Below are 144,179 nucleotides of genomic sequence, written 5' to 3' on the forward strand. Positions count from 1 at the left end.
TTGCACCCAAGTACTGTATTTTGGACTCTTTAGTTGATTATGAGGGCTACTCCATTTCTTCTAAGGGATTCTTGCGAGTTAAATTCGCCCATTTCCTTCCATTTTAGTTCACTGAATCCTAAGATGTTGATGTTTATTCTTGCTTTCTCCTGTTTGACCACTTCCAATTTACCTGATTCATGGGCCTAAATTTCCAGGTTCCTGTGCAATACTGTTCTTTGCAGCATCAGATTTTACTTTCATCACCAGAAAGTGTGTGAGTTGCTCAGTGGTGTCTGTATGCGACCCCTTGGACTATAGCCCTCCAGGCTCTTCTATCCATGGGGTTTTCCAGGCAAGAATACTGCAGTGGGTTGCCATTCCCTTCTCCAGGGGGATCTTCCCAACCCAGGAATCAAACCCGAGTCTCCTGCACTGCAAGCAGATTGTTTACCATCTGAGCCACCAGGGGAGCCTTCATCACCAGACACATCCACAAGTGAGCAATGTTTCTGCTTTGGCCCAGCTGCTTCAGTCTCTCTGGGGCTATTAGTAGTTATCCTTCGCTCTTCCCCAGTAGCATATTGAACACCTTCTGACCTGGCGGACTCATCTTTCAGTGTCATATCTTTATGTCTTTTTATACAGTTCATGATGTTCTCACAGCAAGTATACTGGGGTAGTTTGCTGTTCCGTCCTCCAGTAGATCATGTTTTGTATATATACATTAATATACGTTATTTGTTTTTCTCTTTCTGACTTACTTCACTGTGTATGACAGACTGTAGGTTCATCCACATCTCTACAAATGACCCAATTTTGTTCCTTTTAATGGCTGAGTAATATTCCATTGTATATATGTACCAGATCTTCTTTATCCATTCATCTGTCAGCGGACATTTGGTTGCTTCTATATCTTGGCTATTGTGAATAGTGCTGCAGTGAACATTGGGGTACATGTATCTTTTTGAATTGTTTTCTCAGGGTATATGCCCAGGAGTGGGATTGCTGGGTCATATAACAGTTCTATTTTTACTTTTTTAAGCAACCTCCATACTGTTTTCCATAGTGGCTGTTTAAATTACTTTATAGGGGCCCTTCCACTTTGATAATAGTTGGTCTTGGGGGGACTCCTCTTTCTGTGTTTTAAGAAGAACTAGGGACCTGGTATTTATTTGAGAATGAACTGCTCCTTCCTCTGTGTTTTCAGTGGGAGCTGGCAGTTCCTTGTAGACATAGTCCTGGATTGCCTTCTGAACTTGTCCTAGATCAATAATATGTCTCAGGACCTGGTTCACTTCCTCATCCACTGGAATGTCAGTAGTAAGAAAAGGTCATTTCAAATGGACTAAGCCTCAGACCAATCCTGGGGGCCACACAGACCCTGAGAAGTGCAGTAGGAAGCGAGTTGGTTCACGGTTCATGAGTCTCTTGGCAGAGCTGTGCTAGGGTTCTCTTTAAAGTATGGTTCATTTTTTCTACCTTCCCTCAGGGTGCCAAGAGGTGTGTAGCTTGTAGTCCATCCCCACAGCTGTTGTGAGCCTCTGGAGAGATTTTGGAAGTCCAAAAGGAGGAATTATTTCTCTTAAAGGGACTTACAGACTTCAATAGTCTTTTCAGATCAGGTGGGGAAGGCTTCAGCCCATTGTGTGAAAGTATCCACAAACCTCAGAAGATATTTTTATCCTAATTGTGAGGAATTTGGGTGAAACTGCCGCTCTTCCCCTAGTTATGCCCCTCAGTGTCGAATTGATGTGAATAACAAAAGGAGGATTGGATGGGCCTGTGCCAGGCACATTAAACCACAGGCAAACATTGCTTGTTTTACTGTTCTTTTGAGCCCCTTCCCTGTAAAAGCCTTTTGCATCAAATCCCATAGTGCATCCCTCCCATAGTGGTTGGCGTCATGTAAACTCTTGGTGAGTTTCCATTGTTGGGCCTCAGGGATTAGAACCTTTTCCTCCTTTTTATCCAGCCTATAAACTTTTTATTCAGTTCCCTTCTCATAGCCCCATTTCTCAGCATTTTCTTGTTCTGATGGGGAATACTGGGGAAAGCTCAGAAATTCAGGGGGACCAATCTTTAGAGCCATAACCTGTTCAGGTTCCTGCAGTGGAGCTGCCTGCTTTGCAGTTTGATCAGCTTTGCTGTTCCCTTGGCTCACAAAAGACCCATCCCTCTGATAGCCCCTGCAGTGGATTCCTGTTACCTGGGTTGAAAGCTTACTCTAAAAGAGCCGGAACCAAATCTTTATGATTTATTGCCGGGGTCCAGCCCCGGCTGATCCAGGGTATTCGAAGGAGAGATGGCATAGGCAAGGATCAGGATACAATAGCTTCAATTAGATATTAATTAAAGATATAAAGAGTAATAGAATAAGGATAGCTCAGTAGGAAAATTCAGTGGAGAAAAGAGGCTGAGTAGCTTGGTTTACGCGGGGGACCAATAAAACTTCAAGACAAGAAGTTTGCACCACTTACATAGGCCACAGGCGTCCTTCCGTTCTCCCGAAGGAGAGGAGACACTGAGGCCTCCCCGGTCGGATCTTAGAAGCCCAGGCATAATTAGTAAGCATGGCGGGTTCCGCACTCCAGATGGAGACTCAGCCAGAGTGAGAGAGAGACATGGGGAGACCAGTCTTTCGAGGAACTGATCCCAATTCTTTATTTTCCATGGTCTACTTTTATACACTGAGATGTTATGCAAAAGTCACGCGGGGTCAGCAGTCCTGACTTTTATAAAAGTCAGGTGCTTCATACAAATGTATACAGAGGTCTTAGGGGTGTTGCATCATCTTCTGGCCAGGGGGCCTGCTGACAATTTATGACCCTCTCCTTGTGACAGCGGTCAGTCATCCAGGACACTTATTTCTCCAGGGGTGATTATTCTTAAAACAGATGCCACCCAAATAAAGTTACATTCCTATAGGGAGAGGGTGTAGTGGGTTTTAGTTAAGGAAAGAATTTACTTAGCCTAAGGTCTAACGTGATTTATATCAAAGGTTAATACTTATTTCTTCTATATATTCACTAATGTGTGTTAAGGGCAGGGGATATGGAGACTTAGCAACAAACATCAGCTCAACAAATGAAAAACCCTTCACCAATACAATTTCTAATCAGCCCATTATACTTATACTAATGGTTTTCTAACTTCTCTAAAGAACCTGTTTTTAGAAGGTTTAAAGCATCTCGTGCCTCTCATGGTTGGGAGGCTGTGAGCAATCACATGTGGCCGGACAAGCCTGTCAGGCAGGCTAGAGAACCTTCAGAGGAGTTTGTAGGTTGAAACACTCCTATCACGCCCAGGAATTATTACTCCTTCTCCGAAAGAGGTGGTGGGGGACAGCCCCCCGTAAAGTCAGAGGTGTAGTAGGCAGGCTCTGGTTATGGGGGTAGATGCTTAAGGATTTCCAGGGGGACTCCTGAGGCTCGATCCTGCCTTTGTGTATGTCGAGCCTCCTTCCTCATGACCTTTGCCATGGGTGGAGTGCCTCACGCCGGCCCCCAACATCTCCCCCTTTTTTATTTCTTAAAACAGCCAGATGCAGCTCAGTCGCGAGCTTCCAAATGCTCTGCCGAAGAATCCTGACAATACAAGGAAGAATGTTTATGAGAAGTAGGATTTGAGCACCAACGACAGCATAACTAGGGATATTAGACAGAATATTTTTTCCAGAAATAAAGTTAGAGAAGGTGTGAAAAAAGTCATTAGCTGCTCCAGCGGCGGTAAAATCCAGTCGAGAGTGTTCCAAGGTCTGTATTTGATTATGAAGTTTCCCTAAGTCCAGGCCAATATCAGAGCTATTTCAAACACCTGAGATATGATTTTTAATCTTTTCCCATTCATAATCTGTCTCGTTTACCTTCAAAGATGTCACGCATATCCACCTGTAATCAGCGTGGCATGTCAAAGCCATCTTCACCTTTAAAGCCTGTAACTCAGTCCCAATATGCATAATTGCTTCTTCTAAGGCGTCTACTCTCATCTCTAATTTCCTATCTATAGCTTCCTGAGTTGCTAGAGTTAGTGAAACATTTTTAGACATGGTATCAACATATTGGGCAGTATGCACTTGTTGAGTCAATGATATTGCTGCCGCAGTAACAGAACTAATTGCTGCTATTAAAGCTGATATTCCTAAAATAAGTAAGCCCACAAACTGTTGCAATCGTATTAAATCCTGCAGTTGTTGTAACACAGCAAGACCATAGCTATCATATAGGCACCATAAGATAGGATGGGCATTGTAACACCACAAAGGAGCAAACATTACATTGAGGGTTTAAACAAGATGAAAGCATACATTGTTCACAAGTTACCACGTTAGGTTCACCTGAATAATTCATGAGTACATTAAGTTTGTTGGAGTCATTAGTAAAAAGGAAAACATAAGGCAAGGGTAGACAAGCTAAAACAGAATAAGTAGAATTATTTTCTGGTTGGAGTTCACGCTGCAGCAGCCCTGTCAGTCTCGCTGGGATCTCAATGTTTATCTTGTCTCCCTGCTGGCGGGCGCCGCGCTGGTCTGGACGGCACTTTGCGGGTGCGCTCTCCTCTCTGGCCCTCACTCGATGCACAAACTTCTTTGCTCTAGGTTGCGGGGTGCAGCAAGGAGGGTGCAGGGCGAGGCTGGAGGCGCGGAGGCGAGAGCTGCCTGGTGGGCGGGGCGAGCGAGTGCGCGCCACGAACCTGGCCTGTCTGGAACCCAAATTGGTGAATCTGCATCCTGTGGAAAAATACAAGCACATCCTCGACCGCTAGTTAATAATGGGTCAGGACCCTTCCATTGTCCTGAGAGGAGGTCCTTCCATTTGACTAATGGTTTTGCATTTAATTGCTCTAGGCACCAATGACGAAGCATTGCAGTAGTTCCAGCCAGATCAGTATTTAGAATATTTATTACGAAAAGAGCATGTTTGATGGGGAGATTTGATGGGGAGAGCTATACTTAAACTCCCTTTCTTTTAGTTTTTGAATTTGGATTTTTAATGTTTGATGCGCTCTTTCAACAATGGCCTGTCCCTGGGGATTATAAGGGATGACAGTATTATGTTTAATTTGAAACTTTATACAAAATTTCTGAAAAGACTTAGAAGTGTAAGCAGGAGCGTTGTCAGTTTTCAGAGCTTTTAGCAGGCCCAAATATGAAAAACAAGTCAAGAGATGTTGTATCACATCTTTAACTGCTTCCCCTGTACGAGCAGTTGCGATAATAACGTGAGAAAAGGTATCTACAGTTACATGAACAAAGGACAGTTTTCCAAATGAAGAGACGTGAGTTACATCTATTTGCCAGAGTACGTTAGGGTTGAGACCGCGAGGATTAACTCCCATAGGTAAACTATTATAAACAGTGGGGCAGTGTAAGCAAGAGCGCACAATCTCCCTAGCAGTCTCTCTGGGAATTTGGAATTGATACCTTAAGGCAGTAGCGTATTGATGATGAAGTGAGTGAGAGGCTCTGGCCTCCTCAATCACAGTAGCCACTGTATTTCTGGTTAACAAGTCAGCCAAGGCATTAAAGGCATTTAAAGGGCCGGGCAATCCGGAATGAGCCCGAATGTGTCCAATAAAAAATATTTTATTTCTTTTCCAAATTTGTTGCTGTAAATTACTTAACAAATGAAATATGGTAGTTTTATTTTCAGGCAAAACCGCAGTTTCAATATGTGGAAACAACCTGACAATATACTGAGAATCAGAATAAAAGTTAAATTTTTCATCTGCAAACATAGCAAAAGCCTCTATGACTGCTGTTATTTCAGCTCTTTGAGCTGAAGTTTCCCATGTTTCTAAAACCTTTTGGTGATTTTTAGTAACTATGGAGGCTTTACCATTTATTGACCCGTCAGTAAAAACTATCTGAGCATTTGGAATAGGAGATTGTTTACATCTGACAGGAAAAATAACTGGATGTCTGGATATAAAATTCAACAAAACATGTGAAGGTAAATGATGCAAAAATTTGACCAAAATAGTTTGCTATAGCAATCTGCCAATTTTCAAACATTAGAAGAGCATCAAGTTGTTTCTTATTATATGGAATTACAATTTCTGATGTCTCTTTACCAAATAATTTAATGTTCTGCTTTTTTTTTTTTATGCATGTCTGAATACATGATCAGGAATGTCAGTGTTTATTCATTCACCAAGTACTTATTGAATGCATACCTTGGGCTACCCTATTCTCCACTTGGCAGTTTTCATCCTACAGTCTCACTCCTTAGTGGATGTATCTGTTGTTGGGTGTCTGACATAAATTAGGGAGGCTTCCCTGGTAGCTCAGCTGGTAAAGAATCTGACTGCAATGTAGAAGATCCCGGTTCAATTCCCGGGTTGGGAAGATCCCCTGGAGAAGGGATAGGCTACCCACTCCTTGAGCTTCCCAGGTGGCTCAGCTGGTAAAGAATCTGCCTGCAATGAGGGAGACCTAGGTTTGATCCCTAGGTTGGGGAGATTCCCTGGAGAAGGGAAGGGCTACCAGCTCCAGTATTCTCGCCTGGAGAATTCCACAGACTGTGTAGTTTATGGGGTTGCAAAGAGTCAGACATGACTGAGCGACTTTCACTCTCATAAATGTGGGGAAATTCTCAGTCATTATGTTTCAAATATTTCTAGTATTTCATTCTCTCTCTTTTTTCTTTTAATATCAAAGTAGCTATCAATCCTGGATAAGAAGCCGCTACTTTTTTAGTTTGAGCGGGAAGATGGACCCACTCTAGGGGGCCGTTTTGCCATAAAACCAATTTTTTGTCTGGCTACCCCAATTACACCTATGGGGATTTTATGGTAAAGGAATTGTCAAGCAGTTGTCAATTTAATTTTTAAAATTTTTAAAATTTACATTTTAACAACATAAATTTAGGGATATGTTAATTTAGGTCTAATGTTTAGTTTAGGTCTCTGTATAAATTTAAGTAATAAATGTATAACCTCCTTATCTCATTTTGGTATACAGGTATACAGATATACCTAAATGCAAAATGCATTTATATATGTATTTATATATGGCAACAAGTATAAAGTTATTGACATATAATATATATAAATCAATATACTTGAATTAATCTTTATAATTATTAATTAATATATATTACAGCAATACAACACGTACACAGCTAATACCAACCAACACAAACCAATATACTGTAATAATACATGTCACACATATATAATATAATTATACAGTATATAGAACATATATCATCACAGCATCAATCCATACCAATTAATATCAGCCACACACACATTATATCACTGCAATATATATTTAATTATACAGTATATATATATAATAGGCATATACAGTATACATACTAATTTATATACAGATTAATTAAGTATAGATCCATAAATAGAATTAGGTATACCTTTATTATATTTTATTTATACCCATACCTAATTAGGCAAACTGCAATTAGGCAAATATATTTATATTATGTATTTATAATAATAATATATATAGTATTGTTAATTGTACCACCTGTTGATAACTATGAAATTGAGAAAACCCTTCTCTGAGTATCTCCTATTTGAGACAGCACGTCTCTCCCCCATAGGGTAAAGGGGAGCGTAGGAACTACATAGGGTTGGAAAGTTCCACAGGTATCCTCAAACTGCCAATCTAACATTTTTGAACTTTTAACTACTGTGGGGGCTTGAGGGCAAATGAAACAAAATTTGACCCCTGAAATCTATCAGGGCAACTTGCCAATCATCACTATTTTGTAAAAGACTTGTAGTTGATCCTTATTGAATGGAATTACTATATTTGTTACTTCTTTTCTAAAAAGTTCCACACTTCTTTTTTCCTCCTTTTATAATTAATTTTGCCACCAAGCTGGGATAAGATAAAACTATTTTTCTTGGGGTCACTGGTAGATGGAACCAACGGGCCTTTTTGTCACAAGCACCCTGTAGGTGTATGTTTTTTGGCAAGAATAATTTAATCTCATCTTTTGGTATTATTAATCCTAATTAACCAATCATTTAAAGTCTCATCTACTTTAACAAGAGCCATCTGTGGTCTTAGTCAACTTTCACTTAGAACTGGAATTAGGATCGCTTTTTAAGCAATCAAACAAAGGCTTTAAATCTGCAGTATTCAGTTTTAAATGTGGGCGTATCCAATTAATGTCTCCTAATAATTTTTGGAAATCATTTAAAGTTAGTAAACAATCTCTCTGCTTCAAATGGGGCAGTTTTAAAACTTTTGGCAGACTTAAATATGAGAAGCAAGTAAAGAGGTGTTGTACAACATCTTTATAAGCTTTTCCAGTTATCATTTTGTAACCTAAATCTGGTCTATAGCTTTTTAGATGACAAGCAACCATCTAATCTTTGCTTGAATACTTCCAGCAATGGGGAACTCACTACTCTTCAGGGTTTTAAACTCTCCCTCATCTTTTTTCTACAGCATTCCCACCCTGCATACCACTTTCTCTAATCTCACCAACTCATTTTCAGTAGTATGCGTGGGCCAGGAACTGGGCCAGTTTTTTCCAGCAATGTTAAGAGATGTCTGTTCTTGTGTCTAATAGCCCTGACATTTTATTTTCTTGAATTAAAAGATCTTTTAAAGGCCTTGGAGCTGTAGTTTCCCGCACCCAAAAGGCTAGATTACTAAATCCAAATACTCTGTGGCTCCTAGCCTGAGAAGTCAAGTTTTTTCCTGTCTGATACTAAGGTAAAAGCAAAAGCTGTGTTACTCTTTGACCTTTATTAATTTGTACAGTTTTAGTAGGCGGTGAGGTCAAAACTTTAATTTCTCAATATAATCAGAATCTACTACACCATGCACCACCGAAATTTTTCTTTTCTCTTTTTCTTTCTTTCTTTCTTTCTTTTTTTTTTTTTTTAAGAAAGCGAGCTACGCCCTAGCACAAGTCCTACAATGCCCTCAGGTAGGGGGCCAGCCACTCCCGTTGGAATTGGAGTAACTGGCTCGTTAAGGGTTAATATTGTTGCTAAATCCCCTTACCGTTTTTCTCTTAGCCTGGGTGAGACCCCCCTGAGGGGGTTTTCTCCAAGGAGCACGCTCTGCATATTGTGCATGCAGTCTGTTTTAAAAGCTCCACTGTTCAAAAACTTTTATCTTCCTCAGGCTTAGGCAACACTTTGAGAGGCTTTGGGGGCAAAGTGGGGAACTTTTGGGGCCCTGGAAGGCGCAAACGGAGGTGGCTGCGATCGCCTTAAATCAGAAAGTGGTGGATAAGTTTTTTTAAAGGTTTGCGCAGAGGGGGAGGTAGCTCGCCAGGGCGTCTGGCCACAGTGTCCTGTAAGTCCTCTCCTCTCTCCTCTGCTGATTTTTTCTTCCTTCTTCTCTTTAAATCTTTCTCAAGTTTTCTTTCCCTCACTCTATCTTCTTTCCTTCCTCTTTTCTTCTCTTTTACTGTTTATCATTTCCTTCTTGTTTCCCTCTTTCATTCCCCCTTCTTCCTTCTTACTTTCTTTTTCTCTCTCTCCCTCTCTTTTTCTCTGTATCTCTTTTTCTAACTTCCTTTTTTCCTTTTTCTATCTTGCTGCTTTCCCTGATTCCTTCTTTCTCCGTTCCTTTCTCCTTTTCACTCTTTAGTTCTTTCTCTATCTTTAGATCTTTCTCTATTTTCTTTGCTTTTTTCTTTTTCACTTTTTTCTTTTTATTTTTCTCTCTCTTTTTTTTTTTTTGCTTGGGTGAGGCCCCCCGAGGGGGTTTTTTGCAAGGAGCAGGCTCTGTATATTGTGTATTTTTTTAAAAGCTCCTTTGTTTAAAAGAAAACTTTTTTATCTTTTTCAGCCTTAGGCAATGCTCTGGGAGGCTTTGGATGTAAACTGGGGAATTCTTAGGCCCTGAGAGGTGCAAGCGGAGGTGGAGTAGTCGCCTTAAATCAGAAATTGTTGGATAAATTTTTAAAGGTTTGTGTAGAGGGAGAGGGGGCTCGCCAGGGCGCCCGGCCGCAGCATCCTGTAAGCCCTCTCACTCCTCGGGAGGTAGAGCACAGTCTCCCTCCTTTTCCTCATCAATGGCAGAAAATATGATCTGCGCAGAAGGTGGAGACCCACTACCATCCACCGCTATAGCCTCTCCCATAGGCTATCCCACAGCCTCATGATGAGGGTCCAGAACATTTTTAATCATATTTATAGGATAAGTTTTTAGTTGTTTTTTACCTTCACCCAAGTATCTAAATTAACAGTAGCCTCTTTAACAGTTTCAAGATTACTCGTATAAAGAGTTGCCATTCTTAGTTTCAGTGTTACCCATGTCAGAAAATTAAGTATAATAGATTTTGCTTTTAGCTATCAAAAGATCAGGCCTTTCTTGTCAGCCTTTTTAGAAACCGTTTTTTCTCTCTAACTCTTCAACACTTTCAATACTTCCCACTCCTCTCGCCCTGTCTATCCTACAGGGGGGTCCACGGCACCCTTGAGTGGGGTCCTAGCCGTCCCGAACATTGGAAGAACAATAGGGCTGATGACCCAGATTGTTCCGGGGGAGGAACAGTAGGCTGATGACCGTGGGGGAACAAGAGGGCTGATGACCCAGTTGTTCCGAGAAGGGGGGGCAATAGGGCTGATGACCCTAATTGCTGGGAGCTTACCTTTGAATAGCCTGTCTCGGGCGCCACCTGCCGGGGTCCAGCCCTGGCTGATCCAGCGTATTTGAAGGAGAGACGGCATAGGCGAGGATCAGGATACAATAGCTTCAATTAGATATTAATTAAAGATATAAAGAGTAATAGAATAAGGATAGCTCAGTAGGAAAATTCAGTGGAGAAAAGAGGCTGAGTAGCTTGGTTTACGCGGGGGACCAATAAAACTTCAAGACAAGAAGTTTGCACCACTTACGTAGGCCACAGGCGTCCTTCCGTTCTCCCGAAGGAGAGGAGACACTGAGGCCTCTCCGGTCGGATCTTAGAAGCCCAGGCATAATTAGTAAGCATGGCGGGTTCCGCACTCCAGATGGAGACTCAGCCAGAGTGAGAGAGAGACATGGGGAGACCAGTCTTTCGAGGAACTGATCCCAATTCTTTATTTTCCATGGTCTACTTTTATACATTGAGATGTTATGCAAAAGTCACGCGGGGTCAGCAGTCCTGACTTTTATAAAAGTCAGGTGCTTCATACAAATGTATACAGAGGTCTTAGGGGTGTTGCATCATCTTCTGGCCAGGGGGCCTGCTGACAATTTATGACCCTCTCCTTGTGACAGCGGTCAGTCAACCAGGACACTTATTTCTCCAGGGGTGATTATTCTTAAAACAGATGCCACCCAAATAAAGTTACATTCCTATAGGGAGAGGGTGTAGTGGGTTTTAGTTAAGGAAAGAATTTACTTAGCCTAAGGTCTAACGTGATTTATATCAAAGGTTAATACTTATTTCTTCTATATATTCACTAATGTGTGTTAAGGGCAGGGGATATGGAGACTTAGCAACAAACATCGGCTCAACAAATGAAAAACCCTTCACCAATACAATTTCTAATCAGCCCATTATACTTATACTAATGGTTTTCTAACTTCTCTAAAGAACCTGTTTTTAGAAGGTTTAAAGCATCTCGTGCCTCTCATGGTTGGGAGGCTGTGAGCAATCACATGTGGCCGGACAAGCCTGTCAGGCAGGCTAGAGAACCTTCAGAGGAGTTTGTAGGTTGAAACACTCCTATCACGCCCAGGAATTATTACTCCTTCTCCAAAAGAGGTGGTGGGGGACAGCCCCCCGTAAAGTCAGAGGTGTAGTAGGCAGGCTCTGGTTATGGGGGTAGATGCTTAAGGATTTCCAGGGGGACTCCTGAGGCTCGATCCCGCCTTTGTGTATGTCGAGCCTCCTTCCTCATGACCTTTGCCAAGGGCGGAGTGCGTCACGCCGGCCCCCAACAATTTATGGGGGAATTTCTAGTGGTTAACATTCTTTCCAAGTGGCAGCATGAGCATGTAGCATGTGGAACCCACATTTAGAGTCAGTAAAAATCTTCAATTTCTTTTCCTTCCCTAATTGCAAAGCTCTCACTAATGCAGTTAGTTCAGCCTTCTGGGCCGAAATCTGTGGTGGCAGGGCCTTGGCTTCTATAAATTCATCTAGACTAACTATGGCATACCCCTTCTTTCAGGTTCCCATTTGTACAAAACAGCTCCCATCAGTAAACCATGCAACCCCAGGGCTGTCAAGTCTCCTCTAGAAGATCAGACCTGCTGGAGTGAGTTCATTTTAGGGTCTCTATACACTGATACAAGAAGTCGCCACTCTTGACTGCTACAAGCAGAGTTGCTGGGTTCAGGGTTTGGGTCACCTTGAAGGTAATGTCGGGGGTGTCCATTAGGAGGGCCTGATATCTTGCTGACTTTCCTCCAGTCAACCAATGATGTCCTTTAAATTCCAGCACCTAATGAGGGTTCAGTTCAGTTCAGTTACTCAGTCGTGTCCAACTGTTTGCGACGCCATGGACCACAGCACGCCAGGCCTCCCTGTCCATCACCAGCTCCTGGAGTTTACTCAGACTCATGTCCATTGAGTCGGTGATGCCATCCAACCATCTCATCCTCTGTTGTCCCCTTCTTCTCCTGCCTTCAGTCTTTCCCAATCTTTCAATTGAGTCAGCTCTTTGCATCAGGTGGCCAAAGTTTCAGCTTCAGCATCAGGCCTTCCAATGAACACCCAGGACTGATCTCCTTTAGGATGGGCTGGTTGGATCTCCTTGCAGTCCAAGGGACTCTCAAGAGTCTTCTCCAACACCACAGTTGAAAAGCATCAATTCTTCTGTGCTCAGCTTTCTTTATGCTCCAACTCTCAAATCCATACATGACCACTGGAAAAACCATAGCCTTGACTAGACGGACCTTTGTTGGCAAAGTAATGTCTCTGCTTTTTAATATGCTGTTTAGGTTGGTCATAACTTTCCTTCCAAGGAGTAAGCATAATGAGAGTTAACACATCTAAGTGTTGGCCCAGGGTGAGCTTTGAAGCCTCATTAACCTATAGTGCTGTGTCTGCTACTGCCTGCAGGCAGCTTGGCCATCTCAAGACCACTGAGTCCACTTGTTTTGAAAAGCAAGCCACTGGTCTCTGATCCAGTCCCAGGTTTGGCTCAGGACACCTAGTGCTATCCTTGACTTCTCATGAACATATAGGGTAAAGGGCTCATCCAAATTTGGAAGCCCCAGTGCTGCTGCTCTACTCAGCTCAGTCTTTAGAATCTCAGAGGCCAGCTGGTGGTTCCTATTCCATTGAAGGAGTTCCCTTTCTCCTCCCTTTAAAGCCTCATAGAGGGGTTTTGCTATAAGGTCATAATTTAGAATCCAGATACGACAGAACCCAGCCATCCCGAGAAAGCCGCGGGGTTGCTTCTTTGTGGTTGGGGATGGTAATGCACTAAATGCTGTTTTTCGATCCATGGCATGTGCCACTGGGGCCCAAACACATCCTTAATATTAAACCCATTGCTGTGAGATCTGAGCCTTGGTTGGAGAGACTTTATATCCCCTTTTTTCCAGAAAATTTAGGCCCGTAACAGTATTTTAATCTGAATTTTGTTTGGTCTCAATACTTATCAATAAGTCATCAACATATGGTAGCAGAGTTCCTATCTCAAGGCTCAGTTCCCTTGCTAATGCATTTCCAAAAAGATGGGGGCTGTCCCAAAAACCTTGCAGAAACTGTCCATGTTTATTGGGTAAACTTCCATGGTGTCAGGATCCCTCCATTCAAAGACAAAAAGATACTGAGAATCTGGATGTAGGGGAACACAGAAAAATGTGTCTTTGAGGTCCAAAACAGAAATACTGGGTGCTCTCTGGCTTTTGCGTGATGAACGTGTGTGGGTTTGGCACCACTGGGTGAATAGGAATGATGGCCTTATTCACTGCTCGTCTTGCACCGCTGTTACTCACTATTGGGCCTCTGAACGGGGAGGCTCTGGCTGTTGCAAGGGGATTGTCAGGGCCTAATGAGACTGGGTTTTAGGAATTGGCTGAGTAGCTGATGCATTCCCCTCAGGGCCTCAGGCTTTAAAGGATATTGTCTCTTCCGTGCATATTTTCCCCCAGGGCTTAACCTTATTCAGTTCAGTTCAGTCGCTCATTCGTGTCCGACTTTTTGTGACTCCATGAATCGCAGCACACCAGGCCTCCCTGTCCATCACCAACTCCCGGAGTTCACCCAGATTCACGTCCATCGAGTCGGTGATGCCATCCATCCTCTGTCGTCCCCTCTTCCTCCTGCCCCCAATCCCTCCCAGCATCAGAGTCTTTTCCAATGAGTACTTTGGCCACCTCTTCACATGAGGTGGCCAAAGTACTGGAGTTTCAGCTTTAGCATCATTCCTTCTAAAGAACACCCAGGGCTGATCTCCTTTAGAATGGACTGGTTGGATCTCCTTGCAGTCCAAGGGACTCTCAAGAGTCTTCTCCAACACTACAGTTCAAAAGCATCAATTCTTCAGCGCTCAGCTTTCTTCACAGTCCAACTTTCACATCCATACATGACCACTGGAAAAACCACAGTCTTAACTAGACGGACCTTTGTTGGCAAAGTAATGTCTCTGCTTTTTGATATGCTATCTAGGTTGGTCATAGCTTTTCTTCCAAGGAGTAAGCATCTTTTACTTTCATGGCTGCACTCACCATCTGCAGTGATTTTGGAGCCCCCCAAAATAAAGTCTGACACTGTTTCCACTGTTTTCCTGTCTATTTCCCATGAAGTGATTGGACCAGATGCCATGATCTTAGTTTTCTGAATGTTGAGCTTTCAGCCAACTTTTTCTGTCCTCTTTCACTTTCATCAAGAGGCTTTTTAGTTCCTCTTCACTTTCTGCCATAAGGGTGGTGTCATCTGCATATCTGAGGTTATTGGTATTTCTCCCGGCAATCTTGATTCCAGCTTATTAGGGGATCACATTTTGCCCTTCCTGGCACCAAGGTATCTCAGACTGCAGGATATAACTGTTCTCTAATTTCTTGGGGGATGTTTTGGGGGATATTTTGATGCCCCAGGTGGGTCATCCAGGGTTACTAATAGATGTAGTCTCTGCTCAGATTCTTTACCTCCTTGGACTTCACCCTGTCCTAAGAATATAGTAGCTCCTGATTCATTTATCAGATCTTTCCTGAGGAGGGGATAGGGCATTCTGGCATGTACAAAAAGGAGTAGGTAAACAATAATGGACCCAATTCTGCAAGCAAGGGGAGATGTAAATCGTCTTCCTTTGGCTGTCTATTGGCTCCCATCACAGTGCAGCCACGGTTGGAGAGGGGGGCCAGCCGGCCAAGTCAGAACAGAGCAGGCGGCTCCAGTGTCAACAAGCCATTTGGTGGTATGGATGGGTGGCCCGTGGGCCGTCTGCATGTTCCCTGGCCTTACTTGGTATACACTCCTTTTTATCCGGGGAGACCCAAGGCTCTGCTGGAGTAGTGGGGATGGATGAGTGGGATCTGGAACTGGGCAGGCACTCAGGCCCCATCAATTGCTGTGTGGGACTCTCTAATCCAAGAGTTTCACAAGGAACTGGGGCCAGTAGGGTTGCCCCACAGGAGGGCGCTCAGGACATTCCTGCTCCAGGGCCCCTCCTTCCAACAAAAGGCCACACAAGTTTGGGGCAAGCTGGGTTTTCTGCTGTCTGTCCGGCCTTCTCAGCCCTCTAGGGTCCCCTCGAGGTGGTGGGTGGATCAGAGCACCCAAATGCTGCCTCTTATCCTTCTTGGCCTCTGTCGTGATCCATGTGTGGGTTGGAAAAGAATTTCCGGACAAGAGACAGGATGAAAGAGAATAGAGTTTATTAGAGCAGGATAAAAATCTTGCTGTCGTTTGCTGATTACATGTGATACATATTCTTTCCTTATACACAGAAGGAGAGGAACAGGACAAACACCTTTCCTTATATGGGGTAGAAAAGGTACAAGCCATGCTGCCCAGGAGGGCTCAGAAATTCGGCAACGGTTGCAACGTGGTGGGAAGGGCGAGGAGGGTCTGGTGCTTTCTGGCCCCATGTTCGGAGGCCCTTCAGGCTTATCTTGGTTTTTTGTCCCTTGGGCACCAACAGCCTCTTCTGTCAAGTCTTGGTTGTTAAAGACCTTGAAGGCCTCCTCTACCAAATTGACAATGGGGCTTGGGGCCCGGCCTCAAGCTTTTGTAATTCTCTCCGGCTAGCAGAAGTAGCCTGGTGATAAATGCCTGACCAACAGTGTCCGCCCTTCTGTGGATTCACGGTCTGTTTTGGTGGACTTCCTGAATGCCTCTGTCACCCGGCTCAGGAAGGCTGCCAGGTTTTCATCTTTTTCCTATGCAACCTCTTGGACTTTATCGTAATTTTCAGGCTTCCATACACCTTTTCATTCCTTCTGGTGGAAAAGTAATGTAACATCTCAACCTAGCCTGGCCTACATGATCTTCACAGACCCAGTGTGGGTGGTGTTCTGGGGTTGCACCCCCGCCCATCTGATCAGTTTGGTGGTGTGGATGGGTGTCCTGTAGGCCGTTGACGTTTCCCTGGCCTTTCTCAGTGTACACTCCTTTTCATCCAGGGTGCAACAATGGGCCAGAATACCCATGGTGTCCTGCCAGGGGAGACAGGATGCCAGCCTCAGCCTGATAAATCCATCCCTAAACTTGTCTCATTCGCGGAGAACCTGGCAAACGTCTTCCTACACAGTAACCCAATTAGTTTGGAATCTCTCTTTGGGATGTTCCTGAGGCCCCTTGAAGCACCCCAAAGTGAACTGGAAGTCAAGAGAATTTAAATTAGAATTTTATATTTGGAAAGTTTCTCAACAATTTTAAAAAGTTTTAAAACACTCAGTTAAATAGGATCATGGGTTTCTAGGAAATAATACTTTGAGCTAAGGTGGGGGGAAAAAAATCAAAAGTAAATATAGATCAGGTAGAAGAAACAGGAATTCACAGGATAGTTTAATAATTTTATTTATTTACTTATTTTTGACTCGGCTGGTCTTCACTGCTATACGGGCTTTGCTCTAGCTGCGCTGAATGGGGGCTTCTCTGTAGTTGGTGGTGTGCAGGCTTCTTATTGCCATGGCTTCTTTTATTGCAGCACACAGGCTCTAGGGTGTTCAGGCTTCAGTAGTGGGGGTATGTAGACTCAGCAGTTGTGGCCCCTGGCCTCTAGAGCACAAGAAAATACTCGAAGCGAACAGACACAGTTGCTACATGGCATGTGGGATCTTCCTGGATCAGGGATCGAACCTGTGTCTCCTGTATTGACAGGTGAGTTCTTTACCATTGAGCCACCAAATTCAGTCTTATATCATCCTATTCTTAATGAAATCCATTTATCTAATTTAATTAAATCCACACGTTGAAAGTCCTAACCACATACAAATTTCTTTTCTCAATGTTATTCTTCAACAAGCAGTCTGCACATTTCTACAACTGTACTTTTCCCCTCATTCTTTCTCCATTCAGAACTATCCAGCTATAGGACAAAATCAAGCTGTTTCCTTTCAAATATATATATATATATATATAGATATATAGATATAGATATAAATATAGATATAGATATAGATATATATCTATCTGATCTTGGAGAGACAACACTAAAGTTCCTGAGGCAACATAGGAATTCCCAGCCAAGCCACTGAACCTGGGGAGACAGGATACAAACCAGGAATGCTAGCCCAAAGAGCACCAGGGGATTGATGCTACAAGGAAAGAGAACCTGGTTCTTTCACCTTATCAAAGCAGGAATGGTTCAAGGAAGTGGAAACATTCAAAAGAGGTACGACATTTATCATTACAAACACATCACAATGTATGGGAGAGCACACCAAAAACTATTTATTGAACACAGAAACATGGAGAAAATTCACACCCAGTGACCAGTGCTGGCATCCTCAATGAGGAGGAGAGCGGTAAGTCAGAAGGTAGACAAAGACATTCATTTGGAGAGGAGTGGGAGGTCTTGAGCAACGAGGAGGGCAGTAAGTCAGAAACTAGGAAGAGGTACTCACTTGGAAGTGAGAGGAGGTCTTGAGTGATGAGCGCAACTAGAAACTAGTCCGAGATACTTACTTGGAGAGGACGGGGCAGGGGGTCCTCACTTAGGAGAAGCTCAGTAAGTTAGAAACTAGTCTGAGATACTCACTTGGAGAGGAAAGAGGGTCTTGAGTGAGGAAGAGCCCATAGGATATTGGGCAGATACTCAGGACCAGAGGTTCCTGATGAGGAGGAGCACAGTGAGTCAAACTAGGCAGAGATTCCACAGGAATGGCGTTCCTGACTGACAAGGAGGGCAGTGCGCAAAACTAGCAAGATGTGAGAGGATCTGAGTAAGCAGGGGCGCATCGGTCAGACACTGGGTAGAGATGCACACTGGGAGAGAAGTCTTGAGTGAATAGTAGCGGAGTCAGTGAAGTAGGCAGTGATGCTCACTTGGAGATGAGTGGATGTCCTGAATGAGGAGGAGCGATTAGCTGAGAAACTGGGCAGAGATACTTATGTGGAGAGGAGCAGAGGGACCTGAGTAAGGAGGGGGGAAGGCGGTCAGAAACTAGGGGGAGATGCTCACTTGAGACAAGTGGAGGTCCTGAGTGAGGGGGAGCACAGTAAGTCGAAAGTAGGCAGATACACGAATTCAGCAGGAGTGGACTTGCAGATTTAGAGCAGAGATAGCAAGATGTGCTTACTTGGAGAGGAGTGAGGGATTCTTAGTGATGAGCGCGTAGGTCACATACTGGGTACAGATACTCACTCGGAGAGGAGTGGAGGGTTCTGAGTGAGGAGGAGTGAAAAGATCAGAAGCTAGTAAAAAAATACAAACTCAGAGAGGAGTGGAGGTTCTGAGCGAGGAGGGGAGCACAGGTAAAATGGGAACACACTGACTTGGAGAGAAGTGAAGAGCCTGAGAGAGCAGAAGCACAGTAAGTCGAAAACTAGGAAAGGTACAAAAGCATATACAATTGAGAAAGGAATATAGGAAGTAAGAAACGAGGAAGAGTGCTCAAATGGAAAACAGCAGGTGTTATGAATGAGGACCAGGACATAGGACAGAAACTGGTCAGAGATGCTCATTTGGAGAAAAGTGAAGATCCGTGTGAGTAGTAGCACACTGGGTTAGACGCTAGGCAGAGATACTTACATGGAGAGGACTAGAGAGTCCTGAGTGAGGAGGACGCATAATTCAAAACTGGATGAGACGCTCACTTGGAGAGAAGTAGAGATCCTGAGTGAGCAGGAGCACACTAATTCAGAAAGCAGGCAGAAATGCCAAATTACAGGTGGGTAGATCCTGAATGAGAAGGAGGGCAGTCAGTCAGAAACTAGGCAGAGGTGCTCACTTGGAAAGGAGTGAATGTTGTGAATGATGGTCAGGCCATAGGTCAGAATCTGGGCAGAGATGCTCACTTGGACAAAAGTGGAGGTCCGGTGTGAGTAGTAGATAACCAGAGATACTGACAAGGGGAGGAGGGGAGGGTCTTGAGTGAGGAGGAGAACATAGTTCAGATAATGGGAAGAGATACTCACTTGCTTTGAAATGGAGAGCCCAAGTGAGCAGAACACTAGGTCAGAAACCAGGCAGAAATACCAAATTCTACAGCTGTGCAGTTCCTGATTGAGAAGGAGGGAAGTCAGTCAGAAACTGAGACAAGGTTCTCAATTGGAAAGGAGTGGGTGTTGTGAAAGGAATCAGGAGAGAGGCCAGAACATGGGCAGAGATACTCAGAGAAAAGTGGAGTTCCTGTGTGTAGTAGCGAAATCAGTTAGAAGCTAGGCACAGATACTAACATGGAGAGGACTGGAGGGTCTTGAGTGAGGAGGGGGCATAGATGAGAAACTGGGTAGGGATACTCACTTGGAGAATAGAGGGAGATTCTACATTTTCTATCCTGAGGGAGAAAGATCACATAGGTCAGGAACTGGGCGATACTCATTTGGAGAGGAGAGATGGTCCAGAGTAAGAAGGACAACATGGGTCAGAATACAGGCAGAGATACTCACTTGGAGAGCCATGGAGGTCCGGTGTGAGTAGTTGCAAACTAATGTAGAAGCTAGGCACAGATACTAACATGGAGAGGACTGAAGGGTCTTGAGTAAGGAGGAAGAAAGGTAAGAAAATGGGCAGGGATACTCAACTTGGAGACAAGAGGATGTCCTGAGTGAGGAGGAGAACATGGTTCAGAAAATAGGCACAGATATTCAGTTGGAAAATAGTTGAGGTCCTGTGTGAGCAGCAGCGCACTAATTTAGAAACTAGGCGGACAGAGCAACAGGGAGGTTGGAGGGTCTTGAGTGAGGAGTTGCACATAGGTGAGAAACGGCTGGGACACTCGCCTGGAGAAGAGAGGAATCCCTGAGGGAAGAGGATTGCACAGGTGTGAAACTGCGTAGAGACACTCACTTGGAGAGGAGAGGAGGTCCTCAGTGAGGAGGAGCACATAGGTCGGAACATGGCCAGACATCCTCACGTGGAAGCAAGTAGAGGTCCTGAGTGAGCAGTAGCACAGTCAGTCAGAAACTAGGCAGTGATACTCACTGGGCAGGTGTGAAGGGCCCTGAGTGAGGAGGAGCGCAGAGTTCAAATCTGGGAAGAGATCCTCACATGGGAGAACAGAGATCCTGAGTGATCCGAAGGACAGTAAGTCAGAAATTAGGTGGAAACTCAAACTCTACGGCTGCATAGTTCCTGATAGAGACGGAGGGACGTAAGTCAGAAACTAGGAAGAGGCTCTCCCTTGGAAAGGAGTGGGTCATGTGAAAGAGGACTGGCCACATGTCAGAAAGTGGCCAGATACACTCACTTGGAAAACAGGTGTGGTCCTGTGTGCACTGACTTGGAAGATAGGCACAGATGCTCGGATGGGCCAGAGGGGTACTGAGTGAGGATTAGGGCATCAGTGAGAAAGTGGACAGACACACTCACTTGGCGAACGGAGGTCTGTGTGAGTCGTAGTGCACTAAGTTAAACACTGGGCAGAGATGCTACATGGAGAGGACTGGGAGACTGGAGTGATAGGAGTGAACAGGGGAGGAACTGGGCAGAGATGCTCACTTGGAGAGGAGAGGAAGTCCTGAGTGAGAAGAAGCACAGAATTGGTCAGAAAATGGGAATAGACACTGACTCGAAAAGAAGTGGTGGCCTTGAGATAAGAGCAGTACCAATCATTTAGAAACTAAGCAGATATACTCATTGGAGAGGAGTGAAGGGTCCTAAGTAAGGTAGAGTGTTAGGTCAAAACAGGAAGAGATACTCACTTGGAGAGAAGTGGACACCCTGAGTGAGCAGCAGAACACTAAGAGAAACTAGGCAGAGAAACAAAAGTCTACAGGTGTTTAGGTCCTCATTGAGAAGGAGGGATTTCAGAAACTTGGAAGAGGTTCTCACTTGGAAAGGAGTGGGTGTTCTAGAAGAATGATAAAACTGTACAAACAAAAGTAAGTGGGTTATATATGGACTTGGAAAACAGCGGAGGTCTTGAGTGTGTATTAGGACTGGAGGGTCTTGAGTGAGTAGGAGCACAGGGATGAGAAATTGGGGAGGGGTAGTCACTTGGAGAGGAGAGGAAGCCCTGAGTGGAGGATCACATTGGTGACAATGCGTAGAGAGAGTCCCTTGTAGGGGCGAAGTGGTCCTGAGTGAATGGAGCACATGGGGCAGAAAGTTAAGAGCTGTTGACTCAGAAAGAAGAGGTGGTCTTGAGGAAGGAGGCGTGCAGGCAGTTACAATGAGGCAGTGATACTGTTTGGAGATGTGTGTAGGCTGGCTGTAAGTGAGGAGAACATAGATCAAACCCGGGAGAGATACTCACATAGAGAGAATGGAGATCCTGAGACACCAGAAGAACAGTAAGTTAGAATTTAGGCAGTGATTCTAAATTCTACAGGTGTGTCGTTCCTCACCCCCCCCCCCCCCCCAGGAGGGAAGTAAGTCAGGAACAAGGAAGAGCTTGTCACTTTGAAAAGGATGAAGCCATAGGTCAGAAAGTGGGCAGATACACTAACTTGGAGATCAGTGAAGGTCCTGTGTGAGAAGTAGAGCCCTAAGGTAGAAGCCAGGCACATATACTAACATGGGGAGGGCGGGAGGGTCTTGAGTGAGGAGGAGCGGGTAGGTGAGAGACTGGGCAAGGATACTTAACTTGGAGACGAGAGGAGGTCCAGAGGGAGGAAGATCACATAGGTGAGAAACTGGGGGGAGATACTTACTTGGAAGCAAGTAAAGGTCCAGGGTGAGTAGTAACACATTCAGTTAGAACCAGGCACTTATTTATACAGATTGGAGAGGTATAAGGGGCCCAAACTGAGGAGGAGCAAAAAGTTCAAATCTGAGAAGAGAAACTAACATGAAAGAATGGAGATCCCTGGTCAGCAGGATTACAGTAAGTTAGAAATTAGGTACCAGTAATAAAATCTACAGATGTATAGTTCCTGATTGAGAAGGACGAACATAATTTTGAACCTAGGAAAAGATTCTCCTTGGAAAGGAGTGGGTGTTATGAAAAAGGATCAAGCCATACATCAGAAAGTGGGCAGATATACTCACTTGAAAACAGTTGTGGTCCTGTGTGAGTGCTGCTGCTAAGTCGCTTCATTCGTGTCCGACTCTGTGAGACCCCATAGACGGCAGCCCACTAGGCTCCTGGGATTCTACCTGTTTGGAGTGGGTTGTAGTAGCACATTAAGTCAGAAGCTAGACACAGATACTAATAGGGAGATGACTGGAGCATCTTGAGTGAGGAGGACCGCAAAGATGAGAAACTGGATGGGCCAGCTTACTTGGAGAGGAGAGGAAGGGCTGAGTGAGGAGGATCACATAGGTGAGACGCTAAGTAGAGATAGTGTCTTAGAGAATAGAGGAGGTCCTGGGTGAGGAGGATCACATAGGACAGAACGGGCAGAGAGATTGACAGGGAGAGACGTGCTGCTCTTGAGACAGGAGTAGTGCAGTCAATTAGAAACTAAACAGAGATACTCACTCGAGAGGAGGGAAGGGTCCTGAGGAAGAGCTCAGATCAAAACTGGAAGATATATTTGCTTGGAAAGAAGTGGAGATCCTAAGTGAGCTGGAGCACAGTAACTCAGAAACTGGGCAGAGATACAAAATTCTACAGCTGAGTAGTTCCTGACTGAAAAGGAGGGAAGTCAGTCAGAAATTTAAGGACAGGCTCTCCTTGGCGAGGCGTGGATGTTGTAAATAGGACAGGCCATAGGTGAGAAAGTGTGCAGACTTACACACATAGAGAAAGTGGAGGTCCTGTGTGAGTAACAGTGCAATAAGTTAAAGCTTGGAAGACATAGTAACATGCAGAGGATGGAGGGTCTTAAGAACGGTGCTGCACATAGGTAAGACACTGGGCAGGGATACTCACCTGGACACAAAGTCCTGAGGCAGGAGGACACACAGGTGAGAATGTGGCAGAGATACTTCTTGGGAGAAAAAAGAAGTCGAGTGAAGAGGAGGCCAGAGGTCAGAATACGGGCCAATACATTCGCTTCGAGAGTAGAGATCATGTGTGTGTGATATGCTCCTCCTCAAGACCGTCCAGTCCTCTCCAAGGACTGTAGGCACAGACACTAACTTGGACAGGACTGGACAGTCTTGAGTGAGGAGGAGCATATAGGTGAGAAATTTAGCAGGGATACTCACTTGGAAAGGAGAGGGAGTCCTATGGGAGGAGGATCATACAGATGAGAAACGGGGCGAGATAAAGGCTCAGAAAGAAGAGGTCTTGACATCAGAGTAGCGCAGTCAGTTAGAAACTAAGCAGACATACTCATTGGAGAGGACGGAAGGGTCCTGAGTGAGACAGGGTGTTCGGTCAAAACAGGTAGAGATCCCAAGTGAGCAAGAGTGCAGTAAGTCAGAAACTAGTTTGAGATACAAAATTCTATAGGTGTGCAGTTCCTGGTTAACCAGGAGGGAATGAAGTCAGAAACTAGGAAGAGGTTCTCACTTGGAAAGGCATGGGTGTTGTCAGGATGGATCAAGTCATACATACATAGGTCAGTAACTCGGCAGATACACGCACTTGGAAAACAGTGGAGGTCCTGTGTGAGTGGTATCACACTAAGTTAGAAGCGAGGCAGAGATGCCAACACCGAGAGGACTAGAGCGTCCTGAATGAGATGGAGTGCTTGGATAAAATATTGGGCAGGGATCCTCCCTTGGACAGGAGAGGAAGTACTGAGTCAGGATGAGACACTGAGCAGAGACAGTCACTTGGAGAATAGAGGAGGTCCTGAGTGAGGAGGAGAACATAGGACAGAAAACGGGCAGAGAGATTGACTTTGAAAGAAGTGCTGCTCTTGAGACAGGAGTAGTGCAGTCAATTAGAAACTGAGCAGAGATACTTACTCGAGAGGAGGGAAAGGTCCTGAGTGAGGAAGAGGGCTAGTTCAAAACTGGAAGAGATGTTCACTTGGAGACAAGTGGAGAACCTGAGTGAGCAGGAGCACAGTAAGTCGGAATTAGATGGAGATACAAAATTCTGCAGGTGAGTATTTCCTGACTCAGTTTCTGACTTATTTCCCTCCTTCTAAGAACAGGTTCTGCTTGAAGAGGAGTGGGTATTGTAAAAAGGACAGCCTTAGGTCAGAAAGTGTGCAGATTTACTCCCATAGAGAAAGTGAGGTCCTGTGTGAGCAGTAGAGCAGTAATTTAAAGCTTGGAAGAGACAGTAACATGGAGAGGATGGAGGGTCCTGAGACTGGTGTTGCACATAGGTAAGAAACTGGGGAGGGATACTCACCTGGAGATGAAGGAAGTCCTGGGGGAGGAGGAACACATAGGTCAGAATATGGACAAATATATTCCTTTCGAGAAAAGTGGAGACCATACATGTCTAGTAGCACACCAAGTCAGAAGGTAGGCACAGACACTAACATGGAGAGGACTGGAGCATCTTGAGTGAGGAGGAGCGTGTAGGTGAGAAAGTGGGCAGGGCTACTCACTCGGAGAGGAGAGGAGCTCCTGGGGGGGGGAGGATCACACAGGTGAGGAACGGGGCAGAGATAATGACTCAGAGAGAAGCGGTTTCTTGACATAGAGTAGTGCAGTCAGTAAGATCCTAAGCAGAGATACTCATTGGAGAGGAGTGAAGGGTCCTGAGTGCAGTACAGTGTTAGCACCAAACTGGAGAAAGATGGAGATCCCAAGTGAGCAGGAAAACAGTAAGTTAGAAAGTATGGAGCGATACACAATTTTGTAGTTATTTTCTTCCTGATTAAGAAGGAGCAAAGCAAGTCAGAAACTAGGAAGATGTTCTCATTGGGGAGGAGTGGGTGATGTGAAAGAGGACAGGCCATAGGTCAGAAAGTTTGCAGATATACTCAACTGGAGAGGAGTGGATAGAAGTCCCATGTGAGTCCTAGCAAACTAAGTTAGACGCTTCACATAGATACTAACATGGAGAGAACTGGAGGCTCTGGTGTGAGTGCATACTCACTTGAAGACACGAGGAAGTCCTGAGGGAGGAGGGTCACAAAGGAGAAAACCTGGGCAGAGATATTCACCTTGGGACAAGTAAGGAGAAGCGCAGAGATATTCACCTGGAGAATAGTGGAGGTCTTGTTTGAGTCGAAGCACACTGAGTTTGAAGCTAGGCACAGATACTAACAGGGAGAAGACTGGAGGGTCTTGAGTGAGGAGGAGTACGAAATTGGGCAGGGATACTCACTTGGCCAGGAGAGGAAGTCCTGAGGGAGCAGGACCACATGGGTGAGAAACTGGGCAGAGAGAGTCCCTTGCAGAGGTGAGGTGGTCCTGAGTGAATGGAGCACATGGGGCAGAAAGTTAAGAGCTGTTGACTCAGAAAGAAGAGGTGGTCTTGAGGAAGGAGGCGTGCAGGCAGTTACAACTAGGCGGTGATACTGTTTGGAGACGTGTGTAGGCCGTGAGTGAGGAGAACATAGATCGGGTCCGGGAGAGAGACTCACATAGAGAGAATGGAGATCCTGAGACACCAAAACAGTAAGTTAGAATTTAGGCAGAGCTTCTAAATTCTACAGGTGTGTTGTTCCTCCCTGCTAAGGAGGGAAGTAAGTCAGGAACAAGGAAGAGCTTGTCACTCGGAAGGGAGTGGTTGTTGTGAAAAGGATGGAGCCATAGGTCAGAAAGTGGGCAGATATACTAACTTGGAGATCAGTGGAGGTCCTGTGTGAGAAGTAGAGCCCTAAGGTAGAAGCCAGGCACATATACTAACATGGGGAGGGCGGGAGGGTCTTGAGTGAGGAGCGGGTAGGTGAGAGACTGGGCAACGATCTTCAACTTGGAGACGAGAAGAGGTCCTGAGTTCGGATGACCACTTGGAAGTAGAGGTCCTGAGTAAGCAGTAGCACAGTTAGTTAGAAACTAGGCAGTTATACTCACTGGAATGGGGTGAAGGGCCCTGAGTGAGGAGGAGTGCAGAGTTCAAATCTGGGAAGAGATCCTCACATGGAGAGAAAGGAACTCCTGAGTGAGCAGAAGACAGTAAGTCAGAAATCACATAGAACTACTACATTCTACAGGTGAGTAATTCCTGACTGAGAAGGAGGGAAGTCAGTCAGAAACTAAGGAGAGGTTCTCCTTGGAGGGGAGTGGGTGTGGTAGTGAGGACAGGCCATAGGTCAGAAAGTGTGCAGCTGTACTCACATGGAGGAAAGTGGAGGTGCTGTGGAGCACAGTAAGTTGAAAGCTAGGAAGATGATACTAATACGGAGAGGACTGAAGGGTCTTGAGAAAGGAGTTGCACGTAGGTAAGAAACTGGGCAGGGATACTCACTCGGAGACGAAAGGAAGTCCTGAGGGAAGAGGGTCACATAGGTGAGACACTGGTAGGCATAGTCACTTGGAGAATAGAGGAGGTCCTGGGTGAGGAGGAGAACATGGCAGAAAATGGGCAGAGAGACTGACTTTGAAAGAAGTTCTGCTCTTGAGACAGGAGTAGCACAGTCAGTTAGAAACTAAGCAGAGATGCTCGAGAGGAGGGAAGGCTCCTGAGTGAGGAAGAGGGTTAGTTCACAACTGGAAGAGATGTTCACTTGGAGACAAGTGGAGAACCTGAGTGAGCAGGAACACAGTAATTCGGAAACTAGGCTGATACAAAACTCGACAGGTGTGTAGTTCCTGATTCGGAAGGAAGGCAGAAACTAGGAAGAGGTTCTCACTTGGAAAGGAGTGGATTTTGTGAGAAAGGATCAAGCCACGGGTCAGAACGTGGGCAGATATACTCACCTGGAGAACAGTGGAGGTCCTGTGTGACTAGTTGCACACTATGTTGGAAGCTAGGCACAGATACTAACATGGGGAGGACTGGAGGGTCTTTAGTGAGGAGGAGGGCATATTTGAGATCACAGGAAGAGATACTCACTTGGAGAAGGTGAGGGTTCCTGATGAGGAGAAGCACTGTGAGACAAAAACTATGCAGAGATAGTCCTTGGTGTGGAGTGGAGTTCCTGCATGAGGAGGATGACAGTAAGTCAAAGTAGGAAGAGGTACTGACTTGGAGAGCAGTGTGGGGTCCTGAGCTTGGAGGAGTGCCGTAAGTCAGAAACTGTGGAGAAGAGTGTGAATCATGTATGTGACTCTCTGAGTTCCCTGGACTTGGGTGGCTTTCTCCATTCCCATGCTAGGGAATTTTTCAGTAGTATCTGTTCAAATACCTTCCAGGCTCTTTATTTCTCTTATCCTCCTGGTTCTCTCTCCTGTTCTGGGAGCCCTGTAATGCAAGTGTTGGTGAATTTTATGTTGTCCCAAAGACTGCCCTCATTTCTTTTCATTCTTTTTTCTTCATTCTGTTCTGCAACAGTGAATTCTACCACTCTGTCTTCCTCATTTGAGCTTAAAGATGACTGCAGCCTTAGCAGACAACTACCCTGCAACCTGTGGCTGCTGCTGAGTTTTCCAAATTTGCTGGCATACTGAGTGCATCATCTTTTAGGATTGGAAATAACTCAACTAGAATTCCATCACCTCTACTAGCTTTGTTTGTAGTGATGCAATGGCCACAGGACTGGAAAAGGTCTGTTTTCATTCCAATCCCAAAGAAAGGTAATGCCAAAGAATGCTTAAACTACCACACAATTGCACTCATCTCACACACTAGCAAAGTAATGCTCAAAATTCTCCAAGCCAGGCTTCAACAGTATGTAAACTTCCAGATGTTCAAGCTGGATTTAGAAAAGGCAGAGGAACCAGAGATCAAATTGCCAACATCCATTGGATCATCAAAAAGCAAGAGAGTTCCAGAAAAACATCTACTTCTGCTTTATTGACTATGCCAAAGCCTTTGACTGTGTGGATCACAATCAACTGTGGAAAATTCTGAAAGAGATGGGAATACCAGATCACCTGACCTGCCTCTTGAGAAATCTGTATGCAGGTCAAGAAGCAACAGTTAGAACTGGACATGATCAAAGGAAACTATTAGCAAGGTGAAAAGGCAGCCTTCAGAATGGGAGAAGATAATAGCAAATGAAGCAACTGACAAACAACTAATCTCGAGAATATACAAGCAACTCCTACAGCTCAACTCCAGAAAAATAAATGACCCAATCAAAAAATGGGCCAAAGAACTAAATAGACATTTCTCCAAAGAAGACATACAGATGGCTAACAAACACATGAAAAGATGCTCAACATCACTCATTATCAGAGAAATGCAAATCAAAACCACTATGAGGTACCATTTCACACCAGTCAGAATGGCTGCGATCCAAAAGTCTACAAGCAATAAATGCTGGAGAGGGTGTGGAGAAAAGGGAACCCTCTTGCACTGTTGGTGGGAATGCAAACTAGTACAGCCACTATGGAGAACAGTGTGGAGATTCCTTAGAAAACTGGAAATAGAATTGCCTTATGATCCAGCAATCCCACTGCTGGGCATACACACTGAGGAAACCAGAAGGGAAAGAGACACGTGTACCCCAATGTTCATCGCAGCACTGTTTATAACAGCCAGGACATGGAAGCAACCTAGATGTCCATCAGCAGATGAATGGATAAGAAAGCAGTGGTACATATACACAATGGAGTATTACTCAGCCATTAAAAAGAATACATTTGAATCAGTTCTAATGAGGTGGATGAAACTGGAGCCTATTATACAGAGTGAAGTAAGCCAGAAAGAAAAACACCAATACAGTATACTAACGCATATATATGGAATTTAGAAAGATGGTAACAATAACCCTGTGTACGAGACAGCAAAAGAGACACTGATGTATAGAACAGTCTTATGGACTCTGTGGGAGAGGGAGAGGGTGGGAGGATTTGGGAGAATGGCATTGAAACATGTAAAATATCATGTATGAAACGAGTTGCCAGTCCAGGTTCGATGCACGATACTGGATGCTTGGGGATGGTGCACTGGGACGACCCAGAGGGATGGAATGGGGAGGGAGGAGGGAGGAGGGTTCAGGATGGGGAACACATGTATACCTGCGGCGGATTCATTTTGATATTTGGCAAAACTAATACAATTATGTAAAGTTTAAAAATAAAATAAAATTTAAAAAAAAAAAAAAAGAACTGAACACGAAACAACAGACTGGTTCCAAATCGGGAAAGGAATACATTAAGGCTGTATATTGTCACCCTGCTTATTTAACTTATATGCAGAGTACATCATGAGAAATGCTGGGCTGGATGAAGCACAAGCTGGAATCAAGACTGCCGGGAGAAATATCAATAACCTCAGATATGCAGATGACACCACCCTTATGGCAGAAAGCAAAGAACAACTAAAAAGCCTCTTGATGAAAGCGAAAGAGGACAGTGAAAAAGTTGGCTTAAAACTCAACATTCAGAAAACTAAGATCATGGCATCTGGTCCCACCACTGGGGAAACAATGGAAACAGTGACAGACTTTGGGGCTCCAAAATCACTGCAGATGGTGATTGCAGCCATGAAATTAAAAGTTGCTTGCTCCTTGGAAGGAAAGCTATGATCAACCCAGACAGCATATTAAAAAGCAGAGACATTACTTTGCCAACAAAGGTCCATCTAGTCAAGGCATAGTTTTTCCAGTAGTCATGTATGGATGTGAGAGTTGGACTATAAAGAAGGCTGAGCACTGAAGAATTGATGCTTTTGAGCTGTGGTGTTGGAGAAGACTCTTGAGAGTCTCTTGGACTGCAAGGAGATCCAACCAGTCCATCCTAAAGGAAATCAGTCCTGAATGTTCATTAGAAGGACTGATGCTGAAACTCCAATACTTTGGCCACTTGATGCAAAGAACTGACTCATTGGAAAAGACCCTGATGCTGGGAAAGATTGAAGATGGGAGGAGAAGGGGACGACAGAGGATGAGATGGTTGGATGGCATCACTGACTCGATGGACATGAGTTTGAGTAAGCTCCAGGAGTTGGTGATGGACAGGGAAACCTGGTGTGCTGTAGTCCATGGGGTCGCAAAGAGTCAGGGGTTGCAAAGAGTCAGACACGACTGAGCTGAACTGTACTGAACACTGCAACCTGGTGAATAAGTCTAAATCAGAAGCCCTCTGCTAAGCCATATCTGGATTTCTAACTCACAAAAACTGAATTGGAGACAAGATGGCAGACTAGAAGGACCGTGAACTCACCTCTTCTCATGAGCACACCAAAATCACAAGGAACTGTTGAACAGCTATGAGTAAAAAAAGACTGGAACATTGCAGAAAAGATATTCTATATCTCAAGATATAAAGAAGAAACTACAATGAGATGGCAAGAGGGGCACACCTGCAATATAATCAGATCCCATACCATCCGGGTGGGTGACCCACAAACTGGAGAATAATTATGTTAAGTATATTCTTCCACAGGAGTGAGCGTTCTAAGCCCCATGTCAGGCTCCCAGCCTGGGGAGCCAGCCTTAGGAGGAGAAGCCCCCAGAGCACTTGGCTTTGAAGGCCAGCAGGACTTAAGTGCATGAACAGCACGTGACTGGGGGAAACAGACTTCACTCTTAGAGGGCGCATTCAAGGTCTCACACTCACTGGGACAGAAAGCAAGAGCAGTGACTTCAAAGGAGCCTGGGCTAGACCTATCTGCTGGTCTCATGGGGTTTCCTAGGGAGGAGGGTGGTGGCTGTGGCCTTCCCTGGAGACATGGACGCTGGTGGCAGAGATCCTGCTGCGGGTGGACCTCTTACTTGGGTCATTAGCACTGAAACATGGCCCCACCCAAGAGCCTGTAGGCTCCTATGCTGGGGTGCCTCAGGCCAAACAACTAACAGGCTCAGAACACAGCCCCATCAGTCAATAGAGAAGCTGCCTGAAGACTTCCGTCTTGACATGGCCCTGCCCACAGAGAGCTGAGACCCAGCCTCACCGACCAGGGGGCAGACACCAGAAACAAGTAAACAGCGATCATGGAACCTGTGGAACTGAGTCTGCAAACACAGGTCAGAACCTACCTTGGACCAGCTGGTCCCTGGCCCTTGGGTTACAAGAGGGGTCACACAGAACATCCCCTATAGAGGGCCACATCACCAAAGTCAAGAAATGTCACCTGCCACATATGTAAAAATACAGAAATTTAAACAAAATGAGATGGCAATAGAACATACTCCAGGTGAAAGAACAAAATAAAATCCAGGAAGAACAACTCAGTGAAGTGGAGATAGGAAATCCCCACTTCGAGAAAGAGTTCAGAGTAATGATGGTAAAAATGATTCAAGATCTCAGAAAAAGAATGGATGCGGAGAGTGAGAAGTTACAAGTTTCTAACAAAGAATCAGAAATATAAAATAGAACAACCAGAGTTGAAGAATATGACAACTGAAATGAAAAGGAATCAACAGCAGGATAAATGAGGCAGAAGAACATCTGCCTCAGATGTTCTGGGTATGAATGTGCTGGAAGACAAGGTTGTGGAAATCAGTGCTATGGAACAGAATAAAATTTTTGATTTGTGAAACAACCTTACATCGCTCACATCCCCGGCATAGCAGTCAGCTAGGCTAATGTGAGGAGACTTTTATAAAGAAATTGCTGACAAACGTGTGGGAGGTGATAGGGAAATCACCAGAAACAATGAAGTACCCCCAGGCCAGTAACAACAGAGCACAGAAAAGCCAATGGAAAGGCAGTTACTGGAACCCGGATACAGTGAGAGTTGAGTGAAACCTGCCCCGTCTTCCCTTCAGCGGAGGGATGCTGCGTATCACAATCCTACAGGACAAAGTGGGGAAACAAATACCTGGAACTGCACTCTCTTCCCCTTCATGCGATCAGCCAGGTCTTCTCCTTGGCTGAACCCAAGTGGAAGCCAGAGGCCAGAAAGCATATTCGTGGCATCTGTGCAGGTCAGCCTTTGAGTCCTGAAAGGAGAGTAGAAAGGGTGGAGAGTTGGTCTGCCGGAGCAAATGGAGGCCATCTAGGAAACAGTATGATCCGGAACTTTCTACTTTATAGGTGAAACTGTCCTATGTCTTTGCCATTTGTTTTATATCTGAGCAATACTAAGGAAACCTTGGTTAGAACAGTGTCCAAAACAAGCCATGTGAACTAAAGTGAAAATTAAAACTCAGCACAGGGGAAGTGAAGCCAGTGGTTTCTCACCTCTCTCCATTTGTTTAGGTTTTAAATTAGACAGGTGTTCTTTCACTAGCCTCCTTTGCTCAGAAAGAGTAAAACCTGTCTCACTGGCAATTTTTATTTCACCTTGACACCCTTTTGTAAATAACCTCTCTCATGATTTTTTTTAAAGGCCTTGGGCAGATTCACACATTTTGTGTGGCTGCGGATGCTCCCACAGCACTTTTTCCTTCTCTTTCATTTTGTTTCATAATTGTTTAACATGTCTGACTCCCTTGCCCCCAAGAAGAAGGATCATGCTTTCTTCGTCTCTGCATCCTGGAGTCCCTTCCCCTGAGTATACACCCAACGAATATTTGTCAGGTAAATTAAAAAGGAAGCAATCTTGCTTCCCACTTTTTCTCTTGAGGGGAAGGACTGTCAGACTGAAAAAGAACACCATCCCTCCTATGCATTCTTAGGAGTGAAGCTCATGGTTTGGGTTTTATTTTTTTAACTGTTTTGTACTTTAACTGTTTTGTGCTTGTATCTGAGTGTACTATACTAGCATATGTAAGATTTTTTTTAATTGAATCACCTAGAGCTGAGGTTCATAAGCCTTTTTACCCACCAGGGGCCAGATAGTAATTACTTTAGGTTTTATGGGCCATGTAGTCTCTGTCATAACCACTCAGGTCCTCCCTGTAACACAAAAACAGCCTTTAACCCGTATATAATGATTGCATGTGGCTGTGTTCCAGTGAAACAGGCCTTTCTCACAACCTAGTGCCCCAGTGTTGGACTCTAGGATGTGAGCAATGCTGCAATAAGTAACCTTCTCCACATGGCCTTTCTTCCATGTATATATGTATCTGTGGTAGCAGTGTTAAGAGGTGGAATTACTGGGGCAAAGAATAAATACATCCGGTACCAACTATTATGTATAAAATAAGCTACAAGCATGTATGCTATAACACAAGAAATATAGGTAATACTTTATATTAACTAGATGAAGTGTAACCTTTAAAAACCATGAATCACTATGTTATACACCTGTTACTTATATAATGTACAGCAACTATACTTCAATATAAATACATACATACATATGTACATAAATAAATAAATCTCTAAGTTTGGTAGATCTGGCCAAATCTGTATTACTGTTTCAAAGAAAATAACAAAAATAAGTACACATGTGTACTTTCAAACTCAAAATTATTTGTAGCTTCAACTCTCAGAATCACAATAGGAATTAAATCATCAAATACTTATTCTCTATCATCCATGCTTATCCTACACAAAATGGAAAAACCAAAATAATAAGACTCTTATCTCTTCGTGTAAAAGTTCTATAACCTGGTCAATAGAGATCACTCAAAATGACTGTGTGACTGCCGTGTTTTTTAAAGAATCAATGACTTACCTAATAGAAGATCTACCCCAAACTCATTATGATGGCTGAAGACATCTGTGGTTAAAAGTAGTCATCTGGATCTGGACTAATACAGTACTTTATTTTTGCATCTTAAGAATCTCCCATTTTCATGTTTTGCCTTATATTAAGGATATGCATATAAATTTTTATGTCCCCTACCTTGCTACATATGTAGACTCTGAATCATCTGTCCTTTTTCCTCAAGTCTTGCTTTTGGGAAATGTTTGATAACTCTTGGCCAACCCAGCAACACAAAGTCTGCCTAAAGCATGAAGTGAGAGTACTGGAGGCAGTTGTGGAGGAGGAGGTGGTGGTGGACGAGGACACAGTTGATGGTCAGTGCTGGTGGCCACAGTGGAAGTGGTGAAAGAGGAAGAAGAAATGAAAGGAATAAACTGAATTATTCTATAGTACTGGACTAACAACCATAACTAGATTTATAATGAGCATATATTTGTAATATCTAAAAGTATTTTATGAAATATCAAAAGAGGAAAATTAAGGGCAATATAGCTTTAGTTTCAATTATATCACATTATCTTCTTACTCCTGGAAGTTAGTTCAGTTAAATATGTCTTTCATCTGCAAGTTTTCCCCAGTACTTTAATGTCTTTATTAAAAGAACATGGTAACATTATAGGATCTACAGGGACCTTGGTGGCCATATGGGTTTTTTAGTTTCATTATAACTCACAACCCAGATGTTTAAACATGTACATGTAGTACTGTTGGTAGAAATTACAGAGTAAGATGGTTAATGCTCAAACCAGAAAATTCAGTTAACTAGACTACTAATCCCTTAACATTTCTGGAATAATCAGTTTACGTACATGTGATGGGTGCTCTCTTTAACATATTGAGTTGAGCTAAACTTTACTCTTCATTTTCATTTGTATTTGTCTCCTAGGGCTTCTGTAACAGTACCACAAACAACAGACATTTATTCTCTCATGATTCTGGAACCTAGAATTCCAAAACCATGATGTCAGCAGGGTCATGCTCCCTCTGAGGGCTCTAGGAATTAATCCTTCCTTGCCTCTTCTAGCCTCTGGTGGTTGCTAGCACCTCTCCACATTCCTGGGCTTATAGATCCATCACTTTACTCTCTGCCTCTTATCTCATGAAGTTCTCCCTGTGTGTCTCTTGTCTCTGTGTCTCCTCTTCTTATAAGGACACCAGGCATACTGGACTAAGGGCCCCCCCTACTCCATTATGACCTCATCTCTACCTAACTACTTCATCTACAGTGACTCTACTTCCAAATAACATCACATTCTGAGGTACTGGGTAGTTAGGACTGAAACATATCCCGAAGGGGAACACAATTCAACCCATAATACCTTTCCATAAGCAGATACCATAATTTAGTCCCAGTGAAAACCTATCCATCCTTAAACTGAAGGGAAAAAAACAAATTTTAATTTTGTGGTCACCTGATGCAGGGCAGGAGAATGTGTTAACAGTGGGATTGGCTCTGGACTTCCTGCAGCAGCAAACACCTCTCTTGCATTTCCCCAAGTTTAGGTTCAAACTGGGAAACAGCATGCACAAATCCAGGCCTCCTAGGGATGATAATCAGAAGAGGAAAGATCCACTGAGTCCTTAATGGCCACAGTAAGCTTGAGCTCCATTGACTTAGAGATTACTGTAACATGAGCAAACACCCTGATGTTACAGATACTCTTTATTGTGAAATCAGCACCAAGTGACCAGTTCATTTCTTCTAGGTTAGACTAGCCATCTTCCCAACTCTAAGCAGACCATCTTTTGTTTCAAGAGGTAACTTTTTATCACCTTTGGCAAGTGAATAACACTAGTTTTCAAACACCACCCCCTCATCCTTTCCCTTGTCTGTCACCAAGGTAGTGAAGCAAAGTCTATAAAGCATAGGAAATAAAAAGAAATGAGAATTAGTTTATCAATTAGATATGCCTTATTAAGACAAAAATCATAAAATGGAGTGAAAAAAGCAAGTTTATATCATGTGCCTCATATAACACCATCTGTGTCAGTGTAGAGGAAAAACTACCAAAAACAGCACTAATATCATTTGTGAATACATATGTACATGATGAAAGTGTAAACACAGAGTAAAAAGTGGTCGTGCCCAACTCTTTGTTACACCATGGACTGTAGCCCTCCAGGCTCTTCTGTCCATGGGATTTCCCAGGCAAGAATACTGGAGTGGGTTACCATTCCCTTCTCCAGGGGATCTTCCTAACCCAGGGATTGAACCTGAGTCTCCTGCATTGCAGGCAGTTTCTTTACCATCTGAGCCACCAGGGAAGCCCATTGCCAAATCCATGGTGGAGGTTGCCTCTGGGGAAGAAGAGAAGTAAAGAGAGAGGAAGGAGAATAGGTTTTGGACAAACAACATTTCAATTTCATGTGGTACAAAGTAACACTAGGGAAAAAATATTCAAAATGTGTCTGTTGATTCAAACTGGCTGGTATTTGTCACATAATCTGTAATTTCTGAATTTTAAAAAATTTTTTCAAAAATACATAAATTAAAAAATAATTGTCAGATAACACACAAGTATAAATGAGCAAGAGATTATTTCCTCCTAGTCCTACATTGTGGTTAGTCACCTGAAAGGAATTTTCCCAGCTCTAATGAGGATGATCTCAGCAACATGTAGTTCCAGGAGCACTTTCTTCCAGTCTAAATGAACTGCACAGAAGCTTACCCTCTGAAATGTAAAGAAACACAATTTCATTAAAAGTTTGAATTGAGATGACCACAGCCTACTGTCTCTCTAATGTCTCTAACCCTAGACTAGCTGTGGTTCTCACATCGGGGTCCCCTTAAAGGCTTCAATCCCTGGTTAGAGAATTGAAATCCTACATGCTCTGTGATAGAGCCAAGAAACCAAAAACAAAACAAAATGATATGACTATAAATCATTGATAAAGGGAACTGAAGATGAGAAGATATCCCACACTTCTGGACTGGAAGAAAACTGTTAAAATGACCATACCACTCAAAGCAACCTACAGATTTAATGAGATCCCTATCAAATTACCCATAACAGTTTTCACAGAACTAGAATAATCCTAAAATTAATATGGAACCATAGAAGATCCAGAATTGCCAAAGAAAACACTAAAGCCCGCACATCTAGACCCTGCACTCTGCAACAAGAGAAGCCACCATAATGAGAAGCATGAACCACAATGAAGAGTAGCCCCCAATTGCTGCAACTAGAGAAAGCCCTGCACAGCATTGATGACCTAGTGCAGCCAAAAACACAACTCTTTTAATGGACATAAGTTCTAAATAGACTTTTTTCCAAAGAAAATATGTAGATAAATCAATAGGCACATGAAAAGATGCTCAGCATTATTAGAAAAATGCAAATCAAAACTACAATGAGGTGTCACCACATACCACTCACAATGGCTACAAGTAACAAATGCTGGAGAGAGTGGGAGGAAAAGTGAACCCTCCTACACTACTGGTGGGAATATAAATTGGTGCAGCCAGTGTGGAAAACAGTATGGATATTCCCTAAAAAACTAAAATAGGGTTGCCATATGGTCTAGCAATCCCACTCTTGGGCATATGTCCATTCAGAGAGATACATGCACCTCAATGTTCATAGCAGCACTATTTACAAGAGCCAAGACATGGAATCAATGTGCCCATTGACAGAAAAATGTGGTACATACATAAAAGGGAATGCTACTCAGCCATTAAAAAAATAATAATGCCATTTGCAGAAAAATGGATGTACCTAGAGATTATTACACCAAGTGAAAGAGAAAGACAGATGCTGTATGATATCACTTATTTGTGGAATCTAAAATATGACACATAAAACCAATACAATATTGTAAAGTTTAAAAATAAAATAAAATATGACACAAATGAACTTACCTACAAAACAGACTCACAGAGAAAACAAAGTTATGGTTACCAAGAGGAAAGGAGTTGGGACCCTCCTCTTTGGTAAACGTAACTTAAGGAGTTTGTGGATAGATTAGGAGTTTGGTATTAACAGATACACACTGCTGCTGCTGCTGCTAAGTCACTTCAGTCGTGTCCGATTCTGTGCGACCCCATAGACGCAGCCCACCAGGCTCCCCCGTCCCTGGGATTCTCCAGGCAAGAACACTAGAGTGCATTGCCATTTCCTTCTCCAATGCATGAAAATGAAAAGTGAAAGTGAAGTTGCTCAGTCATGTCCGACCCTCAGCAACCCCATGGCTCCTCAATCCATGGGATTTTCCAGGCAAGAGTACTGGAGTGGGGTGCCATTGCCTTCTCCAAACAGATACACACTACTATATATGAAATAAACAACAAGGTCCTAGTGTATAAGACAGGGCACTGTGGTCAATATCCTGTAATAAAGCATATTGGAAATGAAAAGTATGTAACTGAATCACTTTGCTGTTCACCAGAAACTAACACAACATTGTAAACAACTACAATAAATTTTCTTTAAAAAAAGAAGGCCCAAGCCAATCCTATAGAGTGAAGTAAGTCAGAAAGAAAAAACAAATAATCATATATTAGCATATATATATGGAATCTAGAAAGATGGTACTGATGAACCTATTTGCAGGGAAGCAGTGGAGACATAGACATAGAGAACAGACTTATGGACACAGGGAAGGAGAAGGAAGGATGAATTAAAGGAGTAATGTTGAAACATACACATTACCGTATGTAAAAGAGATAGTCAGTGGGAATTTGCTGTATGATGCAAGAAACCCAAATCCAGTTTTCTGTGCAAACCTAGAGGGGAGGAATGGGGTGGGAAGTGGGAGAGAGGTGCAAAAGGGAAGGGACATATTTATACCTGTAGCTTATTCATGTTATGTATGGTAGAAAATAAGAGAATATTATAAAGCAATTATCCTCCAATTAAAAATAAAAGAAGGCCCAGTGTTGGATTTGTTTGATAAAAATACAAAATATTTCTAGAGAGATGTGTACAATATGCAATACATGCATAAATTAATGGCTAGTTCCCTGGTCATCTGTTTGGGGAGGAAAGAGAGCAAACCTCAGTCTCTCATCTTGCAGCCTCAAGTCCTGCTACCTGCAATACCTGCTCCCGCCGGATCACCTAGCATTTACTTTGCACACCTGTGACCCCACGGGGTAGCCTTCCAACTCACTGCTGCCAACTTCCCAGATGTTTGCATTTTATATTTTGCTGCTGGTTGGCCAAGATTCCTTATCATTATTCAAATTACTGTGATACACAAACTTTGATGATGCTCTCTGAAAAGAAACATCTTGCTCTTATAACTCTAAGAGCCCAGTTTCACAATTCATATTTGAGCAGTTATTTTCACAACCACTGGATGGATAAGCCATCTTCCTAAAGTTATGTTTTAGTTTCTCGTTGCAATCCAAAAATCTTTGAAGATGCATGCATGAAAATCCAGGAGTAAAATTCTAAAAGCTAATAATCATCTGCCTTTAAAATGCTATTTTCTCAAAGCTAAATAAATGGCTTCCAGTGTTTTCCATGAGGAGCAAAGGCAAAGCAACTGTCAATTGAAGAGTAGTTGGTGTGGCTTCTTTCCCCATTACAGCATCTGACAGAACTAGAACTCTTAGCAAATGAAACACTATGAAACGAGAAAGACAGAAAAATTGTGACCACCCCCAAAGGTCCTCAGGTTCATTCAAACAGGACTTCATGCATATGTCTCTGCAGAGCAAACTTTTCTCCTTTCCTCTGAACATGGATTCTGGATGCTGAAAACATCATAGCATGGCAATAGTCCAGAAAAATTACTATGGTTGGGCAGAATTCAAAATTTTATAGCCCCAGGATCTAATTCAACAAATAATTTCTACATTAATTCAAGAACTTTCCCCTTTGGTTATGGAGTGAAGGCTCAAGATCATCAGCCATAACTATTATCCAATGCCCTAGGCTCTCAGACACTGGCTGACACATGGAAAGCGAAGAGAGGAAACTTGCAGTCTGCGACCTGCAGCAGCTTTTTAAAAAATGGGCTTACTAAAGCTTACCAAAATACTGGCACAAGCAAAGAACCAATATTGCTACAGAAAAAAAAAGTATAGTAATAAGAGTATTGATCACAATTAACAGGAATGGGCTGCTGTACCTAATGGAGTTTTCCATTCCAAGGAACATTAAGCAAAACATTTTTTTTCTGTTTTACGGTTCCAATATTGTTGGAAAGACGTGGTGGTACTAGGTTTTGTGGACTGGCTTGCTCAATTCTGCTCCAACTCCCTTCTGGGCCTTCCTGGCTCACAGAGACTTGAAACTGCAAGGTCTGTTTTTCAGATCCCTTACAACTAAAACTGTGGATGAGATTTAGATTCTGCATAACAGATGCACACATCTAATGCTCAAATTTGGAACCAAGTTATATAGCAATAGAGGCCAGGTGCGAGAATTCCACTCTGTGGATGCAGAGCATAACTGAGGTGGCCTGGTTCCAATGCCAGCAGCTGAGGCTGAAGTTTCCTGACTGAGCAGAAGTGGCTCCCCTGGCAGCACTTCAGTGGTAGTGGGCCACTCAAAACGCACCTTTCAGATTGTGGCAGGAGCACCAGCGCCCCTGGAGAGTCACTTTTGTGATTTGCTTTAGAAGTGGGTTCTGGCCATCTAGCTCTCTTCAGTCCATCCAACAATACTGCTACTTTACACCCCTTGTGCTGAGGCACTCCGCCGTGTCCAATTCTTTGAGACCCCATGGACTGTAGCCTGCCAGATTCCTCTGTCCATGGGGATTCTCCAAGCAAGAATACTAGAGTGGGTCGCCATGCCCTCCTCCAGGGGATCTACCCAACCAAGGGGTCAAACCCAGGTCTCCCGCATTGCAGGCGGATTCTTTACCGTCTGAGCCACCAGGGAAGCCCTTATACCCCTTACTATTCCCTTTCCACTCAACCCAGATATAATTGATTCTATCTCTGTAAGTAATTCCCAAATACAATAGATGTTTACTTTGCTTTCTTACTACAATATATTTACTTGATGAGTAAAAATCTTCAAAATCATTGTGAAGAAAATGAAAGTTTTAATCAAATGAAATTAATGAATGCCAAATCACTTTGAACTTCCAAGAGTGACTTAACTTCATGTAAACATTTCTCCTGTCACACTGTCATAGTGAGTGACGAGTACTGAAAGCATAACCTCCAATTAAATCAATAAATATGGCTGCATGTTGGTAGCAGGTTTAATATTTCAGTATTTGTTGGTAGAGACTCCAGCCAGCAACTGTCCAGAAAAAAGACACTGTGGACTTTGCCTGGAGTGGTAAGAAGGGGGCGGCTAGTAGAGCAAAGATGGTGAGTATTATAGTTTAGATTCCCCCAGAAGGACATGTTGGGATTGCAAGTACTTTTTAAGAGATAGAAATCCGTAGGGAGCAAGGAAGTGTATTAGTTTTCTATTGCTGTTGTAACAAATATAATAGCTTATTCTCCTGTTCTGGAGGCAAGAAACTCAAAGTCAGTTTCACTGGGCTAATGCCAAGGTGCTGCAGGGCTGGTTCCTTCTGGAATCTCCAGGGAGAATCCATTCCTTCTCTTCCTCCAACCTTCTAGTGGACATCAGTATTCTTTGCCTTCTGGCCTCTTCCTGAATCTTTAAAATGCATCACCCAATCTCTGCTTCCATCATCACATCACGTCCTACTCTCACTCTGACTTCTCCAGAATTCATCTTAATAAGGATTCATGTGAAACTACAAGAAAATTACAGAGCAGTATCTCTGATGAACATAGATGTAAAAATCCTCAACAAAATATTAGCAAACTAAACTCAACCAGTGCTTTCAAAGAGTCATATATCATGGTCAAGTGGGATTTATCCATGGGATGCAAGAATGGTTAAACACACGCAAATCAATGAATATGATATACCACATTAACAAAATGAAGGGAAAAAATCCTATGATTGTCTCAATGGGTGCAGAAAAATTATTTGACAAAATTCAACATACTTTCATAATAAAAAATTCTCAATAGGTATAGAAGGAATGTACCTCAACATAACAAGGGTCATATATGACAAGCCCACAGTTAACATCATAATGAATGGTGAAAAGCTGAAAACTTCCTCTAAGATCAGGAACAAGACTAGGATGCCCACTCCCCACTTTTAAAAGTCCTAACCAGAGCCCTTAGATGAGAAAATGAAGTAGAAGGCATCCAAATAGGAAAGGAAGAAGTGAAATTGTCTCTATTTGCCAAAAGAACTGTTAGAACTAATAAATAAATTCAGTAAAGTTACAGGATGCAAAATCAACACTCAAAAGTAAATTGTGTTTCCATACACTAACAATGAGAAATCAAAAAGAATATTAAGAAAACAATACATTTTCAAAACAAAATCCACTTGGAGGAGCAATCAGTATGGTGGAGTAGTAGGACATGAAGCTCACCTTCTCCCAAAAATATTCGTACATCAACACGATCCTCACAGAATATCTACAAGATAGAAACAGATTCAAGGACACAGAGAACCTGTGTTTGCCAAGGGGGAAGGGGGTGGAGTGGGAGGTTGGAGCTAGGAGATACAAACTATCATATATGGAATGGATAAACAACAAGGTCCTACTGTATAGTATAGAGAACTACATTCAGTATCCTATGCTAAACCATAATGGAAAAGAATGTATATATAACTGAATCTCTTTGCTATATAGTGGAAATTAATACAACTCTAATTAAAATAAATAAATTTAAATTAAAAAAATACAACATTGTAAATCAACTATACTTCAATAACAATATAAATAATAAAAAATAAAACCCACTTACAATTATTTAAATTAATAAGAAAGTTCAGTAAGGTGGCTACACACAAGGTAAATATACAGAAATAGTTTTCCTTCCCCAAAGTAACCAAGTAGAATAAATGCTTGAAAAACATCACACCCACAAGAGCAACAAAAACAAACTGTGCATTTATTTAATATGCAGAACTCCGATTATAAACTTTTACTAAGACATCTAAAGACAGAGATAAATATATAAAATTGTGCCATACTCCTGGTTGTCATGACAGAATGTTATTAAGATGTCAATTCTTCCAAAAATGATTTATATTTAATGCAATTCCAATCAAAATTCCACTTTTAAAATTTTCACCTCAAAACAATGCTATGATCCCATCTTTTACTCTATCTGCATAATATCAAGCAAGATGAAAAAACTGAAGATTTGGCCTATGACAGCATCAATGGCATCAGAGGAGTATCCTGTGCTTTGGAAGAACACAGGTGTTCCAGAATCAGGACACATCTTCATGTGTCCTATCCTGTTTCAAGCACGGCTACTGCTCTTCAGTCTGTACTTCTAGAAAAGAGAGTTACCTGGTGGTTACTTCCATCAACTTTTTTCCCTTTTCTCAACAAGTTTATGTACATGTGAGTATTTGCCTGCTTATCTACAAATTACGGACATGGTGGAAGACCCTAAGGCCCAATATATCTAAAATAGTCCAGATTCTTCATATGCTGGAGATCATGAGATGCTAAGAGCACGCTAAGAGAAGATGGGAGATGAGCTGAATCATTGTTTGTAGCATTGGGTGAATTATCATACATCCCTACAGGGTTCTTCCAGTCCCCTGTCATGCACTGTGGAAGAAGCTTAATGTTAGGCTGGTTTGGAAGATTCTTGACTACTCACCAGGCCTCCATAAATGACCCACACCTTGGAGACAGGATTCGGTTATTATGTGGGTCCTATGCAGCCTAATGGTTGTGTGAGGGTTCTTCTAATCTTCCCATTGAATTGGTCCTTGTCCTCCTTTAATTATCCCAGGACTCCAGGGATCCTGGGAGTTAAGTCCTTTAAGACTCATGGGTCCCTCCATCTGTGACTCCAAGACCCCGAGGGCATAGTTCTTATCTGCATGGTCAAAGCCAGGCTGCAGTAAGTCTGGCACTATGGCTGGCACAAAGAGGACCCAGCAAAGGAGTTGGAAGCTCCACATTTTCAAAGAGCTTTGAGGAGAACTTGGTCCCGTGGGGACACCTAATTGCAAGGGGATCTTGGGGTGTAGATTCTACCACCTGGGAGAGGAGAATGGATTCAGGGGGCAAAAAGCTGCCTTTCAAAACCCCTTTCATAATCTCTGCACGGATCAGAGCAGTGAAGGGGCACAGGCTTCAACGTTTCCAAACAAGGGGCCCTATCGTTTGCACGCTGGGTGCCTGCATGTTATTGTAAGCGATTCCCCACTGAAAGCACTGGCCCGTCTGTCATGCTTTCCCAGATGTGTCGCTGAACGAATGTGCTAACACAAGCTCAGGCATTTGGGGCAGGACCTTTATCCGACACACAAACTTTGCAAAGTCCCTTCTAGGTTTGGCTAAGTAACTTTCTCCCTCTTGCTTTTTATATTTCCCTCATGGTTCAAAGCCAAGCATTAGGGGAAGGACTTGTCAGTTTTTAACCAATCAAGTCCAAAATGGCCTCCTAAATGTATTTTTCTCTGGCTTTGTGTTATTTATCACATGCTTTGATGTTGTTATACCCAAGGCCATCTTCCAGCCCCTCTTCTACTGAAAATGAATCACATTTATTTCTAAATAAGACACCCTTGGGGAAAAGAGAGAGAAGAAAATAGCTGGTTTCCTTAAGTACAGAACTAAGAAATGAATATCCCGCCTCAGTCTTTGGCAGCTCTTTCCTGAAGCCATAATATATTCCTCTAGATAAGCACAGCTAAGAGACACTGCAGCAGCAGCAAAGGAGACATTGTTCCAAAATACCACCTTTTTTTTTTTTTTAATAAAAATGTAATTGCCTCATTACTGACATTGATCAGAATAATCCAAACCATTGCATTTCATATGAAGATTAGTCTAAATGGAACCTGGAATCAATTCAATTATAAAATGGGTGAATAGTTGGAAAAACAAAGTGGTCCTTCCTCAGGCAGTGGAGTCTCAACTGCTGATGACTTATCTGTGTTGAGTAAGATCTTAAAATGGATGAAACCTCATGAGGCTTCTTTGTGCCTGCCTTTCTATACATTGCACAGCACTTCTGTTTACTTTTACTAAAGAATGAGATGAATGTAAGTTGAAGAGTGTAGCAAATGAAGTGGCTGTCAACAGTTATATCTAAGGGATAAATCTTTTTTTTTTTTAAATCACATTGCTTTTTATATTGGTAGAAAAGGATAATAGATGCTAGCACTGCCACCAGAGGCAATTTATCTGGATCTCAGAAGGATAACTGATGACCTTTGGTATTGTTATTGTTTAGTCACTAAGTCTTCTCTGACTCTTTGCGGCCCCATGGACTGTAGCCTGCCAGGCTCCTCTGTCCATGGGATTTCCCAGGAAAGAATACTGGAGTGGGTTGCCATTTCCTACTCCAGGGCATCTTCCTGAGCCAGGGATCAAACCCGCATATACTGCATCACAGGCAGATTCTATACCATCTGAGCCACCAGAGAAGCCCCACCTTTGGTATTATTTAAAAGATTCCACACATGGAAATTATCCTAGCTGGAGTTTGAGACACAATATTTTAAAGGCAATGGTACCAGGACTTCCCTGGTGGTCCAGTGGTTATGAGTCCGCCTGCCAATGCAGGGGACACGGGTCTGATCCCTGGTCCAGGAGGATTCCACATGCCACGGGACAACTAAGCCCACAAGCTGCAACTGCTGAAGCCCATACGCCCTGGGACCTGCGCTCCACAACAAAAGAAGCCGCTGCAATGAGAAGCCCACGCACCACAGCTAGAGGAGCCCCCACTCGCTGCAGCCAGAGAAAACCCACAGCCACGAAGACCCAGCAAAGCAAACAAACAAACAAGTGTAAATAAATAAAAGTTAAAAAAAAACTTAATAAAGGCAATGGTACCAAATATAGTAACTGGGACAGAAAGAAATTCCTGCTCTTGGCTTAGGCAAGATACAGGTAGAAATTCTACTGTAAATAAAAAAATTTTATGGAAAAAAATATGCTTCCCTATATAAGCCTAAGTATAGAATCTCAGTTTCATAATATTTTTAAGTTTAATGTATAGTCATAGCTTTTTTTTATAAAAGGAAATCACTCTTGCCTGTCACTGCAATTTGGAATTCCTTAAAACTTTTCTTGGAAATGTGTAAAACCAATGTGATTCTGAAGTTGCAGTACCAAAGGCATGGCAAAGAAGGCTTTTACAAACTGGTTCCAACATATCTTTCAACATTCACTTCCATCACACCCTGTCCCTCCATGTTTTCCAAGCTCTAATTATTAAAGAATAGCCATTCTTTCCAGAATAGGTCATTACTCTCCGTCTTACTTTGTCATTTATTATTCCCTCCACCTAGAATGCTCTTCTTCCTACCTCCCCACCCCCACCTTCCCCACCACTCCCCTGGCATCCTGGCAAAATCTTACTTACCTTGATCTCATTAAGAACCAGTACACGGACTTCCCTGGTGGTCCAGTGGCTAAGACTCTGCACTCCCAAGGCAGGTTTGATTCCTGGTCAGGGAACTAAATTCCACATGCCACAACTAAATATTTCACAAGCCACAGTGAAGATCAAAGATCCCACATGCCACAACTAAGACTTCGCCCCACCAAATGAAATAAAATTAAAAAAAAAAAAAAAACAGTGCATACGTCTCTTCCTTTCTGAGATGGTCCTTACTGATCCCAAGCAGAGTTGATTTTACTTTCCTTTGTTTTCTTACAGTGTATACACCAACTCCAGCCATGGCCACACTCTGTTGCCATTTTCTGTCCAGGGTATGAGTGCCCCAGAGACAAAGAAATGATCACAAACATCTTTGAATTCCCAGAGTCTTCCCCAGTGCATGAGGGATAAAGGAACTTCCGTGTAGTAACTGCCATTGGTGCCCTGCCCACAGTGCACACAGGCTCAGCTTCCAGCTGTAAATGCCTGCAGCATTTTGCCAGGGGACTTTGTCCAGCTGCTGAAGCTTGCACTGCCCATGTACAGGCTGAAACTATAGAGCAGGCTAGCGATACAGGAGCAGCCTTCAATCACTGGCTGACATGAGTTGGTGGGTATGACTCCAGCCGTCTCACCCTTTGGGTGGGATGACTGAGCTCCATAATCTCTACAGTCAACCACCATTCTCCAGACTGGGATTAAGCTCACATTTCCCTTAGTTTAATGTTTTGATACCACACCCTGCAATGACTTCCCTACTTTCCCCATCTCATTTCCCCACACTCCTACTGGTGCTTCCTGGGAAGACCTCACACATTAACTACTAGCACTCAGTCCTTGTCTTCAGGTCTATTTGTTGTGGAACCCAAATTAAGAATGCAAAATACTGAGCTGAATATGGCCCCGAGTTTCAAGGGGCTATCAGTTAAGGTGAGTGTGTCCTTGTAGAGACTACTTGCTTGAATTTGCCCTTTAGATCAAACGCACCCTTTCAGAGATCACCTGCCCCAGCATTGGGAGTCTTGTTCCTTGAAACAACAGAAAGCTTTTACAGCTTTTTGAGCAGACTAGCCTAATATAAGCAGTGTTATAGGACAGTTATTTTGGCAGCACTAGATGGACAGATGGATGGATGAATAAGTAAGAGAAGACATCAAGAAAGCTAACTAAGCAGCTGAAGGCTGCCAGAGGGCCTTCACCCAAACCTGACCAGGCTGGCACCCTGACCTCAGACTTCCATCCTCCAGAGCTAGGAGAAATAAATTTCTGTCATTTATGGGCCACACAGTCTATGGTCCTTTGTTATAGCATCCTGAAAGAACTAAGACAGGTATTATGGTTATGCGAGATAATATCTTTTTTAAAAGAACTTTTATTCCTATGATCTCATAAGGAAAACTGGCTGAATGATACAAGGAAACTCTGGTACTATTTTTGCAATTTCTTGTGAATCAAACTACATTATAATAAAACATTATATAGAAGTAAATTAATTTTTACAAACATTTGGGCCACAGTCTGGACACAAGTGGCTAAGTCCCAACCACTATGTCCCTTTGTTCACAGGTCTAAACCTTCAAGTCCACTCCTTGTCACCAGATGACAGTTCCCCAAAAGCCTGCCTTTCCCCTGCAAGTCCAAGGCTAAGTGGTTTCTGTTTGGCTCTTGTCTGTCCTCTGCCACTTGGCTTCTGGAGCAACATCCTTTTCTGTTTGACCCCCAATTCTTCCTACTTGGATCACACTGCCTTCCAAGCACAGCTGCCACAAGGTTTGGAGGGATCTCCCAAAGTCTGCCCACCAGCCTCAGTCCTCTCTAACCCGGTCAATGAGCCTTCCCGCCTCCCCTGCACCTGTGTCCACCACTCCTACAGCTGTCTTACCTTCTCTGGTGAGGAGAGAAGGGGATTCCTCTTTCGTATCCTCTTATTTCTTCACATACACACAAACCCCCAGCCAGTCTGGAGGGCCTTTGCACTACATAAGAATCTCTTCTTCCTTTCCTTAGGGATCCGCGTTAGCACCTCAGCCAGAATCACTGTTGACCCACCCATGGGAATCACCCATCTCCCCTCCACATCAGGCACCCACACCCAGCCACCCAGAGCCAGGGGACCTGGGAGTCTCTGGGTGATGCACTTCCTGCCACCACTCAGCATACACAGCCTGGCTCAGAGCCAGAGTGCTTGACTGCCTGACAAAAATCATATCTTTCCTTTCAAAAATTAAATTATGGAATACCCGAATTTTACTTTTCATCTCATTGTTCTCTCCTCCCTCTCTAGAGTAACCTCTTAACTCAAAAATTTTTCGAAAGATTTTGGCAAAGCCTGGCATTGCCTCGGCTCTGAAAAACCAACACCACAAGATCACGTGTACTGTATTTCAGTGGGTGTGAACGTGTCCATCAAGACCCAAGTGCCTGATTAGTCCAGCAAATTGCTATAATATCCATCTAGAAATTGTCATTAGGTGCACGATGAAGGATTTCAGAGATGCGGACATCGGAAAGTGGTCTATAAAGACCAACTAGTCTATAAATGAGCCCTTGTTCAATTTCTGCTGTCAATACTATAAAATCAGTTTGGCAGCAGAGTTACAAATACCTACGGGAATTCTTGTTATGCTGTTTTTTCTTCTGGCATCAGGCCTTCCTGCTGTCGTCAGGTGTCAAGATGATGGCTGGGATGACGTCGGTCCTCTCTGTGACATGCTGCTCTCTAGCAGCTGCGTGATGCTCCTCAGCACTGTCACTGGGGCTTCAGAGAGTTCTGCTTCCTTTGTCATGGATGATGAAATTTGACTCCCAGTCCCTGAAGCTGTTATGAATATTTAGTATTCATTTCTCACATATATTTACCAAAATATTTATGTATTTACATATGTAATATGTTTAATATTAAGCATACTTGGCCTCTGCAGCAATAATCTCAGAATAAAGTTTTTCCTTGAATCTCAAAGTTCTGGTAAATGCATAGCCTTTCTGTGACTTTACTAAGGTTTGAAAGCAAGGTCTCCTTTGAAACATTGTTAAGCAGTAAAATAAAACTAAAAAAGTTTCCATGATGCAACTTAAGTAATGTTGCGCCAAATAGTAAGAAGTCTAAATTCTGCTACTAATTCTCTCCCAACTCAGTTCATAAGATAAATTGGAACCAGGTTGGTGTCAGTTTGTCACCTTAATCACCTACATCATTTCAAGAATTCAGAATTTTAAGATTACAACAACAGAGCCTTAAACCAAACATAAAGCCCTCCTGAGCATATGGGAGCATGTTCAACTCCACAGGTTTGCTTCTCACCACTAAACTCCACTGTTTCCTTGGAAATGGCTCAGAGCCTCAAGGTTGAAAGCCAAAATTTAAATTTAAATCAAAATCTAAACATGTTTCCAAAGGACTTTGGTGCTTAATCAGACAACCTGGGGAAGCCAGTGTTTTACTTAGCCATGTCTGAGAGCCCATTGATTATAGTTCACCCAAATAGGGATGTGTTTATTTCAGGCACCAAGAATATTAGGAGAAGGTAACGGGGGATGGCTCAGCACCTCATAGATGGCAAGAGAATAGAGGCTCCTTTGGTCTCTCCCATTCTTAGCAACAGGGCTGGCGCTCTAAGCATCAGAGGTGTTCCAAGTAGTAAGGGGGAGGCAGAAGCAACAGTACAGCGGACTCTGCTTATGTCTGATTTGGCGAAGACTAAAGCATGGCTCCCACATTAGCTGGAAAGGGGGCTGGAGATACAAGTTCTTAGCTTCCCAGCCTCCAGAGTTAGACCATAAGTGGAATGAATAGTCAATGTAGAGCTTTGGACACACTGGTTGGAACGTAAATTGTCTAGAATACAGTATCTGCCAAGTCACTTAGGGCCTCCTCTAGAGCAGTGATTCTCAATTCAATGTGCATGTAAGTTACCTGGGGATTTTGTTCAACTGTAGATTCTGAATGAGTAGGTCTGGGGTGAGGCCTGAGACTCTTCCTTTCCCGAGTGATGCCAATGCTTCTCATCCATGCTCTGAGTCCCTAGGACACTGAGAGCCAGGGGAGGAAAAATGAGATGAAAAGGAATAAACCTTAAGTAGAGGAACAGACATGCACTCATAGGAAAGAGGAAAATCAGTTCTCTGTAACTGAAGCAGAGCAGTATGGACGCCTCCTGGCCAGGATGTCCAGAGGAACTTCCCAATCAAAGGGACAACTTGCTCCTGCTGGGTACTTGCATCCTGAAGCTAATAATGGGACACTTGAGAAAGATTCAATTATTTGAAAATGCTGATGGTTTGGAAAAGACAGCTCAGCCTACCTGAGTGAATTAATAAGCCCAGTGAGTTTCAAAGCCCAAGTTCATAAGTAAAGGCATAAAAATAATACCATGAAAATGGAAAAAGCTGGAAAGTAGAGGTTAACTCCAAGCTGAGATTGCCCCAGCAATTATCTTAAGAGTGTAAAATTCAAATCAACAGTGTGAATTTGACTCAAGTAAGAAGAGAGCTTTGTTTTGTTTTTGTTAATTTCAGGTGATGATATTACAGATTTAGCCAGGGTCAGCAGTGACAATGAACCGATTGTGTATCAATCAGGATTCCATATTTGCAAGGAACAGAAACCAAATTTGGTTGACCTCAACATAAGGCAACTTGCTGGAGGGCTGTCGATGCTTACAGAAATGACAGGTCTTGAGAACGGACAGGAACCAAAAGAATCCCAGAGGATTAGGAAGCAAAAACCACAGTCATCGTCTTAAATCAAACAAAGTCTGTTTAACACACCATTCCTTCCTGCCCTTGAGTTAAAGTCCCAGAAAATAACTTCCCGTCAGCCAAGTTCAGGTTATATATTAATACTTTTATCCTGCCTTGTCCTCTTGGCTTCTGTAAAAACTTGTTGGCATCTGGAATTGCTCTCCCACCAAGACTACACTATGCTAAAACCTAACTCCCTCAAAAGAAATCCAAATAATACGAGACAGATGAAATGGATGCTGGACTATCAAAAACATTAAGAAATGCTTGCTATGAGTGGAAAATATGGTTTCTCTCAAGTACAGTCTCTAGTTGGCTGGTGGTGGCTGCCTGGAGTTTATGTTGAGAGATTTCTGAAACCATGTCCCAGCATAATGGGAAAAGGTGCTAGGACTGATTCAGTGGAGTTGACCATCACCACAGAAAGAAGAAGGAATAAAGTGTGTCCCAGATCTTTGCCATTTTTTGGCAGAGCAGATATTTTCCTCCTCCATAAAAGCTTTCTCTGACCCTTCCTGCTGGAAGTAGACCCTCCCTCTTTGACTTATATTTTCCATTCCTGAATATCTGAGCAACCATGAGCAACAATCTGAGCCCTTCTGTGCCTCCACTTTCCATGGATTAATAAAATACTAATATCCAATTCAAAGGGTGGTTTTGAGTGTTATATGCACTAAAACATGGCAAACTTTTTGCCTCACGCTGGACAAAAAGCCAGCACTCAATGTTAGCATGTCCCCAATATCAACCTCTCTATGACCTATCATATGTTCTTCTGTGTGTCATGGGTCTTCACATCTAAGTACTCAGAAGTGGAATCAAAAGACACTGGACTTTGAAACCTTCTACTCATACCTTTCCACTCACAGGCTGTGTGGCCTAGTCTTATTTATCACTGTGTTTCTGCCATTTAGTACAGTACATATCACTTATAGCAAGAGCTCAACAAATAGTCACTGATCAAATGAGAAAGTTCTCTGAACCTCAGTTCTGTAAACTGGGATCCTACCTGAAAACATCAACATCACCTGGCACAGTCTTTAACTCCCTATTTGCTGCTCCAGAAATGTTAGTTTCCTTTCTGTTTCAAAAACTGGTATTTTCAATGACTTAAAAAAAAAATTGGCCCTGGAGTGTGATCCAGTTCATATACTCAGATTAAACCAATGAGTAGCTATATTCAGTAAGATTTGTACACTTGTTTTAAAAACATAAATATATGATCCCCAAAGGAACCCATTTCAATTTTAACTGAAGGTAATTGAAATATTTATTTCTATAAGGAAGAAGCCAGACCAAAAAAGTCTTCTTTGTTCCTTCCTCCTTCATTATTCCAGAGGTGTCAAATTATTGACATACATCATGAAAGACGATCCTGTGAAAGTGTTGCACTCAATATGCCAGCAAATTTGGAAAACTCAGCAGTGGCCATAGGACTGGAAAAGGTCAGTTTTCATTCCAATCCCTAAGAAAGGTAATGCCAAAGAATGCTCAAACTACCACACAACTGCACTCATCTCACACGCTAGTAAAGTAATGCTTAAAATTCTCCAAGCCAGGCTTCAGCAATACGTGAACCATGAACTTCCAGATGTTCAAACTGGTTTTAGAAAAGGCTTTAGAACCAGAGATCAAATTGCCAACATCTGTTGGATCATGGAAAAAGCAAGGGAGTTCCAGAAAAACATCTATTTCTGCTTTATTGACTATGCCAAAGCCTTTGACTGTCTGGATCACAATCAACTGTGGAAAATTCTGAAAGAGATGGGAATACCAGACCACCTGACCTGCCTCTTGAGAAACCTGTATGCAGGTCAGGAAACAAGAGTTAGAACTGGACATGGAACAACAGACTGGTTCCAAATAGGAAAAGGAGTACGTCAAGGCTGTATATTGTCACCCTGCTTAGTTAACTTATATGTAGAGTATATCATGAGAAACACTGGGCTGGAGGAAGCACAAGCTGGAATCAAGATTCCCAGGAGAAATGTCAATAACCTCAGATATGCAGATGACAACACCCTTATGGCAGAAAGTGAAGAAGAACTAAAGAGCCTCTTGATGAAAAAGGAAGAGGAGAGTGAAAAAGTTGGCTTAAAACTCAACATTCAGAAAACTAAGATCATGGCATCTGGTCCCATCACTTCATGGCAAATAGATGGGGAAACAGTGGCTGACTTTATTTTTCTGGACTCCAAAATCACTGCAGATGGTGATTACAGCCATGAAATTAAAAGACGCTTACTCCTTGGAAGGAAAGTTATGACCAACCTAGACAGCATATTAAAAAGCAGAGACATTACTTTGCCAACAAAGGTCCATCTAGTCAAGGCTATGGTTTTTCCAGTCATCATGTACGGATGTGAGAGTTGGACTATAAAGAAATCTGAGCGCAGAAGAATCTATGCTTTTGAACTGTGGTGTTGGAGAAGACTCTTGAGAGTCCCTTGAACTGCAAGGAGATCTAACCAGTTTATCCTAAAGGAGATCAGTCCTGAGTATTCATTGGAAGGACTGATGCTGAAGCTGAAACTCCAATACTTTGGCCACCTCATGTGAAGAGCTGACTCATTTGAAAAGACCCTGATGCTGGGAAAGATTGAGGGCAGGAGGAGAAGGGGAGGACAGAGGATGAGATGGTTAGATGGCATCACCGACTCGATAGACATGGGTTTGGTGGACTCCAGGAGTTGGTGATGGACAGGGAGGCCTGGTGTGCTGCGGTTCATGGGGTCACAAAGAGTCGGTCACGACTGAGCAACTGAACTGAACTGAACCCAGAAAGTAACCACTTCAGAGAGATAGGAGCAAAAGGACACTATTAAAATCACGCAAATTCTTACTGTTATTTTTGGCTCCAAAACTAGAATGGATAAAAATTTTAAACTGCTTATTTCTGCAAGTTCTAAAGGATTGGTCATTCTGAAAACAAATTTATACTTCCTATAAGATATTTTAGGAGGTCAGGGTGCAGGAGAAGATGGCGGTCTCCACAGGCTTTACAGTTCCTTGTAATTTTCACTTGTTGGAAGAACTTGAAGAAGGACAAAAAACAGTAGGCAATGGTAACAAGAGGAAAATTAAGCCGAGTTTCTTTCTTGTTAAGGCAGCATCATTTAAGCGTGAACCTGGAGTACTCAAGGGGAACTCAGGTTTGCAGGTGGGAGCATGGTGACACGTGTCAGGTGGCTGTGCAGGCAGGTGTGTTTCTGAAGAGAAAGTTCAAGAAGGAAGCCCAGAATGGTGTGTTCTGTCCATCTTGCTGAGTGAAGGAGCTTCAGTTGAAATCGTTTAAAGTAGTAGGTACAACAAATACTGTCACAAATTGTGTTAATTTTTGAATTGGTATTGGTGCTGACTACTAGTAATATCAAAAATATGTTCAGGATTGTTGTGATACCTGTATTTATAATAAAAAAAAAATGTTGTGGGGGAGGTGGATAAATTTCGGCCACAAGCTGTTCCTGTGTTCCATGTAACAGACGTGGTAAACATTTTTTTACAGTCTTTGTTGGACAAACCATGCATTTACGTGTAAGTAAAATCAACAAAAAGTAAATAGGTGCATGGATATGTGATTTTGAGATTAAAGTTAGTCTTAAATTGTAAATAAAATGTGGAATGTGTCCTCAAAAAAAAAGATATACTTGGAAAATAATATCACTATAATAAGTTGAAATTCAATGTGGTCTCCTTTGTGTGCTGTGCTTAGTCACTCAATCGTGTCTGACTCTTTGCGACCTTATGGACTGTAGCCTGCCAGGCTCCTCTGCCCATGGGGGTTCTCCAGGCAAGAATACTGGAGTGAGTAGCTGTTCCCTTCTCCAGGGGATCTTCCCAACCCAGGGATTGAACCCAGGTCTCCCACATCGCAGGCGGATTCTTTACCGTCTGAGCCACCAGGGAAGCCCTGGTGGTCTCCTTTAGCAATAAGATTTAACTAGAGTTAGCAATTTTTGAGCAATCTGTATTTCTATACAAACACAGGCACACTGAAAGAAGAGCTTGGGAACTCGGTTTGCTCCACAATAAAAAATAAAAGCTGGTCTTTTCATTTAAAAATGTTTCAATTACCTTTTGTTTCCTTCCCGTCTATCTTACAGACGATTCCTTTGCTTTCTTGACTGTTCTCCATTTCACTTATGGAAGAGGAGGCCAACTGCCTAATTCTTATAGTAGAGCTATACCCTTTTTGATGACACAGCTCTCTTAATTGTTCAATTGTGGGTTTTAGTTGCATTAGGCAAGAACTCTGGTTTTTTCCCTCTCTAAAGAATACTGACAGAAATTAAGCCATAGCAAAATATTCATGTGTTTGTGTATTCATGTCAATGTGTCTGTGTGGGCACATATAAGACACAGAGAAAGCTATTGGTTGATTTAAAATGATGATTGTTTTTAACAAAAATTTCTGTTTACTAAGAAAAAGAAATGTCATGTGGGCCACAGACTGATCATGAGAAAAGCTGGGCTTGCAGTTCTCATTTCTCAGCTAAATTGCTCTGTGAGTGTGGTAGCCAGCCTTCGAGATGGTGTCCAACAATCTCTTCCTTCCAGGATTCACACTCTTACGTCATCCCTGCCTTCATTCTATCAGGATAGGTCTGTGTAATGACAGAATATGGCAGAAGTAATGTTTATCACTGTTGAGGCTAGACCATAAGAGACACTATGGCTTGTCTACGTGGCTCTCTTGGATCACTCGGTCTGAAGGAAGTCAGTTCCTATGTTATGAGAACACTCAAGCAGCCCTATGGAGGGCCCCTGAGGGGGTTCAGGGCAAGGGCACTCCAGAACGTGCCGTCTGCACACGGATTATTTTTCACTGAAGACAGTCAAGGTCCAACAGACTCAGAAAGACCCATAAAGTTTGGGTTAGGTGTGGTAAGCTGAGGTGGGGGTGGAGGGGGGTGGCGCCTGTCAGCAGAGCCTGTTTGTTCAAAGCCTTCTGCATGACCCATTTGTCTCTGTGTGGCCTGACAAACTTTTTTTTACCAAACATTTGCATTTCTTGATGTTGTTCAGTCACTCAATTGTGCCTGACTCTTTGTGACTCCTTGGACTAGAGCATGTCAGGCTTCCCTGTCCTTCAATTGCTCAATTCATGTCCATTGATTTGGTGATGTCATCCAACCATCTCATCCTCTGTTGCCCCTTTCTCCTCCTGCCTTCAATTTTTCCCAGCATCAGAGTCTTTTCCAATCAGTTGGCTCTTCACATCAAAGTATGTGGCCTAAGTATTGGAGCTTCAGCTTCAGCATCAGTCCTTCCAGTGAATATTCAGGGTTGATTTCCTTTAGGATTGACTGGTTTGATCTCCTTCCTGTTCAAGGGACATTTCTTCTCTCCCTGTGAACTGTCTTCCTCCCCTTTTCAGCCCCAGACCTGTATCCCCTTCTCCTTACCTCAGGATGGCATACAAGTTTCAATTGCCTGACTGTTTTTGACCCTCTCATGTCCATAAGACTCCCACATGTACAATTAATGTGTCTCATGTCCATTATTATACCAGCCAAAGAACCTAAGTGGAAGAAGGAAAAGGTTCCTCCCCTACAGCCCACATGGTGAGGAACAGAGGTTTATGACCAACTGTCACTCCAGTGAACTTGGAATGAGATCTTCCAGCCCCAGTCAAGTCTCCTGATGACTGAATTCTTGGCTGGCTGACAATTTAATTGTGACCTCATGAGAGGTTCTGAGCCAGAACCACTTAAGTAGTTTCTCAATTTCTGATCCTCAGAAACTATGACACAATACAACTGTCCTTTGGTATTCATGGAGGGTTGGTTTTAGGACCCACCACTGATATCAAAATCCCTGGATGCTCAAGTCCCATAGTTGGCCCTCTGTATGCACAGGTTCTGCATCTGCAGATACAACCAACCACACATCTCAAATGTCATTACATTATCTGCAGTTGGTTGAATCCATGGATATGGAACCCATGGATATGAAGGGCCAATTATATTGGGAAAAAATCTGCATATAAGTGGACTCGTGTGGTTCAAATTTGTTTTATTCAAAGGTCAACTGTAAGTATATATTCTCTTAAGTTACTAAATTTGGGGGTACTTACAATACCAATAGGTAACTAATACAATTACCCAGTAGGTGGAGCCATTTTATGTTTCCATTTCTAAGGTTATTTTTTTTTCAATCAACAAATATTTACTGTCTAACATGCCAGACATTATTAACATGAGAGATGGACTAAATGCTCCTTTCAGAAATAACATTTTGATTTTCATGGATAATCATAGAATCTGTCAGACTATTCTTTCAATAAGTCTGCAATTTGCTAGATCAAACGCTCACTTTTAAAGTCCAAATACTACCTGAAAACAATACCATTAATTGGATGACCCAACTACCTTTCCCTTATCACTTGTTGCTTTCACACTTACTTATACACTGGAAACACTACTAATTGATTTGTTTCAGCTTCCTTTGCTACCAGTAGTGCCATGTAACATATCGCTGGCCAATGAGACAGAAATGGTCACTTATTTAAAGAGTTTCCAGGAAAGATTTTGATTTCCTGAAAAAATAGACAGATAAGACTGCCACTACTCTTCCCTCCTCCTTTCTGCCTTGGCTATAGTCCAATGCCTGGAGCTGTAGCAGGCATCTTGTAGCCATGAGGGAAAGGCCTAGGGAATTACAACATCTTGGGCCCTGACATAGCTGAGCTGTCAAACCAATGCCAATAGCTCCCCAACTCTAGAAGTCATAAAAGTTACTACGCTTTGTAACTTAGTTATTATTTACTTCTTATAGCCAAATTCAATCTGAATTGATATAATACCATGGAAAGTGACTGATTTCAAAAGAAGTAAGGAAGAGTTTTCCCCCAAATATATCTCCTTTGCTCTGAATTCCATGAACTGTTGAAATATATTTTGCTCAGTCCTGTCCCACTGTTTGCGACCCCATGGACTGTAGCCTGCTAGGCTCTTAGGCCCCTGGAATTTTCCAGGCAAGAATACCAGAGCAGGTTGCCATTTCCTACTCCAGGGGATCTTCCTGACCCAGGGATCGAACCTTCATCTACCATGTCTCCTGTATTGACAGGCGGTTTCTTTACTACTAGCACCACCTGGAAAGCTCATTAACATCAAGTGTTATTCACTCAGTCATGTCCGACTCTTTTTGACCCCATGGACTATACAGTCCATGGAATTCTCTGGGCCAGAATACTGGAGTGGGTAGCCGTTCCCTCCTCCAGGGGATCTTCCCAACCCAGGGATCGAACCCAGGTCTCCCACATTGCAGGCAGATTCTTTACCAACTGAGCTATCAGGGAAGCCCCTCTTGCCTTCCTAAATAATAGGAAATAGTGTATTCATGAACATTTTTTGAATGCTCACTATGAAAAAAGCACTGTTCTAAGTGTTTTAGGGCTTTCCAGGTGGCACTAGTGGTAAAGAACGCGCCTGCCAATGCAGAAGACATAAGAGACACAGGTTCAATCCCTGGATTCCTGGGTTGGGAAGATCTCCTGGAGTAGGAAATGGCAACCTGCCCCAGTATTGTTGACTGGAAAATTCCATGGATGGAGGAGCATGACAGGCTATACTCCCTGAGGCCGCAAAGAGTGAGACATCACTGAGCATTGAAATATATCTATAAATCTCAACTGTTTTAGAAGTATTAGTTCATTTAATCTTCAAGTTCTTGAGGTTAACACTATTATTTTCTACAGTTTACAGATGAGGAAACACAGAGATTAAGGAAACTTAAGTAACTAGTTAAATAGTAAAGCTGAAATAAACTAAAATCATGCAGCTTCTTTTTATTTGTTTTAAAATTTTTATTAAGATCATTTCCAAACACATAAAAGTAGAATAGTTAGGACTTCCCTGGTTGTCCAGTGGTTAAGAATCCACCTAATAATGCATGGACACAGGTTCAATCCCTGGTCCAGGAAGATTCCACATGCTGTGGAGCAACTAAGCCTGTGCTCCACAACAAGAGAAGCCACTGCAATGAGAAGCCTGTGCAATGAGAGTAGCCCTCACTTGCTGCAATTTGAGAAAGCCCATGCACAGCAACAAAGACTCAGTACAGCCAAAAATAAATAAATAATTTTTTAAAAAAGTAGAATAGTTACAATGGACTTTCATATACTCATCAACCAGTTTCAACAACAATTAAGATTTTGCTTTTCTTATCCCTTTTTGCATTCTTCTTTTCCTGAAGTATGTTAAAGACTCCCTGGACATCATCTCATTTCACCAATAAATATTTCTGTGTATCTCTAGCAGATAAGGACTGTTAAAAATACCATTATCACACCTAACACAATGAAAAATAATTCTCTAATAATTCTTATACTTAGTGTATGTTCAGTTCCTCCCCACCCCCATCTCAAAAAACTTTGGATTGTTTAATCAGGTCCAAACAAGGCCTACTTACTGCATTTACTGGTATATAAGATCATTTAGTTTCTGTCTTCACTATTTTGCTTCCTTATCTGCTTTATCAGATAAAGCAGTAAGCACAAGAAAAAAAAATGACCCCCTCCACACCTCCCTTCAAATACACAGAATCTTCCACATTTTAAATGTAAGTTTTTTAAATATTTGCTACTTCTGTAACTTTAAATTTTATGTATAGCCATGGGTAGAAAAGAGCTGGGCTAAGCAATAGAGTAAGATGCTAGATACATGAGTTTGGATGGAGGGAAAGTAACACTAACAGTTGTCATCATCTCCATCGTACCTAACACTCACTGAATTTCTGCCTTAAACTATGCACTACACTGGTCATTTGTTATTTTTTGGCTGTGCCCTGCAGCATGCTGGATGCTACTTCTCTGACCAGGGATGGATACTGCCCCCTCCCCCACCCCCGCCCACAGTGGAAGTGTGGAGTCTAAACCACTGGACCACCAGGGAAATCCCACCATGTTATCTTCTATATATATAAGAATCTATGGATGTTTCCCCAAAGGTCAGTTAGGGCTGATTTTCAAATGATCGCTCAAATCAATGGAGACACAAGTATCCACGAATTAAGAGAAAACCAAAGTCATACTCAGATGAACCTTGGGGAAATGTATCCAAAGCTCTTTAATGGAAACAAGAAAAATTAAATAGCTATGATTTATTGAACTTCCTCTGTGCCAGACACTGCACTTAATGATTTACAAGTATCATCTCTAATCTTCAGGCAACTCTAAGAAGTCAGGCCTACTATTAGTTTTTGGTTCCCTCTGCCCCCTGCCCCCTGCCCCATCTGCTGAGAGGTGAGAGGAGAGGAAGCAAAGGCTGCGAGTAACGAGATAAAATCTCTCAGGTACCAGTCCTGTCCTCTGTGTTCTAGTCATATGAAATAGGTGGACTCTTGGCTCAGAGGCAAAAGACACAGGCCAACAATAACAGTAGCCAGACATCAAGTGCACTCATTCCCAAGGCCCAGTTTCCACAGAGATGCAGTGAGGGCCAGGTGATGCCTGAACATGCAGTGAGGAACTCTGAACCTTGGAAACGCAGATCTTTGATAAGAGAGCTACTACTAAATCTGCCCTGGGGAGAGACTAATTTCATTACTATTCTGGAAAGCAAGCAAATCTGCCCTCTGCTTTGGAGGAAGACACTATATCTTGTAAGGCTTTTCATTACACAAGCATCCTGTGAAAGACAATCTGCTGATGCCTTTGCTCAGAAGATGTGCAGAAATGTGAGACACCCATGGAGAATTATCTCCCAAGAAACAAATAATCCAGAAAGGTTTTCACAGGGTCATTTCAGCATTCCAGGTAAATGTAAATGTGGGAACTAAAATTAGGATTGTACATAGTTCTAACCTATTATTTAAATCATCTGGAAAGCAATCACTGAATGTTCATAGCCTGCTGCTGGTGCTGCTGCTAAGTCACTTTAGTCGTGTCTGACTCTGTGACCCCATGGACTGTAGCCCTCCAGGCTCCTCTCTCCATGGGATTCTCCAGGCAAGAATACTGGAGTGGGTTGCCATTTCCTTCTCCTAAGATACCAAAAATGATCCACTTAACATGAAGAAATATAGTAGGTTGCCATTTTCTACTCCAGGGGATCTTTCCAACCCAGGGATTGAAACTGAGTCTCTTAGGTCTCCTGCACTGGCAGGTGGGTTCTTTGCAAGTAGTGCCACCTAGGAAGACCCAATCAATGCCCAAATAACCCTACTAGGTTCTGCTTTATATATGAGGAAGCCAGGACTCCCATAGATTAAATAGACCTCCTCAGATCACACAGCAGATTGATGGCAAGAACCACAATTTCACATGTAATTCCAAACTATATGAACAGGATTCTTTTGATCACATTTTGACACATTAAAGTCATCTTGGAAGCTGGGAATTTTCATAAGCTATTAGTAAAAGATTTGGATTTAGTGTCTGAGCCAACAAAATAACACTTTTTTTCCCCTAAAATATACACTCTCCAGCCAGAAATTGAGACCTGAAAATACCTTCCCCCAAGTGGAATGGGAAAACATAAGCTGTTACGTTTGTAAAAGCTATTCAGTGATACATTATCCTCTGGGAAATCCTCAAATTCTTTTAGTAGTTCCCTGAATACTATGAAGTTCATAATAACTTGGGAATGATACCTGTTATCCTCATTTTTCTAGCATCAACAAGGGTCCAGAAAAATTATTTAAGTTACCTCACATATGTTAAGAAACAAAATTCAACTAACTAAATTTGAAGACCTAATCAGCTTTATTCAAGGATTCTTTTCTCACTAGTGCTGATTAGGAAATTGTTTTAAAATTTCACAACTGGTAAAGGCTGAAACTGCAGTTAGGTCAGGTATTAAGTCTTCATAGGTCTTAGCATTAGTGACTCAATTTGAGACTTGTTCCTTTACTTGTTTCATTTATGAGGGGGAAAAAGCAACAGGATTATTTATTAATTAATAGGAATCTCCATCCTTTGAATTTTTAAACTACCTTAAAGGTAGAGAGAAAAAATAGGAATTACATCCTAATTATGTTTCCAGCATAAATATCACAGTGTAAGAGCCCCATAGTTTGAAATAAAATATCTTCCTAACAATGTATACAAATTCCAGTTTAAGAAAGTCAAATAATAGGATTGCATAGGAATGAAAGCAGAATTTGCCACCAAAAATATGCCTCTTTGGGATAAGGATTATTTTAAGAACGTTGGTTTTTAAAGGAAAAACAATAACAACAATAAGAAAACAGCAGACATGGGGAAAAGCTCTGAAAACCAAGAAGTTACCCTTTAGTAAGAGCAATTTACAGTTATAAGGGGAATCTCCATATGCAAGGGTACCCTTTGAGTACCAAGAAGTGGAGGATCACTAGATCTTTTTTTTTTTTTTAATCTTGCGTGAATTTTATTTTATTTTTATTTTTTGGCAACCCAATATTTCTTTCTTTTTTTTTCTTTTTATTTATTTATTTTTACTTTACAATATTGTATTGGTTTTGCCATACTAGATCTTTAGATGTTCTATCAAGGAAGAAGGCTTGGACTTAAATCTGTATAACATCCTTACCTTTGTTTACTATGTTTTGCCTTGAAAACCTGGTTCTCTCCTTGCCCAACATCTTTTGTTTTTAGCTGGAGATGGTATTGAAGGTTAGAGACAGTGACTCAGTCTTCCTGGGTCTCTCATATATATAAGACACATACATGATATTAAACTTCTGTTTTTCTCCCATTAATCTGTCTTTTATCATGCAATCTCAGCCAAGAATCTGGAAGAGTGAAAGGAAAATTATTCCCCCCCCCTTACAAGAAGATTTAACTCCCAGAGATATTAAAAAATATTAGAAAAACTCAAAATACATCGATCATTTTGACACACTGTTCAATAATATATTTTCACCATTTTGGAGATGTTTACTATTTTTATTCATTTTCTTCACAATTAGCGTAGTCCTCCCTCATGTCCAAGTCTGATGAGCTCCAAATAAAGTTAAAGGCGATCAGCATTCAGCATGCTTAAGAAGCTATACTGTGTTTGAGATCTAGGCATTTCTCACTGACATTTTTTTTTTAACAAGAATCAGTCACAGGTATACATATGTCCCCTCCCTCCTGAACCCCCCCTTCCATCTCCTACCCCATTCCACCCCTCTAGTTGTCACAGAGCACTGGCTTGAGGTCTCTGTGTCACACAGCCAATTCCTACTTGCTATTTTACATATGGTAATGTATGTTTCCATACTATTCTCTCAATTCATCCCACTCTTTCCTCTCAATTACATTTTTATAAAAAAATGAAAAAAATGTAATAAAACATTCAAATAATGGTGCAAGCACTGCTGTGCAAAGACGGAGATGCTTCCAAACCTAACTGTTGATGGTACTGAACCAAACTTGGGTGCACCCACACACACAGTGAAGCCAATCTCCTGACAATGGGTTGTGGTGAAGGAACGGGCAATGTTTATCACAGGTCACCAAGCAAGGAGATCAGGATAGTTGGTGCTGAAAAAGCCGTCACTTGCAGCAGAGTTTCAGGAAAGCAATTTTAAAGGGCAGGTAAAGGAGATGCGTCCCGTCCCAGGGTACGTGATCAGCTCATGCACAATTCTCTGATTGGCGCATGTAAGGTAACAGGACAGTGTCTTGGGGGGTGGGGGATTAACAATATCAATCCTTAGGCACCAGTAGGTCTGGGACTATGTGCTCCTGACCATAGGTACTTAATTTATTCCATTTAGTGGTGGTTTTCACATGTGTAAAACAACTCTGGAGATATGCATCAGATACTATTATCTAGATATTTCAGAGAGGAGTTACAGCAAAGGATATGGGGGAGGAGTCTGTCCTGGGATGGCCCCATAGGGTCCTGCTCCTTATAATGAATGACTGGTAGCCCCAATACCTGACAGCTTAAAATACTCGGCTTAAAATTCTCATTTATCACCTGTTCTATGAAAATTTCAATTTGGCTTAGAAAAGGCAATTTAAGAATTTCCCCATGAATAATGGATTAGCATATGGGATGAATAAAACTCAAATTTCAAAGGTCAGCACAGCCCCAAGGTAAAATACTTCTGAACTTCCCAGATGTGATGGTAGCTAGCAAGCACTGTCTGACTCTCCATGTCCATTACTCCAGCAAATAGTCCATTGGGACACAGGATATTTCGATTCAGGGTAGCCTTGGAAGCTGAGCAAAGCAATCAATGACTCGCCACTCTTCAGGAAAAATTCTGAGGGCTGTAGGGAAGATAAGCCTGAGAAACTGACCACTACCTCTAGTCCTTTGAAACAGGACAGAGCCAGAGAGGAAGCTGGTGAGGATGAGATATAACTGGCTAAATAACTACTCCTACTTCAGAAAGAACAGGTCTGAGTTGCACATTTTCTGAGGCATTTAGATATCAGAAATTTGGCTAAGAGCTGTACCTATCAAACCCCCTTCTCCCCTGAGGTGCAAATCTGAGTCAGAAACTGTTACAATCCCTAGCTGATTCACAAACCTAAACAGGGGGAGGAGCATCACCTTCAATATTAGAGTACAGGAGAAAAATCTGCCACCCCAAAATGTGTCTCTCTGTCATGAGGATGAACTTATGTTGATTACTATTAAGAAACAAAAGAGATAGGAAGTCTTTCCACCTCCTGTGGGCCAGAATCCCTTAGACAAAATGGAGTAGCCCTCATAGTCAACAAGAGTCCAAAATGCAGTACTTGGGTAAAATCTCAAAAACAACAAAAGGATCTCTGTTCATTTCCAAGGCAAACTATTCAATATCACAGTAATCCAAGTCCATGCCCCAAACACTAATGCCGAAGAAGCTGAAGTTGAATGGTTCTATGAAGACCTACAAGACCTTCTAGAACTAACACACAAAGATGCCCTTTTCATCACAGGGGATTGGAATGCAAGAGTAGTAAGTCAAGAGATACTTGGAGTAACAGGCAAGTTTGGCCTTGGAGTACAAAATGAAGCAGGGCAGAGGCTACGAGTTTTGCCAAGAGAACTCACTGGTCATAGTAAACACCCTCTTCCAACAACACAGGAGACAACTCTACACATGGACATCACCAGATGGTCAATACCGAATTCTTTGCAGTCAAAGATGGAGAAGCTCTAAACAGTCAGCAAAAACAAGACTGGGAGCTGACTGTGGCTCAGATCATGAACTCCTTATTACTAAATTCAGACTTATATTGAAGAAAGGAGGGAAAACCACTAGACCATTCAGGTGTAACCTAAATCAAATCCCTTATGACTATACAGTGGAAGTGAGAAATAGATTTAAGGGACTATATCTGATAGACAGAGGGCTGGATGAACTATGGACAGAGGTTCGTGACATTATACAGGAGACAGGACTCAAGACCATCCCCAAGAAAAAGAAATGCAAAAAGGCAAAATGCTTGTCTGAGGAGGGCTTATAAATAGCTGAGAAAAGAAGAGAAGTGAAAGGCAAAAGAGAAAAGGAAAGATACACACATCTGAATGCAGATTTCCAAAGAATAGCAAGGAGAGATAAGAAAGCCTTCCTAAGTGATCAGTGCAAAGAAATAGAGGGAAAGGACTCTATTTGCAAAGAAATAGAAAGGGAAAGACTAGAGATCTCTTCAAGAAAATTAGAGATACCAAGGGAACATTTCATGCAAAGATGGGCACAATAAAGGACAGAAATGGTATGGAACTAACAGAAGCAGAAGATATTAAGAAGAGGTGGCAAGAATACACAGAAGAACTATACAAAAATGATCTTAATGACCCAGATAACCACGATGATGTCTGTGAGCCCAGACTCTTGCATCTTTCCATACATAGAAAAGCGCTAAATTCCTTAACTAGATATCTGGTTTCCTTTAATTAACAATAATCTCTTGATGTTTAGGCTACCTTCCTTTTGGTGTAAAACTTCTACATAACCTGACTCCTCCCCTCCCCCCTTCTCAGAGCAGCTCTCTCAGGGTTACTTGAGATGCTATCTCATGGCTTGAAGTCCTAAAAATTCCCACTGAATAAAACATAACTCTCAACTTCTAGGTTGTGACTATTTTTTTTAAGTCAACAAAGGATAGAGGAAAATTTCTTCTTCCTCAACACAGGCTAGGTCTCTTTCTTTCAAGGATGAACTAGCCAGAATTTAAAAAAAAAAAAAAAAAAGAATTGAACATGGAAAGATCAATAAAATTATTTTGCAGCATTAAAAACTGATCATATAGTGGCTATTTTTCAAATGATTGTGGTCCAGCTACTCTGCTGGCATTTTACGTACTTATCTAATTTTCAGAACCTCTCATAAAAAAGAAATTATTATTCCCATTCTGGATGTGAAGAAACTAAAGTTGAGGAAGGACAGCTAAATCTCCCAAAGCCATGTGACTGGTGAATGGCAAGACTCAGATTCAAATAAAACTGAGTCTCTGCTCCTCATCACAGTCTCAAACCATCTCCCAGGGAACCATGAATTAGTAATTCTCCACACTTCCTCACCCCTTACCTCATTATGGGCTTCCCTGGTGGTTCAGTTGGTAAAGAATCCGCCTGCAACGCGGGAGACCTGGATTCGATCCCTGGGTTGGGAAGATCCCCTGGAGAAGGTAATGGCTACCCACTGCAGTATTCTGGTCTAGAGAATTCCAGGACTATTCCATAGGGTCGCAAAGAGTCAGACATGACTGAATGACTTTCCCTTTCACTTTCCACCTCATTATACAAACAAATTAGGGTGTGGAAGTGGGGTGAGGGTGTCTTGTTAAAATGCAGCTTCTAATTCAGGAAATGTGGAGTGAAGACTGAAAATCTGCATTTCTAACAAGATCCCTGGGAATGGTAATACTGCTGGGGCTCAGACCACAGTTTGAGTAGCAAACTGTGAAACATAGGACTGTGGGAAATAGAAGAAAATTGGTCTTTCAAAAAATAAAGAAAATTTGAACTCTCTGAAGTAGGCGATGCATGGTGAAATGAAAGCACAAAAGGCCAGGATGAAAACAGAAGGCACGGAGAAGGCACTGGTGAAGTGAGAGCTGAAAACAACTGAAAAGACTCCAAGGAAGCTACAAAGGCAGAAGTGCCCACCACAGCTAACAAACAGGCAGAATCTACGTTAGAGAACAAACCAATCAAAATGGGCAAGGCCAACCTGAACAGCACTCCCAAAATGACATGAACAAAGGACGAAAATGATGAAAGATTATAGCTATGGGGACAAAGATGCAAGATTCTGCAAACAGATATTGCAAGAGAGAACCAGGATAAAGGGGGCAAACAGTAAACTTGAAGATAAAGTAGAAGAAAATGCTACTACTTAAGCTACTAAGATAAAACGCTGGTTCTGAATGATGAAGGGTCAGCCATCTCCTGTGACGGATACTGCTGCTGTCATGCCTGGTTGCACCTGCACCCACTTCAGAGCCCACCTGCAGCTACAGTGGATGGTCCTGTACCCACTGGCAGTCCCCTGACTCAAGGACCCCTCTCCCTCTGCTACCGAGGAAGCATGTTCAGCCTGTGCACCAGGCAGCCCAGATTCGACACCGCCAGGTCAAATCAATCAAGGAGGGACAGGAGTCAATGGGTAAATGCTCCAGCTTCCCCTTCACAGGCCGGGACAACTCTGAGGGGTCTTCTACACTATCTTCCAGCAGGACTGAGCCCCATCTGCCTACAGCTGAAATATACATATTAACTTACCTTTCTCAGGTTTTTTCCTATTCTATGCCTCATTCCCACTCCCTCACTCGTGCATCCTGGGGTCATTCCCCAATTAGGTGATCTGTTCCCAAGTGTTTGTCTTAGGCTATGCTTTTGGGGAAACACAAGCCAAGACATGCCCCAAAGGTGTGTCAGAGGAAAATGCCTAACTGTATTCAATATGAAAGAAATTCCACATTTAATGATGTGTTAGCTAAAGGGTCAAGTGTTCCCCCTGCCCGCCATTTTAAATTCAGGACATAGGAGGCACTGATGTGGGTGACACCTTTCTTATCCCATCCTTTACGCCACTTCCCCCTCTTTGTGCTCCACTGTACAAGCTTTATAATACCCAGAGTGTTCTACAGCATGATTCTTATTCCTGATCTCCCACTCTTATCTATAAACTCCTCACAAACTAGAACTGTGTCTTAGTTATTAACTGTGTGTCCTAAGTACCTAACACAGTACCTTGCATAGAGAAGGCTCATGAAAAGTTCATTAAGTAAATGCTGGATGAATCACCGAGTCCAAACACTGCTCTGCCACAAACTAGATGTGTGACCTCAGACAACTCACTTAACCAATCTGAATCACAGTTAACCTCCATCTGTGATATGAGAGAATTCAACTCTATTTTCTCTAAAGTCAAGTTATTATATGATTTCAGATAAACAAAATCTCTCCCCACTCCCCCATCATTTCTTAAGCCTGATTAATGAAGCATAAAGCTGACCACACTATTAAAGGAACATTCCAATCTTTTCAAACCATATTAATCTGTAACTACGATGTCTCCTAAAATCTTAGCATTTAAACTCTTTGGGGACTGAAGTAAAATTGTACTGGTACTCTCATTGCCCAAGGTATTGTCTAGACCTATGCTGTCCTATATGGCCATCAGCAGTCCTATGTGGCTACGGACACCTGAAAAGTCCAAAATGTGACAGACACTGGCTTTCAAACATTTAATACCAAAAAAAAAAAAAAAAAGACTGTAAAATATCTCAACAATTATGTTACATTGATTACATGTTTAAATGATCATATTTTGGACTGCTGCTGCTGCTAAGTCGCTTCAGTCGTGTCCGACTCGGTGCGACCCCATAGACGGCAGCCCACCAGGCTCCCCCGTCCCTGGGATTCTCCAGGCAAGAACACTGGAGTGGGTTGCCATTTCCTTCTCCAATGAATGAAAGTGAAAAGTGAAATTGAAGTCGCTCAGTTGTGTCTGACTCTTAGCAACCCCATGGACTATAGGCTACCAGGCTCCTCCGTCCATGGGATTTTCCAGGCAAGAGTACTGGAGTGGGGTGCCATTGCCTTATTTTGGACTAAATATTATTAAAATTAATTTTCAGTTCAGTCACTCAGTTGTGTCCAACTCTTTACAACACCATGGACTACAGCACACTAGGCCTCCCTGTCCATCACCAACTCCCAGAGTTTACGCAAACTCATGTCCTTTGAGTCGGTGATGCCATCCAACCATCTCATCCTCTGTTGTTCCCTTCTCCTCCTGTCTTCAATCTTTCCCAGCATCAGGGTCTTTTCAAATGAGTCAGCTCTTTGCATCAGGTGGCCAAAGTATTGGAATCTCAGCTTCAACATCAGTCCTTCCAATGGACACTCAGGACTGATCTCCTTTAGGATGGACTGGTTGAATCTCCTTGCTGTCCAAGGGATTCTCAAGAGGGGGGTTCAGGATGGGGAACATGTGTACACCCGTGGCAGGTACATGTTGATGTATGGCAAAACCAATACAATATTGTAAAGTAAAAAAAATAAAAAAATTTAAAAAAATAAAATTTAAAAAAAAAAAGAGAGAGAGAGACTTCTCCAACACCACAGTTCAAAAGCATCAATTCTTCGGCGCTCAGCTTTCTTAAAGTCCAACTCTCACATCCATACATGACCACTGGGAAAACCATAGCTTTGACTAGACGGACCTTTGTTGGCAAAGTAATGTCTCTGCTTTTCAATATGCTATCTACGTTGGTCATAACTTTCCTTCCAAGGAGTAAGCGTCTTTTAATTTCATGGCTGCAATAACCATCTGCAGTGATTTTAGAGCCCCCCAAAAATAAAGTCAGCCACTGTTTACACTGTTTCCCCATCTATTTGCCATGAAGTGATCGGACCAGATGCCATGATCTTCGTTTTCTCAATGTTGAGCTTTAAGCCACCATTTTCAGTCTCCTCTTTCACTTTCATCAAGAGGCTCTTTAGTTCTTCTTCACTTTCTGCCATAAGGGTGGTGTCATCTGCATATCTGAGGTTATTGATATTTTCCCCAGCAATCTTGATTCCAGCTTGTGCTTCATCCAGCCCAGTGTTTTTCATAATGTACTCTGCATATAAGTTAAATAAGCAGGGTGATAATATACAGCCTTGATGCACTCCTTTTCCTATTTGGAACAAGTCTTTTGTTTCATGTCCAATTCTAACTGTTGCTTCCTGACCTGCATACAGATTTCTCAAGAGGCAGGTCAGGTGGTCTGGTATTCCCATCTCTTTCAGAATTTTCCACAGTTGATTGTGATCCACACAGTCAAAGGCTTTGGCACAGTCAATAAAGCAGAAATAGATGTTTTTCTGGAACTCTCTTGCTTTTTCGATGATCCAACAGATGTTGCCAATTTGATCTCTGGTTCCTCTGCCTTTTCTAAAACCAGCTTGAACATCTGGAAGTTCACAGTTCATATACTGTTGAAGCCTGGCTTGGAGAATTTTGAGCATTACTTTGCTAGCATGTGAGATGAGTGCAATTGTGCAGTAGTTTGAGCATTCTTTGGCATTGCCTTTCTTAGGGATTGGAATGAAAACTGACCTTTTCCAGTCCTGTGGCCACTGTTGAGTTTTCCAAATTTTCTGGCATATTGAGCGCAGCACTTTTACAGCATCATCTTTTAGGATTTGTAATAGCTCAATTGGAATTCCATCACCTCCACTAGCTTTGTTCATAGTGATGCTTCCTAAGGCCCACTTGACTTCACATTCCAGGATTTCTGGCTCTAGGTGAGTGATCACACCATCATGATTATCTGGGTCATGAAGATATTTTTGGATAGTTCTTCTGTGTATTCTCGCCACCTCTTCTTAAGATCTTCTGCTTCTGTTAGGTCCACACCATTTCTGTCCTTTATTGAGCCCATGTTTGCATGAAATGTTCCTTTGGCATCTCTAGTTTTCTTGAAGAGATCTCTAGTCTTTCCCATTCTACTGTTTTCCTCTATTTCTTTGCATTGATCACTGAGGAAGTCTTTCTTATCTCTCCTTGCTATTCTTTGGAACTCTACATTCAAATGGGTATATCTTTCCTTTTTTCCTTTGCTTTTCACTTCTCTTCTTTTCTCAGCTATTTGTAAGGCCTCCTCAGACAGCCATTTTGCTTTTTTTGCATTTCTTTTTCTTGGGGATGGTCTTGATCCCTGTCTCCTGTGCAATGTCATGAACCTCTGTCCATAGCTCATCAGGCACTCTGTCTATTAAATCTAGTCCCTTAAATCTATTTCTGACTTCCACTGTATAATCGTTAGGGATTTGATTTAGGTCATACCTGAATGGTCCTGTGGTTTTCCCTACTTTCTTCAATTTAAGTCTGAATTTGGCAATAAGGAGTTCATGATCTGAGCCACAGTCAGCTCCCAGTCTTGTTTTTGCTGACTGTATAGAGCTTCTCCATCTTTGGCTGCAAAGAATATAATCAATCTGATTTCAGTGTTGACCATCTGGTGATGTCCATGTGTAGAGTCTTCCCTTGTGTTGTTGGAAGAGAGTGTTTGCTATGGACCAGTGCGTTCTCTTGGCAAAACTCTATTAGTCTTTGCCCTGCTTCATTCTGTACTCCAAGGCCAAATTTGCCTGTTTCTCCAGGTGTTTCTTGACTTCCTACTTTTGAATTCCAGTCCCCTATAATGAAAAGGACATCTTTTTTGAGTGTTAGTTCTAAAAGGTCTTGTAGGTCTTCATAGAACCGTTCAACTTCAGCTTCTTCAGCATTACTGGTCGGGGCATAGACTTGGATTGCGGTGATATTGAATGGTTTGCCTTGGAAACTAACAGAGATCATTCTGTTGTTTTTGAGACTGCATCTAAGTACTGCATTTCGGACTCTTTTGTTGACTATGAGGGCTAGTCCATTTCATCTAAGGGATTCTTGCCCACAGTAGTAGATATAATGGTCATCTGAGTTAAATTCATCCAATCCAGTCCATTTCAGTTCACTGATTCCTAAAATGTCGACAATTACTCTTGCCATCTCCTGTTTGACCACTTCCAATTTGCCTTGATTCATGGACCTTGATTCATGAACATTCCAGGTTCCTATGCAATATTGCTCTTTATAGCATTGGACCTTGCTTTCATCATCAGTCACATCCACAACTGGGTGTTGTTTTTGCTTTGGCTTCATCTCTTCATTCTTTCTGGAGTGATTTCTCCACTGATCTCCAGTAACATATTGGGCACCTACCGACCTGGGGAGTTCATTTTTCAGTGTCCTATCTTTTTGCCTTTTCATACTGTTCATGGGGTTCTCAAGGCAAGAATACCGAAGTGGTTTGCCATTCCCTTCTCCAGTGGACCACATTTTGGCAGAACTGTCCACCATGACCCATCCATCTTGGGTGGCCCTACCTGGCATGGCTCATAGTTTCATTGAGTTAGACAAGGCTGTGGTCCATGTGATCAGATTGAAAACCACAATCACAGAAAACTAACCAATCTGTCTGCCCTCTGTTAGAGAAGGATAAGAGGCTTATGAAAGCTTCCTGATGGGAGAGACTGACTGAGGGGGAACTGGGTCTTGTTCTGATGGGCGGGGCCATGCTTAGTAAATCTTTAATCCAATTTTCTGTTGATGGGTGGAGCTGTGTTCCATCCCTGCTCTTTACTGGGGCCAAACTATGGTGGAGGTAATGAAGATAATGGCCACCTCCTTCAAAAGATCCCATGCATGCACTGCTACACTCAGTGCCCCCAGCCCTGCAGCAGGCCACCACCGACCCACACCTCCACAGGAGACTCCTGGACACTCACAGGCAAGTCTGGGTCAGTCTCTTGTGGGGTCACTGCTCCTTTCTCCTGGTGCACAAGGTTCTGTTTGTGCCCTCCAAGAGTCAATTTCCCAGTCCTGTGTAAGTTCTGGCAGCTCTATGGTGGGGTTAATGGCAACCTCCTCCAAAAGGGCTTATGCCACACCCAGGGCTCCTGCACCCAGAGTCCCTGTCCCCACGGCAGTCCACTGCTGACCTGTACGTCCACAGGAGATGCTCAAACACAGTTCTGTCTCAGTCTCTGTGGGGTCCCTGGGTCCTGGTGTGCACAAGGTTTGTTTGAGCCCTCTTAGCATCTCTGGTGGGAATGAGGTCTGATTCTAAACATGAATTCGCCCCTCCTACCGTCTTGCTGGGGCTTCTCCTTTGCCCTTGGACGTGGGGTATCTCCTCACAGCTGCTCCAGCACCTACCATCTTACTGGGGTTTCTCTGACCTTGGACGTGGGTTATCTCCTCACAGCCGGTCCATCAAAGTGCAGCTGCTGCTCCTGATCTTGGATGTGGGGAATCTCTTCAAATTAATTTTACCTATTTCTTTTTACTTTTTTTATTGTAGCTACGAGAACATCTAGCATGAAGACAGTTTAGTGACTCATTCTATTTCTACTGGGCAGTGCTGGTTTAGAAGGTATCAGAAATAGAAAGATGAGTGGCTTAGTCTCTGAGCTTTAAAATTACTTTAGTATAGTGGAGAGAGAAATGTAGAGAAGGAACAGATCCAGAAGTAACTAACAGAAGACAGAGCAACTGTGAGACAAAACAATAGAGAGACAAAGTGCTACCAAGTGAAGGGGAGGGAATCATTCCATCATTGGGTCTCACTTGGAGGGGGATTTGGGGAGGGGGGGTGGTGGCGGGTGAATTTCCTACATAGAAAATTACCCTGCTGTATTGTGGCATCATTTTTCTCACAGAGATTTGCATACTATCACAGTAGGCATTTGCTAACAGTTGCAGAGGAATCAGAGAAAATCAACCCAAAGCTAGTCTCAAAGATATTATTGTCCTTAATATGCTCTGAGAACAGCAAAAACAAATCTTGTTTTTATTTCTTGCCTGTGGTGTTAAAATCTATTCAAAGATGTGATGATACAAATTCTCCAAAATAAAGGGTTACAGCTTGACTTTCCCTGTACTCCTCTAAAAAGACAAATTATTCACAGTGCAGTCTCTTGAATTGGCTAAATGGTCTTTTGAATAAACATATTGAGAGATGGGTCTCCCCGGTGCTTGTAAATTTCTCCAGTCCCTTAATGAGTGTATCACTGTGACTCCATGACAACTGGATGGAAAATGAAAAATGTGATGTGGAGCAGAGTTGGCTGGGGTGGGTTTAACAGACATTCACTTTGTAATGCCAACTTTGCAATGATGTTATGCAATAGCAAGTGAGATCTAAAGGCAGAAAACAGAATTCTACCTCTAACAATCCAATAGTTAACATGTAAAAGAATGAACTCAGAACACTCTCTAACACCATACACAAAAATAAACTCAAAACCAATTGAAGACCTAAATGTAAGAAAGATACTATAAAACTCCTAGAGGAAAACATAGGCAGAACACTCCTTGACATAACTTGCAGCAAAATTTTGAAGCCATCTCCTAGAGTAATGGAAATAAAAACAAAAATAAAGAAATGGGACCTAATCAAATTTACAAGCTTTTGCATAGCAAAGGAAACCATAAACAAAAAGATAACCTACAGAATAGGAGAAAATATTTGCAAATGATACAAACAACAAGGGATTAACCTCAAACAGTTCATAAAACTCAGTATCAAAAATACAAACAACCCAATCAAAAAATGAGATCTAAATATTTCTCTAAAGAAGATCTACAGATGGCCACAGTCACATGAAAAGATGCTCAACATCACTAATTATTAAAGAAATGCATATCAAAACTACAATGAGGTATCACCTCACACCAATCAATGGCCATCATCCAAAAGCCTACAAATAATAAATGCTGGAGAGGGCATGGAGAAAAGGGAAACTTCCTACACTGTTGGTAGGAATGTAAACTGGTATAGCTACTATGGAGAACCCCCATTCCTTAAAAACTAAAACCAGGTTGAGCATGAAAAGAAAGTGAAGTCGCTCAGTCATGTCTGACACTTTGTGACCCCATGGACTGTAGCCTACCAAGCTCCTCTGTCCATGGGATTTTCCAGGCAATAGTACTGGAGTGGATTCCCATTTCCTTCTCCAGGGGATCTTCCCAACCCGGGGATCGAACCCGGGTCTCCTGCACTGTAGACAGACTTTACCATTTGAGCCACCAGGTTGAGCATATAATCCTGCAGTTCCACTCCTGGGCATATATTCAGACTAAACCATAATTTGAAAAGATACATGCACCCCAATGTTCACAGCAGCACTATTTACAATAGCCAAGACATGGAGGCAGCCTCTACAGAAGTCCATTGACAGGTGAATGGATAAAGGTGTGTTATATATGTGTATGTGTATCTATCTATATAAAATGGAATACTGCTCAGTCATAAAAGAATGAAATAATGCCACTTGCAGCAACATGGATGAACCTAGAGATTATTGTACTAAGTGAAGTAAGCCAAACTGAGAAAGACAAATATATGATATCACTTACATGTGGACTCTTAAAAAAAACAAAAAAGATACAAATGAACTTACATACAAATGGAAACAGACCCACAGACATAGAAAACAAAGTTATGATTACCAAAGGAGGAAAGGGGGTGGGGTGAGGGATAAATTAGGAGCATGCGATTAACATATACACACTACTATATGTAAAATAGATAACCAATAAGGACCTACTATATAGCACAAGGAACTATACTCAGTGTTTTATAATAACCTATAAGGGAAAATAATCTGAAAAAGTATATATGTATTTTTTCACACACACACACACACACATACATCACTTTGCTGTTCACCTGAAACTAACACAGCATTGTAAATCAACTATACCTCAATAAAAAAATAATTCAAACAAACAACAATTCAATAGCTATTCCCTCTTTTCCTTCCTAATAGAATTCTGCTTTTACTGGAAGAGGCAGTATGCCCAGCTAAAAACTTCATTCCCCAGCCTCTCTTGGAGACAGGATGACCAGATGACTCAATTGAGGCTGGTGACGTACAGGAGGAAGTTGAGCAAGGCATACTCAGAGAGGGCATCCTCCAATGTGCACTCCCTGTTTTGCCCTTCTTTGTGCCAGCAATGTGGGCACAGAGGGAGCAGGGAATAGCTTACTACCACACCCCCGCCCCACCAGCAGCAATCACACACTGAGGATGGCTGACAAAAGAGCTAGAGTTTAGAGCCTGGGAGTCCTTATGCAGCCACCAGCCCTAGACTGTCCAATTCCAGGTTCTTTGTTATGTGAAAAGAACTAAATATTTGCTGAAGCTACACTGGTGAAGGTACACCAACCAATGATTACAGCTTTTTTGTGTTGTTGGTAATTTTCACCAATTGTGTTGATGTGTGTGATCTACCAACCCAACATTAATGGCCGTGAAATGTCCATCATTACTGCTTAATGGATCATATAACCTAAAAAAATAAAACACATAAACTACAAAAAGCTTATAGTGTGACATGGGTGTGACATGTGGCTTTCCTAGTCCAGCATTGTCACAGACTGTATTCACTAACACATCTTAAGAGCCTGAGGATGATAAACAAGCTGTCAACTTGCTATTTACCAGGCACTCTTTTCAATGTATTATATATATTATGCATTTAATCCCTGGATGAACTCTGTGACAAAAGTAGTTATTTTTCCTATGATACAGAGGAGGGGAAGGGAGACATATGTGCCCCAACCCCCAAATACTAAGCAGAAGACTCATCAGATTTCAAATCTGTGTCAGTTGATGCTAGGTCTGACTTTCTACTGCCTATATTGGATTACTTCCTCCTCTCAAAGAACCCAAAATTCTTTCCTCAATGATGCTTTAAATGCCTAGGGTGACCATTCTTTTTTTTAAATTGAAGTATAGTTGACTTTCAATATTATATTAGTTTCAGGTATGCAATGTACATTATACCCCACACAAAATTATTATAAAATAATGACTATATTCCTTGTGGACCATTCTCTCTTAAAAAACAAAACAAAATAAAACTGTCTACTGTTTTAATGCCTTGAAGCTATTTACAATTTTATTCAGTGCTACTTCTCCTGGCTTCTCACGGTATGTTTCAAAACCATCACCGGCACCACAGGCAAGGTCACCCAGGATGTATCTCCAGCCAATGGTGGACTAGACCTAAAATAACAATACATACTCTTTGACTCGGAACAGGCCAGTTTATATCTACTGTCCCCGTGTCCTGTCAAGTTTAGCATTTGTTCTGGATTTTTCATTTTTAATAAAGTTAACCTGTTTTTTGACAGCTTTATTGAGATATCTCTGACATTTTAAATTATATGTATTTAAGGTATCTAATTTGATGTTTTGGTATACCTCTATCTTGTGAAAAGATCACCACATCAAGCTAATTAACATATCCATCATCTCAGCATAGTTATCAATGTGTGTGTGTTGAGAAGATTTAAGATCTATCCTTTTAGCAAATTTCAAGTATACAATATTGTTCACTATCCTCACTGTACATTAGACCTCTAGAATTTATTCACTTTGCATAACTGAAACATTGCACCCTTTGACCAATCTCACCCCATTTCTACCCTCCCCTCATGTGCTAGCAAACATCATTCTACACTCCACTTTTATGTATTTGACTATTTTACAAGTAATACTGTTAAAAGATGTATTTATATAAGCTGAATAAATTTAGTAGACTTCTTATTGTGTAATTCCAGCTTCTGAAATGGTCTCCTGTAGTAGTGTGTGAGACCCAAAGGCAGCGAAAAGAATTCACAATTTAACAAGTGATTAAGTACTAACTATGGCTACTAATAACCAACTGCTTCTTTTCCAGTCTTCTCCAGACACAGATTTATCACTACCACCCTTTGAAGGACAGCATGCACAGAACCACCTGATAAAATGAAGTGCTCTCAGACTAGCACATCTAAGGACAGACAGGACATCAGTTATCTGTTACTGTTTAACAAACCACCCTAAAACTTCATGACTTAAAACAACTACCATTTTGTTTGCTCATGAGTTTGTGTGCAAGGGACATGGGCTGGGCTGAGCTAAACAATTCCTCTGCTGGTCTAGTCTGGGGTTATTCATGTGGGTACAGTCATATCACTAGATGATCTAGATGGTGGTATCAAATATTTTGCTCTTGGGATCCCTTTACATACTTAAAAATTGTTGAGGACCACAAAGAGCTTTCATTTAACTGGATTATAGTTATAGATGCTCACCATTTTAAAAAACAGAATTTTTTAAAACATGAATACATAAGCATGAATTGTCTATTAACCATCAGAACAATGATGTGATCACACATCACACAGCCTCTGGAAAATTCAAATACATGCTTGTGAGTGAAGGAAAGCAAAGAAGGCACATGTCTTAGGATTACTATGAAAATAGTTTTGATCTCATGGACCCCCTGAAAGGGCCTCAGGGATCACCAAAAGTCATCAGACCACACTCTGAGAACTGCTGGCCTAAGATAATCTCATTCATATGTCTGAAAATTGGTACCAGCTGACAGCTGGGCCTCTTTCTCACTGTTGTGCTGTTGTGCCAGGTCACTTCAGTTGTGTCCGACTCTTTGCAAACTCACGAACTGTAGCCCGCTCCAGGGGATCTTTCCAACACAGGGATTGAACCCACATCTCTTATGTTTCCTGCGTTGGCAGGCAGATTCTTTACCACTAGCGCCACCTGGTAAGCCCTCTCTCTCATTATATGGCCTCTAATTCACCCAGCCATGGTGATCTCAGGGCAGCAAAGAGAGTAGAAGAGGAAGCTATAAAGGGTCTTGGAGCCTTAATCAGCAATCCCTCAAGGATGCTTCCACTACTTTCTATTGGTCAAAACAAACCACAGGACTATCCCAGATTCAAAGGGAGAGGAAGTAGGATCTACCTCTTGATGGAAGAAGTGCAAAGATACGTCTTCTTGGCAAACAATCTCCCTCAGACAGCTGACCCCTTAAAGAACATGGTGGCCATAGGACAAACTTTTGACACTGCAGACTCAGCTAGTCACATGAGCCATCTGGTAGTACACAGTCTGTTATCAGCCTGAGAAATACACAAATGAGTTAGGTCACCGCTTATTGGTGTTGGTGGGAACACAAGACAATTTAGGTTAAGACTATATGAAATATGTGTGGAAAATAAAGGCTGGGCAATAATCCTTTCATAGAGTATGTGGAAAATAGGTAGAATTTTTTTCCTTTTTAATTGCACTCCTGTCATTTATTGTATGGGATAAATCTCAAACATTTATTTATTTTATTGTTTGGCAAAGCTTTTCTTACTTTGCAGCAATGAGCTAATAAAAAGGTTTGATGAAACATTAAGTACTGAATTTCCTTTCCTCAAGTAAGGTATTGACTAAGTGTAATATGCACAAAATATTTGTTAACATTTACCATCTACAATGGGGGTCCTTATGACATATTTTCCATGTGAAAACCAGAAGATCAAACCTACTACAGAGACATCAGTATCTCTTCAAAATTTGCCATTTTAAAAAGCCTGTAGCTGAAGATAATTTAATACAAGCAGCTGCCAAAGGTCTGAGGACCTGCAGCGAGGCTGTTCATTTTGACCAAATGACAACTTTTCATTTGTTCATTTTCAATTCCAAATGTTCTGGTGCACATAACATCACAGCTATTGTGTCAAGTCAATTAGAAGAAAAGAATTCCCAATTAAATTATGCCAGATTTATATCAATGGTATCAGATGATTCAAATGGAAAAATCAGTTAATACCAGTGACAATTATACAACTTTATTTTTCATCCATTTTATGAAAATGAAGTAAAGCTCAATTCATTCTGCTGAAAGTGAAACAGCTGATGCTGTGAACAGCAGTACACATTCAGTTATAAAGCTCAACATGAAAGGCAAAGGTATTTATTCTTAAGTGAAATATATACTTTTTATTTTGTGCAGGACAGTGATGTGATACAAATGATGGCCTTACCTCATAAAAAAACCTATGGGAGGGGCAGCCCCAAGGTGGTGGAGGAATAGGATGGGGAGACCACTTTCTCCCCAACAAATTCATCAAAAGATCATTTGAATGCTGAGCAACTTCTACAAAAAAAACTTCTGAACGATGGCAGAGGACAACAGGCACCCAGAAAGGCAGCCCAATCTCTTCAAAAGGAGGGATTTGATTACTGGCTTGATTCCTCTCTCCCCTTTTGACTCTCCCTTTTCTCCTCCAAGTCACCTCTATCTCCTTCCTCCCTCTTCTCTTCTCTACTTAACTCTGTGAATCTCTCTCGGTGTTCCAGGCTGTGGAGGGCACTTAGGGATTTGATTTCTGGCTAGATTGCTCTCTCCCTTTTTTACTCCCCCTTTTCTCCTCCTGGTCACCTCTACCTCTCTCCTCCCTCTTCTCTTCTCTATATAACTCTGTGGATCTCTCAGGGTATTCCTGGCTGTGGAGAACTGTTTCACCCACAAACCTAGGGGTTTTATCTTCTATACTGCATGAATGGAGAAGTCTTGAGGTTACTGAAAGAGAAGGACCAAAAGCCAGAGGCAGGAGGCTTAACCCCAAAACTTTAGAACATCAGAGAACGCCTGACTCCAGAGAACATTAATAGATGAGCGCTCACCCAAAAGTCTCCACACCTACACTGAAACCAAGCTCCACCCAAGACCTAACAAGATCCAGTGCAAGACATACCATGCTAATTCGCTAGCAAAACAGGAACACAACCCTGAATATTAAAAGACGGGCTGTCCAAAGCCATGCCAAACCCATAGAAACCCCAAAACACACTAATGGACACTTTAATTGCACTCCAGAGAGAAGAGATCCAGCTCCACCCACCAGAACACAGATGCAAGCTCCCCCAACCAGGAAACCTTGACAAGTTGTTATTGGTCTAACCCCACCCATGGAGAGTAGACTCAACAATTAAGAGGAACCACGAACTTCCAGCCTGCAGAAAGGGCACCCAAACACAGCAATCTAACCAAAATGTAAAGGCAGAGAAATATTCCGCAGGTGAGGGAACATGATAAAAACCCACCAAACCAAAGAGGAGGAGATAGGGAGTCTACCTGAAAAAGAATTCAGAATAAATGATAGTAAAGATGATCCAAAATCTTGAAAACAAAATGGAGTTACAGATAAATAGACTAGAGGCAAGAATCGAGAAAATGCAAGAAATGTTTAACTAAGGACCTAGAAGAAATAAAGAAGAATCAACCAGTAATGAATAATGCAGTAATTGAGATCAAAAGCACTCTGGAGGGAACCAACAGTAGAATAACTGAGGCAGAAGAGAGGATAAGTGAAGTGGAAGATAGAATGGTGGAAATAAATGAAGCAGGGAGGAAAAAAGAAAAAAGAATTAAAAGAAATGAGGACAACCTCAGAGACCTCTGGGACAATGTTAAACACCCCAACATTCAAATCACAGCTGTCCCAGAAGAAGAAGACAAAAAAAAAAAAAAAAAAAAGGCATGAGAAAATATCTGAGGAGATAATAGTCAAAACGTCCCTAATATGGGGAAGGAAATAGCCACCCAAGTCCAAGAAAGCCAGAGAGTCCCAGACAGGATAAACCCAAGGCAAAACACCCCAAGACACATATTAATCAAACTAATAAAGATTAAACCAAAGAGCAAATATTAAAAGCAGCAAGGGAAAAGCAACAAATAACACACAAGGGAATACCCATATGGATAACAACTGATCTTTCAATAGAAACTCTTCAGGCCAGAAGGGAATGGCAGGACATAAAGTGATGAAAGAGAAAAAACCTACAACCAAGAATACTCTACCCAGCAAGGATCTCATTCAGATACTAGAGAGAAATCAAAAGCTTTATAGACAAGCAAAAGCTGAGAGAATTCATCACCACCAAACCAGCTCTTCAACAAATGCTAAAGGATCTTCTTTAGACAGGAAACAAAGTAAAGGTTTATAAAAACGAACCCAAAACAACAAAGTAAATGGTAACAGGATCCTCAGATCAGATCAGTTGCTCAGTCGTGTCCGACTCTTTGCGACCCCATGAATCGCAGCACGCCAGGCCTCTCTGTTCATCACCAGCTCCCGGAGTTCACTGAGACTCAGGTCCATCAAGTCAGTGATGCCATCCAGCCATCTCATCCTCTGTCGTCCCCTTCTCCTCCTGCCCCCCATCCCTCCCAGCATCAGACTCTTTTCCAATGAGTCAACTCTTCGCATGAGGTGGCCAAAGTACCGGAGTTTCAGCTTTAGCATCAGTCCTTCCAAGAAATCCCAGGGCTGATCTCCTTCAGAATGGACTGGTTGGATCTCCTTGCAGTCCAAGGGACTCTCAAGAGTTTTCTCCAACACCACAGTTCAAAAGCATCAATTCTTCGGCGCTCAGCCTTCTTCACAGTCCAACTCTCACAGCCATACATGACCACAGGAAAAACCATAGCCTTGATTGACTAGACGAACCTTTGTTGGCAAAGTAATGTCTCTGCTTTTCAATATGCTATCTAGGTTGGTCATAACTTTCCTTCCAAGGAGTAAGCGTCTTTTAATTTCATGGCTGCAGTCACCATCTGCAGTGATTTTGGAGCCCAGAAAAATAAAGTCTGACACTGTTTCCACTGTTTCCCCATCTATTTCCCATGAAGTGATGGGACCGGATGCCATGATCTTCGTTTTCTGAATGTTGAGCTTTAACAATTTATCAACAATTACCTTAAATGTAAATGGGTTAAATGCTCCAACCAAAAGACAAAGACTGGCTGAATGCATATAAAAAAAGACTCCTATAGATGCTGTCTACAAGAGACCCACCTCAAATCTAGGGATGCATATAGGCTGAAAGTGAAGGACTGGAGAAAGATATTTCATGCAAATGAGGACCAAAAGAAAGCAGGAGTAGCAATACTTATATTACATAAAATAGACTTTGAAATAAAGACTGTGATAAGAGACAAAGAAGGACACTACATAATGATCAAAGGATCAATCCAAGAAGAGGATATAACAATTATAAGCGTATATGCACCCAACATAGGAGCACCTCAATACGTAAGGTAAATGCTAACAAGTATGAAAGGAGAAATTAACAGTAACACAATAATACTGGGGAACTTTTTAATACCCCACTCACACCTATGGATAGATAAACCAAACAGAAAATTAGCAAGAAAACACAAGCTCTAAATGATACATTGGACCAATTAGACCTAATTGATATCTATAGGGCATTTCACCCCAAAACAATGGAATTCACATTTTTTTCAAGTGCACATGGAACATTCTCCAAGACAGATCACATCCTGGGCCATAAATCTAGCCTTGGTAATTTTTAAAAAATTGAAATCATTTCAAGCATGTTTTCCAATCACAATGCAATAAGATTAGATGTCGACTACAGGGGGAAAAAAAAAAACATTAAAACTACAAACATATGGAGGCTAAACTACACACTTCCGAATAACCAAAAGATCATGGAAGGATCAAAAAGGAAATCAAAATATGCATTGAAACAAATGAAAATGAAGACACAACAACCCAAAACCTTTGGGATTCAGTAAAAGCAGTGCTAAAAGGGAGGTTCATAGCAATACAAGCCTACCTCAAGAAACAAGAGAAACATAAAATAAACAACCTAACTTTACACCTAAAGCAACTAGAAAAAGAAGAAATGAAGAACCCCAGGGTTAGTAGAAGGAAAGAAGTCAAAAAAATTAGAGCAGAAATAAATGAAAAAGAAACAGAGGGGACTATAACAAAAATCAACAAACCCAAAAGCTGATTCTTTGAGAAGATAAAATAAAACAGACAAACCATTAGCCAGTCTCATCAAGAACAAAAGGGAGAAGAATCACATCAATAAAATTAGAAATGAAAATGGAGAAATCACAACACAGAAATAGAAAAAAATCATAAGAGACCACTATGAGCAATTATATGTCAATAAAATGGACAACTTGGAAAAAATGGACAAATTCTTAGAAAAGTATAACCTTCCAAAACTGAACCAGGAAGAAATAGAAAATCTTAACAGACCCATCACAAGCACAAAAATCAAAGCTGTAATCAAAAATCTTGCAACAAACAAAAGCCCAGGACTAGATGGCTTCACAGGTGAGATCTACCAAAAATTTAGAGAAGAGCTAACACCTATCCTACTCAAACTCTTCTGGAAAATTGCATAGGAAGGTAAACTCCCAAACTCATTCTATGAAGCCACCATCACCCTAATAGCAAAACCAGACAAAGATGCCACACACAAAAAGAAAACTACAGGCCAATATCACTGATGAACATAGATGCAAAAATCCTCAACAAAATTATAGCAAACAGAATCCAACAACATATTAAAAAGATCATACATCATGACCAAGTGGGCTTTATCCCAGGGATGCAAGGATTCTTTAGTATTCACAAAACAATCAATGTGATACTCCATATTAACAAACTGAAAGATAAAAACCATATGATGATCTCAATAGATGCAGAGAAAGCCTTTGACAATTCAACACCCATTTATGATAAAAAAAAAAAAACCTCTCCATAAAGCAGGCATAGAAGGAACATACCTCAACATAATAAAAACCATATATGACAAACCCACAGCAAACACTATCCTCAATGGTGAAAAATTGAAAGCATTTCCTCTAAAATCAGGAACAAGATAAGGATGCCCATTCTCACCATTACTATTCAACATAGTTTTGGAAGTCCTAGCCATGGAAATCAGAGAAGAAAAAGAAATAAAAGGAATCCAGATTGGAAAAGAAGTAAAACTCTCACTGTCTGCAGATGCCATGATCTTCTACATAGAAAACCCTAAAGATGCCACCAGAAAATTACTAGAGCTAATCAATGAATATAGTAAAGTTGCAGGATATAAAATTAATACACAAAAATCCCTTGCATACCTATACACTAACAATGAGAAAACAGAAAGAGAAATTAAGGAAACATCCCATTCACCACTGCAACAAAAAGAATACTTAGGAATAAATCTACCTAAGAAACAAAAGACCTATATATAGAAAACTATAAAACACTGATGAAAGAAATCAAAGATGACACAAATAAATGGAGAAATATGCCATGTTCATGGATGGGAAGAATCAATATAGTGAAAATGAGTTAACTACCCAATCTATAGATTCAACACAATCCCTTATCAAGCTACCAATGGTATTTTTCACAGAACTAGAACAAATAACTTCAAAATTTTTATGCAAACACAAAAAACCTCAAATAGCCAAAGCAATCCTGAGAAAGAAAAATGGAACTGGAGGAATCAACCTGCCTGACTTCAGACTATACTACAAAGCTACATTCATTAAGACAGTATGGTACTGGCACAAAGACAGAAATATACATCAATGGAACAAAATAGAAAGCTCAGAGATAAATCCATGCACCTATGGACACTTTATCTTTGACAAAGGAGGCAAAAATATACAATGGAGGAAAAAACAATCTCTTTAACAAGTGGTGCTGGGAAAACTAGTCAACCATCTGTAAAAGAATGAAACTAGAACACTTTCTAACACCATACACAAAAATAAACTCAAAATGGATTAAAGACCTAAATGTAAAACCAGAAACTATAAAACTCTCAGAGGAAAACATAGGCAGAACACTGTCTGACATAATCACAGCAAGATGCTCTATGACCCACCCACCTCTCAGAGTAATGGAAATAAAAGAAAAAATAAACAAATGGGACCTAACTAAACTTAAAAGCTTTTGCACGATGAAGGAAACTATAAGCAAGGTGAAAAGGCAGCCTTCAGAATGGGAGAAAATAATAGCAAATGAAGCAACTGACAAAAAATCTCAAAAATATATAAGCAGCTCATGCAGCTCAATACCAGAAAAGTAAACAACCCAGTCAAAAAATGGGCCAAAGAGCTCAACAGACATTTCTCCAAAGAAGACATACAGATGGCTAAAAACAGATGAAAGATGTTCAACATCACTCATTATCAGAGATACTCAAATCAAAACCACAATGAGGTACCATCTCATGCTGGTCAGGATGGCTGCCATCAAAAAGTCTACAAACAATAAATGCTGGAGAGGGTGTGGAGAAAAGGGAATCCTCTTACACTGTTGGTGGGAATGCAAAGTAGTAGAGCCACTATGCAGAACAGTCCTTTAAAAACTGGAAATAGAACTACCATACAACCCAGCAATCCCACTGCTGGCATATACACTGAGGAAACCAGAATTGAAAGAGACGCATGTACCCCAGTGTTCACTGCAGCACTGTTTACAATAGTTAGGACATGGAAGCAACCTAGATATCTATCAGCAGACAAATGGATAAGGAAGTTGTGGTACATATACACAATGGAATATTACTCAGCATAAAAAAGAATGCATTTGGATCAGTTCTAAAGAGGTGCATGAAACTGAAGCCTATTATACAGAGTGAAGTAAGTCAGAAAGAGAAACACCAATACAGTATATTACTGCATATATATGGAATTTAGAAAGACAGTAACGATGACCCTATATGCAAGACAGCAAGAGACACAGATGTAAAGAACAGACTTTTGAACTATGTGGGAGAAGGCAAGGATGGGATGATATGAGAGAATAGCACTGAAACATGTATATTAGCATATGTAAAACAGATGTCCAGTGCAACTTTGATGCATGAAGCAGGGCACTCAAAGCTGGTGCTCTGGAACAACCCAAAGGGACTGAAAGGTTGTTGCTGACCCAAGAAAAGACTCCGGGATTCTTGGCCTCCAGAGGAGAAGAATTCAATCTGGGGCCAGAGACGAGGCTTGATCGCTCAGAGCTTTTGTGTAATAAAGTTTTATTAAAGTATAAAGGAGATAGAGAAAGCTTCTGACACAGGCATCAGAAGGGGGCAGAAAGAGTACCCCCCTGCTAGTCTTCAGCTGGATGTTATATAGTCACTAGCAGTCTGTTAATGAAAGAAAGGAATGTCTTAAAACTCAGAATGGCACCAGGCCCCTCATCCATAAGATGTATTTTGGGATAATCTCGGCACCAGACGATTCATCCAGGGCCATAAAACGATTGACTTGAATCTTATAGAAGGGCAGATTACCATACAAATAGTTTCGTTTACATAGATTAGGGGAACAATATCTGAGTATAACATAATGGTTTGTCAAGTAGGTTCTGAGCCTACTAGGCGAACCGACTTGAAGACAGAGTCTGGGGTAAATGCATAGTACATTAACATAGCTTAAGACAAACATTTCCATAAGAAAAATGCATTGGTTAACTCAAGGTTTGAGAATAGTTAACTTCAGGTGAGACCAGGTGTCATTATGGCAACACAGTATTTTAAGAGAAACCTTTTAAATTTGTATAGAGAAGGAAAAAAATGTCACTAGTTTGTTTCCTCCTGCCGCTTAAGAGAGATAAAAATGTCTGACACTTGCAGCCTATTTCCTCTGTTTGGAGACCCCTGGCCTTCGTGCCTGTTACCCTCTCAGGATAGGGTGGGGAGAGAGGTGGGAGAGGGGTTCAGGATGGTGGGACACATGTACACCAGTGGCTGATTCATGTCAATGTATGGCAAAAACCACAACGATATTGTAAATCAATTAGCCTCCAATTAAAATAAATTAATTTTTTAAAAAAAACTATGGGAAAAAATAAGTTCTTGGAATTGGTTTGCTGCATACACTACTCATGATCTGATCATGCTCAAACAAGCAGCAGTATTCTACCAATCAAAATAGAAGTTGTAGCTATCAAAATTTCAATTATGTGTCTATAAATACACAAAGTAACTGAATTACAAAATTTTTGTGACAGAGTGTTGAATGAGAAAAATAATAGCAATCATCATGGCAATACATGCTTTCTTTCTTTGCTACCCTCATTCACCAGATTTCAGAATTGTTGGAGCTTTTAAGTCTTCCCATGGCATAGAATTTTTGCAAGTGTGCACAGAGCTCTCTAAATTATGGTTACATTTTTTCCAAAATCTATTGAAAATCCTTAGTCAAGTATTCAACAGATGGAGAACAAAAATATTTGGCTTTCAACAAACTGTAGTGATTGAAACAAAGCCTGTAAACAGAAGTCATTAAAACATATCCATACAAATGCAAGAGAGAAAACAAATGAAATAGATGATGAGACCTCAGATCATACATATGATTTAACTTTGAGTCTGTTATTGTATTTTGGGTATCTTGCTTAGGAAGAAGTTTTAGATAGCACTCCTATCATTAATTGGGTAAATCAATATATTCTTCACTAAATTAATTCAAATTAATGAATCTTATTATTTTGCACCTAAATTTCATGACATCCAAAAGAATCATTAAAAAGAGACAATTTGGGAGGGGGGTAAGTTTTGTCTATAAAATATTTGTTGAAGATGGGAAGCAAAATAATAATACCTGTTTAAAATAAAACTACATGGGCGTAAATACTTATACATTTTAATATCCATAAACATAGAGTCGGGCATTGGAGTATAAAATGAAGCAGGGCAAAGGCTAACAGAGTTTTGCCAAGAGAACAAACTGGTCATAGCAAACACCCTCTTCCAACAACACAGGAGATGACTCTACATGTGGACATCACCAGACAGTCAATACCAAAAGCAGATTGATTATATTCTTTGCAGCCAAAGATGGAGAAGCTCTATACAGTCAGCAAAAAAACAAGACCAGGAGCTGACTGTGGTTCAGACCATGAATTCCTCATTGCAAAATTCAGACTTAAATTGAAGAAAGTAGGAAAACCACCAAGCCATAAAGGTATGACCTAAATCAAATCCCTTACAATTATACAATGAAAGTGACAAATAGATTCAGGAGATTAGATCTGATAGACGGAATGCCTGAAGAACTATGGACAGAAGTACTTGACATTGTATAGGAGGCGGTGATCAAAACCATCCCCAAAAAAAGAAATACAAAAAGGCAAAATGGCTGTCTGAAGAGGCCTTACAAATAGTTGAGAAAAGAAGTGAAAGGCAAAGGAGAAAAGGAAAGATATTCCCATTTGAATGCAGAGTTCTTAAAAGAATAGCAAGGAGAGATAAGAAAGCCTTCCTAAGTAAACAATGCAAAGAAATAGAGGGAAACAAAAGAATGGGAAAGACTAGAGATCTCTTCAAGAAAATTAGAGATACCAAGGGAATATTTCACACAAAGATGGGCACAATAAAGGACAGAAATGGCATGGACCTAACAGAAGCAGATTTATTAAGAAGAGATGGCAAAAATACACAGAAGTACTATACAAACCCGGATAACCACAATGGTATGATCACTCACCTAGAGCCAGATATCTTGGAGTGTGAAGTCAAGTCGTCTTAGGAAGCATCACTATGAAAAAAGCTAGTGGAGGTGATGGAATTCCAGCTGAGCTATTTCAAATCCTAAAGGATGATGCTGTTAAAGTGCTGCACTCAATATGCCAGCAAATATGGAAAACACAGCAGTGGCCACAGGACTGGAAAAGATAAGTTTTCATTCCAATCCCTAAGAAGGGCAATGCCAAAGAATGTTCAAACTGCCACACAATTGCATTCATTTTACCCACTAGCAAAGTAATGCTCAAAATTCTCCAAGTTAGGCTTCAACAATACATGAATTGAGAAATTCCAGATGTTCAAGCTGGTTTTAGAAAAGGCAGAGAAACCAGAGATCAAATTGCCAATATCTTTTGGATCATAGAAAAGCAAGGGAGTTGCCAAAAAAATCTATCTCTGCTTTATTGACTATGCCAAAGCCTTTGACTGTGTGGATCACAACAAAGTATGGAAGATTCTTCAGTAGATGGGAATACCAGACCAACTTACCTGCCTCCTGAAAAACTTGTATGCAGGTAAAGAAGCAACAGTTAAAACTGGACATGAACAACAGGCTGATTCAAAATTGGGAAAGGAGTACGTCAAGGCTGTATATTGTCACCCTGCTTATCTAACTTATAAGCAGAGTACATCATGTGAAAAGCCAGGCTGGACAAAGCACAAACTGGAATCAAGATTGCTGGGAGAAATATCAATAACCTCAGATATGCAGATGACAACAACTTAATGGCAGAGAGCAAAGAGGAACTAAAGAGCCTCTTTATGAAGATGAAAGGAGAGAGTGAAAAAGCTGACTTAAAACTCCATATTCAAAAAATGAAGATCATGGCATCCAGTCCCATCACTTCATGTTAAATAGATGGGGAAACAATGTAAACAGTGACAGACTTTATTTTCTTGGGCTCTAAAATCACTGCAGATGGTGACTGCAGCCATGAAATTAAAAGACACTTGCTTCTTGCAAGAAAAGTTATGACCAACCTAGATGGCATATTAAAAAACAGACACATTACTTTATCGACAAAGGTCAGTATAGTCAAACTATAGTTTTTTCAGTAGTCGTGTATGGTTGTGAGAGTTGGACCATAAGGAAGGCTGAGTGCTGAAGAAAGGATGCTTTTGAGCTGTGGTGTTGGAGAAGACTCTTGAGAGTCCCTTGGACAGCAAGGAGATCCAACCAGTCCATCCTAAAGGAAATCAACCCTGAATATTCATTGGAAGGACTGATGCTGAGGTTGGAGCTCCAATACTTTGGCTACCTGATGCGAAGAACTAAGTCACTGGAAAAGACCCTGATGCTGGAAGGATTGAAGGCAAGAGGAGAAGGGGACGACAGAGGATGAGATGGTTGGATGGTATCACCGACTCGATGTACTTGAGTTTGAGCAAGCTCTGGGAGGTGGTGAAGGACAGGGAAGCCTGGCATGCTGCAGTTCATGGGGTCACAAAGAGTTGCACGTGACCGAGCGACTGAACAACAACATTAAGCATAGAGATGAGAGTATCTGCCATTAGCAGAATTTGTTCAGAATCTATAAAGAGGGTAAATTTGCAACTAAAAATATTACGTCTAAAGATAGTTGATTGGTGTGTCAACAATTTCAAATTATCAAGCACAAAAATGCAACTTTAAAGAAAATTACAGACAATTTTATTAAAAAATGATTAAAAACAATAAAACCATATTAAAAGACATTCTTTAGATAAACATCACTGACACACTGTCAGTTGAAGAAAGATAGCTAGGAACCTAGTAAAAATATATAAATTACAAATATTAAACTATTTATATACCTGAAAATAATGTTATATGTCAGTTATACCTCAATTTTTTAATGTGTAAATATGTACAATAATTTCTCTGCTTCTGTTATTTTTTCTTTTATTTTTTAATTTAAATTTATTTATTTTAATTGGAGGCTAATTCAATGTAAAAATGTTTACATTTTACTGTAATGTATACACACATGTATTACTTTTAGTTTTGAAAGATTTTATTCCTAATTAAACTATTTTTAGATCCATTGGTATAATAAAACCAAATAATTTATCAGTAAATAAATATTTATTTTAGACCTTCCCCCTTTCACATGAGTCCTGGTTTGGACTAAAGTTATATTGTGACTGTAGTTATAAATGTATGATTTATACTCCCACAGGGCTGTCTAATGCAATTGTATTAAAATAGCCATCATAAGAGAGGCTGAAGAGATGCTCAATTTCCACTCAGCACAAAAGATCTTTTTTATTTTCCCCTATCTTTTTTGCCTGATAGCTTTGGGGAACAAGGTTTGATGTTAGATCATCCTGCTAGTTAAATTTCTCATTCCCTCCTACTATATTCCATCTTTATGATGCTCAAGGAAGATTTCTCACTCTAGAGTCCTCAAGGGTTCTTTTTGTAAAGGTTAGGATATTTGCTCTGGGCCAGCACAGTACCCCTTTCCCGAGTGGTCACAGCCCACATAGCCCACTCAACCTTATTTGGATCAAATCCTAAATCAGAAAAGTCAGCTGGAGAAAGCCAGTAGCTATTCCCATATAGCCCTCCTTTCTTTCTCTTCCCTCTCCCCACAGTTAACACTTTTAGTAAGCTACCATAGTAAGTAAAAAAGCAATAAAACCCTTTGTCACGAAATTATAAATAGGTAAGTGTCCTTCTCGGAGAAGGCAATGGCACCCCACTCCAGTACTCTTGCCTGGAAAATCCCATGGACGGAGGAGCCTGGTAGGCTGCAGTCCATGGGGTTGCTAAGAGTCGGACACAACTGAGCGATTTCACTTTCACTTTTCACTTTCATGCATTGGAGAAGGAAATGGCAACCCACTCCAGTGTTCTTGCCTGGAGAATCCCAGGGACCGGGTAGCCTGGTGGGCTGCCGTCTATGGGGTTGCACAGAGTTGGACATGACTGAAGTGACTTAGCAGCTTAGCAGCAAGTGTCCTCCTTTATTAATGAATGTGCTTTAAACGGAAACATTTTATAGTCTGGTTATTCTTTTGTTGGCTTTTATTGCAGCCCCACTTCAATTACTTCCTAGCATGTTGCGTAATGTTTTGAAAATGGATTGGCTCAGATCACTACAATGGGAGAGGTCCAGCATGCCTTCATACTTCTGTTGTTTCTATTTTCAAGATTGTAATGATCATCACAATTTCCATTCCTGTTGCTTGTTCCACATTTCGGTTGCTTCTGTTCTAGAATGTTATTCTCTATCTTGTACATGAGTTAGGGAATGCTAGTTGCCCAGAAATCTCAGGGGTTTAAACCATCAAAGCTGATTGCTGTTGTAAGTCAAGCCCAGTTGGCTGGAGACTGGGGATATGTGGTGGGTCTCTGCTCTACAGAGTATCCCAGAAACTCAGGCTGACTAAGACTTTGCTGTCTTCATGGACCACATGGAAAGTTGTAATGAGTCAAACCCAACTGACTAACTGATGGGCATCTGGTCTCATCACTTTATGGCAAATAGATGGGGAAACAAAATCACTGCAGATGGTGGCTGTGGCCATGAAATTAAAAACGCTTCTTGGAAAAAAAAGTTATGAAAAACCTAGACAGCATATTAAAAAGCAGAGACATTACTTTATCAACAAAGGTCCATCTAATCAAAGCTATGGTTTTTCCAGTAGTCATGTATGGATGTGAGAGTTGGACCATTAAGAAGGCTGAGTGCCAAGTAATTGATGCTTTTGAACTGTGGTGTTGGAGAAGATTCTTGAGAGTGCCTTGGAGATCCAGCCAGTCAATCCTAAAGGAAATCAATCTTGAATATTCATTGGAAGGATTGATGCTGAGGCTGAAGCTCCAATACTTTGGCCACCTGATGCAAAGAACTGACTCATTGGAAAAGACCCTGATGCTAGGAAAGATTGAAGGCAGGAGGAGAAGGTGACAACAAAGGATGAGATGGTTGGATAGCATCACTGACTCAATGAACATGAATTTGAGCAAGCTCCGGGAGATGGTGAAGGACAAGGAGGCCTGGTGTGCTGCAGTCCATGAGATCACAAAGAATGGACATGACTGAGCGACTGAACAAGAAAAACAAACCTAAAAGTGACCTACATAGCTTCCACCTACATTCCACAGACCAGTGCTCAGTCACACTTAAGTATCTAACATCAAGGGAAGCTAGGAAATGTAGTCCGGCTGTGGGCCTGAGTGTTAGTCACTGAGTCGTGTCTGACTCTTTGTGACCCCATGGACTGTAGCCTGCCAGGCTCCTCCATCCATGGGATTCTCCAGTCAAGAATACTGGAATGGGTATTCCCTCTCCAGGAGATTCCATTCCCTTTCCAGGGGATCTCACCAACTCAAGGATTGAACCCAGTCTCCTACATTGCAGGTAGATTCTTTACTGTCTGAGCCAACAGGAAGCTGTGGGACCTCAGAGGTAAGAAAACAAGTGTAGCCAGCAACCCACTAGCATTGGCCACAAACTAATTAGACCCAGTCACTGTAGTCATTAGAACCTCAGAATAGGCTAAAGGAACGCTTTCTGAAGGAAAAAACCTTAAAGTATAAGCTCACTGACAAATGCACATTATGAAAGTGAAAGTGAAGTCATTCAGTCGTGTCCGACTCTTTGTGACCCCGTGCACTGTAGCCTACCAAGCTCCTCCGTCCATGGGATTCTTCAGGCAAGAATACTGGAGTCGGTTGCCATTTCCTTCTCCAGGGGATCTTCCCGACCCAGGGATCGAACCCGGGTTTCCTGCATTGCAGGCAGACGCTTTAACCTCTGAGCCACCAGGGAAAGTTCTTGTTAAATGATGAAAACTGCCTTTTAATTAATAGGGGAATTGGTAATTCGTTTTAAGAAGTAGTAACATAACTTGTTTCGGAGAAGGCAAATGGCAACCCACTCCAGTGTTCTTGCCTGGAGAATCCCAGGGACGAGGGAGCCTGGTGGGCTGCCATCTATGGGATCGCACAGAGTTGGACATGACTGAAGCGACTTAGCAGCAGCAGCAGCAGCAACATAACTTGTTTAGGGACTGAAAAAGTTTGTCTCTGAGAGAATGTGCAATTCAAATCGATTCCCCTTTGTCTTACTCCTTTTGAGTATTTATTTGACTGCCCATACGCTCTGATGCCCATTTGAAAATAACTGGCAAAGTTACCACAAACTACTGTGAGCCAGAATCCCTGAGAAGAAATGGAGTATCCCTCATAGTCAACAAGAAAGTCTGAAATGCAGTACTTGGGTGCAGTCTCAAAAATGACACAATGATCTCGGTTTCCAAAGCAAACCATTCAATAACACAGTAATCCAAGTCCATGCCCCAACCACTGATGGAGAAGAAGCTGAAGTTGTAAGTTGTTTTCATAACTTTTATTCATACATGCTGCACCAATAGCCAGTTCACACATTCATTTATTTTTTCCAGCTGTAGTGAGGTGTAATTAACAAAAAATTGTAATATATTTATAGTGTACAATGTGATGATTTGATGTATACATATACTGTGAAATTATTAACATGATCAAGTTCATTAATACATCTATCACCTTTCATGGTTACTTCCCCCCCATCTTTTTTCTTAAGAATGCTAAGATCTATTCTCTTAGCAGAGTTCAAGTATACAGTATGGAATTATTAACTATAGTCATCATGCTAGACATTAGATCCTCAGAATTTATTTATCTTATGATTTAAAGTTTGTACCCTTTGACCAGTATCTCTTCATTTCCCTCAACCCCAAGCCTCTGGCAACCATGGCTGAACTGTTTCTGTGAGTTTTTTGTTTTTTACATTTCACATATAAGTGATACCATACAGCATTTATCTTTCTGTCTGGTTTATTTCACTTGGTATAATGCCCTCCAGTTTCACCGTTGTTGTTGCAAGTGGCAGAATTTCCTTCTTTTTCATGGAAGAGTAATATTCTATTGTGTATATATACATCGCATTTTCCTTATCTGCTTATCCATCAATGGACACTTGGGTTGCTTCCATAGCTTGGCTACTGTAAATAATGCTCCAGTGAACAAGTGGGTACAGATATCTCAAGACAGTGATTTCCTTTCTTTTGTATTTATGATCGCATGCTAGTTCTATTTTTTTCCAGGGGTTTCCATACTGTTTTCCACAGTGACTGCACCAGTTTAAATTCTCACCAACAAAGCACAAGGGTTCCCTTTCCTCTATATCCTCGCCAACACTTATTTCCTGTCTCTTTGATAGGTGACATCCTTATTTATTCACTTATGCATCTGTTCTTCACTTACCTATTGAGCAGGTACCAGAGCTGGGCACTGTCTTAGATACTAAGGATCCCAAGAAGGACAAGATAGACAAGGTCTCTGCCTCATAGAACCTGCATTCCTGTGGAGAAGACATTCAACAAGCAGAAATATGAATGGATAGATTTTATATATATTTATTATATATATTAATCATAACATCTATAGATAACAATAATATATATTATATCACTGCCACTGCTACTGCTAAGTCGCTTCAGTCATGTCCGACTCTGTGCAATCCCAGAGACGGCAGCCCACCAGGCTCCCCTGTCCCTGGGATTCTCCAGGCAAGAACACTGGAGTGGGTTGCCATTTCCCTCTCCAATGCATGAAAATGAAAAGTGAAAGTGAAGTTGCTCAGTCGTGTCGGACTCTTAGCAACCCCATGGACTGCAGCCTACCAGGCTCTTCCATCTATATCACAGGTAAGGCCAATTTCGTGACTTTTCCTGTCTCAACAACAGCCCTATATAAACATCCACATTCTACCTCTTTCAGCATTCAGCACTTTAGGAAAATTCTTGCTATTGGTGAACAAAAGGGCTAGAGCATAATAGAAGGAAACAAAGTTCATTAAATGACTGGAAGACACATACAAGTGTCATATTTTTCCCTTTTCAAGTTATTTTAGAATCTCATCCTCCTCGCCACCCAAAACAAGACACCAGGGCCCCAAGGTGTTGCTAGTTGAGTTGTTTCTCCTCTTCCCGTCACATGAACACAAATATATAGAATTCTAAAAGCCCTGAGAGATCATCTTCTCTCACCATGTTATTTTACAAATGAGAAGAGTTAGGTTTAGAAACAGGAAGCAATTTGCCTGAGATTACTGAAGTAGTTGGGGGAAGAGCTGGACTGGATTTCCATTTTAGTTTTACATCCCTGGGAGAGCACAATAGAGAGTAACAATCTATTTTATAATACTAATGAGAAAACACCAGTGGACTCAGCTACATAAAATCCGACTTTGAGGTTGTAAACTAGAAAATTGAAAAGCCTATTGAAAGTCATTTTCTTTCTTTCTCTCCATGCCTCTTTTAAGGAAGGAGACAGATTTCCTTCACAAAGTTGAATGACTCTCTGACATGGTAGGGAACTGAATCTAAGCTGAAAATTGAGAAAACAAGACACTTGAGGAAAAAAATTAAAATCAGTATAGTTCCCCTAAACACAAGCCAGCTGGTGTGTTTCTAAACTCTGCCTTCATAACGATTGAAATAGTCAACACTTCACAAGATAGGTAAGAGGAAGTAAACAAAATTTAAAAGCAAACAAATAAAAAACAATTAATAAGTTACGTAAGAGGAAGTCAACAAATTTCTAAGCAACACATGAGAAAACTTTCCCGAAGATCAGAAAGGGCAAATTAAAATATCAGGATATTATTATTATTTTACCTGTGAACATAGTGTTTCTAATGATAATTTGCAGTGCTTGTGAGGGTTGGTAAAACGGGAACACTCATGCATCACAGCTTAGTGGGTCTGTCTATTTGGACAACCATTCTGGAAGGTACTTCTCCAGGAAAATATACCACGAGTCCTGAAATGTTCCTGTCCTTTGACTCAGAAATGGACTCTTAGGAAATGGTCCTAAGGAGATAATCAGAGATTCAACTAAAGATTTATATGCAAGGATACTCACCACTGTGCTCTTCATGATGGCAATACATACATATTTTTAATACATATGTATATATACATTTATATAACAGACTAAACATCCAACAAAAAAGCCATGAGTAAATGAAGTATGGTGTGTGTGTGTATATATATATATATATATATATTGCATGGATTTTTCTATGATTATTAATGATATGGGAGAAAACATTCACAATATAAGGTTAGATCAGAGATTCTCAACTAGGGGTGACTCTGCCTACCAGGGGACATTTGGCCACGTCTGGAGTCATTTTTGGTCACCAAAGCTGGGGGAGGGGCACCACTGGCAGCTAGTGAGTTGAGGCCAGGGATGCTGCTAAATAGCCTATAACCCTCTCCCCCCATGACAAAGAATTATCCTGTCAATAGTGCCACAGTTGAGAAACTGTCGGACAGATAAGACATGCACAATGCTATGAATGCTGACAAATTTCAAGCTTTAAGAGGATAAAACGAGGACATCACCTGGTGATAAAATTATGAGCGAGGTTTATTTTCTTCTTTACACTTTACTTTCTTAAATATTCTACCATGAACGTGTATTATTCATACAGTCAATTTAAATTTTTAAAATAATCCTTCAAAAGCTCTCTGCAGCCTCTCACATCAAATGAGACTCCTCACCTCTACCCTCAGGATCATGCATAATTCGGCCCTGCCTGACCTCTGGAAACCTTACTTCTCCCCACTTTTCATGAAGAACTCTCCACTTTAATTAGACAGATTTCTCCCACATCCCCCAATACATCCTGGTCATTTGCTCATCTCCTTGATCACCTGTGACACGGGATAATTGCCACCTCATGGGACTGTTGAGAGGATCAAATGAGATAAAATGTGCAGAAGTATTTTATAATTGTTGAGTCCACAAACGTTAGTTTTCACTCTGTTACCAGGCCCACCTTCCCTCCAGCTGAACTAAACCCATCCATGATTCAGTTTCTAACCCATGAATCTCTTTTTCTATCAAGTCTCTCCTGGTTTCCTCCAGGCTGTTTGGGGAAACAGTGAACCCTACAACTTCATCACCCTAAGAAAAGAAAGGTTGAAATGAAAGCATAGTTTCCCAAAGTAAGTTCATTGGAACACTAGTCTCATGAGACATCAGTCAAGGTTATGTCAGGAAACAAATGGTACTTCAAATTGGGCATTTGGAGGAAAGTTTAACAATGGGCTAGTCACAGAGATGGGGGCAAAATGTAGGGAAACCATACCCAGGGGAAAGACTGTGGAATGATTTACTGAGAGGGAAACAGCCCTAGGGAGAAGGTTCCAGATAGGAACTGGGAGTTCTGTCCACAGCCACAGCCAACTGTAAGTGACCCAGCATAGTGAGACCCAGAGAATAAACACCTTAACTCTATTCTCCTTCCTCCCTCTAATCACATATAGGTGGGCCTTATTGGCCAAGCCAACCCAGACATCAAGGTATTTATCAATCAGGGTTCTCCAGAGAAGCAGAAACAATATTGAGAAACAGAGACTAATTTTAAGAAATTGGCTCATGTGGTTGGGGCCAGGGGATGGGGGTGTGGTTAATACCAAAACCTTCTTCAGGAAACCTCAATATTTGCTCTTAAGGCCTTCAACTGATTGGGTGAGGCCCACCCACACTATGGAAAGTAATCTGCTTTACTTATAGTGCATGGATTATAGAAGTTAGCCACATCTACCCAGTACCTTCAGTAACATCTCGATTCACTGTAACCATGAGAGAGGTCAAGGGGGACCTGTTGATATGTTCATGCAGGTCAGCCTCCCTTGTAGCACCAACCAGAGTGAAGGAGTGTTGAGGGCAGGCCTGGAGGAGCAAAGAGGAGACTGAAGCTCTCCAGCACAGTTTTAACAGCCATCTTGTAAGCAAAACTGTCACATGGTTAAAAAAAAAATTGAGAAACACCGAGTTAAACAAAGTTAAACCAATTATATTCCTGGTCAAATGACTATTACATTTTACCAGGAATGTAGAGGGGAGGCACTGTAAACAGGAGAGGTGGGATGTGCAAAGGCTTACGGGTTAATAGATGGGTATAAATATGCACTTAAGGATGCCAATGGGCTTATGGAGCTGGAGTAGGATGCCCAAGTGGAGGAGGGCAGGCAAGGGGGCCATTAAGTGGAGGAGTTTACAGGCTGAGGACTTTAGCATATATAATTAGGAGGTTTTATTTTATTCAAGAGGTAATTGAGAGTTATTCTGAGCTCCTTAGAATGGGAGTGACCTAATCCAAATAAAAGCTGAAAAAAGTATTCATGTTGCTATGTGTAGGATGCATGGGAATAAAGACAAGAAACTAAGAAGCCAGAAAGGAGGCAGCTGATGCACTGTGGATCTAAGGTAGCCATTGAATATTAGAGATTATGGTGGGAATGAAAAGGAAGCACATGAGCCAGGAAAGTCTCCAGAGAAAAAATGCTTAGCTGAAGGCTTGAAGTAGAAAGGAGAGGAGGGAGATACTGTGAAAGTTGGAAAACAACTGCAGTGTTATTTTACCATAAATAAAGACACAGGATACCCATGCAGTCCATCCAGTTCCAATCAGCAACCAGTTCTCTCATCCTCAACAAAAATTAGAAGATGCTTCATGAGAGAGGTCGAAATAATACAACCCCAAGCCATTCTACTGTGCCACTGGAGGGCCAGTTCTTATAATAATATAATAACTGAGACCAAAATTGCAGAAGCTTCTTGAGGAAAAATCTCAGAAGAGAATAAACTCATAACAGGAAATAATTAGTGTAATTGAAGAAAACTGTAGAAGGATGTGTTGCTGCTGCTGCTCCTGCTGCTAAGTCGCTTCAGTCATGTCCGACTCTGTGCGACCCCAGAGACAGCAGCCCACCAGGCTCCCCTGTCCCTGGGATTCTCCAGGCAAGAGTACTGGAGTGGGTTGCCACTTCCTTCTCCAATGCATGAAAGTGAAAAGTGAAAGTGAAGTAGCTCAGTCATGTCTGACTCTTAGCGACCCCATGGACTGCAGCCCACCAGGCTCCTCCGTCCATGGGATTTTCCAGGCAAGAGTACTGGAGTGGGGTGCCATTGCCTTCTCCGGAAGGATGTGTTAATAGATGCAATAAGAGAGTGTCTTTCGTGATTGCAATTGATGAGGACCTACACACTCCAGTGGGTTTCCTGGTGGCTCAGACGGTAAAGAATCTGCCTGCAGTGCAGGAGACCTGGGTTCAATCCCCAGGTTGGGAGGACCCCCTGGAGAAGGGAATGGCTATCCACTCCAGTATTCTTGCCAAGAGGATTCCATGGACAGAGGAGCCTGGGAGTTGCAAAGAGTATGACACAACTGAGCAACTAACACTTCCCACACTCCAGCAGGCAAAAAATTAGGAGCCATGGAAGAAAGGCAATGTGCATTTTTCCCCACAAAATATTTTGGTCTCCCATGCTGGCCCCTGAGCCTTTCATGGAAATACATAAAGCTGTGTCCCACTCTCCATCACAGCCTCCGATGAGGACAGAGGTAAAGCCCTACTCTCTCCAACCACCCAACCTGCGACAGTGGATAGGGAGGACCTGGGAAGGAGGTTCTGGCACCTACCGTTGCCCAGAAAAATGGCCACTGTTCTTAGAGTCGGATGGTACAAACCCTGGCTGTGCCTCTTGACTCAAGAAAATGCCCTCATGTCTCAGAACCTGCTTCCTCACCTTTAGAATGGAGATAACTTGAGTAATAACATGATTACATAAAATAATGTAACTGAAAACATGTCATGGACTGAAAAATGTAATCCAGTTTATTTACTCACTGGGATCAGTTTGCTATAAGCAGTCACCCCAACTTCCATTGGCACCACCTTGAGCAGCAAGAGGCATTTGGAGCTTGAGACTTGTGTACCCTGAGAGCCACAGCAAGATGCCACCCACAGACAGATTCTCTAGGGTCCCCAGTGAGTGGGAGAAAAGTACCAATGACCCAGAGCTGGGTTTCCTCCCTTATTCCTACCTGGTTTCCATGGAAATCCCTAGTTATACTTTCAAAGATTCATTTGACCTGCCATCCTGACATAATAGAGACACAAAAATAGGCTTTAATATAATTTGAATTAAGCATTTCCATTAATTGCTATTATAAAATTTTTCTGCCATTTAATAAAGAAAAAAGAAAACAGCAGTAATTTTCACCAAAGGTCAGTGATCAAGAACATACAGGTGTTTTCTCTTCTTTCAGAACGGCTTGAACTTGCCTGATAAAATACCATCTCCCCTGAGTAAGAAGTTACTGTTTTCTCAGAAGATGTGGCAGAAAACTAGAAAATGTCAACTGTGATGGAAGTTCTCTTTACAGAGGGCCTGAGATTAAGAAGAAATCATGAGCTCTGTCCTCTTGCTACATCAATCACTAAAGATTAAGAGGGATCCAAGACCCAGTCATTACCAATAATATCAAGGTAGTCCAGTCAGAGAGTTATGTTAGCAACACCAAGGGTTCTATAAAATTGAGAGTACGTTTCAGACTCTTACAAAGAGTCTGTGCATGTGATGACCACACAGAGAGCTCATTGAGCACTGACAGTGGAGGCTAGGCACCAGGCGGAACCCTCCCTGCATCAGCTTACTGAATTCTCATAAACACCCTCCTTTTTTTCATCTGTCACAGTTTTATTCAAAATCACCAAAAATTGGAAACAACCCAGATATCCTTCAATGGGTGAATGTAAAACAAACTGCAGCAGATCCATTCAATGGAATACAACATGTCCATAAAAAGCAACATGTGTAAATCTCAGACATACTCAAAGAAGCCAGTCTCCAGAGGTTATATCCTCTATGGTGGTCTATATATGTGACCTTCTGGAAAAGCAGAGGAACCAGAGATTAAATTGCCAACATCCGCTGGATCATCGTGGAGAAGGCAATGGCACCCTACTCCAGTACTCTTGCCTGGGAAATCCCATGAACGGAGGAGCCTGGTAGGCTGCAGTCCATGGGGTCGCTAAGAGTCAGACACGACTGAGTGACTTCACTTTCAATTTTCACTTTCATGCATTGGAGAAGGAAATGGCAACCCACTCCAGTGTTCTTGCCTGGAGAATCCCAGGGACAGGGGAGCTTGGTGGGCTGCCATTTATGGGGTCGCACAGAGTCGGACACAACTGAAGTGACTTAGCAGCAGCAGCAGCTGGATCATCAAAAAAGCAAGGGAATTCCAGAAAAACATCTACTTCTGCTTCACTGACTACACTGAAAGCTTTGAGTGTGTGAATCACAACAAACTGTGGTAAAGTCTAAAAGAAACCACCTTATCTGCTTGCTGAGAAACCTGTATGCAGGTCAAGAAGCAACAGTTAGAACCAGACATGGAACAATAGACTGGTTCCAAATTGGGAAAGGAGTATGTCAAGGCTGTATGTTGTCACCCTGCTTATTTAACTAATATGCAGAGTACATCATGCGAAATGCCAGGCTGGGTGAAGCACAAATTGAAATCAAGACTGCCTCTTGATGAGGGTGAAAAAGGAGAGTGAAAAGTCTGGCATAAAACTCAACATTCAAAAAACTAAGATCATGGCATCCAGTCCCATCACTTCATGGCAAATAGATAGGGGGAAAATGCAAACAGTGATAGACTTTATTTTCTTAGACTCCAAAATCACTGCAGATAGTGACTTTAGCCATGAAATTAAAAGATCCTTGCTCCGTGGAAGAAAAGCTATGACAGATCTAAATAGCATATTAAAAAGGCAGAGACATCACTTTTCCAATAAAGGTCCATATAGTCGAAGCTATGATGTTTTCAGTAGTGACGTATGGATGTGAGAGTTGGACCATAAAGAAGGTTAAGAGCCAAAGAATTGATACTTTGGAAGCGTGGTGTTGGAGAAGACTCCTGCAAGTCCCTTGGACAGCAAGGAGATCAAACCAGTCCAGCCTAAAGGAAACCAACCCTGAATATTCATTGAAAGGACTGATGCTGAAGCTCAAGATCTAATACTCTGGCCACCTGATGTGAAGAACTGACTCATTGGAAAAGACCCTGATGCTGGGAAAGATTGAAGGCAGGAGAAGGGGGCGACAGAGGATGAGATGGGTAGATGGCATCACTGACTCTATGGACGTGAATTTGAGCAAGCTCCAGGAGATGGTGAAGGACAGGGAAGCCTGGCACGCTGCAGTCCACAAAGTCACAAGAAGTCAGACACAACTGTGCAACTAAACAGCCACAAGGGGGAAAGGCAAATAGATAGGGATGGAGAACAGAGAGTGGTTTGCCAGAGGTTGGGGTGGGGCAAAGTGGTGGCATAAGGGAATATTTGGGGCGACATAATTTCTCTGCTTCCTGATTGTGAGGTAGTACACAAATGTGTCAGAACACACAGAACTTTATGTAGAAGAAAGTTCATTTCATGGTATGTTAACTTAAACATTTTAGAAACTGAAACAAAATATACCCAAATAAACTTCTCTTTAAGAAAAATGCTTTCAAAGAAATTTTCCACCTGGGTTTCTTCTGCTTTGTGGGGGCCTCCCCACACTCGCCCTGGCATCTGTGGGTCTGTTTATTCATGGAGAAAGTGAGATCAGTCTCCCTCGATCCTAAAATGACACCCATGGGCAGGCACTTCGTGGAAGTGGCAGAGGGGTAGGTTTGGAGAAAAGGGGAATTTGGCCTCCACTGGGTTCTGAACCCATACATGGCAGTTGTGCTTTTGTTTGAAAACCCATGGGTTAGAATAGATGGTCTTGACCCAGATCCTTGCACAACTGGGGGGCTGGAACAACTCTGGATTTCAGTGTCTACTGATAGGGCCCACTCATTCATCCCTCAGGCACATGCCCCTGTGGACGCTCGTGGCCAGCCAGGCCAGTCCATAGCTCCAGCCTTCTGGGCCGAGGCCTGTGCAAGGAACCTCTGAGGCCCAATGTCAGACCTGCTCTCCACACATGCCCTGAGACAGAGACCAATGCCATCTTTCGTCAAAAGCTGGAGGAGAGCTTGCCATGTACAGCGGTGCTCAAAAAAACAAATTTTTAAAAAAATTTTATACAACTGAATGCTTCCTTTGAAAACTATCTTATGCATAAGTACAATCTAGAGAACCAGAGTTGGGCCCTGGTGGCTGAAGGTGGATGCAGAGTTGGCTTGGGGCCCCCCAGGGCTTCTGGAGCACTGCTTGAAGTCTACTTACCCAAGAGGTTGGCACTTACTGTGAGAAGCATGAGAGGCACCGTGATGCTTAAGGCTGGCTTCAGGTTCAAAAGAATGAGACAGGATTGTGGCAGACTCACTCCTGGGTTAGTTGGCCATGGGGAGGACTGCAGGATTCCAGGTTTGCCACATGCATTGGGCGCTGGTCCCCTTGACCTGGGCACCACATGGTTCAGCATCTGTCACCCACTGGGTAGGAAACTTATCTTCACTATCTTACATTTAGTAAGCTGAATCTTTAAAAATATGAACGATAAGATTAAGAGCTACAGCACTCTTCCGTTTTCGGTGCCCTTACAAAAGGCATCATCTGGTTTTTCTGTATCAACAAAAGAAAAATGTTTAAGCTGAGATCTTGGTGGAGGATCAGTGGCAGATCCCTACTTCTGACCCCAGGGCTGGCAGAATGGCTCACAGTGGAATCATCAGACAGACCTCTTTCTCCTAGACGTCAGGGATCATGTCCATGGGGGAAGTGACCATGGTCATGGTGTTCTTGCCAAACAGCGGGAACTCATGGTAGATGAGCTGTTCCCAAAAGCCATTTTGGGGCTGGAGGATGAGCTGGCAGGACTTGGTCCATGTGTGCGTGTCCAGCAGAGACATGGCCTGGTACTTCATGAGATAGGCGAGACAGAGGGTGGCAGAGGGGCTCAGCCAGCAGCACATTGCGGCAGGGTACAGCCCTGCTTCCTCTCCACCTTGTGATGCGGTCTGCCGGGTGGGGGTGGGGGGGGGGGGGGGGGTGGGGGTGGGGTCGAAGTCACAGAGCTGCGAAGTAGGTGTGTCGGCCATAGGCTCCTGCACGTAGTGGATGTCCTCAGATTAGGTGCTCACCGTCTCCCCCGAGAGGCTGATGACTGTGCTGATGTGGTTGCTGGAGAGCACGAGCTTGTTGCTGGCGGCCACCCTGCTGCTGATGTACGGGCTGCTCCTGATGGTGAGAGGCCACTGACCAAGGGCTGCTGGAACTGAAACAGGAAAGCCCGCGGGGATGCTGTCATCCGACTGGTGGGTCAGCAGCCAGTGAGACATAAAAGGCTGCATCTTCCTGCTAGGCTGTGTCCATGGAACACACTCTTGCGTAAGCGGGAGGGTAAGTTCACTTAGGTAGCAACTTTGGGTCTCCGGGTGAGAGAAGACCCGTCACAACCAGGAAGCCACTATCCCCGCTGCCCGCAGCTCCAGTTTCCGTAGCACTGACCCCTTGTCGCAGAGAGGAATGGGCCATGCTGGGTCTCTGGAGAAACGCTGGCCTCATCTCCCTGTCCTGGAGCTGCTGGGCCTGAATTCATCCGGTTACCCACCCTGCGATCATGCGGGGACTGCAGCAGTCAGTCAAAAAGTAGGGTCTGCTCTACACCGCAGCCCACTCCTTCTCGCCCATTCCATCTCCATGGCAATGCTGAATTCTCACAAAAATCTCTTTAAGTGTGATTCTTTGCCTCCATTCTACAAGGAAGGAATCAGAGGTGAAGGAGTTAAGTAAAATAGCTGACGCCCAAAAAGAGAATAAGGAGCAAAGCTACCATACCAGTGTGAACAGGTAGCATAAGAATTCCAAGGTCAAAGTAGCCTGTCCATAAATTCAGGGTGATTATCACCAGCATCTCAAAGTTCTTGCATTGAACTCTTCCTGCTCACACAGACCCTCAAAAACATCCTCCCACCCCGAAGTATCAATAAAAGCCTTCAAAAGATGCCTCTCCTGTGCCCATGGACTGGTTTGTCAGCACCTACCACTTTCACAGTCCTTTCGCCTGGAGAAGGGAATGGCTACCCACTCCAGTATTCTCACCTGGAGAATCCCATGGTCAGAGGAACCTGGCAGGCTTCAGTCCGTAGGGTTGAAGAGTTCAAGAGAGGACTGAGCGACTAACACACATTCCTTGCATCGATGTCTTTCCTAATGCAGCCACTAGGGGGAGACTCAAAGCTGACATGGCTGGTGGACATCTTGGAACATCCTTGCCCACGTCCCCTCCTGGTCTCAGAATTGCCAGTTTTGAAAATATCACTGTGGTCCTGCATGCCACAGAGAAATGGGAACACTGGCTCTTGTCCTTTCACAGTGATGCCCATTGTCACATGGACCTTGAAGCAGCTCATCCAGTGTCTGATTCTCCCCTTTCTCATGAAGATTCAAAATTTGACCCTCCTTGTAGCTTTCCCCAGTCCCCTCCGCTGTACCTCAGGCACAAAAGCAAGCCACAAGAGGACAGAATATCGAAGTCAGCTTATACTAGGGTATTTTCCAGAGTATCTTTCATAAATTAAAACTTCTATAATTCAAGGATAACTGTCCTGTAGGACTGACAAAGAATAGCATCATGCAGTTCTGTTTATCAGCTACCACAGCAGTAGTATCGTTTCCAATTAGTTCACCAGCTTTAAACATGTGTGATTATTTTTTTTTCTCATTTAGGGAGGTCCAAATTATTTCAAATTTTGTCCTAGAAATGAGATATTTTAAGTATGTTTTTAATCACATTATTTCATATTTACATAATCCAAAATCACATAAGGCTATATATATATATTAATACACGAATATTTCAGCCCTTTCCACTTTCCCCCTAGTTCTAAAGAAGGAATCTTACTTGGGAGTTAAGTGTCAAGTTTCTCCTATTGAGTGTGAAATCTGGGAAATGAGATGATTTTTAGAGAAATAAAGACAGATTACCCACCCCAGAAGCCCAAATGTATCACAGAGAGTCAGATGCTAGGAGCACTAGTTTTAGGAAGACATCACTGTGCATGAACATAGGGATGAGAAGGAATAAGTGAATGAGGGAATATCACAGTGATGAGGGGAAAGTTTAGATGACAGGACAAGAAAGAGACCTTTAGCTCTATACTTGACTGGAGACTCGTAGTCAAGAGACCAAAAAGCCATGTCTTTTTGTTTCATGGAAGTTTTCAAAGACTATAGCAAAAATGGGAAGAGAACATTTTATATTTTCATGAGCCACTACCAGAGAGTTCTTAGGAGTGCTGCTACAAGGCATTACAGAAAGACTGAGAACAATAAAGATGTCTAAAGAAGATGCACCCAAGTACTGTGTGGATCACAACAAACTGGAAAATTTTTAAAGAGATGGGAATATCAGACCACCTTACCTGCCTCCTGAGAAATCTGTATGCAGGTCAAGAAGCAACAGTTAGAACTGGACATGGAACAGACTGGTTCAAAATCAGGAAGGGAGTATGTCAAAGCTGTATATTGTCACCCTGCTTATTTAACTTATATGCAGAGAACATCATGCATAATGCTGGGCTGGATGAAGCACAACATGGAATCAAGATGGCAGGGAGAAATACCAATAACCTCAGATACGCAGATGACACCACCCTTATGCAGAAAGCAAAGAAGAACTAAAGAGCCTCTTGATGAAAGTGAAAGAGGAGAGTGAAAAAAGTTGGCTTAAAACTCAACACTCAGAAAACGAAGATCATGGCATCTGGTCCCCATCACTTCATGGCAAATAGTTGGGGAAACAATGGAATCAGTGAGAGACTTTGTTTTTTGGGACTCCAAAATCACTGTAGATGGTGAGTGCAGCCATGACATTAAAAGATGCTTGCTCCTTGGAAGAAAAGCTATGACCACCTAGACAGCATATTAAAAAGCAGAGATGTTACTTTGCCAACAAAGGTCTGTCCAGTCAAAGCTATGGTTTTTCCAGTAGTCATGAATGGCTGTGAGAGTTGGGCTATAAAGAAAGCTGAGTGCTGAAGAATTGATGCTTTTGAACTGTGGTGTTGGAGAGTCCCTTGGACTGCAAGGAGATCCAACCAGTCCATTCTAAAGGAAATCAGTCCTGAATATTCATTGGAAGGGCTGAAGCTGAAACTACAATACTTTGGCCACCTGATGCGAAGAACTGACTCATTGGAAAAGACCCTGATGCTGGGAAAGATTGAAGGCAGGAGGAGAAGGGGACGACAGAGGATGAGATGGTTGAATGGCATCACCGACTTGATGGACATGAGTTTGAGCAAGCTCCTGGAGTTGGTGATGGACAGGGAGGCCTGGCGTGCTGCAGTCCATGGGGTCGCAAAGAGTCGGATACAACTGAGCGACTGAACTGAACTGAAAGAAGATGCTCTTTTAAGCATGTACTCCCTCTTTTGGCTTTTCTTTTCCTCCAAGAGACTGAGTACAGATATGAATTGCTGTCAATTATGTTTTTCTGCCACACACTGCTTTTGAAGACAACATTGCTCAGAGACTGAACCATGTGTGTTCCCAGTTGCACTCAGGTCATACAAAGTAGCAAAGAACCCCCTCTCTTTTCAGGAAAAAAAAATTGCCCTCAAGCATATCGTACCTATACACAGATATCAACCAAGATCAACAACTTTTAAATCTCAGTTTGATGTAAACTGGGACATATGCCATTTATGTTGAGTACCATCTAGAACTGGGACTATCTTCCTTCATACTAGTAGGTGTGTTTAAGATACTCAGACCAGGACTTTCCTGGTGGTCCAGTGGCTAAGACTCCATGCTCCCAATGCAGGGAACCTGGGTTTGATCCTTGGTCAGGGAACTAGATCCCGCATGAAGCAACTATTAGATCCTGAGTGTCACAACTAAGACCTGGCACAGCCAAATAAACTTAAATAATAATAATAAAAAGATATTCAGACTCATTCAAATACTCTGGATTTTTCATAGCAAATGCTGGCAAGAGATTTGTGCTTTCTGGGTAGTTTTAGATAGATACATCTTCATATCCTGTTTTCTTCACTTATTCTCCTCTTTGGGTCACAAAGTCAAATTTTATAGTTTTCACTCCACTCTACTGCTGAATCCATCCCATTTTTCCTGTTTAAAAATAGTATCACAATCATTTCATTTGACTGCTCATAGCAGTTCCTAATGGATTAAAACAACTACTATGCGTTTAGCTCATGATTCTGGGAACTGGCTGGTTATTCTGATCAGAGCTAGCTCAGTAGATCCCTGCTGGACTTGTGTGTGCATCCGGAGGCAGCTGGTGGACAGCTAATGACTGGATGGTCTAACGTGGTCTCGTTCATGTGTTTGGTGGTTGGCAGGCTGGAGTGACAGCCCATGTGCTTTTCATCACTCAGCAGGATTGCCTGGATCACAAGGTCCCAGGACAAAAAAAGTAGAAGCCATATGACCTCTTGATGCCTTAGTTTGGGACTCACTTGATGTCACTGGTTACAGCAAGTCCCCAAGTCAGCCTCAGTTTCAAGGACCAGGAAATAGACTCCATCTCTTGCTGAAAGGAGCTGAAAAGTATTGAGGCCATTTTTTGCGATGTGTTCTACTATTGCTATTTCTGAATTCACTGTCCCTTACTGCAGAGAGACACTGTAGCTAAAGCTGTATGCCATCTTCCTGCCATTTACTATAGAGGAATTTGCACAAGAGCCATTTACTGGCTGCTCCTGAATTGGGAGCAGTATTTTGGAAAAGTTCCTATCAAGACTACTAAAAGGTAACCAGTCACATGGTGTGTATGTTTGGTAGTAAAAGCCCTGTGGATCTGCTAAATTCCATTCGAGTCAATAGCAGTGCTGTACGGCCTGCAGGGTGAATGTTCCTTCATTAACTGGTTAATCAAGTGGCAAGATGGCCCTTAGAAGAGGACTCTGCCATAGCAGAGTGGGACAGAAGACAGACGGGACAAATGGAAAAGTTTGAATCCAGACAATGGAGACAGAGACAGTCATGGTCCCCCAGTGGAGAATGGGAATGAGGTTGGGAGGGAAAGGTCTCTTTACTAGTTACAGAGTGATAGAATGTCCTAGAAATTTGAGAGGGCAGCTACTAACAGATAGTAGGCACATGAAATGCTGATGGAAAATTCCAGTCACCTCACAACTTTGTCTAGTCCCTTTTTTTCTAGCTTAACCTCTCTCTTCCCATATCCCCCATCCTCAACACCAATTAATTGGTCCTCATTTGCAATTTGCTAATTGATGTCTTCTTTATCTTAATACCCTGCCAGTGCTTGACACACCAAGGTAGTCAGCAAGAATGAAGATGGCAAGACTCAGACCCCTGAAATTAGTGAGTTGATCTATTTCCTCTTTTCCCTAGGTCTGAGTGACGAGATAGTGCAGATCAGTATCATTCCCAACTTCATTGACTCTTCTATAATTAACTTCTTATAAAGTGGTACTCAGCAAAAGCTTATTGGATAGAAAGATGGATGAATGGACATCAAGAATCTACGCCAAGAGTGGGAAGAAATCCTGAGGTTTGAATACAGCAGTGGTCAGAGGTGGAGCCTGGGACAGACAGGAAGGTTGTTGAGAGGCTTTCATTGAGGAAGAGACATGGGGAGGATGAAAACATTCCCCCAGCTGCTCTAGAGCAGCCAGCTCACACAACAGCAAATGTGGTATTTTTATCCTCAGGATGTCTCCAAAAAGATCTAGCCTCATGATCTTGGGTTGTTCTGGTTTTCAACCTTGACTTCGCTAGGTAATATTTTAAAATACAAGTTTCTTTTGAGCAGTTTTCCGCATAATCCTTTGACTATTCAGTGAGTTCTCTCCAAAATTTTACCCTCATTTCCACATCTATGTCATCTACAACATCAACAACGTTTGTATGCTATAAAGAATAAGATCATGTAGATTAAAGACATCTGTAGGCCACAGAGTTTTAGAAATGCAAATCTGTAGTATCAAAATTTTAAAGGATAAAACCTGTAGCCATCATTTTTTTCCTCTGCACATGCAATACAACAACATTATAAAAATCCCATCACACAAAACAAAACTGCAGGCATTAAAAGATAACTTTAATAAAGAAAATGTTGTTCTATAATTCTGTGTTTAATTATGTCATCCCAAATTCAATTTTGGATTGAAAGCCACCTAACTGACTTGGAAACTGTATATTTCAGGAATAGTCTCTTCAAAATTATACTCAAATAAAGAAGTTTATTTTATTAAATAGACTTAAAAAAAAAAAAAAGCAAAAGCTGCCCATATCTGGTATTTTCCTTCTGTAGAGTCTGACATTTGATAGCATATCTTATTATTTTACTTCAATGCAGTATTCAGGGAAAGCTTTTGAAACCATTTTGATTACCCTGACAGCTGAAATAAGATTTTTACAAGACCAGCATATTTGGAGCCAAAGATCTGGTTGACACAATGAATGCAATGATGAAAATCATTTTACAGCAGCCCAGCTTAGCATATTGGCCTCATTTAAAATTTATATCACACAGGTTAAAATTTTTTTTTTTCCTCTAAAAGAAAACAGTAGCTTTCAATTCTTTCTGATGGCCAAGAAAAGTCCTAAAGCTTTGGAGATTTGAATAGCTATCAGAGTCCCAGGAACCCCATTATCCAGCATCTTAAAATTATTTTCAGAGGTTTTGAAAAGGAAAGATATCTTGGGAGCTGCACAATTAAGAAATTAGTCAATTATCAGAATAGCAGACCCCTGCAGAGAGTTAATAAATTGTGCTTGAACATGTGTAATGTTCCCAGTAAAAATCCACCCTCTCAACACTGTGTTCTAATAGGCAGTAGACAGCAGTGGTTGCAGATTCAAACTGGCAATCAGATTCAAGACACACTGCAGGCTTCATCTCCATTTACATCCCTCCATAGAAGGTTAGAGGACAGGAAACAGCATCTTCATTCCATCTGGTGCCTGCAGTAAGCAGAATCATGGCACCCCAAATATGTCCATGACCTAATCCCCAGAACCTATGAATATGTTATGTTAAATGGAGAAAGAGAACTAAAACTGTAGATGGAATGAATGTTGATAATCAGCTGACCTTAAAATACGGAGATTATTCTGGATTGTCCAGATGGGCCTAAAGCAATCACAGGAATCCTTAAAAGTAGAAGAGGGAGGCAAAAGAGATTAGAGTGATGCACTGTGAGATGGACTCAATCTACTGTTGTTGACTTTAAAGATGGAGAGACAACAAGCCAAGGAATGTAGGAGGCTAGGAAATGGATCCTCCCCTAAAGCCTAGAAAGGAAGAGAGACCTGCTGACACCTTGATCCTAGCTCCATGAGATCCATGATAGACTTCTATATCCTATAAAACTTTACAGTAATACGTTTACATTGTTTTAAGGTACTAAGTTTGTAGTCATTTGGTACATGGTGATAGGAAACTCACATGACACTCATCAGGTACCCAGCTGCACAATTTATATTGCCCCCACACCCATGTAGGAAATGCAAAGCTGCCACAGAACAACATCCAAGATGTGGATAGGTCACCTGGACACAAAGACACCACATGTACAGCAAAACAACCTTTCATATGGTGCCTGTGATAAAAGCCCCATTCATGCATGCCAGTGCCCAGCAGCCCCAGTCAGGAGCAGTTCCCCCAGACCAAAGCCTCATGACAAACGAAACAGACACAACATCCCACATTCATTGATCACTGCAGTCTGTAGGGACACAGAACTCTGAAGTCCTTCTGACAGGCAGACCTGGATCAACTCAGGGCTAAAATGAACATTTCCTCAAAGTTGTGATCCCAATGTCATGATATTTACTACATTTCAGATTGTTCCAATCTGGAACATAGGGTACCCTTACCACAGACATCAAAGACAGGGGACTTGCTTTCCCTAGACCCAAACAGTGCAGAAGGACACATCAATGTTTCAGTGCTCACTAATTCAGTGTTCAGTTCAGTCGCTCAGTAATGTTCGACTCTGCAACCCCATGGACTGCACCACGCCAGGCTTCCCTGTCCATCACCAACTCCCGGAGCTTGCTCAAACTCATATCCATCGAGTCAGTGATGCCATCCAACCATCTCATCCTCTCTTGTCCCGTTCTCCACTTGCCTTCAATCTTTCCCAGCATCAGGGTCTTTTCCAATGAGTCAGTTCTTCCCGTCAGGTGGCCAAAGTACTGGAGTTTCAGCTTCAGCTTCAGCTTCAGTTCTTTAAATGACTATTCAGGACTGATTTCCTTTAGAATGGACTGGTAGGATCTCCTTGCAGTCCAAGGGACTCTCAAGAGTCTTCTCCAACACCACAATTCAAAAGCATCAATTCTTCAGTGCTCAGCTTTCTTCACAGTCCAACTCTCACATCCATACATGACCCCTGGAAAAACCATAGCTTTGATTAGACAGACCATTGTTGGCAAAGTAATGTCTCTGCTTTTTAATATGCTGTCCAGGTTGGTCATAACTTTTCTTCCAAGGAGCAAGTGTCTTTTAATTTCATGGCTGCACTGACCATCTGCAGTGATTGTGGAGCCCCCAAAATTAAAATCTGTCACTGTTTCTATTGTTTCCCCATCTATATGCCATGAAGTGATGGGATCAGATGCCATGATCTTAGTTTTCTGAATGTTGAGTTTTAAGCCAGCTTTTTCACTGTCCTCTTTCACTTTCATCAAGAGGCTCTTTAGTTCCTCTTCGCTTTCTGCCATAAGGGTGGTGTTATCTGTATATCTGCTGCTGCTGCTGCTAAGTCACTTCAGTCGTGTCCGACTCTGTGAGGCCCCATAGACGGCAGCCCACCAGGCTCCCCCGTCCCCGGGATTCCCCAGGCAAGAACACTGGCGTGGGTTGCCATTTCCTTCTCCAATGCAAGTGGAGAAGGAAATGCCAATGAAAGTGAAAAGTGAAAGTGAAGTCGCTCAGTTGTGTCCAACCCTCAGCAACCTCATGGACATCAGCCTTCCAGGCTCCTCCGTACATGGGATTTTCCAGGCAAGAGTACTGGAGTGGGGTGCCATTGCCTTCTCTGCTGTATATCTGAGGTTATTGATATTTCTCCCGGCAATCTTGATTCCAGCTTGTGCTTCATCCAGCCCAGTATTTCATATGATGTACTCTGCATACAAGTTAAATAAGCAGGGTGACAATATATACCTTGACATACTCCTTTTCCGATTTGTAAACAGTCTGTTGTTCCATGTCCAATTCTAACTGTTGCTTCTTGACCTGCATACAGATTTCTCAGGAGGTAGTCAGGTGGTCTGGTATTCCCATCTCTTTCCGAGTTTTCCACAGCTTATTGTGATCCACACAGTCAAAGGTTTTGACGTAGTCAATAAAACAGATGTTTTTCTGGAACTCTCTTGCTTTTTCGATGATCCAGTGGATGTTGGCAATTTGATCTCTGGTTCCTCTGCCTTTTCTAAATCCAGCTTGAACATCTGGAAGTTCATAGCTCACGTATTGTTGAAGCCTGGCTTGGAGAATTTTGAGCATTACTTTGCTAGCATGTGAGATGAGTGCAATTGTGCAGCAGTTAGAACATTCTTTGGCATTGCCTTTTTTGGGATTGGAATGAAAACTGACCTTTTCCGGTCTTGTGAGCACCGCTGAGTTTTCCAAATTTGCTGCATATTGAGTGCAGCACTTTACGGTGACTTTACGGAACCACAAAGAATGAGAATCAACTGTATTTAAATCACCAAAATGATGCGGGAATAGAGCTGGGAAGAATGACATGCAGCCTGAAGATACATTTTTGTTGAGAAAGAGTGAACCATGCATGTATCTGGGGTCAAGCACAACAACAGAGTAGCAGGTGGTAACATCTGATGCAAAGCTGGAGGGTTGGAGGAGAAAGGAATAAAATTCTGGAAGAATCAGTAAAGAGCAATTTAACATAAGGAATGTGCTCAGAAATGGGAGACATTAGGGGCAAGTCTGTGATAGAAATTTATTTTTCTTGCTTACTGACTAGATTTAAATCTCACCCTGTCTGTGGTCACCTTCTCCTTCTATCTGTCTGGGAGCCCAGGTGCTTTACACTCCACACAACAACAACAGCAGGTCAACCCTCTTCTCAGCCTCTAAGTTGGGAAAAGGAAAAGGTCAGCTGCTGAGTACACAAGCATAATTCTATCTTATGACTCAATATGTCACAAAATAGAGTCCATTCTCCTTTGCCATTTCTAAATAAACACCTCTATTATGTCCATAGAAGACAAAGGTTACCTAGTGAGAGAAATTACTCATGAGAGGAAAAAAAATACAATTTTGAACAAGGCTTTTAGGTGACCTATACAGACGTATGAAAATAGGACTAAAATCTATACTAGATGACAGATTTGAAAAGATGAAAACATAATCAAATTGCAGTAGCATTCCTCAATTTAATTTAACCTTTGAGGGGCCTGGCCAATGGTCTCTTAAAATTAATTCCACCCAGTGATTCTCCAGGGAACAGAAAGAAAGAGAAATTATACTAAATATATGCATGCATACTTATAAACATACTGTAGTTTATCTTTTTTTTTCTACCAACAATATTTTCAGATTGCTCATTAAGGCTTCTCAGCTTAAAAAAAAAGTCTTTGAAAAAGAGGCTTCATTCTGAAAAACTGGAGGGCTAGTGTCTAATCTTGAAGTATTTCTGAAAAACCCTTCACCAAAAAGTGTAACATTTACTCTGCCCTCATAATTATGCCAACTTGTAATGAGTTTTCTTTTGGGTTTTAGCAATTCTCTGATTACTGATTAAAAATTCACCAAAAGGTTAATATCCAACAATAACTTCAAAAAATTACCCAGACTTCCTGTCCTAAACTTATTTTGGGTTTGTTATTCAATTCCACTTAAAAAATGTTAAAGTGGAAATCAATAATGTACCAATTTGACAAGGTTCTTCCATCTTTAGGAACAAGAAAAACTTAATAAATTGTTAGCATTAACCAGAAAAGGAAATGCATGCATACATGCACTGCTCAGTCACGCCTGACTGTGAACCATGAATTGTAGCCCACCAGTCTCCTCTGCCCATGGAATTTTCCAGTCAAGAATACTGGAGTGGGTTGTCATATCCTACTCCAAGGGATCTGCCCGACCCAGAAATTGAACCTGCGTCTCTTGTATCTCCTGCACTAGCAAGCAAATTCTTTACACTGTTCTAATATTTTGGCCAATTGATGTGAACAATTGACTCATTGGAAAAGACTGATGCTGGAAAAGATTGAAGGCAAAAGGAGAAGGGGGTGGCAGAGGATGAGATGGTTAGATAGTATCACTGATTCAATGGACATGAATTTGAGCAAACTCCAGGAGACACTGTTCATGGGGTTCTCAGTATCTCAGAATCAAGGTAAATTGGAAGTGGTCAAACAGGAAATGGCAAGAGTGAACATCGACATTTTAGGAATCAGTGAACTAAAATGGATTGGAATGGGTGAATTTAATTCAGATACCATTATATCTACTACTGTGGGCAAGAATCCCTTAGATGAAATGGAGTAGCCCTCATAGTCAACAAAAGAGTCCAAAATGCAGTACTTGGGTGCAACCTCAAAAACGACATGATGATCTCTGTTCGTTTCCAAGGGAAGCCATTCAAAATCACAGTAATCCAAGCCTATGCCCCAACCAGTAATGCTGAAGAAGCTGAAGTTGAAGAGTTCTATGAAAACCTGTAAGACCTTCTAGAAGTAACACCCAAAAACAATGTCCTTTTCATCATAGACCACTGGAATGTAAAAGTAGGAAGTCAAGAGATACCTGGAGTAACAGGCAAATTAGGACTTGGAGTACAAAATGAAGCAGGGCAAAGGCTAATAGAGTTTTTCCAAGAGAATGCACTGGTCATAGCAAACACCCTCTTCCAACAACACAAGAGAAGACTCTACACATGGACATCACCAGATGGTTAATATCAAAATCAGATTGATTATCTTCTTTGCAGCCAAAGATGGAGAAGCTCTATATAGTCAGCAAAAAACACAAGACCGGGAGCTGACTGTGGCTCAGATCATGAACTCCTTATTACAAAATTAAGACTTAAATTGAAGAAAGGAGGGAAAACCACTAGACTATTCAGGTATGACCTAAATCAAATCCCTTACGATTACACAGTGGAAATGACAAATAGATTCAAGGCATTAGATATGATAGAGTTCCTGAAGAACTATGGACAGAGGTTCATGACACTGTACATGAGGCAGTGATCAAGACCATCCCCAAGAAAAAGAAATGCAAAAAGGCAAAATGGTTGTCTGAGGAGGCCTTACAAATAGCTGAGAAAAGAAGAGAAGCTAAATGCAAAGGAGAAAGGGAAAGATATACCCATTTGAATGCAGAGTTCCAAAGAATAGCAAGAAGAGATAAGAAAGCCTTCCTCAGCGATCAATGCAAAGAAATAGAGGAAAACAATAGAATGGGAAAGACTAGAGATCTCTTCAAAAAAATTAGAGCTACCAAAGAAACATTTCATGCAAAGATTAGCACAATAAAGGGCAGAAATGGAATGGACCTAACAGAAGCAGAAGATATTAAGAACAGGTGGCAACAATACACAGAAGAGCTATACAAAAAAGATCTTCATGACCCAGATAACCATGATGGTGTGATCACTTACTTAGAGCCAGACATCCTGGAATGCGAAGTCAAGTGGGCCTAAGGAAGCGTCACTAATAACAAAGCTAGAGGAAGTGATGGAATTCCAGTTGAGCTATTTCAAATCCTAAAAGATGATGCTGTGAAAGTGCTGCACTCAATATGCCAGCAAATTTGGAAAACTCAGCAGTGGCCACAGGATTGGAAAAGGTCAGTTTTCAGTCCAATCCCAAAGGCAATGCCAGAGAATGTTCAAACTACTGCACAATTGCACTCATCTCACACGCTAGTAAAGGAATGCTCAAAATTCTCCAAGCCAGGCTTCAACAGTACATGAACCGTGAACTTCCATATGTTCAAGTTGGATGTAGAAAAGACAGAGGAATCAGAGTTCAAATTGCCAACATCTACTGGATTATCATAAAAGCAAGAGAGTTCCAGAAAAACATCTGCTTTATTGACTACGCCAAAGCCTTTGACTGTGTGGATCACAACAAACTGTGGAAAATTCTTCAAGAGATGGGAATACCAGACCACCTGATCTGCCTCCTGAGAAATCTGTATGCAGGTCAAGAAGCATCAGTTAGAACTGGACATGGAACAACAGACTGGTTCCAAATAGGGAAAGGAGTACATCAAGGCTGTATGTTGTCACCCTGCTTATTTAACTTATATGCAGGGTATATCATGCAAAATGCCGGGCTGGATGAAGCACAAGCTGGAATCAAGATTGCCAGGAGAAATATTAATAACCTCAGATATGCAGATGACAACACCCTTATGGCAGAAAGCAAAGAAGAACTAAAGAGTCTCTTGATGAAAGTGAAAGAGGAGAGTGAAAAAGCTGGCTTAAACTCAACATTGAGAAAATTAAGATCATGGCATCTGATCCAATCACCTCATGGCAAATAGATGAGGATACAATGGAAACAGTGACAGACTATTTTTTTGGGCTCCAAAATCACTGTAGATGGTGATTGCAGCCATGAAATTAAAAGACGCTTGCTCCTTGGAAGAAAAGTTATGACCAACCTGGACAGCATATTAAAAAGCAGAGACATTACTTTGCCAACAATGGTCTGTCTAATTAAAGCTATGGTTTTTCTAGTGGTCATGTATGGATATGAGAGTTGGACCATAAAGAAAGCTGAGCAATGAAGAATTGATGCTTTTGAACTGCGGTGCTGGAGAAGACTCTTGAGAGTCCCTTGGACTGCAAGGAGACCCAACCAGTCAATCCTAAAGGAAATCAGTCCTGAATTTTCATTGGAAGGACTGATGCTGAAGCTGAAACTCCAATACTTTGGCCACATGATATGAAGAACTGACTCATTGGAATAGATCCTGATGCTGGGTATGATTGAACGCAGGAGGAGAAGGGGACGACAGAGGATGAGATGGTTGGATGGCATCACTGACTGGATGGACATGAGTTTGATTAAGCTCTGGGAGTTGGTGATGGACAGGAAAGCCTGGTGTGATACAGTCCATGGGGTCACAAAGAGTTGGATTTTAGCCACTGAACAACAATCAAAAAAGACTGACTATATAATTTGTCCAAAGTTCAATTGAATAGCTTGACTAGGACATTCTGGGAAGAGATGTTTCATGGAAGAAAATAATGATCTAATTTTAGATAAATTATTAAAGGCATACTTTGAGCTCCCGCTTGATTAAGTTTAAGAAGGAGGAAGACCATCAAGGGCCAGTACAAGTAGAGGAAAGCAGCATCATAAATTGGGTCCAAATTTCTGGAAGGGAATTTGGCTATATATATATATATATATATATGTCAAAAGATGTCATAAAAGATGACCTCATTGACCAAGACTTATATTTCTTAGACTTTATCTTAAGAAAATAAAGGAATGATGTAATAAACTTACACTATTCATTTTATCACTTTAAATAATTTTATTATTGCACATTAATTACTGTCTTTAAAATTAGAGAAAATTAGAAATGATGAAAATGCCTATGAGTGAAGAATTGTTTAATTAAATGGTCTTTCTTCTCCTACTCTCACCCTCTCCAGTCTATTTCAAGCACAGCAACCAGCATCATCTTATAATTAAAATGCAATGACTTGAATGCTTGACTTACTGTAGCAATTGTTTTGCAAAAGATACAAATATTGGATCATAATGTTGTAAATGTTATATGTCAATTATACCTCAACACCAACAACATTTTAGTGCAGTGACAGTGGCCACATCACTCCTGTCCTCAAAACATTCCGATGGTTTCCCTCAGTCAGGGCCAAAGCCTAATCTTTATCCTGCTCTAGTGCATACCTTGCATGGTCTCGAGTTGCCACTTAAGTGGCTCTTCCCTGAACAAGTGTTTGTGCCCCAAGTAACCTTTCATCTTCACTTTAGACACAGAAGAATCTAAAATCTTAGCTCCCTTGTGAAGGACATTCATTTGATATTTGCCTTAACATACACTCTCACACATAGATTTAAAAAAAAAAAAATGTTGTCTCCAGAATTGTAATTATGTTAGATACTGAGCAGAAAACTGTTTTTCCCAATCATTATCAAGTGACTATCATCTTTCATCTGGACTATTGCTAAACCGCCCACTTTATTATTATTAATAATTCTGCATATTTAATTTGTTCTCCTCACTGCATTCTTTTTTTCTAAAAAATAGTCATAATTTTCCCATGTTTAAATCTACCAATGCCTTCCCATTTCTCTGCAAATGAAGATCCAAATTCCTGTTGGTCAAGAGTTTTGTTTTGGGTTTTTGTTTGTTTGTTTGTTTTATACTGCAAATGCAAGAGCTCAGGTCCTCGACCAGGGATTGAACCTTTACGCCCCCTGCGGTGGAAGGGCAGAGCCAGACTTCACTGGATCACCAGGGAAGTCCCCTGATGGTCAAGGTTCAAAAACAGTACCATACAATGGAAATCTATTGGGAACCATGTATTGAATTTTAAATTTTATAGCAGCCATGTATTTTCAGAAAGTTTAAACATGGTAAAAATAATTTTAATACTATAGTCAATTTTAGTCAGTCTATCTAAAATATGATCATCTCAATATGTAATCAACAATTCAAGTATATTTTAATTGTTACCACTATAAAAATATAGTTATGTGAGGTGATGAATGTGTTAATGAACCTTATTGTGGTAATAATTTTGACACATATACATGTTTCAAATCATTGCACTGTACACCTTAAATGTACATGATGTTATTTATCAGTTATATTTCAAAGCTGAGGAAAACATTAAAAAATTATTGAAATATATTGCATCCAGGTTTTCATACTAAGTGTTTGAAGTCCAATGTGTATTTTACTCTACAGTGCATCCCAAATTGGACAAGCCATATTTCACATGCTCCACGGCCTCAAGTGGCTAGGGGCTGCAATACTGGACAATGGAGCTCTGTAAGATCAACACTGTGCCAGGGTTTCCCTGGTGGCTCAGATGGTAAAGAATCTGCCTGCAATTCAAGAGACCTGGGTTCAATCCCTGGGTCAGGAAGATCCCCTGGAGAAAGGAATGTCTACCCACTCCAGTATTCTCGCCTGGAGAATTCCATGGACAGAGGAGCCTGGCAGGTTATAGTCCATGAGGCTGCAAAGAGTCAGACAATACTGAGCGACCAACACACTCAGTCTTCTCAGGCTGTGGACCCATTTAACCTTCAGGTCCTCAAAATCCAATTCTTTGAATTTTCCTAGTCCTTTATACATATTAAGTTTTCATACAACAAAAAATTTGAAAGAACACAACCAAACTTTTTTTAATGGCCATAAGATTTGAATGACATTTCACCAATGGAAATACACAAATGGCCAATAAGCAAACGAAAGCTACTCAACAGTCATTAGGAAAATTCAAATTAAAATCAAGATGAGATACCACTTCACATCCACTAGAATGATTATAACTAAAAAATAGACAATAACAAGTATAGACAAGAACGTGAAGAAGCTGGGACTTTCATATACTGCTGGTAGGATTGTACAATGTTGTGCTTGCTTTGGGAAATAGTCTGACAGTACCTTAAAATGCTGAATATAGTTATCATAAGACCCTACAATTCCACTTCCAAGTATTTACCTAAGAGAAGTAAATGAAGATGTATGTCTACACAAGACACATGTCCATACAGACATAGAAATAACCTGTTAGGTCAGAAATTAGGCACAAGCAAGAGGGGTGGCCTAGCCGAAAAGGATGCAAGCTGATCTCTAGACTCCATCCCAGACATGCCCAGGAGAGCTCACAGATATGCTGCAAAAACAACCACAGAGATTTTTCCAGCTCCTGCACAAGCACCATAAGCACACAGTGGATACAAACTAACCACAGGGGCTTCTCCAACTCCAGCACATGTGCCTGTGATGCACAGCTGTGTCCTCAAGTAACCTTAGGCAACTAGGAGCCCATTCAGTTCAGTCGCTCAGTCGTGTCAGACTCGGCGACCCCATGAATCACAGCACACCAGGCCTCCCTGTCCATCACCAACTCCCGGAGTTCACTCAAACTCATGTCCATTGAGTCGGTGATGCCATCCAGCCATCTCATCCTCTTTCATCCCCTTCTCCTCCTGCCCCCAATCCCTCCCAGTATCAGACTCTTTTCCAGTGAGTCAACTCTTCCCATGAGGTGGCCAAAGTATTGGAGTTTCAGCTTTAGCATCAGTCCTTCCAATGAACACCCAGGACTAATCTCCTTTAGAATGGACTGGTTGGATCTCCTTGCTGTCCAAGGGACTCTCAAGAGTCTTCTCCAGCACTGCAGTTCAAAAGCATCAATTCTTCAGCGCTCAGCTTTCTTCACAGTCCAACTCTCACATCCATACATGACCACTGGAAAAACCATAGCCTTGACTAGACGGACCTTTGTTGGCAAAGTAATGTTTCTGCTTTTTAATATGCTATCTAGGTTGGTCCTAACTTTCCTTCCAAGGAGTAAGCATCTTTTACTTTCATGGCTGCAATCACCATCTGCAGTGATTTTGGAGCCCCCCAAAATAAAGTCTGACACTGTTTCCCCATCTATTTCCCATGAAGTGATGGGGCCGGATGCCATGATCTTCGTCTTCTGAATGTTGAGCTTTCAGCCAACTTTTTCACTCTCCTCTTTCACTTTGATCAAGAGGCTCTTTAGTTCCTCTTCATTTTCTGCCATAAGGGTGGTGTTATCTGCATATCTGAGGTTATTGATATTTCTCCTGGCAATTTTGATTCCAGCTTGTGCTTCTTCCAGTCCAGCATTTCTCATGACGTACTCTGCATATAAGTTAAATAAGCAGGGTGACAATATACAGACTTGACATACTCCTTTTCCTATATGGAACCTGTCTGTTGTTCCATGTCCAGTTCTAACTGTTGCTTCCTGACCTGCATATAGGTTTTTCAAGAGGCAGGTCAGGTGGTCTGGTATTCCCATCTCTTTCAGAATTTTCCACAGTTTATTGTGGTCCACACAGTCAAAGGCTTTGGCATAGTCAGTAAAGCAGAAATAGATGTTTTTCTGGAACTCTCTTGCTTTTTCCATGATCCAGCGGATGTTGGCAATTTGATCTCTGGTTCCTCTGCCTTTTCTAAAACCAGCTTGAACATCTGGAAGTTCACGGTTCATGTATTGCTGAAGCCTGGCTTGGAGAATTTTGAGCATTACTTTACTAGCGTGTGAGATAAGTGCAATTGTGTGGTGGTTTGAGCATTCTTTGGCATTGCCTTTCTTCGGGATTGGAATGAAAACTGACCTTTTCCAGTCCTGTGGCCACTGCTGAGTTTTCCAAATTTGCTGGCATATTGAGTGCAGCACTTTCACAGCATCATCTTTTAGGATTTGAAATAGCTCAATGGGAATTCCATCACGTCCACTAGCTTTGTTCGTAGTGATGCTTTCTAAGGCCCACTTGACTTCACATTCCAGGATGTCTGGCTCTAGGTGAGTGATCACACCATCGTGATTATCTTGGTTGTGAAGATCTTTTTTGTACAGTTCTTCTGTGTATTGTTGCCACCCCTTAATATCTTCTGCTTCTGTTCGGTCCATACCATTTCTGTCCTTTATCAAGGCCATCTTTGCATGAAATGTTCCCTTGGTATCTCTAATTTTCTTGAAGAGATCTCTCATCTTTCCCATTCTGTAGGGTTCATAAATATTCTATACATACATATATCTGATTATAACAGACTGAATTATGGAAAAGACATGCACAATAGAGCCTCTTGTTATGTAACTTGCAACTGTCAATCAAAATGCTCAGTCCACACCCACATAAATGAAAATGTAAAAACTCTATTTTGCATGTGCCCAGACACACCCCCTTCCCTGATTGGCTTTGAGTGTATGCTGATTTGCATTTTGCACAGGGCAGAACCAAGAGAGGAAGACAGGAAGTATAAAAAGGAAAGCCAAGACCTACTCACATGTCTTGGGAGTGCTTGTTTAACAGAAGACTTGTTCACAAGGACTGTAACCAGTTTTTTTTTTTTTTTTAATCACTGCAATTATGATATATGAGTTGAGATGTCCTGTCAGAGCTATTATTAGTCTGTCATTCAAGGCTTCATAAGACAAGAGAGATGGGAATAAACTAACCTGACAAACCCTAAAGGTCCATCAACAAGTAAAAGGGTAAAGTATTTTGTGTGTGTGCATGTGTCTGTGCACATGTCTGTGCATGTATGTGTGCTTAGTTCCTTTAGTGGAGTCCAATACTTTGTGACCCCTCCCCCCAGGCTATAACCTGGGTTACCATTTGCTTACTCCAGGGATTCTTTGCAACCCAGGAATCAAATCTGAGTCTTATTTCCCCTGCACTGGTATATGGAATTTTTACCACTATATTAGTCTCTTACATCTCCAGTATATTGGCAGGCTACATACAGTCCATGGGGTCGCAAGAGTTGGACACAACCTAGTGACTAAACCACCACACAGAGATAGAGAGTAAATAAATAGTTGCCTAGGGGGCATGAGGATGGAGAATGACTGCAAAAGGGCACAGGGACTTTTTGGGAATAAGGGAACTGTTCTAAAACTGGGTTATGGTGATGGTGGCACAACTGTATAAAATTATTAAAAATCAGGTGGTGCTAGCGGTAAAGAACCAGCCTGCCACCACAGGAGACGTTAGAGATGTGGGTTTGATCCCTGGATTGGAGACAATCCCCTGGAGGAGGGCGTGGCAACCCACTCCAGTATTCTTGCCTGGAGAATCCCATGGACAGAGGAACCTGGTGGGCTCAGCGCATAGGGTCGCACCGAGTCGGACATGACTGAAGCAATTCAGCACACATAAAATGAGTGAATTTTATGACATAAAATATTTATCTCAATAAAATTATTTTAAGTAAAATACTCACAAGAAATTAAAAAATAAATCTGAGGTAGTGCATTGGGCAGTCCTGAGGCTCTGTCTCTTGCTTCCACAGTGTTTGAATGGAATAGATGCAGGGATGCCCCTTCCTCCAACGCCTGTCCACCCTCCAATATCCAGGGCCTCCAGACCAGCCAACAACTTCTTCTGAGCTTAGCTCCTTACTGATCAACCATGAGCTCCCAGACTCATCAGAATGATGCCACCCAGGTAGAGGCTGCTGTCAACTGCCCAGTCAACATGTATCTGCACGCCTCCTACACCCACCTTTCTGGGCTTATTTCCACCACGATGCTGTGGCTCTGGAGTGCATGGGCCACATTTTCAAGGAATTTGAAACAGGCTGGAAACTGGTCCCTGGGGCCCTTTGCTGCAGTGCTTCCACCTGGACAAACCTCTCCTCTTCTGGAGCAACGAAATACAAAGAAACTGTATGGAACTAAAAATAACTGCATGCATGTATAGTTGGGACAAATTATGAACAATAAGAGAAAAAGACTAAAAACCCAACTGCTACTTCTCAAGAATTGGAAGTAAAAACAGGGTGTTGGCCCTGTACTCAGCATCCCTGGACCTATCCCTACCCTCATTCCATTTGAGAGGCCAGCTCACTCCCCCATTAGGGAGCCAGTAAGGCAACCTGTTACTAGTTTTCACTCCCTCATGCTTACCCTTAACCCAAAAGGAGCAGGGTAAAACCCAGGACGCTGTGGAAGCCATCGAGCTCAGGGAAAAGCACCCGAAATCGGCCTTCATGGACCTGCAGGCCCGGGGCTCTGCCAGCGCAGCCCCCACCTTCTCGACTTCCCGGACAGCAGGAAGCCCCCCTGGTGTCAGGGCTTCTGCCTGAAGCCCCTTTCTACAGCCACTAGGCAGCTTGTTAACCACCTGGAGACTTGCCTAAGCCTTGCACCAAGTGGAAACAATAAAGCTTTTTGTAGCAAAACAAAAAAAAAAAACACTTGAATGTTTACATCCTGCTGTAACATTTTCATACCTTTTATAGTCCCAGCCTCCTCCCAACAGATCCTAAGTTGCAGGCAGGGAAGAACCATTCATGCCTTGCTCCTGGTTGTAGCCCCACCATCCACCCTATGCCTTTCCCAGAGCAGGGGCTCAAACAGCTGTTGAATATACTGAATAAATTGCTTAGGCAATTTCAAAAAAAATCACAGAACTTAAAGTTCTTAAAAATCCTACTCAGCAATAAAACACACTCAACAACATGGATGAACATTATGAAAGAAGCCAGAAACCACTGACTACTATACTATATGATTCTATTTATAAAATTCTAGAACAGCGAAAAATTGATATTCTGAATAGTGGTTTCCTGGGAGAGCAGGGGGCAGGCACTGAGTGGGAAGGGGTACAAGAGAACTCTCAAAGGTGATGGCAGTTATATAGGTGTTCAGTTCAGTCACTCAGTCGTGTCTGACTCTTTGTGACCCCATGGACTGCAGCATGCCAGGTTTCCCTGTCCATCACCAACTCCTGGAGTTTAGTCAAACTCATGTCCATCACAGCGGTCATGCCATCCAACCATCTTATCCTCTGTCCTCCCCTTCTCCTCAGCCTTTAATCTTTCCCAGCATCAGGGTCTTTTCCAGTGACAGTTCTTCGCATCAGGTGGCCAAAGTATTAGAGTTTCAGCTTCAGCATCAGTCCTTGCAATGAATATTCAGGACTGATTTCCTTTCAGTTTGACAGGTTGATCTCCTTGCAGTCCAAGGGACTTCTCAAGAGTCTTCTCCAACACCACAGTTCAAAAGCATCAATTCTTCCACTCTCAGCTTTCTCACATCCATACATGACTACTGGAAAAACCATAGCTTTGACTAGGTGGACTTTGTTGGTAAAGTAATGTCTCTGCTTTTTAATATGCTGTCTAGGTTGGTCATAAATTTTCTTCCAAGGAGCAAGCATCTTTTAATTTCATGGCTGCACTCACCATCTGCAGTGATTTTGGAGCCCAAGAAAATAAAGTCTGTCACTGTTTCCATTGTTTCCCCATCTTATTTGCCATGAAGTAGCTGGATCATCGAAAAAGCAAGAGAGTTCCAGAAAAACATCTATTTCTGCTTTATTGACTATGCCAAAGCCTTTGACTGTGTGGACCACAATAAACTGTGGAAAATTCTTCAAGAGATGGGAATACCAGACCACCTGTTCAAGAGATGGGAATACCAGACCACCTGACCTGCCTCTTAAGAAACCTGTATGCAGGTCAGGAAGCAACAGAACTGGACATGGAACAACAGACTGGTTCCAAATAGGAAAAGGAGTATGTCAAGGCTGTATATTGTCACCCTGCTTATTTAACTTATATGCAGAGTACATCATGAGAAACGCTGGGCTGGAGGAAGCACAAGCTGGAATCAAGATTGCCGGGAGAAATATCAAAACCTCAGATATGCAGGTGACACCACCCTTATGGCAGAAAGTGAAGAAGAACTAAAGAGCGTCTTGATGAAAGTGAAAGAGGACAGTGAAAAAGTTGGCTTAAAACTCAACATTCAGAAAACTAAGATCATGGCATCCGGTCCCATCACTTCATGGCAAATAGATGGAGGAACAGTGCAAACAATGGCTGACTTTATTTTTCTGGGCTCCAAAATCACTGCAGATGGTGAGTGCAGCCATGAAATTAAAAGATGCTTACTCCTTGGAAGGAAAGTTATGACCAGCCTAGGCAGCATACTAAAAAGCAGAGATCTTTGCCAACAAAGGTCCATCCAGTCAAGGCTATGGTTTTTCCAGTGGTCATGTCTGGATGTGAGAGTTGGACTATAAAGAAAGCTGAGCACAGAAGAATTGATGCTTTTGAACTGTGGTGTTGGAGAAGACTCTTGAGAGTCCCTTGGACTGCAAGGAGATCCAGCCAGTTCATCCTAAGGGAGATCAGTCCTGGGTGTTCATTGGAGAGACTGATGCTGAAGCTGAAGCTCCAATACTTTGGCCACCTGATGCAAAGAGCTGACTCATTTGAAAAGACCCTGGTGCTGGGAAAGACTGAGGGCAGGAGAAGGGGATGACAGAGGATGAGATGGTTGGATGGCATCACTGACTCGATGGACATGGGTTTGGGTAGACTCCTGGCAATCTTGATTCCAGCTTGTGCTTCCTAAGACCCACTTGATTTCACATTCCAGGATGTCTGGCTCTAAGTGAGTGATCACACCATCATGGTTATCTGGGTCATGAAGATCTTTTTTGTATAGTTCTTCTGTGCATTCTTGCCCCCTTTTCTTAATATCTTCTGCTTCTGTTAGGTCCATACCATTTCTGTCCTTTATCGAGCCCATCTTTGCATGAAATGTTCCCTTGATATCTCTAATTTTCTTGAAGAGATCTCTATAGTCTTTCCCATTCTATTGTTTTCCTCTATTTCTTTGCACTGATCACCGAGGAAGGCTTTCTTCTCTCTCCTTGCTATTCTTTGGAACTCTGCATTCAAGTGGCTATATCTTTCTTTTTCTCCTTTGCCTTATAGGTGTACATTTGTCAAAATTCAAAGTGCACACTTAAAATCAGTGCATGTTGCATACAAATTATATATCAATTAAAAAATCTGAATACCACTAGTAAAAAGTAATAAAGCCTCCTAGTTCTTTAGTAGGAAGTGCAAGGTTTTCCATGACCTGGTCACTGCATGCCACTCCAAACTCACTTCTCAGAAAGTTGCCCCACTGCCCTCCCTAAACTGCCCCTCTAAGTCCATCCCCACAAACCCTGGGCTCCAACCTTATTAAATGGCTGACATTTCCCCAAACACATCATGTCCATCCATTTCTCTATGCCCTCCTCTCCTGAACTTCCTCTCCCTTCCCTGACAGCTGGGCACCTACTGTATTTGCAAAACTTCAGAAAATTGAGTCATGGTTGCCTGGAGCTGTGGCCACTAGAGATCTTTTGGGGTAATGGAGCCATTCTAAAATTGGGTTGTGGTGGTAACTGCAACTGTAAACTGACTGAAATTCATTGAATCGTACACCTAAAGCAAGTGGCTCTAATAGTATGGTATGTAAATTAAGCCCCAGTCAAGGTATTTTTTTTTTAAATATGCAACATATGTAAATCAAACCACCACACTATATACTTTAAACTTATAATGTGATGTCTCTATGTCAATTTCTCAATAAAACTGGGGGGAAAAAAAAAACCTAAGCTCAAAGATAATCCCTCTGTAAAGACCTTCCTATCCCCTTCCAAATCCTCAAACCAAATACCTCTTTTCTCTGTCACACCTCTCTGTACTCTGTACCTACTCCTGTTAAAGGCCTCTGTGCCTCAGTACACTTTTTTCTCTAGATCTTTCTATTCTCAGATGCTGAAGTCCCAAGGGTGCTGCCTTATCTAAGCTTTTTTCATCCATGCCTAAAACCACACCTGACACATAAAGCAACTTAACTGCTGCTCATTCCAGGCTCCTCTATCCATGGATTTCTCCAGGCAAGAATACTGGAGTGGGTTGCCATTCCCTTCTCGAAGGGATCTTCCTGACCCAGGGATGAACCCAGGTCTCCCACATTGCAAGCAGATGCTTTACCACCTGAGCCACCAGGGAAAGCCCCAGATAAATAAATGTGTTGCATTTTAACTTCATAATTCCTTGCACTATAAGCCTAAGAGTTGGGTCCTGGTTAAAACTGAATGTTTCCCTATTTTGACAGGTATGGCTTTCAATCTTTCAACTGCATGAGTGTTGCTGGTAGAAACACGACAAATACCCACAATGTGCATAGTTGTGATTCTTGCCCTTGGACTCGCACTTCAACCACCTGGACTCCCCCTACTCCTACCTGTACTTAAAATACTCAGTTCATTAACATGGACTTAAAAGTCTGTCAAGAACAGAATTTGGAGAACGCCATCCAATCTCATCAACTCCAATTCGCAGGCCCACAGTTTGGTTAGCAGTAGCCCTGTAGGCTTCAGAGTGTCTTAGAAACCATACTATGCTCTGATTCTTAGCTTTCTTGTCCTAATGTGGTCATCAGTCCATTCAGTTCAGTCACTCAGTCATGTCCGACTCTTTGCAACCCCATGGATTGCAGCACACCAGGCTTCCCTGTCCATCACCAACTCCAGAAGCTTGCTCAAACTCAAGTAAATCGAGTCAGTGATACCATCCAACCATCTCATCCTCTGTCGTCCCCTTCTCCTCTTGCCTTCAATCTTTCCCAGCATCAGGGTCTTTTCCAGTGACTTAGTTCTTCGCATCAGGTGGCCAAAGTATTGGAGCTTCAGCTTCAGCATCAGTCCTTCCAATGAATATTCAGGACTGATTTCCTTTAGGATTGACTGGTTGGATCTCCTTGCAGTCCAAGGGACTCTCAAGAGTCTTCTCCAATACCACAGTTCAAAGCATCAATTCTTCGATGCTCAGCTTTCTTTATAGTCCAACTCTCACATCCACACATAACTACTGGAAAAACCATAGCTTTGACTAGACAGACCTTTGTTGGTAAAGTAATATCTCTACTTTTTAATATGCTGTCTAGGTTGGTCATCGCTTTACTTCCAAGGAGCAAGCATCTTTTAATTTCATGGCTGCAGTCACCATCTACAGTGATTTTGGAACCCAAGAAAATAGTCTCTCACTGTTTCTATTGTTTCCCCATCTATTTGCCATGAAGTGATGGGACTGGATGCTATGATCTTTGTTTTCTGAATGTTGAGCTTTAAGCCAACTTTTTCACTGTCCTCTTTCACTTTCATCAAGAGGGTCTTTAGTTCTTCTTCACTTTCTGCTATCCCTTGGGTGGTGTCATCTGCATATCTGAGGTTATTGATATTTCTCCCGGCAATCTTGATTCCAGCTTGTGCTTCATCCAGCCCAGCATTTCTCATGATGTACTCTGTATATAAGTTAAATAAGCAGGGTGATAATATACAGCCTTGACGTACTCCTTTCCCGATTTGGAACCAGTCTGTTGTTTTATGTCCAGTTCTAACTGTTGCTTCTTGACCTGCATACAGATTCCTCAGGAGGCAGGTCAGGTGGTCTGGTATTCCCATCTCTTTAAGAATTTTCCAGTTTGTTGTGCCACACAGTCAAAGGCTTTAGTATAGTCAACAAAGCAGAAGTAGATATTTTTTCTGGAACTCTCTTGCTTTTTCGATGATCCAATGGATGTTGGCAATTTGATCTCTGGTTCCTCTGCCTTTTCTAAATCCAGATTGAACATCTGAAAGTTCACAGTTCATGCACTGTTGAAGCCTGGCTTGGAGAATTTTGAGCATTACATTGCTAGCGTGTGAGATGAGGTCATACTAACTTCAATGGAAACCCCTGAAATGAGTGTTGGCCCCAAGTCTTCCCCATTCAGCAGGCACTGTTTCCAGGTTGTGTGAGATATCACAGGGAAGTGAGAAAACACTGGATTTTAGGTCAGTGGCCCTGAGCACAAGCCCAGCCTCACCCATCATTACCAGGTGACCCCTGGAAGGTACCTACTATATAGTTCTAAGGTGTGACCTCAGCTTCTCCAAGTTTAATAACTGCCCATTCAAACTTACTGAGCAACACTGCACATCAAAAGAGGCAGAGTATGAGAATGTGCTCTTTAATTGAAAATGTTCCATCAGTCCAGAATTGCTAATCACTGCCTTCCTTGCTGGTTTTCTTTTGCACTTTGCCCTAATGTCTCAGTTAGCCCATTGGGATCTGTAAATTATCCCACAGCTGCTGTAGAACAAAGAACCACTTGATACCCTTCAATCCAACTGGAGAAATGTACACGGAGTAAAGTCTGCATAAAGGGCACCACCTGGCTCAGCGCTCTACACGTTTATTTCCTGAGTGTCTCAAATGTTCTGCAACAGCTGATCATAGTAATTTGCTTTAAAATAAAGTGTGCTATTGCTAGGTCAGCACAAAATCTAAAGTATGGCATTTGTTCTCACCTTTAAGCCTTTTTTGTAATTTTTTCCCCAATTTTCCACAAAGAACACATACTTCTATTACATTAGGGAAAAGAGTTTAAACAAAAAAGAAAAGGAAAAGGAAAAACTTTTATGCTTATTCTATTTTAGACCAACCATATATAGGTAATACTTTCAAAATACTAAGTAGGAGACCCTATTAGAAAAACTTTTATATATTGTCTTCTTGAAAACTCTATGAAGTAGGTGTTATTACTTCTCTCCTTTTCACAGATGAGGAAACAGAGGCACACAGATGAAGTAATCTACCCAGACTCACACAACTAGTAAGCGATGAACTGGGATTTGAACCTAAGCACTTTGGTGTTGAAGTCATGCTTTCAACTAGTAGTCCAGAGGGAAAGACTGTGATTTACTGGTACTACCATCTACCATGGCTTTAAGAGTCCAATTACACAAGCAGGCTCCCTTGGGAGAAACCAGTGGTCTATTAGACTGGAATCCTGAAGGCAAAAATAATGTGCAATTCATCTGGTTTTCTGTACCAGTTAGCTTTTGCTGCATACCAAACAACCCAAAAACTTAAGTACTTAAAAACCACAACCATCAATTTCACTCATAATTCTGTGGATTGGCATTTGGGCTGGACCTTTTTTTGCTGGTCTTCTGCCATGCTTAGTTGAGCCATGCCAGTTAACTGCTGGTCAGCTAGATGTCTCTGCCTCTGGAAGTTGGCAGGCTGTCAGATGGGGCAGTAAGACCCCCTGGCCATAGGTGTCTGATCATGCAGCAGTTTGGTCTGGGCTTCCTCACATGGGAGCAGTGGCAGAGTGCCAAGAGTCTCAAGAGTGGATAAGCCTCACTGAGCAAGAGTTTTTCAAGTCTCTGCTTGCATCACATTTGCTATTGACCTATTATCCAAAGCAAATCACATGGCCCAGCCCAGAGTCAGTGTGAGAGGGGACCACTCAAAGGCATGGAGGCAGAGGGGTAACTCATCTGTGGCCATTTATGCAATCTACTAATATCTCCATAACCAGACACAGAATCTAATAAAGAGTAGACACAAAATGAATGCTTATTGAACTGAATGCTATCTCTCTTTCATAAAAAAACAAAAGAAGACCAACAACCTCCCCCTTCTCTACACAAAAGACACCAGATCATGCAGGTGGAAGAGGCTGACTGACACCTTCTCACTGAGGAACACCTCGCCCTGGATAATGGAGCCTACCACTTGACAGCCAGCTCCCAATGCAGGATCTTCTCAGCTCGCGGGGTGAGGGGTGTGTTCTGACTGGGGGGCTGCTTCCCTAAAGCTCTTAGAATCCCAGGCCTCGTTCTCATCCATGGTTCCATCAAACTTCCCAAGGGACCTTCCCTTCTCCACAGCTTCTGTGGTGTCCTTCAGGGACATGTCTCTAAAGCTGCTCCAATTAGCATCTCTGCTCACCCTCTCAGTGAAAAGTGAAGTCGCTCAGTCGTGTCCGACTCTTTGCAACCCCACAGACGGTAGCCTACCAGGCTCCGCCATCCCAGGGATTTTCCAGACAAGAATACGGGAGTGGGCTGCCATTTCCTTCTCCAGCGGACCTTCCCAACCCAGGGATCAAACCCAGGTCTCCTGCACTGCAGACAGACGCTTTACCGTCTGAGCCACCAGGGAAGCCCACGCTCACCCTCTAGTGGTTCCCTAAAGTTCTGCAGCTCTTTGAAGAAAAGGGCAACGGAAGAAACACTTGCGTGTGTTTTAGATCAGTATTTTCCAATAGGGGGCGATATTTTCCTCATGGGATACTTGGCACTGTCTAGACATTTTTGGTTGTCACCACTGGAGGAAGGGTGCTGGCATCCTAGTGGGTAGAGGTCAGGAATGCTGCTAAATATCCTATAATGCACAGGACAGCCCCCACAGTAAAGAATTATTCAGTTCAAAATGTCAATAGCCACAGCTGGTAAAGAATTTGCCTGCAATGCAGGAGACCCTGGGTCTGGAAGATCCACTGGTGAAGAGATAGGCTACCCACTCCAGTATTCTTGGGCTTCCCTCGTGGCTCAGCTGGTAAAGAATCCGCCTACAATGTGGGAGACCTTGGTTCGATCCCTGGGTTGGGAAGGTCCCCTGGAGAAGGGAACAGCTATATCCACTCCAGTATTCTGGCCTGGAGAATTCCATGGACTATACAGTCCATGGGGTCGCAAAGAGTCAGACAGGACTGAGCCACTTTCACTTTCATTTCACGTTTGAGAAACCATGCCTAGGCTCAAAGAGAGCTCTTCTTCATCCTAAGGATGCACCCACTGTCCTGCCCGGGACTGTTACATGGCTGGATCCATTACCCACTCTGAGAAGAATCAATGTCTAAGCAACAGTGCTAAATTCTCTGTGCAACTTAAATCTCAGGAACGGTTCACTGGGCACCCATAATTCCCTAGGTTAGACTGACAAACTTAAATCTAAATGGGAGGTTGGTTACATGCAACATGATCTGATTGTCTTTCTATTATCTATGCTCAATGCTACTGATTCTGCGAGTAATTTTATCAAAAAAAAAAAAAAAAAAAAAGGAGTGCTTAGAGGTTTTTATTGTGAGCCACTTAATAGCCTCAGGAAAGAAAAATGGCTTCCTATGGAGAAGAGCATTGTGGGACTTCTGTGTGAATGATTCAAACCTTTTGATAAAATGCACATGAGTTGCAAGAACAGATGACAGGCATTCAGTTTTAACAAAATGATACGTGTTCCATGGAGGAGGAGAATTTCTTGCTGTCAGAGAGAACACCAAGAATCGAGGGAATAGAACTACACAGACATTGATTGCTTTGGCAGCTCCACATACAAAAGCGACAGGAAATGAAAGCCTTGATTCTAGTCACCCATTTCACTATGGCATTTTAGCAATGCTAATTAGAAGAGAGGCACTGACATTTCCCCACCATGAAAGATAAACTAAAATTTACCCTGGAAATTTACTTCTGGTTTTCACAGAAGAATTCTAGAGTAAAGGTGCTTTTTATTAACCCTGGACTTCGTATCTTGCCTGTTCACTTTCTTCGACTCCTGTGTGCTAGTAGCTAGAAACATCCTCCTTGCTCATTCCCCAGAGCTTCTCATTCAAGAGAGAAGCAGGGGAAGGAAGAAGGCAGTGAGGGTCCATGGCTCCAGCTGCTCTTTGATTCACTTTAAACCTTTTCTTGCTTCACTTCTTCCCAGGACCTGAGGCTTCTCAACACCCTCCTCCGCCTGCCCTGCATCTCCCTCTCCTCTCTTCTTCCTCCTGTTTCCCTCACCCCTGCCTCTGGACTCCAGAGCCCCTGGAGGGCACATGGGGACTAAAAGGAATCTCAGGCATGATGTGGAGATATGACCCATGTTGGGGGAAGGTACATAGCTCCCTCCACACCCCACTGGGTTTGTGGTGAAGCTCAAAACAGGATTTGGAACAAAAAGCCCTTTACCCTGGGTCATTCTTGGGAGGCCAGGCCAGTTCTGGGATTTAGACTCATCCAAGGAAGAGCCAAGCATCCTTCCCTAGCCCCTTGCATGGTGAGCCCAGCTTCCCATGTGGGCTACATCTTCCAGCATCCTCTAAGCTGGCTTCTACTGATTGCCTCGACTTCTCCAGGTAAGCCTTGGAGCAGCAAGAAGCGATGCCCAGGACCAGGCCTTGGTGGAGGAGTTTCTCAAGCAAAGTTCCCCTGTGGGTTCCTGATGAAGATCCCACCGTTACTGGTTCTTATGCCAAAGTCCTCTCACTTCAGAGGAGAAACTTTAAGGGACTGTGAAGCTGGGCTCTCCATCCAGGCCAGGAACCACCTTTGGGTGAACACCATTAACCTCCATTATGTCATAATGGAATCAGAATCTGCATTGAGTGGTAACTATGGAGTGTAAGGCATAGAGACAGCTGACATGCTGGGATAAAAGGTTCAAATGCACATTGAAAAAAAAACATGGGCTTTTGAGTCCTAAGTTTCTTTACTAAGTGCCTATTTTGTACTAGACACTGCACTAAGGACTGTGTGTGTGTGTGTGTGTGTGTGTGTATTCCTCACCCCCAAAGGCTGTGTGACTTTGGGCAAGGTAGTTAATTTCTCTGTTTCTGTTTGCTTTACCAGATAGAGATAGCTACGTTGCAAAGTTGTTTTGAGAACTACTTGAAACATGTGGAAAGTTCCTGGCATGTGGAAGCTATCTTAGCTCAAGCTGCTGTAACAAAATACCATGGACTGGGTGGCTTAAATAACAGAAATTTATTTTCTCATGGTTCTGGAAACTAGGAAGTCCAGTCCTGGCTGATGTAGTTCCTGGGGAGAGCTCTCTTATTGAGCTGCAGATCTTCAGCTCCTCACTGTGTCCTCACATAGCCTCTCTTCAGTGCATGCGTGCAGAAAGGGAGGGCTCTCTTTCTTCCTCTCTTATAAAGCCACTAATCCCATCATGAGGCTCCTACCCTCATAGTCTAAAGTGCAAGTGGAAATGAAGTCGTCTCTGACCCTTTGTGACCCCATGGACTGTAGCCTACCAGGCTCCTCCATCTATCCATGGGATTTTCCAGGCAAGCGTACTGGAGTGGGTTGCCATTTCCTTCTCCAGGGGATCTTCCTGACCCAGGGATTGAACCTGGGTCTCCTGCATTGTAGGCAGATGCTTTTTACCATCTGAGCCATCAGGGAAGTCCACTTATAGTCTAATCTAACTCTAATTATCTCACAAAGACCCCTCTCTAAACACTATCACTTTGGGGGTTTGGGCTTCATAGGTATTTTGGGGAGACAAACATTCAGTACATAACAGTAAGCAGTAGGTATTAAGTAAATGGTAGCTGTTATTACCACTAAATTATTATTAATAAAACAGGTATTGACACTCAGAAAACAGCTCCAACAGCATGACTTGGTCTAAGACAAAGGAAATCTGTCTCAAGCACTCACTCCCCTGAATCGGTACCAGCATAAAGTAAAGCATCAGTTTCTTAGTGTCCCTTCTCAGGCTCCCAGTGCTGGAGCAGCACCAAGCTATTTCTCCTTGCTCAATCTTGAGGCTTCTGGTAAAGCAGGGTCCCTCAGCACTGGTTGAGCACCACTGATCTGGGCAGACTGCAATTGTGGCTATTAACCATGATTACTTCAACCATCTACAGGGCATTCTCTGTGGTCCTCCCACTTCTGAGGTGCTACATGCCTATTCACTTGGCTCCCTTCCAGTTGAGGAACATGCAAGCCTGGTTGTTCTTCCGTATTCTGAGGATTCAAAGCACCCAGGATCAAGATTCTCCCCTCTTGGTTGATTTGCAAAATATATAAACACCTCACACAACTCAATATCAAAAAAAGAAAAACTAATCCAATCAAAAAATGGATGGAATACCTAAATAGACATTTCTCCAAAAAAGACATACAGACGGCAAATAGCCAAATGAAAAGATGCTCTACATAGATAATTATTAGAGAAATGCAAATCAAAATCACAATGAGGTATCACCTCACACTAGTCAGAATGGCCATCATCAAAAAGTCTACAAATAATAAATATTAGAGAGGGTGTGCAGAAAATGGAACCCTCCTACAATGTTGGTGAGAATGTAAATGGATATAGACATTATGGAAGACAATATGGAGGTTTCTTAAAAAACAAGAAATAGAACTACCATATGATCCAGCAATTCCACTCCTGGGTATATATCCAGAAAAGATAAAAATGCTAATTTGAAAAGATACATGCACCCCGATATTCATTAGCAGTACTACTTACAATAGCCAAGACATGGAAATAACCTAAATGTCCATTGATAGATAAATGGATAAAGAAAATGTGGTTCATATATATACAATGGACTATTACTCAGCCATGAAAAGAAGGAAATATTGCCATTTGCAGTAACATAGATGGATCTAGAGAATATCACATTAAGTAAAGGAAGTCAGATAAAGACAAATATTATATGATATCATTTATGTGTGGAATATAAAAAATAATACAAATGAATCTATTAGCAAATCATAAACAGACAAACAGAAAAGAAACTTATGGTTACTAAAGGGGAAAGGGAGAGGGAAGAAGGATAGATTAGAAGTATCCTAATTATTTAACAGATACACATTACTATAATATAAAATAGATAAGCAACATGGAGTTACTGTATAGCACAGGGAACAATGTTTAATATCTTGTAATAACCTATAGCAGAAGATAATCTGGATATATATATATATATAAAACTATATACATGTGTGGGACTTCCCTCATAGCTCAGTTGGTAAAGAATCCACCTGCAATGCAGGAGACCCTGGGTTGATTCCTGGGTCGGGAAGATCCTCTGGAGAAGGGATAGACTATCCACTCCAGTATTCTTGGGCTTCCCTTGTGGCTTAGCTGGTAAAGAATCCACTCCAATGCAGGCGACCTGGGTTCAATCCCTGGGTTGGGAAGATCCCCTGGAGATGGGAAAGGCTACCCACTCCGGTATTCTAGCCTGGAGAATTCTATGGACTGTATAGTTCATGGGGTTGCAAAGAGTCAAACACGACTGAGAGACTTTCACTTTCATATATATGTGTATATACATACCTTAATCATTTTGCTATACACCTGAAACTAACACAATGTTGTAAATCAACTACACTTCAATAAAAAAAGAAAAAATATGTGCAAGTGAGGAAGAGCAAAAAACAAAAGATTCTCCCCTCTTTAAATCTCTAAACAGAAGTCTCTACCCTCCACCTCCTCACATTCTTTGATAGCCAACCCAGTTACAGGTTGTATTCAAGGCAGACTTCACACCTCCCAGTAAACTCTTCCTTTTCCACCCTGAGAAGGGCGGAAAATATGTTCATTTCTATCTTGGTAAATCTCAAGTTGAAGAAAATAAGTCAAAAATTAAGTTCTCAATTATTTTCTACATGATTTTCAAAAGGATATTTCCTGATGGAAAGATAAGTGCTATAAAATTTCAACAAACTCACTTAAAGGGGAAATAAACATCCTCATGTGTTTTCGTGGAATATGGACTTTCATAAGTTCTTGCGCTTAGTCACTCAGTTGTGTCTGATTCTTTGTGACCCCATGGACTGTTGCCCCCCCCGCCCAGACTCCTCTGTCCACCGGATTCTCCCGGCTAGAACACTGGAGTGGGTTGCCATTTCCTGTTCCAGGTCATAAGTTCTTAGAGGCTATTTAATCAATATTCCCAGATGAAAAATTAAATTCTCTTTGTGTCAATTACACCTTTTACCCCAGCAAATGCAAGCAGAATGTCTAATGAAAAGAACATCAAGCTAAACCTCAAGGAATCTGGGCTCTGGACCAAACTCAGTGTCTACTGGGGGTTTCAGCTTCCTCGCCATCAGGGTTCCTTTCATCATGAGCATTCTGCATTGGTTTAAGAAACAATTTCCTGAACTCTAAAGTAGCTACAACATTTAAACACAGTGTTCTGTTCTACATGAGCCCGTTTTCCAAATGCCACTCTATTTCAAAGAGCAGAGGGAACCATCACAAACCATCTAATCCAGCAAATACTGATACAGTGTCAACAGAATTCTTGATAGGTTCAAATATTTCAAAATTCCTTGAGCACCCACTGACCTGAACCCTTAACCAAGCTTATATGAAATACACTTCTTTTATTTATCATTGCATTGTTAGGCATCAGTCTTCTGTTGAACCAAAGAAGGAAAGAGATAAAATTTCAATATAGACAGACTGAACTTTACTTTCTTTGAGGCAAATATTGCCCCCTATTTTATCACTCAAATATTAAAGATTATAATATATAATCTTTGGGCTGAAAAGTAAAAATGGGACACAGAAGTGAAGGCTGTATGGATGAAATGTGACCTGTACTTTCTGATAGAAAGTAAAGTAGAAGATGGTATGTGACATAAATCCTCTAATGCCTCTCCTGCAAGAATCTGGGAAACAAGAGTGTGATACTTCAGACTTCCATTTATTTTATCTGGAAAATAGGGATGAAATTATGGGTCTCAAAGAGGAGTTGTCACAATGAAAATACATTCAAATCAGGAGGATTTATTGAGCATCTAGTCTGTGTCCCACGCCATGCAGGGCCAAGAGGAAACAGAAGGGCAAGCAAGTCCCTGTGCTGACCATCACAGATTGCAGCCTCTGTTCTCTAAACACAAACAGGACTGAGCAAATATGGGCAGATACCATGAAGGATCCATCTGACCAAAGAATTTGTGAAAATTTTACTGATCATCTCCACAGGAGATTAATTCCATTGCATAGCATACAATATTGTCCTAAAAATATTTGGTTTTTATTCCTATAAATAGCTCTTCCCACATCTCCTCTCTGAGCCATGTAATTCCACCATCTTCTTCTTCCATCTTGGTTACCACTACCCACCTTACTTGCATGAAGATTTTACCCCTGTCCTGGCTTCTCTCTTCCATCTTGTGTCTCCCACCCAATACTGAGACTGTAAGCTTCTTGAAGTCAGTGTTTTATACTGAAGTAGCACAACCAAAAGCACTTTTATAAAAAAAAAAAAAAAGAAAAGAAAGAAAGAAAAATCTTCCATTTTCTCCGAAACAGCAGGCTGATGGTGGGTGGATATGAAGAGCTGGAGGCACCCCAAATGCCTTATCCTCAGTAAAATGGCTTTCCCATGTCTGAGGAATACTGCTGGGTGGCCACACACAAGACTGGAGAAAGATGCCTGGACAGCAGAAGAAAGGAGAGGAATGGAGGAGGGTGAGTAGCCTGGAGCCATAAGTAGGGTGGCTGGTGGTGTCTGGGCTGAATGGCTGAGCTATTAATGGAGTTTTTGAGAGCCATAAGTGTACACAGGCCCTGGCATGGAGTGCAGATTTGACACAGAAGGAGGGGCGGTAGAAGTAAGGGCAACTGCCTTACTGTGAACTGTGAGGGCTTACGTACAGGTGGCAGCAGGGCATGTTCTGAAATCAGAACAAAAAATATTTTTTCAATCTAAAATTTTTAACATAACCGGATAACAATTCATAAATGTCTCCCACCCAGAATGACCCTTTCATCCCTCTTTCAGTCTTTTTTGCACTTTTCAAGACTCAGACCAATTTCCATTCCACCCAAGAAGCCTTCTCAGAATTTCTGGCCACAGCAGCTCTTTCCTTCTCTCAACTTACAGGTATAATTTGTATTGTTGAGCTGCTTTCTTTGGGTTCTCCCCATCCTTCCATCCATACAATATATTATTGAATATTATCTAAGTAATCCTTAACCACAGTTTTCATACCTCTACTCAAAAAACTTCACTGGCTTCTCTCTGCCAACAGGAGTTTTAAAGTAGAAGGGGATCAGTCACTCAGGATCACTGGCTCAGTACCTCTCATGTGTCAGCATTTTCCCAGAGCTTGAGTGAGAGTGGCAATGTGTCATAATTCATTCCTTTTTCATACTATTTTATAGCTTGTGATCCTGCCCTGCTCATCTACATGTCAAGTCAATGCAGCTGCCAAAAATTCAGAGCCAGAGGTGACAAAATTTAAGGCAATAAATATATTACTGTTTTTCAAAGCCTATCATAACCTAACAATCAAAGGGTTATGCACTGCATCATCCCCAGAAATATCTGTGTGTTATTAAAAGGAGTCTAAAATCCCCTTTGGAAGGAATCATTCTGAAACTCCCATCGTTAGACCACTGTAATGCCACTTAAATATCCCCAAACCTGTTGCCCTGATCCAGTCACACACTCCCCACTACACGATTTTCCTGAAAGTTTATCCTAACTTCCGGTGAATGTTCAAAGGGTTGGAACCAAAATTACAACTGATTCAAGCTCTGTCTTCAACCCTGGCTATTCATCAGAATCCCCAGTGCTCCCTCCAGGTCAATTAATTCAGGACCTCAAGGGTTGGGCCAGACGTCAGTATTCTGATTCTGATATGTGGCCAGGGTTGAGAGCACTGCTGCGTCTTGCTGTCTCAGCAGAAAAGGGGATCTTCCTAGGTCAGCTGGAGGGGGTTCAGGAGCCAGGTCAGTGCACCAGTTCTTGAGAAGGCTGGCCAGGGCAAAGAAGGATGCCAGCTTCAGAGAACCTGGGCACCACGCAGAGGCCTGGGGCCAGGACACCCAAGAGGACCGTGACACCTGCCCCCTCAAGAAGGGAACCTTGGCCACACACGCTGCCTCCGTGAGGAGACAGCCACATTTCTACGGCCAGCTAGACATGCAGAATCTTTCTGGTATTCCGAGCATCACGTAGCAGTAAGGAGAATCAGTTAAACTCTCCCGCAACACTCTCTTGCTTCTAGAGAAAAAAATCTATTTTATCTGTAATTCTGCAGAGAAATCCTGTTGTCCTCTGACTTAATTTAAACTACTATTAAATCACTTCTTCTCAATAGATTTTAAAGACAGAAAAGACATCTCAGAATGGCTATGTTTTAACACTGATTTTTGTACCAACCACTCCTGACTTTGGAACCAAGCTCCCAGAATGAATTCTCAGGGAGATTCAGGGTAAAGATCAGTGAACAAACACAACCTCAAACAATAAAATTGAAACAATTTGTCAGGCTTGCTTTAGCTCAATACTATAGGTGACACAGAAAGCTGGAGACCAGAGATGATACAGCTCTTATAATTAAAAATGACTGAAATCTTCAGATAACATTATATTTTATTCCTGATAGGGTAACTTTCTCTTTCTAGAACATTTAGTCTTTATGGCTTCCAGATATTTCTGCAACTCGAATCCAGTTATTGAAAAAGGACAACAGTCTTTACATCAGAATGTAAATCTGCAGAGTGTTCAATGCTGCAGTCAATCACCTCCTCCGTAATATATAATAAAAACTAGCCTGGTCATGTAAGTAAACCTCCTGGGCCCCAAGACTAAGAGAAAAACAAATCCCTGTGGCCCTCCTTGGCCCTAGATCCCAAGACCCTCAAACCCTTATTTCTGTCACACTCCTCCAAGCACTCAAGCCACACCCCAAACCCCACCACACAGGCCTGCTGTGAGCATGGGCTCACCCCTGGGTCTCTTGCCCTCAAATTCAACTCCATTCTCCCCAAATGGGGCAATGTTCCTGCTCTGTTCTTAGGAGGTAAGCTCTGGGCATTTGAAATAGGGGTGTGCCTTACTCTGTGGGACCACTTTGTCACCGGCACTCTCATTCTCTTGCCCACCAGCCTCAGAACAAATGAAAGACATATGGCTAGATACAAAAGTAGGTACATGTATGTATCTATATTTGTGTGTATGGATATGTATGTGTATTACTATGAATCAGTGAAAGAGGATCCTCCCCACAGCTTCCCTATTATCTCAGCCCTTTCCTAGTGTGTAGCTGTGACAAAGAGTTAAAAGGAATAAGCATGCTCACACAAACCGAACAGGACACCTCACTCCAGCACCCTGCATCATTCAGCCAGCCTGCGGTTTTTGAGGCCTCAAGGCTCCAGAGATAACTGAAAGTCTGACAGGCCCAAACACTAGCTTGTCAACTTGCCATCATATGGAATGTGCAGGATGGCATATGCTTGAAAGGATTCCCAGACACACAAAGCAGGAGACAAGTCCTTCTCCCCTCCACTGGCCTTGTCACGTGAGAGATGGACAATCTGTCCACAGCTTTATCCACACTCTGTGACTCTCCTGCTTAGAATCTTAGCATTTCCAGATCCAACTGTAAATGTCTGACTCTGTTACCTTGGAAATGAATGGTGGGAGTAAGAAAGTGATGTGGAAGGAAAGTTGACTGCAAAGAGAAGGAAGGGAGGTTAGGGTCTACTTTCTTAGACTCGGAAAAACTTGGGGCTGGAGGTTCTGGTTGGCTCATAATGATCTCAAATATGTGATCATCCAACCTATGATCAATGCCTTCTGAAGCAACCCATTCTATTTTCTTACTGCTTTAATCATCAAACCCATTAAAGTAAGTGTCGAGATGGTAAGTCTTACAGAGCATGGATCTTAGCCTGCGTTGTTCACTGATCCAGCTCCAGTGACTGAACGGTACCTGGCACAGAGCTGTCACCAAACAAATACTTGTTAAATGAATGAGCGCCTCCCAGTGGCTCCCAACGATTCTATTTCTACTCTGCAAAATTCAAAAGTCTGTTTTTCTTCACTATGATGGCCTGGCACATTTTTTAAGACAACTATCATGTACCACCACAACTATTTTCCTTTCCAAGTTTAAATCCCTGGTTCGTTCAGCCATTTCTTATACAGTAGATCATGAGCACCCCCAGGAAAGATTTATCGGATGCCTGCTGTGCATTCACCACTGGAGAGAGGTGGGACCCTTGAAGAATTCTAGGTGTTATCTACTCCATTCATCAGAGGCTGACTCTCTCATCCACCACGTTGTTCTCCTTTGTCTATGAGGACAAATGAAAGGCTTTGGCAAATGACCAACATGAATCCAGGTGAACTGCAGCTTCTATTCTGCCCCAATAAAGCTCTTTGGCTACTTCGTCCCACAGGAGGAGGAGGAGACAAAGGAGGAGGACAAGACAGAGGAGAAGGAAGAAATG

At 42.0% G+C, this 144,179-nt stretch overlaps 1 non-coding gene and 1 pseudogene across 1 annotated transcript; both read right to left on the bottom strand.

The window, feature by feature from the left end:
* Window positions 1–16,771: 16,771 nt before the first annotated feature.
* Window positions 16,772–106,603, bottom strand: LOC123331870 (annotated as a pseudogene).
* A 29,682-nt stretch (window positions 106,604–136,285) lies between these two features.
* On the bottom strand, window positions 136,286–136,360 carry TRNAC-ACA. Its single transcript has one exon. It is a non-coding gene; the product is annotated as a tRNA-Cys (tRNA).
* Window positions 136,361–144,179: the final 7,819 nt, after the last annotated feature.

Source organism: Bubalus bubalis, chromosome X (genome assembly GCF_019923935.1).
Source record: "Bubalus bubalis isolate 160015118507 breed Murrah chromosome X, NDDB_SH_1, whole genome shotgun sequence".
NCBI classification, from domain to species: Eukaryota; Metazoa; Chordata; class Mammalia; order Artiodactyla; family Bovidae; genus Bubalus; species Bubalus bubalis.